This window comes from Staurois parvus, unplaced genomic scaffold, assembly GCF_062004578.1.
Source record: "Staurois parvus isolate SC_StPar_1 unplaced genomic scaffold, SC_StPar_1.0 ptg000282l, whole genome shotgun sequence".
Taxonomy (NCBI): domain Eukaryota; kingdom Metazoa; phylum Chordata; class Amphibia; order Anura; family Ranidae; genus Staurois; species Staurois parvus.
This window is the reverse complement of record NW_028318078.1, coordinates 1,831,488-1,975,666: the sequence shown is the minus strand read 5'-3', so window position 1 is coordinate 1,975,666 and position 144,179 is coordinate 1,831,488. Positions and strand designations below refer to the sequence as shown.

At 42.0% G+C, this 144,179-nt stretch overlaps 2 protein-coding genes across 2 annotated transcripts; one reads left to right on the top strand and one right to left on the bottom strand.

Annotated features, from left to right (window-relative positions):
- The first annotated feature begins 29,832 nt into the window (after nucleotides 1-29,832).
- On the top strand, nucleotides 29,833-97,161 carry TKT (transketolase). Its single transcript, XM_089681852.1, has 14 exons — nucleotides 29,833-30,094; nucleotides 54,634-54,751; nucleotides 56,501-56,614; nucleotides 60,682-60,779; nucleotides 70,061-70,252; nucleotides 73,923-74,041; nucleotides 75,755-75,948; nucleotides 80,286-80,450; nucleotides 83,536-83,692; nucleotides 93,340-93,470; nucleotides 93,666-93,749; nucleotides 95,269-95,362; nucleotides 95,963-96,085; nucleotides 96,884-97,161. Exons 1-14 carry the CDS (start codon nucleotides 29,988-29,990, stop codon nucleotides 97,048-97,050), a joined length of 1,863 nt encoding a protein of 620 aa, XP_089537978.1. The 5' UTR covers nucleotides 29,833-29,987; the 3' UTR covers nucleotides 97,051-97,161.
- A 3,199-nt stretch (nucleotides 97,162-100,360) lies between these two features.
- TMEM40 (transmembrane protein 40) lies at nucleotides 100,361-131,089 on the bottom strand. The gene is made up of 12 exons (XM_089681851.1): nucleotides 130,940-131,089; nucleotides 124,631-124,688; nucleotides 121,540-121,679; nucleotides 117,858-118,008; nucleotides 116,766-116,870; nucleotides 113,010-113,099; nucleotides 112,677-112,742; nucleotides 110,197-110,259; nucleotides 107,516-107,587; nucleotides 105,286-105,360; nucleotides 104,078-104,149; nucleotides 100,361-102,688 (listed from the first exon to the last, which is right to left on the bottom strand). Exons 2-12 carry the CDS (start codon nucleotides 124,677-124,679, stop codon nucleotides 102,672-102,674), a joined length of 900 nt encoding a protein of 299 aa, XP_089537977.1. The 5' UTR covers nucleotides 124,680-124,688; nucleotides 130,940-131,089; the 3' UTR covers nucleotides 100,361-102,671.
- Between the last annotated feature and the right edge of the window lie 13,090 nt (nucleotides 131,090-144,179).

Here is a 144,179-nt window from a genome sequence, read left to right as displayed (position 1 = left end):
AAGGCCCCCTTTATGCAGATACCATTCCTGCGTGGCTGCAGTACAAACAGGAGGATGAGGATTGTGGCAGCATGGAAGTAGAGGATAACATACGGTAGTCTTCAAGGGATGTTTCCAGAAATCCAGCAAGGAGTAGTACATGGCTGGGATGAGGTAGTTCCTGACAGTGTCATCCTTAGTGACCCCGACTCAGAATCTCATACCTCCTCAAACTTACGCTGCATGGGCTCCATGATTCTGCAAAGCCTGCAAAAGGACCCAATGATTCATGGTATCAAAGAGAGGGATCAATACTGGTTGGCAACCCTTCTTGATCCAAGTTACAAGGGTAAAGTTGCAGAGCTCATTCTGCCTTCTCAGAGGGAGCAGAGAATGAAACATCTTGAGTATGCCTTAAAGAAAAATTTGTGTAACACCTTTCCAGACACTGGGAGGTTACCATTTCCTGGACAACGTGTTTCTGAGTCTTAATTCATTCAAAGGAAGATTGGTGGAGAAGGTGGCCAGCTGACCGATACCTTTAACCACTTGTCCACCAGACACTTATACCCCTTTGCTGCCCAGGCCAATTTTCAGCTTTCAGTGCTGTTGCACTTTGAATGACAATTGCACGGTCATGCAACACGGTACCCATTTTTGCATTGTATTGTTATTGTTCTGTCACATGTTCTGTCCCCCTTTGTAATGTACAGCTGAGTGAACTATTGGTGCTTTATAAATACTGTATAATAATAATAATATGAAATGTTTATCATTTTTTTCACACAAATAGAGCTTTCTTTTGGTGGTATTTAATTGCGCTATAAACAAAAAAAGACCAAAAAAGTTTAAAAAAAGAAAGTTTTTCTTTGTTTCTATTATAAAATTTTGCAAACAGGTACCGTATTTGCCGGCGTATAAGACGACTTTTCAACCCGTGAAAATCTTTTGAAAAGTCGGGGGTCGTCTTATATGCCGGTATACGGTGAGTCGGTGTCAGGGCGGCACTTTTTCGAGGGGCGGCGCCGCCCCCCCTCCTCCTCCAACGGACACCAAGTACAGGGTTGGACAGAGGGGCTGCTGTACCTTACGTGGCTTCGGTCCCAGTCCCACGACGATCCGGTCCAGGAAGCGCGGCTGCTCCTTCTTTCAGTTCGGCCGCTCGATGGTCCCGCCGCCCGCTCGGCTCCGCCTCCTCACCGGTGATTGGGCGCCAGCACTGGAAAGGCACACAGGCGACCAATCACCGGCGAGGAGGCGGAGCCGAACGGCCCCACGAAAATCAAGCGGCCGAACTGAAAGAAGGAGCAGCCGCTCCTCTCCCCCACTGACACTAACGATGGGGCACTATTCCTCCTCCACACTGACACCAACGATGAGGTACTGTTCCTCCTCCACTGACACCAACGATGGGGCACTATTCCTCCCCCACTGACACCTATGATGGGGCACTTTTCTCTCCACTGATACCAATGATGGGGCACTATTCCTCCCCCACTGACACCAATGATGGGGCACTATTCCTCCTCCCCCCTGACACCAACGATGGGGCACTATTTCTCCTCCCCACTGACACCAATGATGGGGCGTGTTGGAAGAGGGGTAGTCTTATACGGCGAGTATAGCTCAAACCCTATATTTTAACAGGAAAAGTAGGGGGTCGTCTTATACGCCCAGTCGTCTTATACGCCGGCAAATACGGTAATTTTTCTCCTTCACTTATGTGCACTGATGACGCTGCACTGATAGGCAGCACTGATGGGCACTGATATGCGGCACTGATGAGGTGGCATAGATAGGTAGCACTGATGATGCTGCACTAATATGCAACAATGATGGGTGGCACAGTGCAGTCCCCACCCAAAACTATATAAGACAGAGGGGGGAATACTCTCCCAGAAGAAATAACATGAATAATAATAAAAAAAAAATATATATATATATATATATATGTGTATATAAAAACCCTAAAAATAACACAAAAAATACATAAAAAAGGAAGGAGGTTAGGAGGGACCAACAGTAAGAACATTTTTTTTTTAGTTTCCCCTAAAAACCATACCAGGCCCTTTAGGCCTGGAAGGACTTTTAAGGGGAACCCCCGCTCCCATAATTGGGGGGTAAAAGTGTATGGGGTTCCCCTTAAAATCCATACCAGGCCTGGTAGGACTTTTAAGGTGAACCCCACCCCAACAAAATAGGGAGAAAAAAAGCAGGGGGTTTCCCCTAAATTTCTACCAGACCCTTGATCCGAGCACAGGTCTGGCACACCAGGAAAGGGGGGGATGAATGAGCACCCCTTCCCTTCCCCTGTGCCTTACCAGGTCACATGCCCATGGCATGGGGACGCGCCCCCATAGCGATGGGAACAATGGACTCTTCCCCACAACCCTTGCCCGGTTGTGGTTGTGGGGGTCTGCGGGCAGGGGAGGTCATTAGCATCAGGGTACCCCTTTAAGGGAACACCCTGATGCTGCCCCCCCCCCCTTGTGAATGAGTAAGGAGTACTTGTACCCCTACCCATTCACTGAAGTCCTTTATTTAAAAAAAAAGCCCCAAAAAAATGGTTCCAGCATTGTAATCCATCATCAATCATGGCATCCAGCATTGACATGACGATGCCAACTCGCCAAATTTAAAAAAAAACGACCCATCAGTGCCTGCCGAGCACTCGCCTCAGTCTGACATGCTGAGTTACACGTACACAATTGGGCACGTCTAGCGGTGACGTCACCGCTAACTCTGGCCAATTGCTTACCTCTTACCAGCAACTGTCAGAACTGTCATCAACAATTGGGTGGAGCTAGTGGTGATGTGTGACCATATTTAGAGTGCCTCTAATATAGGATTTGTGGCAAACCACACTGCCAGGGGGTTACCTACAGAGCCGTATTCGTGGAAAAGTAAGAAGTGAGTTCCTTCAGAACATCTGCAGCTATAGAAAATAAACGGAGTGCACAAGCCTTGCGCATTACCTCAATAAAAGCTTTAATCGTAAAAATAGCAGATGTATGCTCACAAATGACAAATATAAACAGGCATATCATGACCGACAATGGTCTATCGTCTGAAAAGGTGCATGAGTCCCACATGTGAGAAGGATACTTGGAAATGGCTGACGCGTTTCGAGGAGCGATCTCCTCTTCATCAGAGCCTACCTAGGCTCTCGGATTACCCATGTGATCCATTAAAGAGACAAATAGAAGGAACATACCCATACGTGATACAGAAAATTTTACAAACTAGTGCCACCTCAACAAAATGGGAAGGCAAAAAGACAGGCAAATCGGACTTAGTGCACTAAGAACAACAACACAAATCAAAGTTAATAACTTCAAAGTCCCCAGGCATACAGCATATGCATGTTAACATGCACATGTACTCAGATTAGAAGAGCACTACAGTCAATATATGGGACAACAGAAGTAACCTCCTTTTTCAGCATTATGAAGTGGCAATTGGAATTGGCAATATACAACTTTTATACCTGTGAAGTTTTGAATTCATCCAGGCCATTAATAAACAGTAGTTATCAGTCACGTTCATCCGGAATTTATTTTGTTGAAGAGGTTCCTTGTTTATCCAAGCCACTTTTTCCATTCTAACGAGTAATACAAACGTACCCCAGTATATATCCATAAAGGTAGGTAATCCAATCACCATGGAATGTGTCAAGGCACATGTTGATTGTTCAAGAACAGGATGGGATTTGTAACCTATCACTGACTTTACCAGGATGTTTTTGGAATTCTAGTCACTATTTTGCAAAAGGGTAGTCCTGATTCAGCTTGACCCTGGATCCTCTTGCAACAACTGAACTCCCAATCCCAAACTGATTGGCCAATCAGTGATCACATGAATAGCAGTAAACACGATGTCACTTCCTGACATCATTGCTTACTACTAGTGAAATCTGTGAATGATCACAGAGGAACGTATGGTACAAGGCTATTCACAGCAGCCTTGTACCATGTGACAAGCTGTGACCAATCACAGCTCTCAGTATTTCTCAATGGCTGCAGGGATGTAGCCAGAGAGAAGGAGAAATGATTGCTTTTACTGCCTTTATGGGTGTAAAAGCAATCAGTTTAAGAAAAGAAAAAAAAATCTTCATCAACCCCCCCCCCAAGTAGTACAGTGTTACTACGGTGACACTGTACTGCTAGGGTGACAGTATGTAAAAAAAAAAAAAAAAAAACAATATGCAAAAATACAATAATAATGTAAAAAAAATGTTTTAAATTATTTTTGGTTATAAACTAATTTGGGTTATTTTTTTTTTACTAAAAAAGATAAATGCATACATTTTATTTATTTGCAAAATGTTATAAGAACAACGCTTTTTTTTCAAAATTTTTTAACTTTTTCATTATATAGAGGAAAAATAAAAATCCCAGTGGTGAATAAATACCACCAAAATAGTTTGTATATGTCTCAAAACAAAATGCTAAAAAATTCACATGGGTACAGTGCTGCAATTGTCATTTAAAGTGTGATAGCACTGAAAGCTGAAAATTGACCTGGACTGGAAGGGGTTGAAAGTGTCTGGACTTGGAAGTGGTTAACGTCCAAATGCTTGATGCGCCTAAACGTGGTTAACACTTTTACAAGCGTCAAGAATTTTTTATGCCAAAATATGTGTCAGGAGGAAGGATGTCTGGGAGCGATAAAGAAGCATCCAGTGTGCATAAGGCCTCATTGAGCCACTGTTTGCCGATGACATCAAGCAATAGACTAGTCTTATAACTGAATTGTCGCTGTTTTAATTCCTGATTCAAGTGGAATAAAGAGATAATAAAAATACCCTCAAACCACCTTCCTCCTGCCCTATTCCTCCAGAATGCAATATTCTCCACTATTTAGAATAACTCAGAAATCCAGTAGGATATAGATCGCCACTTAGGACCCATTCACACCACTACACTGCAGTAATGCATGATATGTGTGGCGGTGTGCTGCTCTGCTATTCAATTTTAATGGCATCTTGATATATCTGGGTTGAAGTCAGGGACAGACTGACCATTTGGAAACTCGTGCACTGCCCGAGGGCCCGGGGTCAGTAGGGGGCCCCATGAGATGCCTATGGTACCTTTTTCATAGGCTTTTTTGAGTTTGGGCAAGGACACAGGGGCCCCATGATCCCCTATTGCTTGGGGGCCCCATGAGTTGTCAGTCCGCCCCTGGTTGCAGTACACTGCAACACATGGTAAGTGTCTTGGAAATTCGCTTTAACGAATTTCTCCTTACCGTGAGTACTCGCAGTTGGATGCGCAGAAATCCCCCATAAAGCTGTGCGAATCTCGCTTACCACGACTGCAGCCAAACTACACGATTCCTGCCCATCCAAATACTTTGGTTCTGTTGAATTTGTGGGTGATTGGAGCTCCGTTACCCTAGAATGATCACACGACACTCTAAGGCTGGTTGCAATCCACATAAGGGCCCGCTTTAGGCTCAGCTCTCTGTTTTATTAAGAATACACACATGCCCCCCACATGAATAAAGTCAATCCCTCCCACCGAACAATACAATGGGGATTGCCTATACAGAGGATGTACATTCCAATTGGAGCATAGCCTTTGCTATTATCTATCACTGGTCCTCCCCCATGAGTCTTCTGAGGTCAGCAGACTTCCTCCCCTTCCCCCCTATGAGCCATCTGAGGTCATATTTCCTGTCCTACTAGCTTCTATTGGTATGCAAAATTCTCTGCACAGGCATCTCCCTAAAAATATCAGTCTGTACCTGGATGGGCCCGATACGATCTTTATTAAAACACATCCATCCCAGATACAGTTCAGATTAGTAATGGGTTGTAAGATATGCATAAGCCTACACGTGGAGTTCACACCGCTTGCGCATTGCGTTATGAAGCCCACGTGGTACCATGCTGCTGATATGCAGATACAGGCCCACGGTCTACTGACAGCAGCATTCGCATGGAATGCCGTGGTGGTATACACGCCTGTCTATAAGCGCAGATCTGCCATCTCATCCATTACCAAGCTGAGTACTGTAATACATACATTGTACATGCGCATGGCCCAATTGCAGCCTTCAGAGCTTTAATTAAGCCACACGAGAGACATATGAATAACACGAATATATGACACATTTAAAGTTCGACCAACAATACAAAATTTCCATGACATTCCCTCCTGTTTTATCATATTCTCCTCGTGTCCCTTCTTGATCTTCTTCAGCTTGATGGGTGTAGTCTCAAACTTCAAAGAGTTCCTGTAGTTGTCCCTGAGAATAAAGCTCCACGGGGTACCTGAAACAACAAGACCCGACGCAGACTCGACGCAAACAGGCTTGATTGAAGCGATGATCCTCAAGAGCGTTGGAACCTTCACTACAGGAAGGCTCTTGCAAAAACCACAAACAGACTTGTGGTATGAATAAAGCTTGTGATCCCACGGTGGTCTGGGGAGATCCAGCAATAGATTCTCAAATTGCCCCTGCAGACGGGGCCACACAAGGCTGGTCTCGACCCAGACAGTTTTCCAAATCGCAGACACAAACAATGATGAGGCTTGAAGCTTGCTTGAAGGTCTTGGAGAATGTGGTCTTCAGAGAGATAAATTAGAGGGAAGCCAGGACGTAATCTGTAGAGAAGGTGGTTGGTTGGTGAGGTCTTCCCCCGATCAGTGGTTGGAGTGGGATCCCCGGAGCGGGCATGGAGATGTGGTCGTCTGCCCGAGCTTGGCTTACACGGTCGATGAGGCAACAGGAACATCTCACCGCGGCATATAAAAGGCAGATGAAAAAGAGAAGCATCAGGATATACACTCCCACTTCCTTCAACCAAGATCCGATGGAGAACAGGAAATCTCCCAATCCTCCCAAACCCTTGAACGGATTCCAACCCTCACTAGCTATAGCTCTAGCTTTTCCCTGTAGTTCACTAACTTTGTCCATATGGGCCTGGACCTTGTCATCGGTGTCTTCTATCCAAGTACAACAATCCTCTCCGATGAACTCACAGAACCCCCCTTTGGCGGCTAAAAGATAATCAAGGGCCATCTTCTCCTGAAGCACTAAAATTCCCATCTGCCGTTGTTCTTGGGCAATTTCTCTGACAGCCTCTACGGTCTCGTTAAACATACTATCCACGATGACAGAAAAATTGTTCAGGCGCTTCATAAGTTCTATTCCCCATCCTGTCCATGAGGGGAACCAAGCCCATGCCTGGTCGCCCTCAGAGAACAGTTCCCTGCGAACTCTCCCTGCCATCCTTACCTTCTTGTGGACCATCAACTCTTCATGGTCCATCACTACATAGGATGCGGGGACTAGCTTTATGAGGGCACACGAACCTTTCGCGTTCTGGGGAAATGTTCTATAGGCTGCCGAACCACACAGAAAATAGTATGGACCTGTCAGAGCAGAGCAGGAGGAGTTCCTCGTTCGGCCTCTGGCACTGAGCAACAGTTGCACAGACTGGGGGATTGCTCCCTCAGTCTGCACATCACATCCGTCCTTCCAACACACGTGGTCTGGTCGGTCAGTGTGGTTACTCAGAAAGGAAGTCTGGTTAGTCAGATTGACAGTTATACCTCCCTCGCAGGTGGTAGTCCCAACAAACTTGTTACCTGTGCCAAAGCTGATGTTAAAGCACACCTGAGGGCTGCCTAGCTGCCCAGTTACCCATAATGGACTGACGAGGGCCCTACAGGAGCTAGAGCTAATATTGGTGCTGAAACTGATGTTACCTGCTAAAAATGTGTCATTAAGTTCTACCGATAAATGTCTACGTGGGGGCTGACCAGGGGTCCCTTGCTTTTTCATGCCGACGCGGATGTCATATAGGGCATGAACAGCGGCCATTGCGGACATGTGATGACTGGGTGGGGGCTTAGAGCATACCCAACAGTTGGTTTTGTTGGCGGTTCTGGCTAAACGTAGGTGCATTTTAAATAAAAGGTTGGGGTATCTGCCATCTTTTCCTCCGTTCACACACATGTAAGACATACAAACAAAAAGAAAAAGGAAAATGACACCCCTCATTCTCTGGTGTAGCTGAAAAGCTTCTTGTAGTGGCTTGCGTGCACCCAGTTGTCTCGTCCCTCGAGTTTGAGTGAGGTAGGTGTCGTCAGCTGGACTTGGTATGGTCCGGTGAACCGTGGCTCGAGTCCGGTTCTTTGATGTTTCTTTAGGACGACCCAATCACCTGGCTCAATAGAAAGAACACCTGTTATTGCATTTGGATCGGGGAGCGATTCGCGAACCCGATAGTGTATCTTCTGCAGCTCTCGTTGCAGAGATTGCACATAACCTGTAAGCTGTGAATGCAAAGATGACAACTGTTGAGGAAAGTACAACCCTGTTTTGGGAGGTCCCCCAAACAACACCTCGTAGGGTGACAGCCCATGTGGTTGCCGAGGGGCATTCCGGATGGAATAGGGGGCAATGGGGAGACACTCAGGCCAAGGTTTTTGGGTATCGGAAGACGTTCAACCTTACCGCTACTCTCGGGGTGATATGGGGTGTGTCGTCGCTGACTCCAGTTCCACCAAAGAAATGCAGTCGTGTCCTTTGGAAGAGAGATTAGTAGTGGACAAAGAAGACATGTTAGCAGAAGAGGTGTTAGTATTGTTAGTCGTGTTGCAAAATTCAGCACTGTCATTGCTGTCCTCCCCCCCCTTCTCATCTTCCGACACAGGAAGAAGAGAAGCTGGGTTAAGAATAGTGCATCGTTTGATAGTGAGGTTAGTAGGGGTTAGGAGGGCTTTCCCCTGAGAGGGGTACCTTGCCTTGGATGTCCTGTTTTTGCAGGACCGTTCTTGCTGCACCGGTGTCAGTGAGGCAAGGGAGGGGATATTTTAATTCCTCTAGAAAAAGATGGATCTGGGCCGACACCGATTTGTCAACTTCCTATGAGAATTCATAGGAGTTACTTACCATGGTGGTCATAGGGGCGGAGGACTCATCAGGAATGAACTGCCACCGACCTTTAGGTAATTGGGGACAGCTCCTCCTCATGTGCCCCGTTTGGTGGCACTGGAAGCACCTGGGTGGGGGCCTATCCTTCCTGTGACCCAGATCCCTTGGTTTTTCGTGTGGGGTCTGGGACATAAGAACTTTGGCCTTGTCTTGTTTTCTTCTATCCATTTCCCTCTCTATTGCCGCAAGAGTGGAAAGGATAGCAGGGATAGACATCTCATTATATTCGGGTCGGGCCAGAACCAGCCTTTCCCGAATTTTAGTATCGATGCCTTCCAAAAATTTGGCCCGCAACAGAATGTGCGTCGCGGTCACCTTTACCCCTTCAGTTGGAGCATCAGGTCCAACTTCCAGATCCGCATCCAGTGCCGTCTGCTTGAGACGGCGCCAGAAGCAGGCGCTTTCCTCATTAGGACCCTGGGTGAGCTTCATCATGTCCGTAGTAGAGGTAGCACCATACATTTCTGGAAGCTTTGCCTTTAGCTGTGTACAGAACTCTTTGCCCCCTGAAGTCATCTCCTCATGCGTGGTTATAGAGCACCCTGCAATCACTGTACTGGCCACTTCCATGCCCACCTTTGCCCGTAGGATCTGTGCACAATCTGACCCGCTCATACCATAGCTGAACTGGTTTTGTCCAAACATTCGAGCAAATCCTCTCGGATTGACTCGATAGTCCGGGAGCTCAGCCAGAATAGTGCGGATCTCTGCCGGGGTGAAGGGGACATGCCAAACTACCCGTTCCCCTAAAGTCCGTTCCCCCCGTGCATTGGGAGGACCTTCAAATTGCTGCACCCTGACTGGATAGGCCTCGGTCCGGGAAGAGTGCAAGGGCTGACCCAGCATCATCGGTGGGCTTAGATTAACCACCTCGCTTACTGCACCTTCAGGTTTGAGGTCCCTCAGATCAGGGTATAGCTGGGGGGCAGGGGTCTGATCAGTGGTTCGTAGCGCTTTGATGCAATCCGCCCTGTTTTTTTAACCGGGTGTCTATTCCCCTTGATTCACAGATAGTCTGCAAATCGGTTGTTGAGTAGGCTTCATAGTTGGAAACAGAAGGAGCTGGGGTGAAGCAGGGAGAAGGGAGAGGTAGAGGCAGAGGCTGAGGCATAGAGACAGAAGACACAGAAGGTATGTCAAGAGTGACGTCACTAACAGAAGAGACAGGTGCAGTTATACTTATCTCAGCCACTGTTGGTTGTTGGGGGACCCCAGCAGACCCTGATCCTGCCTGCCTTAGTAGAGTCAGCCCTGAAAGAGCTTCCTCCACCTCTGACACTGGATCCTCCTGTTTTATTCCCTCTGGAGGCCAGGTATACATCACCTGGTTCTTCCGGACAGACACCAGTTTATGTATGCCTTGCTTCCCTAATCGGATTGACCTGTGAAGCCATAGCTGTGCGATCTCTAGTTCTGACGCCTGCATCCGTGGTCCAAATTCAGAGATGAATTTTTCCCACCTCCATGCGTCAAATGTACCTTCCCGGGGAATTTCCCATCTGGTACCCTTCGACCATTTATTCCACCTTTTGAGGGGTTCTGTAGACTTCCCCCCCAAACTCACCTTCATCAGTTGTGCAGCTGTCCTTACCCTGAAGAGGGCTGGTTCCCCCTCTCTCTTCATGGACTGACTACTGCCCATCGTGACTAGTCACTGGTATATATCCCGCGTCCGGGTACCTGTTTACCCCCTGGAGCACTCGGTGGGATCCTACCGAGAGGCCTGATTCCACCACTTTCCCAGCACAGCGTAATTTATGTGATACTTATCGATCACCCGAAGCGCATCAAGTGGCGGTCAGACTGAGAGCACACCTCCCACTCCCACAGCGCAATTTGTGTGATCCTGACCACCCGAAGTGTTTGTGGTAACCAGGCTAAGTGTTATACTTACCTGGACCGCCCACTCGCACAGCGTAATTTATGTGGTTCTCATCACCCACTGTGTTTGGCAGGCCACACCGCACAATGATGAAAGTGGCTTTTCTCTCCCTGCACACAGTAGCTAACACAAGTCAAAACAAAAAGAGGGGTTCTTGGATGTTACTTAGGGGTCACTGGTTGGGCAGAAACCTGCTAACTGACCTTTAGGAAATTTGTGTAAAGAAAAAAACTTTCCTAATACACACAGTAAAACCCTTTTTCAACCTGAAAAACTGTTAAAAAGGACAAAGTGGATCCTTATGAAAAACACGGGACGTTTCACAGTAAAACAATTACACAGAGGTAAACCGAAAAACTGCGCCAAAAGTAACCTTGTTGCTGACGCAAAAATCACTCCTATCAGCACCGCTAAACGATCCACGTTATACACGCAATCTTTACTGCAACCACCTAGAACCGTTTACACAAAAAGTTTGCTGGACGTGAAACACGCGACACAGCAGCTTAAAACAAACCCGCTTTACAATAAGGAACTACTTTTAACAGGAAAAACACAAGAAAAACATAATCACTATACAAGAAATCTATGTGCAAAAACCCAGACTACACCGCGCTCACTAAATGTGGAACACGTGAAGGGAAAACTCGCTTAATACACTTTAAATTGGCTGGCAATACGCAAATTTAAAGCTAAAAGCAAACAAATGAAACTGTAAAAAATTTGGATTAAAAACACAATATGGGTCAAATGCATATAGGAAACTTCATGCACATTGCATAGAGATTACTGCACATTTGGTAGCCAACAAAATGGCCACCAAACAAAAGGAGTCCATGTGGTTTAGTCAAGAAAATGACCCCCCACAGGGGAGCACATGGTAACACTAGAATGACCCCCTACAGGGAAACACACTGCAGACTCTAGCCTCAAAATTGCCTCTTACATAAAACAGACTTTTAGACAGAACATACACTGGACAATTACACAACAATATGAAGTACACATACAACACAATTTGGGCACAATCACAGAACGGACATAAAACACCAACATATCACACTAACATGCACATGTAACAGAAAGGACCCCCTGCTGCATGCTTGCTGGGAGCAGTAGTACCACAAAACATTGTACAGACCACATAACACAGATCTTACAACAGTTAACAATTAACCTAAGCCTTTCAGCACTGTAATAATTACCTCACGTGGAGGGGGTAAAGCAATCACCACAGTACCTACAGCCCACAAATACTTACCTAACACTATGCAACAACTTTTACCCACTAAAACATATACCCGTTTAATTTTTGGTTGGAAGATTTTTAAACTTGACCAAATCCAGCCAACCAAAACCCACCCCTCTGCTGCTCTCCGCAGAGACAAACCCTTGTCTTTCACCCACAAATCAAGAGTTTAGGACAAAAAACGAGGTCCTTGTTAAGCGGTATTTCTTGTTAGCTAACAGAGAGCGAAATCAGCCACACGAACACGCAAAAAGCGATCCTCTTAATGGCAGAGAGACCTGAAATGTGCCGGCATACTTTTTGCTAGTTCATGATAGTTCATTTCCCCCCCGTTCTTTGTTAGCTATGCAATAATACGCGTTAGTATCCACCAGGCTCGCCAAACTGTCTTGGAAATTCGCTTTAACGAATTTCTCCTTACCGTGAGTACTCGCAGTTGGATGCGCAGAAATCCCCCATAAAGCTGTGCGAATCTCGCTTACCACGACTGCAGCCAAACTACACGATTCCTGCCCATCCAAATACTTTGGTTCTGTTGAATTTGTGGGTGATTGGAGCTCCGTTACCCTAGAATGATCACACGACACTCTAAGGCTGGTTGCAATCCACATAAGGGCCCGCTTTAGGCTCAGCTCTCTGTTTTATTAAGAATACACACATGCCCCCCACATGAATAAAGTCAATCCCTCCCACCGAACAATACAATGGGGATTGCCTATACAGAGGATGTACATTCCAATTGGAGCATAGCCTTTGCTATTATCTATCACTGGTCCTCCCCCATGAGTCTTCTGAGGTCAGCAGACTTCCTCCCCTTCCCCCCTATGAGCCATCTGAGGTCATATTTCCTGTCCTACTAGCTTCTATTGGTATGCAAAATTCTCTGCACAAGCATCTCCCTAAAAATATCAGTCTGTACCTGGATGGGCCCGATACGATCTTTATTAAAACACATCCATCCCAGATACAGTTCAGATTAGTAATGGGTTGTAAGATATGCATAAGCCTACACGTGGAGTTCACACCGCTTGCGCATTGCGTTATGAAGCCCACGTGGTACCATGCTGCTGATATGCAGATACAGGCCCACGGTCTACTGACAGCAGCATTCGCATGGAATGCCGTGGTGGTATACACGCCGGTCTATAAGCGCAGATCTGCCATCTCATCCATTACCAAGCTGAGTACTGTAATACATACATTGTACATGCGCATGGCCCAATTGCAGCCTTCAGAGCTTTAATTAAGCCACACGAGAGACATATGAATAACACGAATATATGACACATTTAAAGTTCGACCAACAATACAAAATTTCCATGACAGTAAGTAACTACCGTTTGATGTGCCAGCTAAAATGCAACAGGTCTGAATTTTGGTCTCTTGCAGTGTATTATGCTGTAAATTGACATCAATGTGCTTCTGTAACATAACACACGTTAAGTGGACTGCTGTGGTGGATACAGACTTGAACAATCGTGTGCAGAGATCACACCACCAAAACACTGAGATGTAAACCTAAATAAATATTTTTTACTAGATAGACTTACTTTTGATGATGGTATGTGATGTTGCACAGCATTCGAATACTAAAGCAACGTCACTAAATTAGGAATATATTCCACAAATTAGTTAATATATAACCAAGGACCTAACCATTATTTAAGTATCTATGCAATGTTTTTGTTGTTCTTTGTCTACTGACCTTTGCATTATACACTCCTGACCCCTGCTCTCTGTGTTTTACTCACTCCTGATCCCTGCGCTCTACTGAGACCTGAGTGAAAACCACTTGTGATGTTCTTGCAGGTGTCCTTATTCACTGGTGGCCTAGGTTTATAACACCCCATTGGATTGTTAGTGCAGGTTCTGCTGTAGTACACAGGCCAGGAAGGAACTTTTGCTTTGTTTGTTTGCTGCTAAAAGTCTATCAGTTTTGACCATTTTCATTTTTTTTTTTACCAGGCTGGTCATACAGAGTAACTAAATTACCAAGTGAAGACATTGGATTGGTTGGTTACAATAATCAGGAAATGTACTGTCTCATAAAAGAGATATATTGATCATAAAATGAAGATGTTTCCATTGCTGGTAAACACATTGCTTGTTTATCCACTTCCCGACCCACCACAGTACATATACTGCAGACGGCCTGTTCGTACAGGCACAGTAATGTACCTGTACTTTGCGGCTTTATTCCCGATCTCTGCGCATGCACCCGGAAACCTGAGTTGTCATTGGCTGCAAGACAAATTTGTCAGTGGGTTCTGACCAATATTTTTCCCAGGACTCTGCTGATTGCCTGCAGCCAATGACACATCAGCCTGTACCTGTTTTTCTAAACTCAGGCAGACGATCTAACTGTTCCTTCTCTTCCTGTACCCTTTTCAGTCCCACACATCTTAGATAGGCACATTTAACACCTTTTTTTTTACTGATCACTGCTTTGGCATCACTTGCTACATCAGATAGCATCAGGGTCAGATAGCGTTAGATTGCCCACATACCGTCACACTCACATTGTAGGTCGCTGATTACCACCATTGCTTACATAGTGTTTGTACGAATCAACATATTAATTACGAACAGAACTATACTAGTGTCCCCCTTAGTATAGTATCCACAAAAATGCAATGTTAGGATCAGCCCTATTTGCTGCCAGTACTTGCATTTAGCCCTTCTACCCCCACCCCCAACAATTGCAGTGTCAGTAGATCACTGTCACCTGATACATTGTACACAATGATAGAAAGTGATAGAAAGATCTTGCCTGATCTCTGCTAACACCAGCAGGTACATTTTATTTGTAGCGGTTCAAGCAGTCCCTGAATGCCCGGAGCTCCTTTTCTCATGAGTGGCACTAGGTACCTGCAAATTTAGCACCTAAAATGTCCAAAGAAAGGTACACTAGTGAAGAGGCCTACAGGATTCTTAGTATGACGGATGAGAGTGAAGGGGAAGCCTCACTGTCAGAATCAAGTTCAGAATACAAACCTGTAGAAAGCGGCACCTGGATAGGGAGCTCGGACAATGGAGAAGAGGTCCCTGCTAAGAGTAAGTGTACCCAACCCCATGTAGCTGAAGTGCTAGGAACACGATTTTTCACTTATGCAGCAAGGTGCCAGTACTAGTGCTGCACTACCTTTTGGTGAGCTGGCAAGCAACAGTGGCCTAGTACTTGCTGCCAATTTACACACCAGCACTGCAGTATCACATGGTGACTTGGCAATTCCCAAAAGTGCAGTCCAAGCTGGTAAGGTGGCTAGTACTAGTAGCATCCTGCAGCCACCAAGAAGTCAAACACAGGTTTGTAGAACCCATATTGTCCTTCCAGATGTGCTTGCAAATCCTGAGTGGCAGTCCACAAATTCACCAGCAACTGTTATTCCCCCATTCACAGCCCAACGCAGATTTCAGGTGGAAATAGCAAATCTAACAACTCCCCACCATTTTTTTTAGTTGTTTTTCACGGAAGATCTGTAACAGTTGATTGTGGATCAAATCAATTTATTTGCCGACCAGTACATCACTGTCAACCTAAATTCAACTCTTGCCAGACAATTTGTGTGGAAACCTGTCACAGTTTCTGAATTTAATCCTTTTTTTTGGGCCTAACCCTTTCCATGGGTATTAAAAAAAAGAATAAATTGCGGTCATATTGGTCCACAGACCCAATTCATCATATGCCCATGTTCTCTGCTGGAATGTTCAGGAAAAGATAGAGGGCGATAATGTGCTTCATGCATTTTAGTGAAAAAAAAACTATGTCGTCCTCAGGGTGACTCTGAATATGATCAGCTCTACAACATTTGGCCCCTCATAAACTACCTGCCTGAGAAATTTGCAGATGTGTATACGTCCCAACAAAATATAAGCCTAGTCCCTCATACATTTCACTGGCTGCCTTGCATTCAAGCAATATCTACCCAGCAAGTGTGCCAGATCTGGGGTCAAAATGTATAAGCTCTGTAGGAGGAAAACAGTATATACATAAAATTTTACAGTTTACAGTGGAAAAAATATTTATTTGATCCCCTGCAGATTTTGTAAGTTTGCCCACTTACAAAGAAATGAAGGGTTTATAATTTTTATCATAGGTATATTTTAAATGATAGACAGAATTTGAACCAAAAAAAATTCTGAATAAACACATTACAAATGTTATAAATTGAGTTGCAGTTCAGCGAGTAAAATAAGCATTCGATCCCCTACCAACCAACAATAATTCTGGCTCCCACAGACTGGCTATGTGCTCATGTGGTACACAGATTAGTCATGTCAATTTAGGAAGGTGCTCCTAACGACAACTCCCTATGTGTATCTATCCTTATGTGCCACCTATCCACAGAATGTCTTTCTTCCATTCAAACCTCTCCATCATGGGCAAAGCCTAAGAGCTGTCAAAGAACTTAAGAGGCAAGATTGTAGACCTGCACAAGGCTGGAATGGGCGACAAGACCATCAGCAAGAAGCATGTTGAGAAGGAGACAAGTGTTGGATCAATTATTCACAAATGGAAGAAATAAAAAATAACCATCAATTGCCCTCAGTCTGGAGCTCCATGCAAGATTTCACCTCATCAGGTAATCATGAGAAAAGTGAGGGATCAGCCCTAAACTACAAGGGAGAATCTTGTGAATGATCTCAAGGCAGTTGGGACCACAGTCACCAAGCAAACCACTGGTATCACAATATGCTGCCATGGATTGAAACCCTGCAGCTCTCGCAGGTCCCTGTCCTCAAGAAATCACATGTACAGGCCTGTCTGAAGTTTGCCAATGAACATCTAAATGATTCAGAGAAGGATCGTGAGAAAGTGCTGTGGTCAACCAAAATTGAACTCCTTGGCATTAACTCGACTCTCCATGTTTGGAGGAAGAAAAATGCTGACTATGACCCTAAGAACACCATCCCTACAGTCAAGCATGGGGGTGGAAATGTGCATACTAGCACATTATGTAAGACTTACCTGAAAATGAAGCCTTCCAGTGGAGCATTGTCATGGCTCCCCGAGGCTTCCATCTTCATCCAGTCTTCCTTTCGGGTTCTCAGGCTGCGGCCGTTTGACTGGCCGGGCCGTGATGATGTCACTCCTGCACGCCGCGCCACAGCTTTCACAATGGACGACACGCCGCCCATTGAGAGCACAGCACATGTGCCAGTGAAATCACCAGAACTGCAAAAGTAAATATCTCCTAAATGGTGCACGTTTAGGAGATACTTACAGTACCTACAGGAAAGCCTTATTAAAGTGTAGCGCTATTCCTTAAGGAGCCGCTGGATTTTGGGTTCCCCTTTATCTGCACAGCCAGGCAACAAGCATTTTTGTAGCTTGCATTCTCAGTCAATAACCAGTCCTTGGGCTTGTTTTTATGTTTTATTGAGGGAATATGGACTTGGATGGGGACAAGGGGTTATGGGATGCCCAAACTGAGTTCATCAACAACTTAGAGGACAACTTTATTTTCTACAACTTGCAGAGAAATGGATCCTAGACTGTCCTCCCTCCAGAATAATGTAATTCCTTAAAGTGGTTCTAAAGCCTTAAAGTTTTTCACCTTAATGCATTCTATGCATTAAGGTGAAAAAACGTCTATGCTGCTCAATCCCCCCCCGCCCCACATTATACTTACCTACAATCAGGTCCATAAATATTGGGACATCGACACAATTCTAACATTTTTGGCGCTATACACCACCACAATGGATTTGAAATGAAACGAACAAGATGTGCTTTAACTACAGACTGTCAGCTTTAATTTGATGGTATTTACATCCAAATCAGGTGAACGGTGTAGGAATTACAACAGTTTGCATATGTGCCTCCCACTTGTTAAGGGACCAAAAGTAATGGGACAATTGGCTTCTCAGCTGTTCCATGGCCAGGTGTGTGTTATTCCCTCATTATCCCAATTACAATGAGCAGATGAAAGGTCCAGAGTTCATTTCAAGTGTGCTATTTGCATTTGGAATCTGTTGCTGTCAACTCTCAAGATGAGGTCCAAAGAGCTGTCACTATCAGTGAAGCAAGCCATCATTAGGCTGAAAAAAACAAAACAAACCCATCAGGGAGATAGCAAAAACATTAGGCATGGCCAAAACAACTGTTTGGAACATTCTTAAAAAGAAGGAACGCGCCGGTGAGCTCAGCAACACCAAAAGACCTGGAAGACCACGGAAAACAACTGTGGTGGATGACCGAAGAATTCTTTCCCTGGTGAAGAAAACACCCTTCACAACAGTTGGCCAGATCAAGAACACTCTCCAGGAGGTAGGTGTATGTGTGTCAAAGTCAACAATCAAGAGAAGACTTCACCAGAGTGAATACAGAGGGTTCACCACAAGATGGAAACCATTGGTGAGCCTCAAAAACAGGAAGGCCAGATTAGAGTTTGCCAAACGACATCTAAAAAAGCCTTCACAGTTCTGGAACAACATCCTATGGACAGATGAGACCAAGATCAACTTGTACCAGAGTGATGGGAAGAGAAGAGTATGGAGAAGGAAAGGAACTGCTCATGATCCTAAGCATACCACCTCATCAGTGAAGCATGGTGGTGGTAGTGTCATGGCGTGGGCATGTATGGCTGCCAATGGAACTGGTTCTCTTGTATTTATTGATGATGTGTCTGCTGACAAAAGCAGCAGGATGAATTGTGAAGTGTTTCGGGAATATTATCTGCTCATATTCAGCCAAATGCTTCACAACTGATTGGACGCTGCTTCACAGTGCACATGGACAATGACCCAAAGCATACTGCAAAAGCATTTTAACCTCCTTGGCGGTATTCCTGAGTGTAGCTCGGGGTAACATTTCAGTACCACAAACGGTAACCCCGAGCTACACTCGGGAATACCATGCGGCACTGCTCCGGCATTTGTTCTTCACTTACCTTACCCTGCGCTCCCGCGATGTGTCCCCTGCAGCGTCCCCGGCCATCTCCTCCGGCCGATGCCGGCATCCGGCTTCTGTGTCCTGTCCCTGTGACGTCGGGACGTACGGGCGCCGCTGGCGGCGGGAAATTTAAAAATTTTAAAAAATGTCTTTTTTTTTTTTACATTTTACATAGTAATACATTGCTGTCTCAACCAATTTCACATACATCTTGTCCCTAATGCTTTGTCCTGCGCCCTGCCTGCATTTTGTCTGTTCTTTCTGCCTGGAAACTGAGAAATGTCCATGGCATCCAAAAAGTGTCCCTTTAGGTCAAAAGCGGTTTAGATCAGCTAGGAGAACAGTGATAGTAAATCAGAACCACTTGCAGAATTGAGTGATAATGATTTGTGGGGAAATTCGTCATCAGACACTGAAAACGAATTTGCGACTTTGCTCAGCAATGTGCTAACTTGGCGCTATATTTCAAATTTCAGTGTTTTTGGTTTGATTATGTTATTGAATTAAATGTATTATTATTATATTATATTATTATTATATTATTATTTTTTATGATTATTTATTAAATTATAATTTATGATTACGTGTTTCAAATTTTATCCTACCCGGGATGTTTACTAGACTCTTGTTCGGACAGATTTCAGTGAGTTATTCCTAAGAATTACAGGCCTACAATAAAAAAACTACATATTTCCATGCAAAAAATGGTACCGCTTTCAGCACCAAAAATCGGAAAGAATCATACCGCCAAGGAGGTTAAGGGAAAGAAGTGGAATGTTCTGCAATGGCCAAGTCCATCACCTGACCTGAATCTGATTGAGCATGCATTTCACTTGCTGAAGACAAAACTGAAGGGAAAATGCCCCAAGAACAAGCAGGAACTGAAGACAGTTGCAGTAGAGGCCTGGCAGAGCATCACCAGGGATGAAACCCAGCGTCTGGTGATGTCTATGCGTTCCACACTTCAGGCTGTCATTGACTGCAAAGGATTTGCAACCAAGTATTAAAAAGTGAAAGTTTGATTTATGATTATTATTCTGCCCCATTACTTTTGGTCCCTTAACAAGTGGGAGGCACATATGCAAACTGTTGTAATTCCTACACTGTTCACCTGATTTGCATGTAAATACCCTCAAATTAAAGCTGACAGTCTGCAGTTAAAGCATTTCTTATTCGTTTCATTTCAAATCCATTGTGTTGGTGTATAGAGCCAAAAATGTTAGAATTGTGTCGATGTCCCAATATTTATGGACCTGACTGTAAGCCTGATCCGAGCCAGTGAAGTGCACAAGTACAGCAGCTCTCGCTGCTGTGTCCCTCCTCCCTGGGCAGATTGATAGCAGCGGGAGCCAATGGCACCCGCTGCTGTCAATCAAATTCTGTGCCAAGGTAGCTGGTGGTAGGGCCGAGCCCCCCCACTCTGTGCCAGTGGACGAGGGGTGGCTCGGAATGAGCCCGCACCGGCACCAGCTGAAGAGGAGGGGCCAGGAGCACCAGGAAGGGGGACTCCAGAAGAAGAGGATGGGGTCTGCTCTGTGCAAAACCATTGCACAGAGCAGGTAAATATAACATGTTTATTATTTACATTTTTTTTTTCAAACTATCGCATTAATGGATCAGTCAGTAGTGTAGTATCTGCTTTCAGGAGCTCTATATCCCCTTAGTAGAAATAGCAAAGTCCCAACTGTATGCAGAAGCTATATGTTCCCTTAGTAGGAATAGCCAGCACACCTGGCTTCTATGAGTGAATCCCAGAGCAAAGAAAGGTCTAAGGCAGGGGTGGGCAACTGTGGCCCTCCAGCTGTTGTAGAACTACAAGTCCCATGAGGCATTGCAAAACTGACAGTTACAAGCATGATTCTCCAAGGCAGAGGCATGATGGGACTTGTAGTTCACCAACAGCTGGAGGGCCACAGTTGCCCACCCATGACATAAGGCAAGTTGTGGCATTGTCCCTTTTTTTAGGTTAGCTAAATATTGCATCCAGCTGCCTTTTCCCTTTGGCTCTGGGGGTGGTAAGCAGAGGTACTCATACTGTCCCTGGAAATCCTGCTGATAAGCAAAGATTTCCGTTCAGACCTCCTGCTGTACAGGTCCTCCCTTGCAATATAGGGTGTCTCCTGGATGAGACCGAAGGGTGATGAAGATCCCTCTGGTCAAACTGCTCCTTTCCTTCCTTCCTCAGCTCCTGCCTGGAGGCAGAGCCCCCAGCCCCGGGGTCCCCTTCAGTCCCCACGATTCTCAACTCCGCACTCCATACTCCAACCAGAAACAACCCCCACTGGCCAGGCTCTACAATATTTATGGGCCCATCTTACCACCCTGCCAGGCCTCAGGCCGTGGGATTGGTCAAACTCCCATGAATATTCAGATCCCTGGCCCTGTACCCCAGCCCACAAGCTTCTAGAAGTTTCTAGAAACTTCCAGAACCAGGTGGAGATGACAGAGCCCTCACCTGCAGAGCCTTCCATCCTGACCCGAGCTTAAACCCCACAGACATGCTCACTTTAGCTCCTTGTGAGCCAAACTAAATTGACCTAGCTATCTACATTGGAGGGTGCTACACATGTTAAATACTACATTCCGCCTGGCTGTAGGGAAGGCAGCACATTATTGAACATCAGTGGCACAAAACATCACCAGTAAAAAGTAGGCAGCAAACCAAGTGATAATAGCCAACAGTCAGTGGTGCATCAAGGAGGTGAACCATGGTGCCAGCACCGGCTGTGAGATAGATGAGAACAGCAAATTCTCTATGGCCAGGCGGAATGTAGAGTATTTCACATGTGTAGCTGCATATATTTAGTTGAAACAACCTCCTCTTTAATTTTGAACAAAAAAAATTGGGGATTATACTGGGGTGGATTTACTAAAGGTAAACAGACTGGGCACTTAGCAAGTGCAGTTGCATTCACTTTTCCCAGAGCTTAGTTAATGTGGTTAAAGCTCTTCTGATTTCCATCATCCAATCATGTGCAAGCAATAATGCTTTTTTTTGTAATTTTTCTTGCACCTAATTGGGTATTCTTTACAAAGTGAAGCTTTGTTACATTTACTAAGGAAAACGAGCACAACTGCACTTGCAAAGTGCACAGTGCCTTTAGTAAATCCACCCCACTGTGTATGTGTGCTAAAATTCTATATAAACTAAAATTTTATTTAGTGTAATATTTTTTTTTCACCATGCGTTGTGTCATTCTGTGCATTGTACATTGTACTCTACTGTGCAATGCATCTGGGTGCCGTTCCTAATGAATGGCACAGTTTCAACAAACGACAGCAAGCAAGGGAAGATCTGTAAAAATGAATAAAATTGTAGGCACTGCACATAGAGCAGACGCAGTACTCTCATGTTTTAGAAAAAAAAAATTTAAAAAGGTTTACCGCAAGTTACTGCTGTAATGACATGTGACCTGCACATGAAAGCCATTTTTGTTTTTCATGAGCAATGATCTTCCTCCCCTCCTTTCTCCTGAAAGCTATGGAATTTACAGCTGTAACTTTTAACAAACTTCAAAAGAACCTCTTATCTTAATTAAAGCACAGAGCTGGCCAGGCTGTAAACAGCTAATTAGTCTTGGCAAGATGTCTGTTTCCACTAACCATGGAAAACACTTTCCTCTGCCCTATCGTAAAACAATAATAACTCAGTCAAGCAGTCACACATGACCTGTAAGGACATTAAGGCTCTAGGAATGCAGAGCGTGACATAAAACGTCTATTGCACAATTTAGCAATTTCACAGACAATTCATAACATTCAACAGGAACAATGCACATTAATATTAGGTATATATTTGAATAGGGAATATCATATCGAACACATCAAGGTCATACATGACTATGGTAGCACTTAGGAAAGGGGAGAAAGCAGTCTCCTGCTTCTTGGGTGACAAGGTACGTTGTGTTTGGTATCCCTGGGTTCAAAATATAATTCTGAATATTAATCTGCCAGTTGCTAGAATACCACCTGCACATACTGGACATTATAAATATTAGTATGAAACTGTAGTTGGGACTTGGTCATAGATTTGGTGACCTCCTAGCACCCATCCTGTAAACCGGATGATTGGTCAGTTGTTCTCGGTTGATCTAGTAAGGGAGCTCTCGTTTAACATCAACCAAGGAACATCTTAATGGACTTGAGAGCCAAGGCAACATTTTTGCTTGGACAATTGGACTCTGCTAAAACCAAGGACTTTGCCTTTTTAACTCGTTTCTTTTATTTCTCTGTTGCATTATTGTTCTCTTTATTTCTTCATAATATCCCATTCTGTAAATATTTTAAATTGCACCATTTAAACTTTTCATTAATAAACCCTATTTTGAAAAGTGTTAAAATAATCTCTAAGGCTTTTAATACAAACTAAAGAATCCGTGTCTCTTGAAGAGTTCTACTGTATATAATAATCCTCTGAATATGCCTGTCTGTGGTGGCAGTGTGTGTTACAGATGTTTATTGTTCACGTTTGTTCTTGCCAACCTTGTGAATGGTTGATAGACCCAAATCTATCTGGTGGCAGTTTGGAGTTTAAAGGGTGAATTGCATAATTAATTAGCCCAGTGACAATCGCTCTCGGGCTGCTGGCACATAGATTGTGGTCATGCGAGCTGAAAACTATTTGTGCAGGGTGCAGCTGAGAGTGGCATTGTTACGCAAGTGACAGCATGGTGTGAGATTGGCTGGTCCTTTGTCATGAGTTGGTGAGAAGGGCAGGGGTCGGGCACTGCTTTTGTCACAACTTCAAATAAGTATGAATAGAGCCTAAAAACAGAAGAGGGTTCTAATCCTTTCTCAATATTCAAAACTGAATGAAATGCTCTATACTTTCACTGCAATGTTCATATCTGCAATAGCACTTCCGTTACCTATGTTACTGTCTCTTCATGATGGATCCATTGTCAGTTAATAATCCCTAAAAACCTGCAAGACAATTTTACTCAGCAGTTCATTTTCCCGCAGGAAGCGAAGGACCAAAAAAAAGACAAAGCTGTCCTGCTATTGGAGTCTATAGAACATTTCTCAGCAGTTCCTTGTCATGCTTGCATGTTCACTCCCTTTGTTTCTGTAGGATTGTGCCATCCAGCATGACTCTGCAGATTATTCTTCAGCACAGAGGCTGCGTGTTGTGTTAACTTTATGGATTCAGGAATCAATCTCAAGTTTCTTCAAATATGTTTTTTAACCTCCCTGGCGGTATGATTATTTCAGATTTTTGGTGCTGAAAGCGGTACCATTATTTTGCATGGAAATATGTAGTTTTTTTTATTGTAGGCTGTAATATTTAGGAATAACTCACTGAAATCTGTCCGAACAAGAGTCTATTAAACATCCCGGGTATGATAAAATTTGAAACACAAAATCATAAATTATAATTTAATAAATAATCATAAAACATAATAATATAATAATAATACATTTAATTCAATAATATAATCAAACCAAAAACACTGAAATTTGAAATATAGCGCCAAGTTCGCACATCACTGAGCAAAGTCGCAAAATTGCTTTCAGTGTCTGATGACGAATTTCCCCACAAATCATTATCACTCAATTCTGCAAGTGGTTCTGATTTACTATTGCTGTTCTCTAGCTGATCTAAACCCGCTTTTGACATAAAGGGACACTTTTTGGACGCCATGGACTTTTCTAAGTTTCCAGGCAGAAAGAACAGTCAAAATGCAGACAGGGGACAGGACAGAGCACTAGGGACAAAATGTATGTGAAATGGGTTGAAACAGCAATGTTTTACTATGGAAAATCGTTTTGAAAAAAATGACATTTTTTAAAAATTTTCAAATTTCCCACCGCCGCCGGCGCCCGTACGTCCCGACGTCTCAGGGACCGGAACACAGGAGCCACATGCCGGCATCAGCCGGAGGAGATGGCCGGGGACGGAGCGAAGGACAAGGTAAGCTCTGCAGGGACTCCCTATGCAGCACCGCATGGTAAGCCCAAGTGTAGCTCGGGGTTACCGCTTTTGGTACTGACATTTTACCCGAGCCACACTCGGGAATACCGTTAGGGAGGTTAAACCATTTGGAAATGTTGTCACCTGAAATCCACTGCTAAAAACTTGCTGAAGGGTTTGCTTGAAAATGTAGATTAAAGCTGGCCATAGAAGGATCGCAAATCAGCCAGTTCAATCCATCTATGGCCGTTTCCATTTGTGAGAAGTCAATCTAAAGGCTTGTTGGAAAATTTTGGTTCAGTCAGTGCTGCAGCCAATTGGCTACATTGTTAATCAGTGTATTCTGACAGCCAAAGAGTCTCCACTATCAGAATACAATAGGGCTATGTTCACATCTATGCAGATTGTGCATTCTGCAAATTTATAGTGTGTTTTCAGTTACTGAACACGCGTTTTTGATGCATTTTTTTTGCCAATAGGAAAGTATTGACTTTGATGTGACTTCGGATGGGTGCCACTTCGATGCAATTTTGGATGGATGCGACTTGGATGCAGCCTATAGCAGAATGATGACTGGTTGGGTCTTTCATCCCTCTAGGTGGACATCATATGACGTCCTTCCTGTCTCACTGCTCCTTGCGTGCCCTTGGGGCACACAGAGCAGTGATTGGTAGTGAGCTGTGTCCCTTGAACTCAGCCATCAGGGCAGCCTATCAGTGTACCTGTCACAGCAGTCCATCAGTGCAGCCTTAATCACTGTACCTGTCACCACAGTCATCAGTGTAACCTATCAGTGTAACTGTCATCGCAGTTTTTCAGTGTACCTGTCAATGCAGCCATCAATGCAGCTTTTCAGTGTATCTGTCACAGCAGTCCATCAGTGCAACCCTAATCACTGTACTTGTCACTGCAGTCATTAGTGTAGCCTATCAGTGTACTTGTCACCGCAGCTTTTCAGTGTACCTGTCAACACAGCCATCAATGCAGCTTTTCAGTGTCCCTGTCACCTCAGCCATCAGTGCAGCCTTTCAGTGTACCTGTCACCGCAGCCATCAGTGCAGCCTATCAGTGTACCTATCGCCGCAGTCTTTCAGTGCAGCCTATCAGTGTACCTGTCACCGCAGCCGTCAGTGCAGCCTATCAGTGTACCTGTCACCACAGCCATTAGTGCAGCTTATCAGTGTACCTGTCACAGCAGTCCATGAGTGCAGCCTATCAGTGTACTTGTCACAGCAGCTCATCAGTGCAGCCTATCAGTGTATCTGTCACCGCAGCCATCAGTGCGGTCTATCAGTGTACCTGTCACAGCAGCCCATCGGTGCAGCCTTTCAGTGTACCTGTCACCGCAGCCATCATTGCAGCCTATCACTGTACCTGTCACTGCAGCCATCAGTGCAGCCTTTCAATAAACATGTCACCGTAGCCATCAATGCAGCCTCTCAGTGTACAAGTCACCACAGCCATCAGTGCAGCCTCTCAGTGTACATGTCACCAAAGCCATCAGTGCAGTCTATCAGTATACCTGTCACCCCAGCCATATTTCAGTGATTTCAATGATACGTACCATAACTTGTAGACTCTATAACTTTCATACAGACTAAATATATATACACTGATTTGGGTTATATTTTACCAAAGATATGTAGAAGTATACATTTTTGCTTACACTTATGAAGAAAAACTATTATTTGCAAAATTTTATAACAGAAGTTTTATAACAGAAACTAAGAAATACGCATTTTTTTCAAACATTTCTATATTTTTTCACTTATATCACAAAACATAAAAAAACAGTGGTGATTAAATACCACCTAAAGAAAGCTCTACCTGTCTCAAAAAATTATACAAATTTAGTTTGTGTACAGTGTTGTTGCATGACTGAGCAGAGGCGTCCCTAGGGTTGGTGTCACCCGGTGTGGTAACACTTGGTGACACCCCCTCCGACGAGCTCTGCAGAATGGATCGGATCTGCGGATTGAGCATAATGGATCGGACTCCGATCCATTCTGCTCAATCTGCAGATCTGATCCATCCTGCGGGGATTGTCTGCTTTCTTTACAACTTACCTTTTCTTGGAGCGGGTGCAGTGTCACCCCGTATAGGCTGCATGCCGACGATCCCCGCAGGATTGTCAGCATGCAACCTATACGGGGTGACACCGGACCCGCTCCAAGAAAAGGTAAGTTGTAAAGAAGGCCAACAATCCCCGCAGGATGGATCCGATCCATCCTGCGGGGATCGTCGGCTTGCTTTACAACTTTCCTTTTTGAAAGCGGGTCCGGTGTAACCCCGTGCAGTCGGTGACACCAGGTGCGGACCGCACCTGCCTCGGAACGCCACTGTGACTGAGTAATTGTTATTCAAAGTGTGAGAACGCTGAAAGGTGGCCTGGGCAGGAAGGAGGTAAAAGTGCAATGTATGGAAGTGGTTAACATGGGTGGTCAAGAGAGCTGTAAAAGTAGGAGATTGTTTTTACTGACCGCTCACCTAAACTAGGGCACGCATCCACTCAGGGCTGTACACATGGCATAGCAGCAATGCTGTGCTTTACAGCTGCACCAAACACAATTTGTACAAGTGAATGGGTTCATGCTGCACTGCATGTGGTATGCAGATAAGTGGGGGGGGGGCATTAAGAATTAATGACAACCAATTACATCATCATGTGAGAAGAAGGATGTCAGCTGCCTGCACAGCATCCTAGTTTGACCCTCCCCTGCTCCTCTCCATCAGTACTGGGGTCACTTTAGCTCAGTGATGGAGAAAAACCGAGGGAGAGGAGAAACACTGGAATACTAGTCAGTACCAGTGTACAAAAGTGTATTTGCTTTGGAAGAATAAATCACCTCTAATGTTGGGTGTCCTACATGTGTGGATGTTGCTGCATTATATAAAACTATTAGAATAGTTTTTCACATTTTAGAATGGTGTGCCTTGGGTCTGTCCATAATTGTAAAGTGTGCCTTGACTGAAAAAAGGTTGAGAAACACTGGTCTAAATGTCTGTAAGTGCTTATGTGTACAGGGATGCATAGGCTAACATTAAGGGGCATTTAGAGGCAGAAAAATAAAAACTCCTAAATGTGGTATTTTAACACCAACTTTTTTTTAACGCTGATTTTGTCCTGGCAGGAGAAAGGTGTTCAGAAGAGGTGGGCAAACACCCAACGTGCATTGGACCTTAGGATGCAGCAGCTCAATTTATATATTTTTTTATATTTTCTGGATTTTGGGTTGATATTCTGTCTCTATCATTTAAAATACACCTATGATAAAATTTATAGATCCTTCATTTCTTTATAAGTGGGCAAACTTACAAAATCTGCAGGGGATGACATGATTATTCTGCCCAGGGTACCTGGGAACAGTGATGACTGATAACAATGTCGCACGGAGAACACAGACACTGAATTTCTGGCAGGAGTAACAGGTCATTTTGTACTTATAGAATGGATATAATAAAACACTTTACATGATTTCTATAACAGACCAAAAACGGGGCAAATAAAAGAATTGCAGAGCTGGTCATACACTGTACAATCTGACCTTACAATTTCTATAGCAGCTTTACTAAAGTTTTTTTTTTTTCCAAAAAAGGTTTTATTGAAATATGAAAGGCATAACAAGTCATATACAGATACGGATTGCAGTCTGCGCATGTCCTCTTACATGTTCTCCCATAACGCAGACGGGACCAAGACATTTAATTAAATTGTAGATCATCCTGAAACAAAGTCCTACAATAAGACAGATGCATAATATATAACAATAAAAATGATGATAACAGTATGTAATTTAGAGAAGTATGATGCACACTAGTCCATTGTGTAGGGAGACCTCAGATAACAGGACTGTGAAGTGTAAGACAAAAGTGTCATCTCAAGGCATATATGTCCTATGTTTCTGTATCTGAAAAGTGTAGGTTAGTTTTGTAGATAACCGTCACAGCTGTACATCTATGAATACTCTGTACCTTATGAAAAATATGATTAGAGTATGAAAAAGGTGTGAAAGAGAGAAAGAAAAGAGAAGAGCGCGTGAATGGAAGAGGAATATGAAAAGTAATATCATAATGGGGTGGGGGGAGCAAAAAAGACAAATATATAGGGAAGAGGGGAAGGAGAGAGGAAAAAAAAAAAAAAGGGGGGGGGGAGGATGGGGTTTATAATTAAATAAGTGCAACCAAACCAGTCACATCAATAAGCAACGGCTAAACTGACACAGATTCTATCTTTAATTAAGGATTCAGTTCAGTTAGACTCCATCTATGTACTAAAGTTATGTCATAGGAGCACGCATCTAACTTGTTAAGTTTGTATCCAACCAGGCAGACCCCTGTACTGCATAGTCGATGGCAGATCTAAAGAAGATTGTACAATCAGATTGTATAGTGGGCAGCACAGTGGCTAATACCCAGCCACGGCACCACCTGCCTGATCTTTGGCTGGAGTTTGCATATTCTCCCTGTGCCTGCGTGGGTTTCCTCCAGGTACTCTGGTTTCCTCCCACACTCCAAAGACATGCTGCTAGGTTAATTGGCTCCTAACTTGTCCCTAGTATGAGTGTAAGTTAGGGACCTTAGATTGTACACCCCTTGAGGGTTAGGGACTGATGTGAATGTATAATATATATATAAAGCGCTGTGTAAATTAACGGCACTATATAAGTACCTGAAATAAATGAATAAATCTAGTGTGTGATCATCTTTCAGGTTTACATTCACTTCGTGCATCGTTCTGTATGATAAAACAATTCTGGTGAGCAGCACCCCTCCCCCTCTATAGGGAAATGTATGACTTCCAGGATGATTATTGCAGCCAATCAGCACTGAGTACGTCTGGCAGTGTGCACCTCTGTAGGTGTGCTGTACGTCCTGTACGGTGTGGGCGCTGTCTCTGCTCTCTGCACTCTCCCTGTCATTTCCTCCATACAGCTCCTCCCACTCTCCGCCCATCTGTCAGTGTTCTGTCATTCTCTCAGCCCCGCCCCTGTCCCCGTGCATGCCCTGTCCCTGAGCCCCGCCCCGTCCCGTCTTCTTTATTACCCCTGTCTGTACTCCCCCCGGTGTTCCAGCAGCTGTCCTGTGTCCGCTCTCTGCTCACTGATCCCTGCCAGCCGCCTTCTCCATGGCTGATTATCACAAGCCCGACCAGCAGACTCAGCAGGCCCTGAGAGACACAGCCAACAGGCTGAGGATCCTGTCCATCCAGGCCACTACAGCAGCTGGATCTGGGTGAGTGCCAGGGGGGAGAGAGGGAGGTGGGGGGCATGATAGCCAGCTGCAGCCCATCCTGGGTGAGGGGGGGGGGCAAGAATAGAATGTCATTCTGACACCCCCCCCCCCCATGGACCAGGGGTCACTGCACATCATACCTGAGCCCTGGATCTGTACACCCCACCCACAGATCACACCTTACACTGCACATCCATAGACAACTAAGCATCACACAATCTGATTGTACAATCTTTTGAAGGATCGACACACACATTACAATCTGATTGTACAATCTCCTTTAGGATCAACACACGTTCTAATCTGATTGTACAATGTATTGCAAGGACCTGTCTGATTTGATACAGAGTAATTGTATAGTTCAGGTACAGTAGGTCCTCTTATTACATAGTTTTGGTAGATCTAAAATTGATTGTACAAAGATTGTAACGTGTATGATTTACCAAAACGGTGTTATATGAAGACAGGTCTGTGCATTCAATTCATATCAGATGAGGCAGATGCTGATATTACATAGTCGATGGGAGATTCAGGCTTCGTTCACATCTGGCCGCTTTGAACCATGGCGATTCTGCTAAAATGACAAATCGTACAACCAGGGGCGAACTGACCATTTAAGCACTCGGGCACTGCCCAAGGGCCCGGGGTCAGTAGGGGGCCCCATGAGATGCCCCTAGTACCTTTTATAGGCTTTTTTAGGTGTGGTTTGAGTGTGGGTGAGGATACAGGGGCCCCATGATTTCCTATTGCCCAGGGGCCCCATCAGTCCGCCCCTGCGTACAACACGAATTTCAGATGCCATTCATTTTAATGGCACCTAAAAGCGCGGGCTGTTCTGCTGCGATTGTCGCTCGATAAAACACGCTGCAGTCTCGGCAACCCGCATCATGCAAAGTTTTTCCTCCAAAAAGAGGATTCTGCTCCTCTTCTGGCGACAAGCCTCACACAATGTGGTTTTCCGCTATTGCAGTGCGATTTATTGTGTGACAATCGTTGAACCGCGCCACATTTTTAGGTGCCATTAAAATGAACGACATCTAAAATTCGCGTCATTTGTCATTTTAGCTGAGCTTTTTGAAATCACGGGCAGAATCACAGAGATTTTGCCCGCAATTCAAAACTCCCACGTGTGAACGGAGCCTGAATGGTGACCATAAACACTTCAATAAATGATTGATTTCTTTTCCAATCAATTTCTCTTTATAAGATTGATCCATCTGTTGTCAACGTCCTATTCGATTGATATGACACACACACAGGGAAGTGGATTTTGATAGATGAATGGAAGATACAATTGTCAATTATTGATCACATCTCTGTTGTCACCATGTAATCTCATAATCTGATTGACCAAAAAGGATCTCAGTGCTGCTGATCCATGCTACGTGATTGATATTTTTCTTTCATGGCCGACCTAAACTGAGTCTAAATCAATCAGAAGGGAAGTAATGCCTATTTGTATGTTTTGCTGATTCACTTGTTTTGGTCAAATTGTGCATTCATTGGACAATAAATTTGAAGCACGTGTGGCTGCCATAAAGGGGCTTGTACAATCAGATTGCATAGTATATGTCCAGTCTAAGGCTAGGTTCACACCTATGCAGGTTGCGTTTGAGCCGTTTCTGCATTGCGTTTTTGCACCTGCTTTTTTGCCATGTTTTTGATGCGTTTTGCAATTTTTTTATTCTTGTTGCTAGGCAGATTTAAAATGCAAAATGCAGCAAAACGCAGCAAAAACGCACTACATACTTTTCTGCAGTGTTTCCATTGAAGTCTGTAGAACCAAAAACGCAACTTTTTGCGTTCAAAAAAGTCCCTGACCCTTTCCAAAAAACGCACCAGGTGAAAATGCGTGATGTGAACGTGTCCCATAAAATGGACTGTACCAGGCGTGGACTGACCATTTGGAAACTCGGGCACTGCCCGAGGGCCCGGGGTCAGTAGGGGGCCCCATGAGATGCCCCTGGTACCTTTTTTATTGGCTTTTTTGAGTTTGGGCAAGGACAGAGGGGCCCCATGATCCCCTATTGCCAGGGTGCCCCATGAGTTGTCAGTCCGCCCCTGGACTGTACTGCATTTTTGCAAGACGCAAAACACTGCGGAAAACGCTTAGATGTGAACCTAGGGTAAGATCTCTCATCAGCTATCCAGTGCAAGGGCCTGCCTAATCTGATAGTAATTGAATAGATTGTGTATGTGTGTTCTCATATTACGTAGTATAGGAGATTGAAACATCAGATTGTATGGTGTATGTCCAGTGTTAGGTACATTACAACCTGTTTGTACGGTCTTTCTACAATCAACTTTAGATTTACTAAAACTATATTATATGAAGACCTACCTAATCTATACAATCCATCTGTATCCATTCAGGCAGGCTCTCGGGCTACATGTTTGTTGATCAATCTAAGGAGATTGTACAATCAGAGTATAATGTGTGTAGTGAGTTTAGGTCACTCCTCTTTGTATATAGACCTGTATATTTTTGTGACTGATGCCTGGTAGACTCTGCAGTCACTGATCACCTAATGTAATTCTATAGGGCTGACAGTATATTATCATCACTATTATTATTGTTGTTATTATTATCATCACTATTATTATTATTATTACCATTTCTGTTATTAACATTATTATTATTACTATTATTATATTTATTATTATTATTATTATTATTATTACTAATATTATTGTCTATATTATTATTACTATAATTATTTATATTATTACTAATATTATCTCTATTATTATTACCATTATTATTTATATTATTACTATTATTATTATTATCTATATTATTATTATTGTAATTACTAATATTATTAGCTATATTATTATTGCTTATATTATTATGATTATCATCCATATTATTATTATTATTACTAATATTATTATCTATATTATTATTATTACTAATATTATTGTCTCTATTATTATTATTAGTATTATTATCTATAATATTATTATTTTTATTATTATCATCTATATTATTATTATAATTATTATTACTAATATTATTATCTCTATTAGTATTATCTATATTATTATTATTACTAGTATTATTATCTCTATTATTATTATTACTATTATTATACTACCTTTATTTACTGTTACGTTTTCTATTAAAGATCATTCAAAACGTGTTGTTTGCTCAGTGCACTTGAAGAATGAAGAATAATTCATATCACACCATGTGTTCATTATATCAAATAATAGAAAGATTTTCTCATCAGCTGGCAGTGAAATGATTTGTGTTCTGTATTCTGTATTCGGAGACTTGTCTGATCTTTAATATACAATATAGAAGTGTGTCTTTATAAACACATGGTTTGGATTCCTCTTTCTCTCAGAAGCATGGTTCAAACTTTTTCACAGACTTCCTCCAGAGTATCATAAAAATCTGTCCGGTCCGGGAAGTGCGATTGGTTCCCGAATGAGTTCATACAAAAACTTTTCTGTGTTTCCTAACTTTGCAGGATAATCACTAATTCTATTCATGAATCATTCATTGTTCACACCAGGAAACAAATGTTGAAGAATTTTGTACCTGTTTCTTATGAATGTATTGCAGCATAAATGTAGATGGTGCAAGCCGGTTCATCCACAGGGGAGTGCCTTAGGCGTAGTTTCCTATCCCGATCACTTTGCATACCCATCAGTGATGTATACAGTATGTGTGACCTGTGGGGAGCAATACACAGAACCAGGGGCGGACTGACAACTCATGGGGCCCCCGGGCAATAGGGAATCATGGGGCCCCTGTGTCCTTGCCCAAACTCAAAAAAGCCTATGAAAAAGGTACCAGGGGCATCTCATGGGGCCCCCTACTGACCCTGGGCCCTCGGGCAGTGCCCAGGTTTCCAAATGATCATTCCGCCCCTGCACAGAACTGGACCCTGTAATGTCTGACAGCAGAAAAAGGAGCCTAAAAATTTTTCTGTAAGGTAGACAAAACGTTTAGCAAGGACAGAACTGTGTATTCTTAAATAAAACAAACGACTTATTCCACAAGAATTGTCACATTTTTGTGTTGTATTAGGCTAGGTTCACATCTATGCGGCTCTGCAGGTCACATTTTCCTAGGCATTGTAGCCCATTCATTTGATTGGCCTGCTGTGCCTGCGTTTTCTTGCAGGAAAAAAGGCTTGCACCTTTTTTAACTCCTTGGTGCCGACGGTACTCAAATATGCGTCCTCACGGCAGCTGGGCCTTGACACTAAGAGGCCGCATATTTGCATAGCAATGTAGACAAACATGTGCCAAAAGCGTGTGCCCTGCGCACTCCCGGCTCTTTTACTGGCACCTCACAGAAAGGTCCCAATCACTACTTGCGGTCAGAAGCTGTCCTATCATGTGACCGCTGTGACAGCCAATCACTGAGGTCACATGACCCTAAACCCCGCCACCCAGCGTCACAAACCCCTTAAAGGGTCGGGAGGCGCCGGTTTGAAGGGATTAAAAAGCAGCTGTAGGAAAATCACGTGGTGCATTTGTACATGCGATTTCTTGCAACTGAAAACATGCTGGGGATGCCCTTTAGGGCTCATTCACACTTGACTTTATTTCTAACTCTTGCAAAATGCCTCTATAGCATTTGACAGGCATTTGGGAAGCATTTTTAACGCTCCTCAAACGCTTCCCAAATGAAACATGCGCGGTTTTGAGGCGGTTGATAGGCGTTTGCCAACCGTTAAAGCCGCACCACAAATGCCTATAATGAAGTTAAATGGTATTAACGCTCCACAACCACCTCGCAACTGCACCGCAAATTCCTGCCATGCGTTTGCAGAGCAGCACCATAGACTTGAATGGGAGGCTTCAACTCCTCCTTATTCAACACGAGGTGTCAGTTTTGCTGCAATGCAAGGCGACGCTATCGCCTTGTGTGCTGCCATGTGCAGATTTCTCATAGGCGTTTGAGAAGCGTTAAAAACGCTTCCCAAATGCCTGCCTGATGCCTGCTGACAAAGCTAGTGTGAACTTAGCCTTAGATTGGCTAGCAGCCCTGCACGTCTGCAACAGAGCAATGCGTTTGTCTGTGGGTGGTTGCAGATGCAGGAACAGGTGTGATTTCCACACTGTCTTGTACCCACAACCACCCAGACAAGTGTGAACCTAGGCTTGAAGGGCTCTTCACACCACAGTGCGGTGTAGGAAAGGCTTCTTCTGTATGTGTTTACCACACCTTGCTTGAACACACTGCCCTTGTGTTTAGCATGCAGGTGCCAATGTATTCTTAAAGGTACCCCAAGCACAGATCAAAACACACCTTGTTTGCAGAGACCAAATCACATGTACTACAGTATGTACAGTGCGTTTTAAAACTGGTGCAAACACTACTTTTTGCATGGTCTGGTGCTGTCAAAACACACTGTATGGGAATGTGCGATCCCGGTGTGAACACGCCATTAATACAGGAATACCTTGGTTTACGAACGCCTCGGTTGACGTAGTTTTTGGTTTACGAATGAAAATCCATTGAAAATAATGCCTCAGTTTACACATTTTTTTCGCAATACGAACGGATTAATTGGTTTTCAATGCATTTACAAATTTTTTTTAATCATATCCCTTTATGCCTTTAGAGTGCACTTCATAAAGAATTTTGAACAGATAAAACTTTTTTGACTTTTTTCTGACCTCCAGAACGGATTAATTGGTTTTCAATGCATTTACAATTTTTTTAATCATGTCCCTTTATGCCTTTAAAGTGTACTTCATAAAGAATTTTGAACAGATAAAACTTTTTTGACTTTTTTCTGACCTCCGGAACGGATTAATTGGTTTTAAATGCATTTACAAATTAATTTTTAATCCCGTCCCTGTACAGTATTTATGCCTTTAAAGTGCACTTTATAAAGAGTTTTGAACAGATAAGACTTTTTTGACTTTTTTCTGACCTCCAGAACGGATTAATTGGTTTTCAATGCATTTACAATTTTTTTAATCATGTCCCTTTATGCCTTTAAAGTGTACTTCATAAAGAATTTTGAACAGATAAAACTTTTTTGACTTTTTTCTGACCTCCGGAACGGATTAATTGGTTTTCAATGCATTTACAAATTAATTTGTAATCACGTCCCTGTACAGTATTTATGCCTTTAAAGTGCACTTTATAAAGAGTTTTTAACAGATAAGACTTTTTGACTTCTTTCTGACTTCCAGAACGGATTAATTGGTTTTCAATGTATTTACACATTTTTTTAATCATGTCCCATTATGCCTTTAAAGTGCACTGTATAAAGAGTTTTGAACAGAGTCAGTAGGGGGCCCCATGAGATGCCCCTGGTACCTTTTTCATAGGCTTTTTTGAGTTTGGGCAAGGACACAGGGGCTCCATGATCCCCTATTGCCCGGGGGCCCCATGAGTTGTCAGTCCGCCCCTGCAACTGATAAAAGATAATCACAACGCAGGGTGTATTGTTTTGCATTGTGAGATGGACTAGTAATGAACAACAAGTGTGTAGCACTGTAAAGCAGGAAGCAGGACTTGTGTATGTAATGATCAGGCAGCCTATTAAAATGAATGGAAATGCATCAGCTGTGTGGACTTACCTGTACAGTCGAGTTTGACAGGTAGGCAGGCTCAGGTGCACAGACCCAGATGCATAGGCTGTAATATCCACCTGCCATACATATGTGTCTATGGTGGTGGAGGTTTCTGTGCTGAGAGCATGCTTACTACATCTGGACATGAGCGGGGGCCACCGGGAGAGGGCAGAAAAGCCTTATTATTAGATTCCACTAATTCTACTAGCTGATATTTCAGTTTAGGTTAGAGCCCATTCACACTAAAAACTGCATGTAAATCACACAGAAATGCTGTGCGGTTCCTGTGCGATTCACATGCAGTTCTGTGCAGTGTGATTTCACCCCTTTCATTTTGAATGGGCTGAAATCGCACTGTATCAAAAGTAGTGCATGCACTACTTTTGGAAGCGCATTGCAATTGGATCGCATGGAATTTTGTACCATGTGATCTGGTGCGGGCAAATGCACTGCATTTGCAACCTGCATTGGGGTATCATTAACTTTGCACTGACACTCACTGCAGATCACAAGGGCAGTGCAATTGGAATGCAGTGCAGGAAACCAGCACGGAACACAGGTTTCCCACACCACATTCTAGTGTGAATGGGCCCTTAATTGCAGAAATTCCTGTAGCAGTTATAGAAATAGAAGAGCCTGGGTGATCAACATGAGTCAGGTCTATTGTCTACACATCTGCAGATGACCCCCCGAGAATGGTTTATTAGAGGAACTTGGGAATCAATATTGTGTGAATATTCACTTCAATTATCCAATCATGTGAAAAGCAAATTCCTGTATACTTATTTGATCTGCACATTCAGAGCCAGTTCACACCAAAACCATGTGCAGGAAAGGTGCGTTCCATGTACTTTTATTGCACTGCAGATGAATGCGCTACCCTTGTGATCTCTTTGTATTGTTAATGGCACCCCAAACCAGGGCCAGATCTAGCCTATCTGATCTGGGGGTGCAATTAAAAAATTCTGGGGGCATAATGTCAATAGTGTGAAAAAGATGGTTGAAACCAGTATTCCCAGTGCACGCTTCTGGACCCGGACGTAACATCTGACAGTATGTATTAGGATGATTGAACAGAGCCTGTGCCCCCTTATGTCAGGTGTCCCTATCAGACTCCCTCCTTACATCAGGAGTCCTCCTCAAAATTCCCCCTTTATATCAGGGTTGCTATCAGAGTCCCCCCCCCCCTTTACATTAGGTGTCCTCATCTGAGTGCCCCTTACCTAAAATGTGTATATCAGAGTACTCCCTTACATTAATTGCCCCCTTCAGAGAGCTCCTTACATCAATTGCTTCAACAGAGTGCCCCCTTACATCAACTGTCCCCATCAGAGTGCCCCCTTACATCAACTGTCCCCATCAGAGAGCCCCCTTACATCAACTGTCCCCATCAGAGTGCCACCTTACATCAACTGTCCCCATCAGAGATCCCCCTTACATCAACTATCCACATCAGAGTGCCCCCTTACATCAGCTGTCCCTATCAGAGTGCCCCTTACATCAGTTGTCCCTATCAGGTCTCATGGATCAGCTGGATGCACTCTCAGAGATCTTGGGGGCACAACTAAAATCAGGGGGTGCGTAACGCACTCCAGCACCTCCCTAGTTCCGGGCCTGCTCCAAACACAGATCGCAAACGAGAATGTTTTGTGGGAAACAAATCGCAGTGTACCGTAATACCATGTGGTTTTGTTCAGTGTATTTAGAAAAAGTAGCGCTTACACTATTTTTTTCTGCATTCCAGTGCAATTTGCATCCCATTCACATGAAATTGCATCCCATACGAACACACTAGATTGCATGGGAACTTCCCCTTTTGAATGCATTTTCGGGTGGGAACCGTCCCTTATTGTGTAGAAATTCTCACTTCCTTTAGTAAATTAATCCAAGAGTCATATTTCACACAATAAGACCTCAAGCACATGAATGCTTTCCAGCTCCTGTGTGCTGAGGCATAAAATCTCTTTTGCTTTCTCGGGGAGCTGCACGTGCCGTGTACAGCTACCAATACAAGTGGTGGCTATATGTCGCTGTGCTTGGGTAAACGCCAGTGGCTTCTGCATCTGTATTTACCTATGCATGTGTGTATGGCGCCCCTCCCTGGGCACGCTGCTATCCTGTTTTTTGGTAGAGGAGCCCTATGCGCATGCACAGGTAAATGAAAACCATTTGTTACTGCAGCATTTAACAGGTTTACGTACAGTCCATACAAAAAACAGCCCAACATTGGACGCATGATGAGCATCAGTTTTTGAAATGTAACTGTACTGACTTTTGTTAAACCTCTCCCCGTCTCTCCATCTCTTCTACCAGGCTGAGGCCTCTTATACGTGGGCATTTATGTGTGTACACCAGGTTCCAGCTGCAGGAATCAGCAGATTTGTATGGCTGGGATGACAGATATATGCAATGAATGGCGAAAGCTCACCATGTACAAAGCTATGACAGGCTGGGAATATCTGTACCTGCAGTTAGCACCAGTTCACTCTACAGTGATGTGCATGAAACATGTAAAAATTGTGATCAAAATGCAGTGCCCTTGCGATCTACAGTGGGTGTCAGTCCAATGTTAACAACACCTCAAATGCAGGCTGCAAATGCAGTGTGTTTGTCTGCACCGGATCACATGGTACAATACGACCATGCAATCCGGTTGCAGTACATTTCTAAAACTGATGCATGCACTACTTTAGTGCCATGCAGTGCAATTTGAACCCATTCAAAATGAATGGGCTCAAATTGCACGGCAATGCATTGCATGTGAATTGCCCAGGAATTCACAGGCTAAGAGACGGATGTCCAAGCCTGGACACATCTGTCTGTTCCAGGTTCACTTGGGTAATAACTAGTTGGATACATCAGGGTCACATTCAGATACATGAGAACAGTGACAGCTCCTTTCTGCCTGTCTGGCAGAGTGTCTGCTGCTGATCACATACACCTGTCATCCCTGCTGCAAGAGTCTGTTGATTGTTGCCACTGAAATATGACTTATGCACATAATCACCTGTGTTGAAGGGGGCTTCATACACACTCATCCTTGATCTGCCGAGATATTGGCAATGTACCCCTGTCAGTGTTAAGGGAGAATGTCACCATTAGACTGAGGATCACCAATATGGGTCCAAAAGTTTTAATGAACGATCACATAGTTACAGCAAGGCCACGTTTCTGAGTCTCACAGGACTCCTTCATCAGGCATGTGCTGATTCTGTTCACTTCCAGCCGCTGCAGCACCCACTTATACACACAGCCATTTTTAACGCAGAAACATGTGCATTTGGATTGTACACTTTTCTGTCAACGTTAAGTCCCGTACACACGGGCCAAATATCGAGTGGTATCAGCCGGTTCAACAGAAACCTGCTGACATTTGGGTCCTGTGTATGGCAGCCGGTTCTGCTTCTGTCGAAGGGGCATGACTGAAAAAGGTCTGCCGATTGGCTTCTGATCAGCACTCTCAGCCAGTGCCTCAGAGCGCTGACTGGTGTGTTCTAGCGGGGCCGTCCCCCTGGCAGAACACAATAGCACAGTAGGGGAGAACACAAGCGGTGTTAGTACAGTGATCTGTCAGGTTTTTTTTTTTCTGTTTCGGCCCCCTGTGTTGATCGGAAAAAAAAAAACTGATAGTGTGTATGGGGCAATAAATGGTTTGTCTCAACACTCTAACTGCTTCTTGGTCTGGATAGCTTGGCCTGGTACAGGAAGTTGAAAAATAGCAGACATACTGGCTGGATCACCAGGTGAAAATAAAGGGAAACAAACGTTAAAAAGAAAACGTATGCATCCACTACATCTAAGGATTGGTAAACTGCAATATGATATATTTTTGTTTTGGGGTTTATTACAGCATTAATGGTTTGGATATACAGTGGATATAAAACGTCTACACACCCCTGTTAAAATGTTAGGTTTCTGCAATGTAAAAAAATTAACTTAATTTTAATTTTAATGTGACCTATAAACTTTACAACTCAATTGAAAAACAAACAAATCTTTTAGGGGGGCAAAGTAAACATAAAAAACAAAAAAAATGGTGTTGCTTAAGTGTGCACACCCTCTTATAACTGGGGTACTGGTCAGTACACACCTGCCATCATAAAGTGCCTCTGATTAACCTCAAATAAAGTTCAGCTGTTCTAGTAGTTCTTTCCTGACATTTTCTTAGTTGCATCCTACAGCAAAAGCCATGGTCCGCAGAGAGCTTCCAAAGCATCAAAGGGATCTCATTGTTAAAAGGTAGCAATTAGGAGAAGGGTACAAAAGAATATCCAAGGCACTAGATATACCATGGAACACAGTGAAGACAGTCATCAAGCAGAGAAAATATGGCGCAACAGTGACCTTACCAAAAACTGGACGTCACTCCAAAATTGATGAAAAGACGAGAAACAAAAATTGGTCTGGGAGGCTGCCAAGAGGCCAACAGCAACGTTAAAGGAGCTGCAGGAATATCTGGCAAGTACTGGCTGTGTGGTACATGTGACAACAATCTCCCGTATTCTTTATGTCTGGGCTATGGGGTAGAGTGGCAAGACGGAAGCCTTTTCTTACGAAGAAAAACATCCAAGACCGGCTAAATGTTGCAAAAACACATCTGAAGTCTCCCAAAAGCATGTGGGAAAATGTGTTATGGTCTGATGAAACCAAAGTTGAACTTTTTGGCCATAATTCCAAAAGATATCTTTGGCACAAAAACAAAACTGCACATCACCAAAAGAACACCATACCCACAGTGAAGCATGGTGGTGGCAGCATTATTTGGGGCTGTCTTTTCTTCAGCTGGAACTGGGGCCTTAGTCAAGGTAGAGGGAATTATGAGCAGTTCCAAATACCAGTCAATATTGGCACAAAACCTTCAGGCTTCTGCTAGAAAACTGAACATAAAGAGGAACTTCATCTTTCAGCATGACAACGACCCAAAGCATACATCCAAATCAACAAAGGAATGGCTTCACCTGAAGAAGATTAAAGTTTTGGAATGGCCCAGCCAGAGCCCAGACCTGAATCCAATCGAAAATCTGTGGTGTGATTTGAAGAGGGGTGTGCACAGGAGATGATCTCACAATCTGACAGATTTGGAATGTTTTTGCAAGGGAGAGTGGGCAAATATTGCCAAATCAAGATGTGCCATGCTGATAGACTCATACCCAAAAAGACTGAGTGCTGGAATAAAATCAAGAGGTGCTTCAACAAAGTATTAGTTTAAGGGTGTGCACACTTATGCAACCATATTATTTTAGTTTTTTATTTTTACTTCCCTCCACCTAAAAGATTTCAGTTTGTTGTTCAAGTGAGTTGTACAGTTTATAGGTTACATTAACCTCCCTAGCGGTATGATTATTTCAGATTTTTGGTGCTAAAAGCGGTACCATTTTTTTGCATGGAAATATGTATTTTTTTTTATTGTAGGCCTGTAATTTAGGAATAACTCACTGAAATCTGTCCGAACAAGAGTCTAGTAAACATTCCGGATATGATAAAACTTGAAACACAAAATCATAAATTATAATTTAATAAATAATCATAAAAAATAATAATATAATAACAATAAATTTAATTCAATAATATAATCAAACCAAAAACACTGAAATTTGAAATATAGCGCCAAGTTCGCACATCGCTGAGCAAAGTCGCAGAATCGTTTTCAGTGTCTGATGACGAATTTCCCCACAAATCATTATCACTCAATTCTGCAAGTGGTTCTGATTTACTATCGCTGTTCTCTAGCTGGTCTAAAACTGATTTTGACATAAAGGGACGCTTTTTGGACGCCATGGACTTTTCTAAGTTTCCAGGCAGAAAGAACGGTCAAAATGCAGGCAGGGCACAGGACAAAGCAGTAGGGACAAAATGTATGTGAAATGTTTTGAAACAGCAATGTTTTACTATGTAATAATAATTTTTTAAAAAATGAAATTTTTTAAAAAATGTCAAATTTGCCGCCGGTTCCGGCGCCCGTACGTCCCGACGTCACAGGGACCGGAACACGGAAGCCGGATGCCGGCATCGGCCGGAGGAGATGGCCGGGGACGCTGCAGGGGACGCATCGCGGGAGCGAAGGACAAGGTAAGCACTGCAGGGAATCCCTATGCAACGCTGCATGGTAAGCCCGAGTGTAGCTCGGAGTTACCGCTTTTGGTACTGACATTTTACCCCGAGCTACACTCGGGAATACCGCTCGGGAGGTTAAAGGTGGAAAAAGTTAATTTTTTTACATCACAAAAACCTGACATTTTAACAGGGGTTTGTAGACTTTTTATACCCACTGTATATCCAAGCCATTAATGCTGTATTAAACCCCAAAACAAAAAATGAAATGATTTATCTTTGTCTCATTTTTTTTTACAACACAGAAACCTGACATTTTTTTTTTTATAAATATTTATTGGTTTTCAATCAGATATAATTAACAAACATTTTCTTCATTAAAAGATCATTATATTCCTCATAGTTTATTTAATTCCCACAACCCTAATTCCCTCCTGAACCCCCCCCCCCTCCCACGCCCATCCCCGTATCCCCCCTCCATCCCACTCTGCCTTTTCTTTTCTAATCCGAGAGAGAAAAAAAAATAAAATAAAAAAATAACACTATCCTTTTCTTTCTAAAACTCATTTCTAAAATACATTATTTGTTTCAAGAGGTATAAATCAAGTCAGAAACCTGACATTTTAACAGGGGTGTGTAGACTTTTTATATCCACTGTATATGGCCACAGGCTGCACAGTTTACATGACCTCTGGAGTCACAAAGTTCCAAGTCAGTAAAAAAAAACTCACTCCATATATTCTAAAGAAAACTAAAACTTTCAGCCAAGGCTGTTTGCTTTCCAGCAAAAAGGATGCATATTTTTCTAAATCCTCAGTGAAATCGGTTAAGCTAGCTTCTGGGCACTTTTTTTTGTTCTAAGCCCATGAGACCCCTAATTGTATGGCGTGGAGGCATGATGTGATTTATCGCCATCTGAAAACATGGCTGATTTCTGGCCCAGAGCACAATAATTTATGCTGCTTTGCACAGAAAAGCAGAGTCAGAACGAATGAATAACAAAAACACAAGATGCCCTTGGTATGCTGGTGTGCCAGATGTCCCGAGGCCAGCGCCAGCTCCCCAGACTTTTGGAATAGTCTGTTCTGCCCTAACACATCTGATTACACTGTTCCTGACATCTCAAACACTCAGCATACCTCTGTTCCTTCCATTCATAACCAGCGGCCTTCTAGGAGTGCTCATGAATGGTATGAAATGTCACTTTTATCCCATGCTTAGAGGCATTGCTCCAGATTCTTGCTCTGCAACGTAGGTAGGCACTGCCAATGGTAACACTAGGCTGAGCAGATCTCAATTAGAAGACCCACACTGATGAATAATGTGCTTTGCAATATGGTCATCCTGTATTCCTAAACAGCAATTTAGCAAAGAGCCACTATCAATAGAAGTAGGATAATTAAAATATGGAAATATAGATTTTTCAAGATCAAGATCCATCTAAAACAAGGGGCGGACTGGCCATTTGGAAACTCGGGCACTGCCCCAGGGCCCGGGGTCAGTAGGGGGCCCCATGAGATGCCCCTGGTACCTTTTTCATAGGCTTTTTTGAGTTTGGGCAAGGACACAGGGACCCCATGATCCCCTATTGCCCGGGGGGCCCCATGAGTTGTCAGTCCACCCCTGATCTGATCACTCTGCTATCTCCTCCTGTCAGCATATGTGCACGCAGCACACATGACTTTCCTTAGGGTCCTTTCAGACGAGTGTTTTGATCAGATCCGCCTGTCAGTTTTTCAGCCGGATATTAACCCCTTGGCGCCGGCTGCCTGCTGGCCCTTTAAGGGTGCAAAAAGCCGGGAGACGGAGGCAGGCCTTTGGGTCATGTGACCTCTGTGATTGGTTGTCACATCGGTCATATGATCGAAAAGCTCCTGATCACTAGTATGCATTAGGAGATTACCAATCACCGCCAGCTACCGCACTGGGAGCATGGTGGTAGTGTGCAGGGAGCGCTCTCTCAGCACAGTAAGTAGTTTTAATGGTTAAAGTGTTACTAAAGCCCGAACCCTGCATTCACTATATCTGGTCTCCCACAGTACACACAACATGGAAGTGCAATTATTTTAGTAAATAAAAACTGTTTAACACCCTTTCTCATCAGAGGTTAGAGCAGTCTTGTGACTTCTATCAGTGTCCAGCCCACCACTAGCTAAAGCTTGTAGGAGGAGTTTTCTTTCTGCTGTAGGAGGATGCAGAACCGCTGAACTCTGTCTGGCCAGTGCTGATTGGTCCTGTGCTAATCACATGCACTCTCCCAAGAAAAAAAACCTCTCTAGCAATACACACCAAACTGAGCATGCGCAGAATGGTTCAGTCTGGAGATGAAAGGTGGTCGCTTGAAAAAGGGGAGGAACAGAGAAGAAAGGATCAAACGGCCTTTTTACACAATGCAGAGGATTAACCCCTTAGGGTAAACAGTGAGTATAACAAGCATGCTTTACTGCATATACAGACTGATTTTACTTTTGTGGGTTTAGTAACACTTTAAGGCCCACATGCTGAGCGGCTGCATACATGCGTACGGCCAGCGTCAAAGGTTAACAGAAGCCTAAAGGAGAACCGAAGTTTCCCTGTAAGAAACATGAGCATGCAGGCTTTTATTGCAGGAAAGACAAGCACTGTCTCTTCTGCTCTAAAATGCCCCTACCTGCTTGCTTGCTGTAATCTCCAGTGTTGTAAACTAACCTGCAGCAAGCGCACAGTGATGGGATGACTAGCTCCTGCTCATGTGCAGAAGTGACGATATCCCCTGTGAAGATGTCACTCAGAAGAAGATGCCCACTTTGCTGAGGGACCCTTGGACAGGTAAGTATTCACCCTTCAGTTCTGCTTTAACACCTTTTATAGTGATATGTCATCAGCTGTGTCCCGGTGACAGATCGTGCGGCTGCGTGGCCCAGCAGCCGAGTAAGCGACTCGTTTCGACAGGACACCATATGACGCCCAGTCACAGTGGCGAGTGTCCCGCCCAGCCGTCAATTTGCTATAGGCTGGGCGGGACACTCGCCATTGTGACTGGGCGTCATATGGTGTCCTGTGGAAACGAGCCGCTTACGCGGCCGCTGGGCCACGCAGCAGCACGATCTGTCACCGGGACACAGCTGATGACATATCACTATACCGGCCTGTTGCTAGTCATGTGATCTCTTTGACCAATCACAGCAGATCACATGTCAATTGTATACAATGGTTGGCTTCCTGTCATTCCATTCATTGTATACAATTACATTGTTAGCTGTGACTGGTCAAGGGAGTCACATGATACAGACAGGGCCAATCACAGCCCATCTGTATCATGTGATCAGCTTTGCCCAATCACAGCTAATCACAACAAAATACTGAATGAATTAGTTTCATTCAGTAACAATGATTGCAAATATCAATGAAATACATTGGTATTAGCAATCATAATGTGTTAAAAAAAAATCCTGATCACTTGCCCAGAGTAGTTCAGTGTTGCTATGGTAACATTGTATTGCTTTGGTCACAGTGTGCTGAAAAATAAAGTAGTAAAAAAAAGAAAAAAAATGTAATAAAAAATAATAGAAACATTTGAAAAAAAATACAAATTAAATTATTATTATTATTTTCACCAAAGAAATGTAGCAGAATACATTTTGACCTAAATTTATGAAGAAACATTATTTGCAAAATTTTATAACAGAAATGAAGAAAAGTGCGTTTTTTTTAAGTTTCAAATGTTTTTTGTTTTATTTAGCAAAAAATAAAAAACTCAGTGGTGATACCACCAGAAGAAAGCTCTATTTGTGCGAAAAAAATTGTCATTCAAATTGCGACAGCTCTGAAAGCTGAAAATTGGCCTGGGCAGGAAGGGGGTGTAAGTGCCCGGTATTGAAGTGGTTAATATTAGTGTGTGGGCAGGTGGATGTAATTGGATATGCATCCACTTACATACAACTTCCTCCAATTCTGTCTAGGTAAGATAAAAACTGGAAAGATTTACATTCTTTTCTGTCTTTAAAGGTAAATGGATCTCAATGGTTGCATGTTCGTTTACACCTGCCTGCCCATAGACGTAACATGGTTAAAGGTTAACTTCAGATACAATCATAATTACATTGATCCATATCCATATCTCATACCTGAGGGTCTGCTGGGGAAGCTACAATCACTGTAGTAGTTGAGGCTACTACAGTGATCACCGTGATCTTCCAGCTCCTGTGCCCAGCGGTTTCATCTGTACACAGAAGGTCACTTGCTCGGCACTGCTGCCACTCGCAGAACACCTTTGATGGGGTGGGGATGGGGTTGATTTACTAAAACTGGAGATTGCAAAATCTGATGCAGCTTTGCATAGAAACCAATCAGCTTCCAGTTTTTTTTTGTCAAGGCTTAAGTGAACAATCTGAAATTGGCTGATTGGCTACCAGGCAGAGCTGCACCAGATTTTATACTCTTCAGTTTTAGTAAATCAACCCCCTTGCATTTTTTTTTTTAAATAAATGTAAGGCATTCTCTGATTGAATTAGGTAGAGAGGAGGGTCGGTGACATCATGATTTCCACCTCATCCAATACCTGGAGTTAAGTTTTAGGGCTCATGTACATTGCAGCTGCTAGACTGACGTTCAGGAGCTGTTCAACGTTTTTTTCAGCAGCCCCTGAACTCTTCCTAATGTTTTCCTATGTGTCCATGTACACATAGTCGTTTACAGGCAGTTGAGTTACAGTTGTTGTCTTGAAAGCACCAAAATTGCGTTCAGGGGTAGATGTTACTGGCGTTTCAAACGCTTGTAAACGGTTAACCGCGTTTACAAGCGTTTGCGTTTAGACGCGTTTTTCGACAGGTCCATATCCAGATGCTGTCCAGAGCCTTTTTCTTCATCAAAAATTTATGCAAAGCATTTTCCAAGTACTCAAATGGACCCAGTACACCAGCGCAGTCAGTTCCAGGTTTTGCGTGAAGGAAATAAAGGTAGAACGTGCCGCATTATGCTCATGATGGGATCCATAGTGACTACAACCAGAAAAGACAGGTAATCTCAACACATACTGCTCTCTCTGCTTCTGCTCTCTCTATTCCTCTCAAAATGTCTGAAATAGTTAATTATTTACTATTTTTCAGTGCATTCTGGGCATTTGGGAAGGTCTCCTGAGGTTATCATTTAAAATCACTTCTAAACACAAACTTGCATAAACGCAGCTAAACGCACATAAACGCGGTATACAAACGTGGCTAAACTGACTTTTTTTAACCTACGTTTTCCAGCAGTCAGTTTCCATTGTTCAGAAGAGTTTTCCAAACGCCCCGTGTACATGAGCCCTTAAGGTATACTCAAGATAAAACAGTGACATCACAGTGTGGGGTGAGGATGCAAACTTGGGGACTGAAATATCTTCCCTGGATCTCAGAGTTGTCTCTAAGAACCTGAGTTGGGCTTGGAACCCTCTAATCAGATTTTGCTGCTCTTTAAATGTTGCTATGACACAACAGTATTATTAGGTTATTACAAGGGAGTACCAACCTTCAAGGAAGTTCACTTGAAACTTGAGGTGAACATTTTGAAAGAGACGGAAAAACAGAAGTATGCCGATGTAACTGCAATCCACTGAAATAGTTGTTGCTTAAGAAGAATGTTTAAATAATGTCCTAATGTGGGTGAGGATGAAAATGGTGAAAGCCACCTAGTAAACTGCACTTAGTAAACTGCAATTTAAAGGTGACTCTAGAGTTTAGGATCGGAAAGGAGGCCTAGTGTATCCTCTAGCAGCTGAACCACTATCAAAGCTACTCCTACGTCCTTTGCTATAAGTGTGGATGGTGTTCTGCGTTCATCCACTCAGCTTTTTTTGGTTTGAGAACTGGCTTCATCCAAACATGCTCCATTTATATAGCTTGGTAAGGATGAAAATGGTGAAAGCGGCCAAAGAGACATCACTTAAACTGCAATTTAAAGGTGACTGTAGAGTTTAGGATTGGAAGCAGTCAGTCTTGGCTATCCTCCAGTAGCTGAACTGCTGTCACAGTTACTCCTACATCCTTTGCCGTAATTTTCGATGGAGTTTGCCTTATCCACTCATCTTTTTATGCTTTGAGGAATGGCTCCATCCAAACATGCTCTATTTACATAGCTTGGCCTTTATAGTATTTTAAAGGTGTAATTATTTATGAGACTTTTTATTTAAATAATTTGAAAGTTCTACCTATACCTAATAAAAAATCTTCAAAAGCACATTACATACCGTAATCCTTCCTGGTAAACTTTGCAGTTATGGGTTTGATTTAGCAAGCACTGACCCCTGACTGTGACACAGCCAAATATATACTGTATATAATCAAAACTAGTGCAGTGAATAGCACATTAGTTAATTTCTCAGTGCAATGCAATCAGAATTGCTACACTTATGTGTAAGGATTTGGGTTTATTAGACAACTTGCCAATCACTTACACATAACACATTGGGAAGGTGTGCTGATAAAGCTTGTCACATGTGGTCCAAATGTGTATCCATATGGTCACTACAACCTCCTCCCCACCATAACTGTGGCTTTGGACTTTTATGTGTGCAACTGGAAGATCTATTCTTTAATTTCAGGAGGAGTTCACTAACTGGAGGAGAAACATTTATTTTTTTTACTTGTTGAAATATGTTTTGTATTTCACCCTCCTGCCCCTACGTGTGTGCTGTAGTGGTGTAGAGTTTAGAAGATGGAACCACAGCATGTAGAGGGGAACAAAAGCATCTGACACCTTGGGAAGTGTTAAATATTAAAGATACTGATGGAAGCTACAGTGCTGGAAGTTAGTGAAGGTAGGAGACACTGCTCCCGGGGAGGTAAGTATGATAGCTCTTCTATTTTGGGCAATTTCATTTTGATTTTTTTTTTTGACCATCTTTATTAACCTAACTTTTCTCAGAGAGTTTTTTAAACCATATCTCTGAAACTTATCAATAAAAAAGAAAAGCAGCATTTTATGTACATACCAGAAAAAAACCCTTTGAAATGTAATTAAAATGTCAGCATATAGGACTGTCTGTATGCCGTTGCCTATATTTAGTTCCTTCCAGTCTAACTCCTTTTTAATATCTATCCAGAAGAATTGTTGCCATTGTTGATTTAGATTGTGATGAGTTGGCATTCTCATTCCTTGTGGGTAGTCAGGCCTGTAAACAGCCTTTACTTGCCTCGTCCTAAAACAGCTCGATCATACTGAGTTTGCATTTTTAACTCCACTGGAATTCTTGGGGCAATCTTATGTAGTGTGAAAGGAACATGATTAGCACAGTACTGAGTGATCACATCTGACCACATTGTGGAAGTATTGACCTGTTATGACACATGTGGCCATTGTGTAAGGGGCCCAATAAAGGGAAGGATGGTGAACTATTTCAGACTTGATCTCAGAGCAGCGCAATCCATGAAATTGTTCAAGAATTATTTCTGTTATGAAACAGCATCCAACTGGGGTTATCAGCAACGTGTTAAAGACACAGCAAATGTCACTCTTGTTAACTATCATGATCAAGATTATTGGGTGGTATTGTTAAAGGTCCATTAACCTTAGATCAGGTTCACCTATTGAGGGAGTTTGTAATAAAGTATTAAGGGAATATTTTGTGGGCATGAGTAATGCTGATTTCCAGGTAATTATAAAAAATAGTCTTTTGCACAGCCCGTCCTCAAAAAAGAAGAACTTGCTGCAATGCTCACCTTCATCCTACCTACATTAAATCAGTAAATCCTACATTTACTAAAATAATTGCATTTCCATGTTCTGTGTACTGTGGAAGACCAGATATAGTGAATGCAGGGTCCTGGGTTTAGCAACACTTTAAAAAAATTAATGCAGCCACCTTGACTGCAGAATGGTAATTTGCCATATATTCAATTTTAGTTTTTGAGCTTGGATATGTTTTAAAGCCCGTCTGTGAGATTTGCAAAAAAAACTACCTTTGCCGTGGGCCCCTTGCTCTTCAAGGGGTAAATGCTTATTAACTCTAGGGCAGGGTGCTCCAAACTTTATAAACAAAGAGTCAGTTTTTTGTCTTTCAGACTTTAGGGGGGCCGAAGTGTGGGCATTGGGAGTAGAAAATGTCCAGAGGTCACTGGGAGTAAAGAGTGTGCCCCATCTTTGGTATTAGAGTGAGGAATAGTGCCCCATCATCGGTGTCAGTGGGAGAAATAGTGCCCCTTTGTTGGTGTCAGTGGAAGGAATAGTGCTGCAAGGGCCATATAAAGGCAAGCAAAGGGCCGCAGTTTGGAGACCACTGCTTTAGGGGATGAGGAATACTATGTTAGACTTACCCTATTCCTTGCTCAAGCTAGCTGTCTCCAAACAGGGACTGCAAGGATAATATTTTTTGTAATTCCCAGAGTTGGACTTTAAGGTACACTATATTGCCAAAAGTATTGGTACACCCCTCCAAATCATTGGATTAAGGTGTTCCAATCACCTCCATGGCCACAGGTGTATAAAATCAAGTACATAGGCATGCAGACTGCTTCTACAAACATTTGTGAAAGAATGGGTCACACTCAGGAGCTCAGTGAATTCAAGCATGGTACCGTGATAGGTTGCCACCTGTGCAATAAGTTCATCCGTGAAATTTCCTTGCTACTAAATATTCCACGGTCAACTGTTAGTGGTATTATAACAAAGTGCAAGCAACTGGGAACAACAGCAACTCAGCCACGAAAAATGACAGAGCGGGGTTAGCGCATGATGAAGCGCACGGTGTGCAGTAGTCGCCAACTGTCTGCAGAGTCAATAGCTAAAGATCTCCAAACTTTGTGTGGCCATCAGATTAGTACAACAACAGTGCACAGAGAGCTTCATGGAATGGTTTCCATGGCCAAGCAGCTGCATCCAAGCCTTACATCACCAATGCAAAGCGTCGGATGCAGTGGCAAAAAGCACGCCACCACTGGACTCTAGAGCAGCGGAGACATGTTCTGTGTAGTGACAAATCATGCTTCCCTGTTTGGCAATCCAATGGATGTGTCTGGCTTTGGCGGTTGCCAGGAGAGCGGTACTTTCCTGACTGCATTTGTCCAAGTGTAAAGTTTGGTGGAGGGAGGATTATGGTGTGGGGTTGTTCTTCAGGGGTTCGGCTTGGCCCCTTAGTTCCAGTGAATGGACTCTTCAGGTGTCAGAATACCAAGACATTTTGGACAATTTCATGCTCCCAACTTTGTGGGAACAGTTTGAGGATGGCCGCTTCCTGTTCCAACATGATTGCGCACCAGTGCACAAAGCAAGGTATATAAAGACATGGATGAGCGTGTTTGGGGTGGAGGAACTTGACTGGCCTGCACCTCAACCTGATAGAACACCTTTGGGATGAATTAGAAGGGAGACTGTGAGCCAGGCCTTCTCGTCCGACATCAGTACCTCACCTAATGCACTTCCAGAAGAGCTGAAGCTGGTATAGCTGCAAAGGTTGGGCCAACTCAGTATTGAACCCTACAGACTAAGAATGGGATACCTTTAAAGTTCATGTACGTGTAAAGGCAGGCCGACCAATATTTTTGGCCATATAGTGAGTGTATTTGAGAAATCTTAAAATAACCACAGAATGGCTGTTTAATATTTTTACTTTATTTAGATCAAGGACACCATTTTATTTTAAGGCTCTTAAAAAAAAACACTTTTTGTTACTTATCTTGTGTTTTTGGAGCTGCCAAGGCTGTATAGGCCTTAGGGCTATGTGTTTCCTGACATATTTCTATGCTAAAGGGTGTGTTCTCACCTGTCCCCACTCACTATTTCAGGACGTAAAGAGAAGACGGCGGTAGAATTTAGATAAGTATGGGTGGAGTTTGCAGGACTGAAAATGTTAAACCCGCATGTACTAATTATGACTAATTTTTGTTTGATGAGAACTCTGTTTCTGTGTGTATATTTTAACTCTAGCATTCATTTTGCACTGTAGGGATGAGTAATCAGAATTTCCAGCATGTTTAAGTTCTAACATGCATGTGGATTATGAGACTTGTGTAAACAGAAGCGTATAGGGCGATCATTAGTGAATGTTGGAAGTACGTTGTATGCTTTTCATATTTTCCTAAGTGGAAATAAATACCAGATGTTCAACTGCAGCAACTCTTGTTCTGACAAATCCATTATCCTGATATGTGAATGTGCATTGTGATATTTCTGACAATATAATTATGTTATAAGCAGTGGTACTCAAAGCAGCCAATCAGATTTAAGATTGAAAGTGAACTATCAATTTACCCTAGGTTCTCACGTACATGGATTTCAGTGCATTTTCCAGTTTGCAGAAACACACTACAGTCCTTTTAGCATGGTTTCCTATGGATCTAGTCCACATCTGTGCGTTTTGAGCTGGTGCATTTTTTGGAAAGGGTCAAGAACTTTTTTTTTTCCCGCAGCAGATTGACATACTTCAATTGACCCTCACCAAAAACACAAGTGTTGTATTTTTGATTCATTTTGCTTTTGCGATTTTTTTTTTTGCTAGTAGGAAAGCATGACAGTTCTGTTCATGTACTTTGATGCAACTTTGATACGACTTTACACTCTGCATTCAAATAGCATCAAAGTAGTGCAGGAACCATTATGTGTCCAAAGCCGCATGTTAAGGTTGGGGTTAAGGGTTATGGTTAAATGTTAGGGTTAAAGTGCAGCTCCACCCAAAAGGAGAAGTTCCGCTTTAAGCCTTTGTCCCCCGCTTCCTATTAAGGATTGGCACCTTTTATTGGCACTCCCACTTCCGCTGCAATTGCCTAGGCGATCGGAAGCGGAAGTTGTCCCTTCCCCCGCTCCCCGTAGTCTTCTGGGACACGTGACAGGTCCCAGAAGACTACGGGGTCATTCACAAAGCACAGCGCTTCTCGCGCATGCGCAGTGGGCACCCGGCTGTGAAGCCACAAGCTGTCACAGCCGGGTGCCCACACTGAAGATGCCAGCGCCAGGGAGAGAAGACGGCCGGTGAAACCAGCTGCAGTGAGAACACCACAGGACCGAGGGACAGGTAAGTGGCTGTATTTTAAAAGTCAGCAGCTACAGTATTTGTAGCTGCTGACTTTTGTTTTCAGGTGGAACTCCACTTTAAGGGCTACTCTTAACCCTAACCCTAGCCCTTAACCCCAATCCTAACATGCAACTTTGGGCACATAAAGGTTCCTGCACTACTTAGATGTGACTTTGATGCTACTTGAGTGCCAGAGAGTGTAAAATCCAATCAACGCATCAAAGTCACACTGCATGAACAGAACTGTCAGAACTGCATAAAAAATGTGTAAAAAAAATGCATCAAAAATGCAAATGCACCTCAAAACACGCCGGAAAAATGTGTCAACCAAAACCTGCATAGATGTGAACCTAGCTTTAAGGCCTTGTTCACAAGGGGCATACTACAGTACATCCATGCAGGTGGTTGGCCCCGAATGCAGACAGTGTACATTCAGGGACGCGCACCCGCACAAATGTGTCCATGGAGCCACTGTGTCCCAATAGACAGGAATACGTCTGCCATCATGGGGATGAGTGGATTACCATGCATCCCCATGCGAGTAAACACAACCCTCACACAGGTGTACACTGTAGTACACCCCATGTAAGCAAGGCCTTAAACAGCTAAGTACATTCCAAGTGCATCGAAACAAAGTTTTGCAAAGTGTTGTAGTTTGTTTACTTTGGAAAGTAGCCACAACTTAAAGTAGGTCTGACTTAGCAGGGGGTGTGTCAGACCTCTGAAGGGAGACCACTGCTTACACATAGAGAGCAAGTGTCATTCATGTATGCTTTTCGAGACTGGCTTTTCTACTCAGGCTGTGGCTGCTTTATAAAGTAAATGAACTGTAAGACTTTTCATGCCTTTTGTGATGCATCTGGAATGTATCTATGTGCTATGTGCATGTACCCTTAAACCAGACAGTAGTTTATTGAATGGGTTTCCTTATGGGTCATCTTTATGTTCTCATATCATTGTTTCATTTTATTCCTAGACATCCAACATCATGTTGCAGCGCAGCCGAAATTATGTCCGTGCTGTTCTTCCATACCATGAAGTATAAGCCTCAGGACCCCAAGAATCCCAACAATGATCGCTTCGTAATGTCTAAGGTATGGATTACATGCAAAAGTAGAATAGCTGCCCCAAAGGTATACAGTTATAATAAAATATTTGTGAATACTTAAAGTGATTATAGAGGGATTTTTTTTTTGTAAATAACAAACATGTCATACTTATTGTACCTGCTCTGTGCAATGGTTTTGCACAGAGCGGCCTCAATCTTCCTCTTGTAGGGTCCCCCACTAGTGCTCCTGGCTCCTCCCCCTTCTGAGTGCTACCATAGCAAATGTCTTGCTATGGGAGCTCGATCCCATGCTGAGCTGTTTGGCCATTGATACACAGTGTGGCTTGGACCCTCCCCCCATTCCCTCCTCACTGGCTCACTGGCCAATGGCTCCCACTGCTGCCTCTGAGCCAGTGAGGAGAGAGAGCAGAGGAAGCCTCTGCTGTTGGACACAGCACTGGATAAAGATCGGGCTCAGGCAAGTATTTAGAGAGGATGGGGGGGGTTTACTATTGACAATATAATATTACACTATATATTATATTTATTATACATATTAAATACAATATTATTTACATTTCTTTCCAATACCATTTCTTTCTTGAACAACCTGTTTAGTGACTGATAGAAAAAGCTACTATGGTGGTTAATCATATCATACCTGGGTAACAGCAGTTAGGGGATACTTGTTCTTTTCTGTAAACTAAACTGTTTTAGTCTAGGTATAGTGTATGGTGTTTTGCTTGAATGGCCTGCTTCAGAACATGCCACAGCAATTCAATAGAACTGAGTTGATAACACTATAAAATGTTTAAGCCATCTTCTTGTTTAGTTACTCCTGTATTTATGATTGATACTATAATGCATCACAATATTTCTTTTGAGCTTAAAGTTACAGGACACCTTGATATCTTGCCATAGAATTTCCATATACAGATTAGAATCTTTCGATCCCTCAAAGCTATCCTAGTCCTGAGTTTGCAAAATAACAAAAACATTGCATTCCATCCGTCATGCTTCACAGTTGGGAAAAGGGTTGGTGCTGCTATGAACTGTTTTGCATTCTCTATAGGCTCCTCTGTGTACTTTTGACAGAAAAATAATTGTATTCTCATTGGTCCACGGGACATTGTTTCAATACTGCTATAGGACTTCAAGGTAGGTGTTTGCAAAACTGAGACAGGCAATTTTTCTTTTTCTGGAGGGCACTAGCATCTTCTGAACTCCCTTGAACATTACTATGGTTCATTACTGCTTTTATGCAATAATCATGAACACACATGTCATCATGTTCAAAGGAAGCCTACAGTTCAACCTAGCATTAATCACCTTTATTTTTTATTATTATTATTATTATTTATTATTGTTTATTTTACCGTATACCTTTGCACCATTGTAAGGCACTGATTCTTAAGTAGAATAGCAACAGTGATTAATCCCTTCTATTTGTAATCTTCCTGACTATTGATGTATAAATTATTCTCTGTGTCTGTGCAGACTCTTCCAGTCTTTTTACAAAATATTGGCATCTTTTTCTAGAGTATATTTTTCCCATGTATTTACTACATTAATATCTTTTATTTCTGCAGATATTAAACATACAGTGTGGGAAATTTTTAGGAAAGTTAAATCCCTAGAGATTCCCTGAGGGCACAGCAGATTGTTTATGGCGGCATCTGCTCCATCTATCACATGTTGCTGTGTTGTCTACTCTTTTTTTGTGGTGTGTTTTGTATAAGTAAAAGATAAAAGTCTGTGGGAATATGAAGGCAATACATTATTTGTCTCCATCCAGGGTCATGCAGCTCCCATTCTCTATGCAGCCTGGGCAGAGGCCGGATTTGTGCCTGAATCAGAACTGTTCAACCTCAGAAAGCTGGATTCCATCCTGGAGGGACATCCAGTACCGGTTGGTATATTCCTGTAGCAAACATACCATGCCTGTATTACTTTATGCATCTTTAATTAAGAGATGGATGAATGATTATCTATGAACACATATGTAAATATTTCAGGAGTTTACTGGAAAATAATCTCCTCCTTATTTAGCTTTGCTTAAATATCAAGACCTGCATATATAGGGAAGGCCCCCTTCCTAAAATGCTGTTGAAGGAAAATGTTTCTAATATTCTTCTATTTCTCCATTTCTATTTATGGCGCCTAAGCAAGCGTAACATCACAATGTTTCCAGCGAGATCCTAGGGAAATGCTGCATAGTGCTAATCTCACTAATCCTGGACTGTGCTGGTATGTCATCCTGTGAGATTCGAACTACTCGGCATTCCCTGGTATCTCATTGGAAAAATGGTAACGTCAACCTGTGCAGATTTTTTTTTCAGTTTAGAGCAGCATTTTTGCATAGGGGAGGGGGCTATCACTAAATAAGAGCTTTGCTTGAAATGCATGGTCCGCTTTAAAGTCTATGTAAACCCAAAGCCTTTTTTTTTGCTATGTTTGGCATCCTCACTGTAGACAGCTTTCTTCAGCAAATCATTTATCGTGAATCTTTTGCAGAATTTCTTACCTGTATATTCTACCCATAAGGGCACTTCCTGTTTCAGGCTGATAATTCTAAGCTTGCTGCTTGCAATTAGCAGCAGCGTTGTCAGCCTGCCATCTGGCCATTGGGCTATTAGATTTCTAGAATGTTTATGGCCTAGGTTTGGGCAAGCATATACCATATATCTATAATATTAATGTGATATTCCCAGATCCTCAAATAATATTACCTCCCAGCAGCTAAGCAACGAAATCAAATTTCATCCATAAAATTTACAACTTCAAATTGTGCCGTGCTGTATGCTATGTAAGCAAAAATAAAATAAAACCAGAGCAAAATGTATCCTTCAGTGGTTATTCCTGTATAAGATTTGCTACTAAATATAATTTGATAATGAGAACACAACATTTCTATGTGATCAGTGATCAAACAATACTCACCGGCCACTTTATTAGGTACACCTTGCTAGTACCGGGTTGGACCCCCTTTTGCCTTCTAAACTGTCCTAATTCTCCATAGATTCAACAAGGTGTTGGAAACATTCCTCTGAGATTTTGGTCCATATTGACATGATAGTATCACGTAGTTGCTGTAGATTTGTCGGCTGCACATCCATGATGTGAATCTCCCATTTCACCAGATTGCAAAGGTGCTCTATTGGAATGAGGTCTGGTAACTGGAGGTCATTGGAGTACAGTGAACTCATTGTCATCTTCAAGAAAACAGTTTGAGATTATTTGAGCTTTGTGACATGGTGCATTATCCTGCTGGAAGTAGCCATCAGAAGATGGGTACACTGTAGTCATAAAGGGATGGATATGGACAGCAACAATACTCAGGTAGGCTGTAGCATTTAAATGATGCTCAATTGGTACTAAGGGGCCTAAAGTGTGCCAAGAAAATATCCCCCACACCATTATACCACCTCCACCAGCCTGAACCTTTGATACAAGGCAGGATGGATCCATGCTTTCATGTTGTTTACGCTAAATTCTTACCCTACCATCTGAATGTTGCAGTTGAAATCAAGTCTCATCAGACCAGGCAATGTTTTTCCAATCTTCTATTGTCCAATTTTGGTGAGCCTGTGCGAATTGTAGCCTCTGTTTCCTGTTCTTAGCTGACAGGAGTGACACCCGGTGTGGGCTTGGTCTTGCATCAACAACCATGCCACGTTCAAAGTCACTTAAATCCCCTTTCTTCCGCATTCTGAAACTCGGTTTGAACTTCAACAAGTCATCTTTACCACGCCTAGATGCCTGAATGCATTGAGTTGCTGCCATGTGATTGGCTGATTAGAAATTTGTGTTACTAAGCAATTGAACAGGTGTACCTAATAAAGTGATTGGTGAGTGTATATGTCCATACAATTGTGTGATTATACTGGTGAACACCCAGCTGGACGGAATCTCATCTTTCGAATAGGACCTTAAAATGATAAAAATCAAAACAAATGTTCCTTAATCAGGATGAATTAATCATCTTTACTTTTCACAGTATAACATAGAAAGGTGTGAATCTCTCCAAAAAGAAGGTTTTAATAAAAATTGATCTTAAAGTGATATTAAAGGCAAAGGTTTTTTATCCTTGCACAGAGCTGTCCCTTACCTCCTCTCCTGGAGTTCCCTGCCAGCACTGTCCACTCCCCCTCTCCTCTGAGTGCCCCCTCAGCAAGCTGGCTGCTAATGGAGCACCCATGTGTGCACACTCCGAGCCGGGCTGTGTACACCCATAGACACCTACAACATGGTTCAGCGCCCCCGCTCCTCACAGGATTTGACTGACAGCAGCGGTGGCCTTATTACTCCCACTGCTGTCTGTGTCTACTGTGAGGCCAGGAAGAGAGAGCAGCAGTGCTTTAGCTGGGGGCAATGCTGGATGGGTGAGAGGAGACAGGTACATGTTTAGGAGTGGGGGGCAGAACAGGTAGGGGTATGTTTTTTTACCTTAATTCAGGGAATGCATTAAGGTAAAAAACATCTTGACTGTAGAACCACTTTAAAACTGAATTCCAGGTATAGATAGTTTTGCATAGTTATGTTGGTTCATCTTGGACCAATGTAAGTATGTATTTTTCATACCCAGCCAATCCCAGTGAAAGCTGGAAATCACTGTAACAGGCATTGCTACTGCAGTGATTGCTGCTAACATCCAGGTTTCATACAGAGAGGCTGTCCTGCTGCTTAGTGAACACGGGAAGTAATTCTCTGACCCCTGAATCACATATCTGCGTTCCTACGGACTGCGTTTTGTGTGGGCATGAGAGCCCATTCATTTGAATAGACTCCCATGCCCTGGGACACACAGGGAAATCCCTGCACTTCTTCTGAAAACACAGCCTGCACGGGAACCTTGGTTCCCAGTACGGTTGCGATTTCCAGTGCGGGCGGTGTGCCATTAGAATTAATGGCACCCACCCGCGGGTCCGCATTCCTCTGTGCGGGTGGATTTTTGTGCGGATCCACATCGGCAACCACCCGCACATATGTGAACCTAGCCTTATAGTGAGAACGCTTTTAATTTTCTCATTGAACGCGAAGCATTCTCTGATTGGACAAGAAAGAGACTGTGACATGCCTGCCTCTCCAGCTCAACCAGTCAGAGAACTCTTTGCATTAATTGGGTAAATGCATTGCTCTCTGAATGGTGCCTGTGCCAAACAAGCAAACAACCTCCTGTGTTCGCTAAGCAGCAGGGCAGCCACTCAGCAAAGGACCTGTATGATAGTGGAGATCACTGTGATTTCCTGCTTACAAGGGGATTCCACAGGCATGGCACATATATACTTGTATTGGTCCAAGCTAGAATTCAGATTTAGGCTAAACTGAGAGCACTATGGATGTATTTGTGCTTATACCCTCTTTGAACGTTAGTCCATCATTGGGTCCATTTTACTTTTTGGTGAGAGTTCACCACGCACCTTTCCCTTGAAGCCTGTATTATACTGTTAAGTGCAAGAGATGATTGATTTACCCTGGTTAAGGGGAACAATTACTTTGACCTTTATAATTTTAAGCTCCTACTGAAAAGATGAGTTTCTGTCCACCTGGGTGTTCATCAGGGCATTGCGTTTAACAGCTCTGTTTCGCACATCACATATGTTTGGGCATGTGAAGTGACTTTATTTAGGGAGGAGCAGCAAGACACCCCTGGTGCTGGATTCCTAGTATTTGCACACAATTTTTTTTCCTTTAGAGTCAATGACATTGGATGGTTAGTGATGCATGGTGGTACCCATATACACAAGACTGCTGCCCAAATTAGCTGCTTGTCAGCTGTGGCACCCAAACATACAATTTCCTTTGTAGGCCCTCCACCCAGCTAAAGCAAAAATAAAATCCTATTGAGTATAATCAGATTATATTTTTAACTATTTCCAAAACTAAAACTAATAGTTAGCTTTCAATGGGAGATGAAATTGTACAAAATGTTGCCGAATATACTTTCATACTAATCCATGCTTGTTTCTGTTTTAGAGGCAAGAATTTACAGATGTAGCCACAGGATCACTGGGACAGGGGCTGGGGGCTGCTGCCGGCATGGCTTACACCGGAAAATACTTTGATAAAGCAAGGTAATGGCACACAGGCCTTTTGTTGTCCTTCTTTTGTGTCCTGTATTCTATCTTGAGTAATGACAACTGTCTAGAAAGGCCTCACTTTTGAGAGATTTTCTCTTATGTCCTGTTGTTTCTACAAAATAGGAATTGAAGAGAAATCTTCCAAAAAAGGCTACTCCATCCAAATACTATTCTTTAATACAGACATTTGTTTTCCTTCACTTGTGCATTATTTTCATCTAAATGTATTCCTTGTATCCTTCTGCCTTTAATTAGCATAACGTAGCCTAAAGGTGTCATTATTGAAAAGAGATCAATCATGTTATTCAGAATCACCATCTCTTCATTGCATCTGAGCTATAAAATAAATGGAGGAGGATTACACATCTACTGATGGGCACTGAATACCCTGATGATTGGTCTTCTGAAAAGGCAACTCCAGCAAACAATTTTAAGTGGAGTCGGATGAAGCACATGTACCAAGGGCATTTCTAGGATTGTAAAAGAACTGGGGCACCCCTGGGGTACCTCGAAGGATGCGATGATGCAGTGCACCACAGTGAAAAATGGTGTGTAGGGTCAATTTATTCTAACAGTGGGAGGAGATTCAAGAAATATGGTAAATGGAACCTAAGCCTTTTTCACGAATGCCACAGTAGTTGTACCCATGCAAAATTAGGAGTATGTTATGTATATTACAGCAGCTAGAGTGCATGGCTCAGGAGTGTGTACTGTACAGTGTACAGGGGTTAGGAAAATATATCATACAAAATTCAGGAGTCAGTAGTATGTAATACACAGAATGCAGGGGTTGAGGGTGTGTAACACACAGCGTGCAGGAATCAGGAGTACAGAGGGCAGGAGTCAGTAGTATGTAACACACAGAGTGTAGGGGTAAGTAGTATATAATGCACAAGTATAGGGTTTGGTAGTAAGTAGAGTACAGACTGTGGGTCGGGGTCAGGAGTATGTATTGTACAAAGTACAGGAATCCGGAGTATGTAATGTAACAAGTACAGGGGTCCGTGGTATGTGCCCTTCCACCCAAGCACAGATCCCCCACCCCGTTCATCTCCCCATGCAACAATCCTAGACCCAGCACAAATCTTCTCCATCCCAAGCAAGTCATTCCTGTTCATGAAAACCTCTCTCCATCCACTCCGATCAACCCTCCCCCCCTCCTCCCCAATCATCCAAGAAAACCTTGCTTACCCCATCAGCACAAATCCACCTCAACCACCCCCCAAAGAAAACTATCCCCACTGAATTAGAAAAAAACCTAACCCCAAGAAAAAACATTCCCCCTAGTCAGCAAAAAATACCTGTTCTCCAAGAAATCTCACCTTCATCCCAGTCTGTGAAATTCTCCCTTGCAACACAAAAATCCCTGCCCAGCAAAAATCCCCCCCTCTCTCCATCACTAAAAATGTTTCTCCTAAGTACTCCTCACTCCTCAGTAGTAAAATCCCCACTCCTATCCATCAAAATCCCCACTCCTCAGCACAGAAATCCTACTATGCAGCACAGAAATCCCCACTACCCAACACAAAAATCAGCCCTAGCTCAAACATCCCCATCTCTCCAGCATCCCCTTGCCAAGCATTCACCATACCTTCTGCAGAGCAGTGCACATACAGGAAGGGGAAGTTTTTCCTCGGCTGTGTCATGACACATCAGAGCCTAGGAGTCTGCACTGTCACTCGGATCTGATATGTGATGGAAAGTGGGGTACTTTGCTGGTATGTTATGCATAATGTTGGGTGCCATAATCCACAACTGTGCAGGGACTCCCATATAGTAGGAAAGTGCAGGGCATTGCTGAACCAAGTCAATGAGGAGGAGACCCCGAGAATGTGTTCCCCCCCAGTGCTTGGTGCTAGCTATGCCAATGATATATACTGTGCTATTAACCCTTCATTGAAAACTGGGCTTTAAAAGCTACGTTTAAAATGAAAACAAAACTGCCCAAAGGGTAGGCAAAAATGGTTACTATTGATGACAAATATTTACTGGGTATAGTTGTCGCAGAAAATGAGTCTTAATACTTAGTATCATAAAACAAACAGTTTTATTATTTGATTTGAATTAAACACCAGCGTGGATGCAAACATCAATCATAATAGATTCAGCACATAGAAAACATGAATATACAAAACATACTAGACAAACAAAAATAATAAAAACGTCCGGACGCATAGAAATTCACACATGGGTTATATATCGCGGCAGCACACCGCTTATGTTGTCTAGAATGACTTTCAAGGTAACATCCATGTGTGAATCTGGGATCTCTAGGGGCTCAATAATCAAGAAGAGACTTCAGTGCACTAAAATAACTCAACAATTTAGAGGCTTAAAAAAGCATGCTCAATTTGGTGGTCTTTGCAAAAGATATCTATGCCTAGTAAATATTTGTCATCGATAGTAACCACTTTTGCCTACCCTTTGGGCAGTTTTGTTTTTGTTTTAATGTTTTTTGGTTACGTGACAAACGCTCAACTTTTAGCAGAAGTGCGCTGGTATATGCATATGTATTTTCACCAAACTCAAAGGTTTTTTTTTTTGTTTAAAAGCTACATTTACCTGTAAAAAAAAAAGACACAAATGCACACATTTTTTCAGGACACAAAAAGGTGCATTTATTAATTTTCTTAATGGGAGCCTGCAAAGTATTGCACCTATGATCAGTGGATTGTGGGTACAATGCCAGGCTCCTGTGGACTCTTCCTCCAGCTCTCTGCCCATACAGGCTTTCAGTTGCAAAGCTGGTGGAAGTGTCAATTGATTATGAGTGTTGTGATTACTGCACTGAGAACTGTAAGCCAGTCTACTGTGTTGGCAGATGGGACTTGTAGTTCATTCATTCAAAGATCTCTGCGAGTGACATAGTTGTGTGGGGGAGCCCCGCACAGCCACACTGTTTTAAAAAAATTATAGCAGCTACAGGTGAGTGGGTGGGGGAGAATGAACCCCTGTATGTTGTAACTGGGGGGGTTGCATTTGTACCATGCTTTTACGTTACACCCTGAATATGGGTGCATATAGTACAAAACATGAATTTAACCTTTAAAGCTAAAATTTAATCTGCTTACATTTTTCCTTGTTTCTCCCTCCCTCATTCCCCATCAACATTGTATTGTTATTTTTAAATGAAAATCATTCTGTTTTCAATGTATTACATTACATCCATTTATTTTAGACCCAGTGACATCACTCACTGGTTCTCTGTGCTTTTCTATGTGATGACGGGTAGGATTGGCTGGCAGAGTGCTCTACATTACTACCTGAAAATGTTTCAAGTGCCCACAGTCCGGAAACAAGCAGGGGTGGGTTCTGAGGGCAGTTGTGCAGATATAAAAATTCATTCAAAAGTGGGTGCCCATTTGAAGGAGTGGGCAATGCTAGGCAGACTGCCCTAGGTAATGCCCACATGTGATGCTCAGCCTCCAAAATTGAAAAGAACTGAAACATAATGGGGCGAGACTTACTAAAACTGGAGCACTCAAAATCAGGTGCAGCTGTGCATGGTAGCCAATCAGCTTCTAACTTCAGCTTGTTCAATTAACCCCCCCCCCCGTGGTATTCCCGAGTGTAGCTCGGGGTTAACTTTCAGTACCAGAATCGGTAACCCTGAGCTACACTCTGGATTACCCTGCAGCGTTGCTCAGGGAATCCCTCCAGCACTTACTTTGTCCTGTGCTCCCGCGATGTCCCCCCTGCAGAGTCCCCGGCCATATCCTCCGGGCGATGCCGGCATCCGTCTTCCGGGTTCCGTTCCCTGCGAGCGTTGGGACGTATGGGAGATGGAACCGGCGGGAAATTAAAAAATTTAAAAAGTGACATTTACTCAATACACTAAACTCACATAGTAAAACATTACTGTATCAAACCATTTCACATACATTTTGTCCCGAGTGCTTTGTCTTGCGCCCTGCCTGCATTTTTACTGTTCTTTCTGCCTGGAAACTGAGAAACATCCATGGCGTCCAAAAAGCGTCCATTTAGGTAAAAAGCAGTTTTAGACCAGCTAGAGAATAGCGATAGTAAATCAGAACCACTTGCAGAATTGAGTGATAATGATTCGTGGGGAAATTCGTCATCAGACACTGAAAACGGTTTTGCGACTAAGTTCAGTGATGTGCGAACTTGGCGCTATATTTCAAATTTCAGTGTTTTTGGTTTGATTACATTATTAAATTAAATTTTTTATTATTATTATGTTTTATGATTATTTATTATATTATAATTTATGATTCCATGTTTCAAATTTTATCATACCTGGGATGTTTACTAGACTCTTGTTTGGACAGATTTCAGTGAGTTATTTCTAAAAATTACAGGCCTACAATAAAAAAAGACATATTTCCATGCAAAAAAATGTACCACTTTGAGCACAGAAATATGGACGTAATCAGACTGCTAGGGAGGTTAAGCTTTGACAATAAAACCTGGAAACTGATTGGTTTCTGTGTAGTGCTGCACCAGATTTTGCACGCTGCAGTTTTAGTAAATCCCCCACAACAAACACTTTACTCCTGCGCTAGGAAAGGACTCAGTAGACCCAATAGGAATGTTCTGGAATATGCACTGCTTGCTGCCCTCAACAGACCGGGGTGGTCCAAATACACTGGATACAAATGGAGAAACAGAAAAAGGGCGCACCGACCTAGTGCATTATCGTTTAAAATAATTTAATTGAAGAAACAAAATAGGTATCATAATCACAATGGACATAATAACACAGGCATGTCAAACTGAACAAGATGTATGATCCAAACAACATCTGTGTCCATACGATGGAACCCTGGATGACCAACTGGATAATGCGTTACGAGGACACAACCTCTTCCTCAGAGCCACCCTGGCTCTGAGGAAGAGGTTGTGTCCTCGAAACGCGTTAGCCAGTTGGTCATCCAGGGTTCCATCGTATGGACTCAGATGTTGTTTGGATCATACATCTTGTTCAGTTTGACATGCCTGTGTTATTATGTCCATTGTGATTATGATACCTATTTTGTTTCTTCAATTAAATTATTTTAAACGATAATGCACTAGGTCAGTGCGCCCTTTTTCTGTTTCTCCATTTGTATCCTTAGTAAATCCCCCCCCAATGAATGAAGGGGCTCAACAGGGACAGTAAGCTTGGGGAGAAAAGTGGGAGATGATGTTGGATGTCCTCCAGCCGTAAAAAAAGGCAGGCCCCATCTACCTGGTGCACTATGAGGAGCTCAGGGCAACGAGTGCAATCAGAGTAAGCAATTTCTGTACAGGAGAAGAGTCTGCACAACTGTAGAGGGTAAGACTGGGGTTCAGTTTCAGAACGTTTTGGCTCACATTCAGTGGGCCTCTGGTGATTCTTATTCATTAATGCATGACCGGTGTCTGACTTCTTTAAAAATAAACATTCGCAGCAAAATGGCCCATTATTGAGCTGTGATGGATGAGGACAGGAGAAAGGCATGACCACAGTGTTTGTTGAGGAGTGTCTGTGTGAGCTGAGTATTGTTGGCGGCGTTTGATATCCTTCCCGCCTTTTTATTACCTCACCTGAACTTTTCCTGGGACTTGCAGGCATTGAAAGGAGGAGGTGTGTGTTATCACGAACGCCTTTCTTAGTCTTGGCACGTCGCTGGGAGATACTCTTCTTACATAATGCCAGGTTTGCTTAGCTTGCAATGAACATGTCTAAAAATAATCTCAGTTTTAAGAACACCGCCAAGCTCTGTTTTCATCAAAACTGAAGAAAAACCGTCAGTACAAATTTAGGAAAACAACTATGGTGGAGATGTACTAAAACTGGTTCACTCAGAATCTGGTGCAGCTGTGCATGGTAGCCGGTCAGCTTCTACCTTCAGTTTGTTCAATTAACCACTTGCCCTCCAGAGGATTTACCCCCCTTCCTGACCAGGCCATTTTTTTTTTGCGATACGGCACTGTGTTACTTTAACTGACAATTGCGCGGGCATGAAATGCTGCACCCAAATTAAATTTACGTCCTTTTTTTCCCACAAATATAGCTTTATTTCAGTGGTATTTGACCGCCTGTGCGTTTTTTATTTTTTGCGCTATAAAAAAAAAGACAATTTTGAGAAAAAAACTATATTTTTTACTTTTTGCTATTAAACATGTCCAGTAAAAAAATTTCAAAACTCAAATTTCGTCATAAATTTAGGCCAAAATATATTCTGCGACATTTCTTTGCTAAAAAAACTTCCCAATACGTGTAAATTTATTGGTTTACATGCAAGTTATAGCATTTACAAATGGTATATATACTGGGATTTTTTTTTTTTTATTTTCACTAGTAATGGCAGCAATCACGACTTATAGCGGGACTGCGGCGGGCATTCTGACACTGGGGGGAACTGACTTGGTGTCACTGACATCCATAGTGACACCAATACAGTGATCGTTTCTAATAAAAAGCACTGACACTGTACTAATGCCACTAAGCATGAAGGGGTTAACATCTGGGTGATCAAAGGGTTAACTGTGTATGTGTGTGTGCTTCACTGTAAGCTCACTGCTATGCATGGCTCTGCTATGCAAAGCCATGCATAGCAGTGTGCAGGAGCTGACAGGGGAGAGAACTGTTTGTTTACATACAGTTCTCTCCCTCCATCGGTAATCCTGCTTGATCACCAGGTGCCAGCGAGTAATCACCAGCCAGGACCTGGGGATTGACAGCTGAGACCACAAAGAGCAGCATGGGTAGGGTGCGCATGGCTCGTGTGCGCCCCCTACCTGGTAATGCAAAATCACATATATATATGTGTGTGATTTTGCGCACCCCTGCCGCCCTGTAGCAGTATATCTGCTTTAGGGCGGCGGGAAAGCGGTTAAAGCTATTTTAAAGGTTTCTTCTTTTGGGGGTGAAAATAACAAACACTTCTATACTTACCTGCTGTGTGCAGTGGTTTTGCAAAAAGCAGCTTTGATCCTCCGCTTCTTGGGTCCCCCGAAGGCTCACCTGGCCCCTGTTCCTGTTCAGTGCCCCCACTGCAAGCAGCTTGCTATGGGGGCACCCGCTACTCCGAGTGTCCATTCACACACATGAGCCGTGGGTTGGCCCCACCCTCTCTCTCTCCTCATTGGCTGATTGTCTGTGATTGACAGAAGCAGGAGCCAATGGCTCCCACCTGCTGTCTCAGCCAATGAGGAGGCAGAGACCCAGGACAGCCGAGGCTGTTGTTCACATCGCTAGATCACGAGGAGACTCAGGCAAGTATTGAAGGGGCTGGGGGCACTTCTGCACACAGAAGGTTTTTTACCTTCATGCATAGAATGCATGAAGGTAAAAAACCTTGAGCCTTTACAACCACTTTAAGCTTAGACAATAAAACGTGGAAGCTGATTGGTTTCTATACAGAGTTGCACCAGATTGTGAACCAGTTTTAGTAAATCCCCCCCCATTTCTGTAAAACCTAAAGCCATTGTACATTTTCAAATGTATTTGCTAATTTATGTGGATATTAGTGTAGTTGTATTCCCTGTGGTGTTTGTTTGTCTTACCTTATAGTGATGGGATCACATGTTGTGGTTGCAGTTTTCAGTGTCATGGCTGATCGATTTCTCTATGTCCATATGTTGCTTCAGCTAGCTGTCCCTATGCACCAAGCGGATAGGACAACTTCCTGTTTCAGGTCACGCAGTGTCCAGCGCATGCCTTGTCACCCCTTCTTTGTAGCATCACAAATGTGGGAGTGCTAATGGGATAAACATATCAATTCCAAGCTGCATGAGTGAGCTCCCTAGGTGTCTGTGAGTGCTCTGCCTGCTTGTGTCTGTGTCAGATCTAATTACTGTGTAGCTTTCACCTATCATGATACAGAGAGACCCAGGGATTATGGGATATGTAGTTTCTTCCTAGGAAGTGTCAGGTCTCAGACTACAGACAGAGATCATGCATTACTCTGTGCAGTGCCATGCCAAATGCCTCTTGTTGCTACACAAAGACAAATTACTGACGCTGGAATGTGAAGATTTACTGTACTATAGGCTGTGCATATAGGCTCACAAATGGCACCATGAAACTAAATGATCAATGCACATTTTATGCGGATGAAAAATACAAGGTGCAGGTAGGAGAGTTTACCATGTCTTTAATCCTTTCACTGCTGACAGTGGAGGGATCTTGGCAGCTGCAGCCACTGGTAGTGTGTGTGTATACACTCCACAAGCTGACTGTTGGCTTTCTAATGAAAGCGATCCAGTGGTGGTAAAGCTGCCTGATCACTTTCCATGACTCCTGGAGTATGCCCCCTCCTAGTGCGACCTCACCCCCCTACAAAAAAACGGGAAGCAATGTGTAAAATGTTACTTCTGATTTGGTGACACTTTCCCTGGTGCTGGCTGTGACTGTCAGACTACAATAGCTGCAGCAGGAGATTCCTCCATCTGTGCTGTATGGGGCTGAACGAAAGAATCTATGCGTGTATACCCAGCATATGACCTCACCTGGAATACGCAGTTCAGCTTTGGGCACCAGTTCATAGGGGATCTCAGGGAACTGGAGAGCATGCATAGAAGGGCAAGTGAACTGATGCAAGAGGCATGGAGGAGCTTAGCTACGAGGAAAGATTAGAGGAGCTGAATTTGTTCTCTCCAAGTGGCGAATAAAGGATGAAAAGGATCATCATGTATAAATACATAAATGGGCAATATAGCGAACTTGTTTAAAGTGGTTTTAAAGCCTAAACATTTCCTGCATTAATGTAAATAATGTTTAGGTAACGATATCACTCCCTCACCTCCCCTTGTACTCGCCTGAGTCCTCACTCGACTCAGCGCTGTGCCTAATTGTAGAGGTTCTCCCTGATCTTGATATGCCTAGCCAATGGCTCCTGCTGCTGTCAATCAAATTCTGTGACGAGAGAATGGGGGGCGGAGCCAAGCCACACTGTCTGTGTCTATGGACACAGGCAGCGTGGCTTCGGGAGTGCGCCTGGTGGTGGTACCCCATAGGAAATAGGTTCCTATAGGGTACCACTTAGAAGAGTAGAGCAGGTAAGTATGACATGTTTGTTATTTAATAACAAAAATGATTTTACAAACTCTTTAAGGTCATTACAAAGCACAAGAGAGCACACATGGCTTTTGGAGGAAAAGTGATTTACAGATCACATATGGGATGGCTTAATATAGAGGAGATTTTATCATGGACAGCAGGGACAGGTGAAAGCAATATTTTTTTATTTTTAGCATGATAAGCACTTATTCATTGTAAAGCTGAGTTGCCTTTTTGGAAAATAACATTCTGAACAATTAAAAGAATATTTTTCTTGTACTGTTTTCAGCTACCGAGTGTACTGTTTGCTTGGAGATGGAGAGACTTCAGAAGGTTCTGTCTGGGAAGCCATGAACTTTGCTGGTTTGTACAAGCTGGATAACCTTACAGCCATCATCGATGTTAACCGCCTTGGACAAAGTGATCCTGCCCCTCTACAGCACAAAGTAGAGACCTACCAGAAACGCTGTGAGGCCTTTGGGTAGGTGATGTTTGGATAGGAAATACTCCAGTCTTATTGGCCAGAAATTCTCCAGGATATCAAATAAATACATTCAGAAAGTGAATATGCGGGGTACCTTGCGAGCGTTGACAACACCAGCAAGTGTCGGGGATTGAAGGGTCGAAGCAGTGAAAAAGCGATGGGCATCTATACCATCTGGTTAGCAGTTTTAAGCCTTTTTCCTGAGTTTTGGAAGCCGGGGATAGCATGTGGGTCAGGATGAAGCATTTTTGCCAATCCAATGGGGAGATGATAAGTTATAGATCTGCCTCCTAGGCATTGGTATAAGGAGGAAGATCGGGGGATGATGCTCAAAGAAGGATTGAATTCAATTGGGAAACTACATGGATGGGAGGTTCAGATTGGAGCAGGGGTTGTTCAAAGCCAGTCGGTGAAGCAAAAACGTCGGAGACAGAGGAAAAGGAACAAACAAGGACACCACCTGCTGTCGTTGAAACCAGGGGAACGAAGATGGGAGGCAGGATGTAGCGGGGGTCGTCGAGAGTAAAGGAAGGGTCAGAGCGAAGGACCTGGGCCAATCTCCTGTGATCTTGGTTATTCCAAATTACGAAAAAGAGGGGGCAGAAAGAGCGGGGGGGGGAAAGCTGGGGTCCCAAAGAACGGAGTCATGATGGGCCCCACATATTTGGAGAGACAGTGAGTAGACATTCCGCGATCCCATAAGCAAAGAACATGTTTAGTGAAAACACTAAGGGTAAAAAGATTGGGGCGGCATAGACGTGGTATCCAGGGTAAGGTTGGAGATCAATGGGGCACATGTGTTGTTCCAACTGGACCCAAAGTTTACGGGGCTCTCTTTTTTATAATTTTTTTTTATAACCCAGCTAGTATGGTGTAGTATTAATGCTGATGTTACTTAAAAGACTTGTTACTGAGTGATATGTACAGCTTACTTATCTGCTGGAGAAGATGGGAGTTAGATATTACTTTATTTTAATTAGTATATATGCAGCATATAATTGTGTATAGTAGGCCTGTTACATCAGTTCACCTACTTGCGTACCGTAGGCATTTTACATCAGTGCATCTACTTAAATGGGTAATTTTTCAAACCTTAAGAGGACAGAATCTGGAGCAGCTGTGCACAGTAACCAATCAGGATCTGTGTTCAACTTGTTCAGGTAATCATTGAAAATTAAAGATTGAAGCTGATTGGTTACTATGCACAGCTGCTCCGTATTCTGCTTGCTGCAGTCTTAGTAAATTCTCCTGAACATGTTCCATGTAGGTGATTGCAGATTTATCTGGCATATTTTAAAGCCCAACTCAGAACTTATTTTTACCTTAAAGAGAACTTGTTTTCAGACCATTAATTTTAAAAAAATCTTCAAAAAAGATTTTATATGCATTGAATTTATTTTATATGTTATTTACCTTTAACAGCCTACCTTGTGGGTAAACATCCAAAAGCCCTACTGCTGCTGGTCACCGCCATCTTGGATGTGATTTTGGTAGCCCCAGCAAACTTAGAGCTGTCACTCAAGAGACATAGTGTTTGCTCCTCTCCCAGCAGCTACATCAAGAATATGTAGGGAGATGAGGAGAGAGGAGATGGAGCTGGGCTTGCACAGACAGTAATTAGACACTCCCCGAAGAGGAGAGGGCTATGACATACAAGGAAGTAGGGAGCTGTGCTAGGGAATTGACTCTTCCTGGAAATGTCACATTTCTTAGCAAGTTCAAAGTCTCAAGTGAATACAAAATCACTGAATGCAAAGGAAAAACACTGCAAGTAAGAATTTAATATACATTTATGTGATTCTACCTGCATTTTGTTAAGTTGTTGACATGGTCTCTTTAACTTCAACCATAAAAGAAAGAACCTCTTCTGGGTTAATATTGCAGTCTGCAACATTTATAAGGAAATTTTCCTTCCCTTTGACTGTTGACCACACAGAAAGTGAGGGTAATCTTCCCAGAGGGGTCACAGGCAGTAATAAAAACATGACAGAGCTTCTAACTCTTCCCCACTGTATTGAGAAAATTTTAAAAACGTATTTTACCTCAAGCTGGACTTTATCTATATATAGATTATTGATTATGTAATGTGGATTGTAAAACTGTAATAGATTCCATTGTTTTCACTGGCTGAGGCAGATTACCAAAGCCAACACACTGTGGGGTTGATTTACTAAAACTGAAGAGTGCAAAATCTGGTGTAGTTGTTCATGGTAGCCAATCAGCTTCTAACTTCAGCTTGTTCAATTAAGTTTTGACAATTAAACCTGGAAGCTGATTGGTTTCTATGCAGAGTTGCTCCAGATTTCACACTCTCCAGTTTTAGTACAGTATTTTCCAGCGTATAAGGCGACTGGGTGTATAAGACGACCCCCTAATTTTCCAGTTAAAACACAGGTTTTGGGCTATAAGACTACCCCCTTCCGAGGCAACACCATTTAAAAACATCAGATTTTTTAATTAAAATGGTTATGACTTACCGATACTTAAAATCCTTCAAAATCCTCATGTTCATCCTCTGACATCATAAGTTCATGAATGACATCTTGTGATACATTTGTAAGACAGTCATCATATGGATCAAATTCCAAATCAGATGGTTACCGCTGGATGTGCGGTAATACGGTAGCTTCGGCTACATACACTATACAGTATATATAACGCCCGCTGGATGTGCAGTAATGTACATGCAGTATACCGCGCTGAGCCAAGCTGGCTCAAAACAAATGTCCCTATGACAGATGTGTGGTATATACAGTATACTGAGTATATACTACTGTGGTACATACAGTATACTGAGCCAAGCTGTTTCAAAACGTACCGGTACGTCCCTATGGTAATCAGACCGCTGGATGTGTGTATGTACAGTAGCTGAGGTTACATACAGTATACGCTGGGCCAATCACAGCGAGCGATGTATTCTAATGAATACAAAACCTGCTCGGATTGGCTGAGGTTGTGACATCATCAGCCCACCTCTCTGACTCAGCCAATCTGAGCAGGCTTTGTATTCATTAGTAGAATACATCACTCGCCGTGATTGGCCCAGTGTATACTGTATGTAGCCACAGCTACTGTACATACACGCATCCAGCGGGCTGATTACAGTAGGGACGTACCGGTACATTTTGAAACCGCTTGGCTCAGCGTAGTATACTGTATATACCGCACATCCAGCGGGCTGACAGATTAATCTGTCATAGGGACATTTGTTTTGAGCCAGCTTGGCTCAGCACGGTATACTGTATGTACAGTATTACCACACATCCAGCCAGCTTGACCCAAACAAACTCAAGGTTCACATTTTATACCCCACGTATAAGACGACCCCCAATTTGTGGGGTATATTTTTAAGTATAAAAAGTAGTCTTATACGCCAGAAAATACTGTAAATCAACTCCACTGTATTGTTACTTATTGTTACCTGGACTTGATTTTTTCTCTTCCACCTAGTGTCAGTACCTTTGCCCTTAGAGTCAGAGAATCCGTATCAGTTTCTACTGGCAATTCTTCTCACATATTCCGTCACTGGACAGCAAGCTATAAAGAGACCTGGAGGAGGAAGTACTGAATTTGGCTTGGGCACCATTACGTGACTTGGTCACAGGATAGGATAGGATTCATTTCCATTAATCATGCAAAATTTTTTGATGTTCTCTTTGTGTTCAAGGTGGCATAGTGTTGTTGTGGATGGGCACAGCGTGGAAGAGCTGTGTAAAGCACTCACTGGTGTGAAGAACCAGCCAACTGCAATCATTGCCAAAACCTTCAAGGGCAAAGGAATCTCAGGTATGTATCTTTAAAGATGACCTCCTATTCCAGAAAAAATAGATTGTGTGCAAGGGAAGGTGAGTGGGTTGTTTGACCTACATACATAGTGCCAGTCCCAGATCCTACTTGCTGCACATCTCAGTGTAAGTCACTTCTAGTGCAATGTCCAGCTTTACCACAAGTTTATCGACACACAACACTAGGAACATTCCAACGCTTGCAGTAGGTCGTGGGATTGGATCACATTATGACTTGCATTCAGCAGGTAACATACAGTGGATCATGATTGTGCATTGACACAATCCATTTATCTCCTCAAAATGTCCTTATCCTTTGTTTTTGCTGGAAGTTGAGGTAATGTTTTATTTTAGATTATCGCCATTCTAAATTAAATATCGAATAAAGCTTATAAGTAAAATGAAATCCAGTTTGCAGTTAGCCTGTATACTACAATGAAATGTAGATTGGTTGCTGTTGATTGTAAAGCAAGGCACTAACCCTACTGATAGGCTAGGGCTGCAGTGGCCCTTGAGAAAGTTAAAGCTACAGTGTTTGTTTACTTAAAATTTTAATTTTAATAGTTTGTCTCTTAAAATGCTAAAACAGGAAATGGGGGAGCATTTGTCATCAGGACAGGAAGATGCAGACAGCATAAAAATACTTTCCTGGCACCAAAATGGCAGCATACCTGTAGTAGACCCACCTACTGTCGTCCACAGGACCAGTACATAACTTTAAAGAGTTGATGCCAACACAAACAGCCTACTTTCTTAAAAGATAGGATTGGCCTTCACTTCCCACCCTGGTAGCTAGTTATTGGTCTACCACATGTATGCTGCCATGTTGGAGCCAGGAAAATGGAAAATTATATCAAATGCTTACCCTAATTTTCCTTTCCTAGCACCAATCCATGGCAGCATACTGAACTCACCCAGTTCCTTCATAGTGATGTACAGGGAATAGGTTGTTTGTGGGCATCAATTCTTAATTGCTATGCACTGATCCAGTGTGTTAAATTAGGTGAGGCTACTACCACATGCATGCTGCCATGGATTGGCGCCAGGAAAAGAAAATTATGGTAAGTATTTGATACAATTTTCCATTGTCAGAAGTTCAAACCTTCCCAGCACTAAAAATGTGTTTTTGTCTGAGTCCGTTGGAGAGATTTTCAGTCTTTTCCTGTCTTTACAGAAAGGGAAGGGTAATCTCCCCAATGAGGACCCAGATAACAATAAAAACCTGCTAGGGTCCCTAATCCTTCCCTGCACTGTTTTATCCAAATATGTATAAAAACCTTTGGCTGGAGTTGGGGTGTAACTACTCTTTGACACTTTCCTCATGATCTCCCAATACAAATCAATATGATACTAAAAAAGAAAACTGCAGATAAGCAGATAAATCTCCCGATGGCAAGGACATTTAGTAGCCAGTGTAGCCCCAGCTTTAGGGGGTTATAACTTGCATCCACTTCCATATACAGGCTAGCTGTAATAAATATATTACTGAGGTGATATTTTTTTTTCAACCGTTTTGGATAATTTTGTGTCACTGGGAATAATGAAGTCACAGTTGTTGAGCCAATGCTGATAATATCATTGTTTTTTTTTATTATTCTCTGTGTCAGGGTTTGATGCTCAACTTTTATCTAATAGTGTAACTCATGAATTGTTCTTGACTACCTATTGGTGAAACAACAATCTGAATCATTATTTTTCAATTTCCGGGAGATAGGTGTGGAAGATAAGGAAAGCTGGCATGGAAAGCCACTTCCAAAAGACTTGGCAGAGCAAACCATCAAGGAGATTGAAAGCAAAATCCAAAGCAAAAAGAAGTTAACACCTGCACTCCCTGTGGAGGATGCACCATCTGTCTCCATTAAGAATATCAAGATGCCTTCTGCACCTAATTTCAAGATGGGTGACAAGGTATGTGAAAGCTCATCAAAAGATTAGAGTGAAAGATTGTGTCTGAGACTGCTGATTTCACTTTATTAAAGTGCAAGTAACCCAGCTACCACATTATCCCCCTAGCCTTAGTACTTTCAGTCAATAACCCAGAATTAGTATGCAGAGAAAGACAAGGGATGAGCTCAGGCGTGTTGAATAATGGATAAAAAGAAAGCAAACAGAGGGCGCACCAGCCTAGTGCATTACCTTAAAAACATTTATTAAAGCGATAAAGGAGGTATTGTACTCACAAACGACAATAATGTCAAAGGCACATCATGCTTTTCGAGGACTTGCCTCTTCCTCAGAGCCAAGAGGCAAGTCCTCGAAATGCGTTAGACTGTTGGAAGTCCAGGGTTCCCATTGCAGATAGACATGTAGTGCGGATTGGACAGAGCTGTTCTTTCATGATGTGCCTTTGACATTATTGTTGTTTGTGAATACAATATCTACTTTTATCGCTTTAATAAATGTTTTTTAAGGTAATGCACTAGGCCAGTGCGCCCTCTGTTTGCTTTTTTTTTATCCAGTACATTTGGACTTCCCTGGTCCTCTGAGGGCAGCAAGGAATGTACATCCCAGGACATCCCTGATGTGGTCATAACCTTTATTGAGTCCATCCCCAAGCACAGGAGTATTTGGGTCTGCTGTTTTTGTGTTTGAATACTGGTCCAAACTTGCCTGACCTATCCTGCCAGGAAGCTGTCACTGAACAAAGCCTATCATAAGCAGCTGAGGCATTCCCTCCCCACAGTTACACATATACAAGGGTTGTGTATATACAGTTGCAAGAAAAAGTATGTGAACCCCTAGGGATTACGTGGAGTTTTGCATGAGTTGGGCATAAAATGTGCTCTGAACGTCATCTAAGTCACAACAACAGAAGAACACAGTCTGCTGAACATAATACTACACAAACATTAGATGTTGCCATGGTTTAATTGCACATAACATGTAAACATTCACAGTGCCGGGAGGAAAAAGTATGTGAACCTTTGGACTTAATAACTGGTTGACCCTCCTTTGGCAGCAATAACCTCAACCAAACGTTTCCTGTAGTTGCAGATCAGACCTGCACAACGATCTGGAGTAATTTTGGACCACTCCTCTTCACAAAACTGTTTCAGTGTAGCAATATTCTTGGGATGTCTGGTGTGAATCGCTCTCTTAAGGTCATGCCACAGCATTTCAATGGGGTTGAGGTCAGGACTCTGACTGGGCCACTCCAGAAGGCGTATTCTGTGCTGTTGCAGCCATTGTTTTGTTGAATTACTTGTATGCTTTGGGTCATTGTCCTGTTGCATCACCCATCCTCTGCGGAGCTTCAGTTGGCGGACAGATGGTCGTACGTTTTCCTGCAAAATGTCTTGATAAACTCTGGAATTCATTTTCCCATCAATGACAACAATCCGTCCAGGCCCTGAGGCAGCAAAGCAGCCCCAAACCATGATGCTCCCTCCGCCATGTTTCACAGTGGGGATGAGGTTTTGATGTTGGTGTGCTGTGCCTTTTTTTCTCCACACATAGTGTTGTGTGTTCTTCCCAAACAACTCAATCTTGGTTTCATCTGTCCACAGTATATTTTGCCAGTAGTGCTGTGGAACATCCAGGTGCTCTTTTGCAAACTTCAAACGTGCTGCAATATTCTTTTTGGACAGCAATGGCTTCCTCCGTGGTGTCCTCCCATGTACTCCATTCTTGTTTAATGTTTTCCTTATTGTAGATGTGTCAACAAAAATGTTAGCATGTGCCAGAGATTTCTGTAGGTCTTTAGCTGACACTCTGGGATTCTTCTTTACCTCATGCAGCATTCTGCGCTGTGCTCTTGCAGTCATTTTTACAGGACGACCACGCCTAGGGAGAGTAGCAACAGTGCTAAACTTTCTCCATTTGTAGACAGTCTGTCTTACCATGGACACATGAACATCAAGGCTTTTGGAGATACTTTTGTAACCCTTTCCAGCTTCATGCAAGTCAACAATTCTTGATCGTAGGTCTTCTGAGAGCTCTTTTCTGCGAGGCATGGTTCACATCAGACAGTGCTTCTTGAAACCAGTAAACCCAAAACAGGTGTGTGTTTTTTAAGGGCAGGACAGCTGTTAGCAACACATCCAATATCATCACACTGATTGGAGTCAAGGTTGGCTCACTCCTGGCTCCAATTAGCTCTGGGAGAAGTCATTAAGCTAGGGCCTCACATACTTTTTCCTCCCTGCACTGTGAATGTTTACATGTTATGTGCAATTAAACCATGGCAACATCTAATGTTTGTGTAGTATTATGTTCAGCAGACTGTGTTCTTCTATTGTTGTGACTTAGATGACGTTCAGAGCACATTTTATGCCCAATTCATGCAAAACTCCACGTAATCCCAAAGGGTTCACATACTTTTTCTTGCAACTGTACATGGCAGCATGGTGAGGAATGCCTTGGCCGCTTATGATTGGCAGTGTGCAGTGACAGCTTTCTGGCAGGATAGTTCAGGTAAATTTGGACTAGTATCTGAACACACTTCTGACTTTTCTCAGAGTATCTTGGTCAGCATACTTGCTCTAGGTCAGTGACTCAGTGAAAGTATTGAAGCTAGTGAGTCAGAACAACTGCCAGACAAGTAGTTTTTTTAGAGGTCAGTAATGGATGCTCCTAATTTTTCCCTCATGACATGTTTGCTTCAAGTCCTTCCTGCCCAAGATCTGTAAATAGACATCCCCAATTCTGAGGCCCTGTGCTGGGGATATGTTTCTAAATATCCTTCAGTATGAGAGCCACCAACCGACAATTCGTACAGCTGGTGGCTCCCAATTACTACTGTCACTGACAGCTTGAGTTTCCATTCAAAAAAATGCAGAGGAACACTGCCATTGCCAGGTATGTTGTTCATCTGCAGTGCCTTATGTTTATTGATATAATTATCAAATTATTAATAATAACTAAGCAATTATTACATATAGAATCTTTATTACATTGTATACATTTCATATACATGTATATGCATTTGCTAGGCTATAATAAAGAAGAGAAGGGATTTTATTAAAACCGCTTAGCAAATAAAAGTCTTGTATGTGCCTAAAATATATAAAAATTATTTAGGTGCAAATAAGTCATAGAGGTGAAAATTACCATAGAGTTATTGTTGAGTTAACTGACACATTATGATTCTGCAGGAGTCTGGCCTGGGCATCTAGGCAAGAATGACCTCTGAATATGAACGGGTTGAAGCAAACCTGTGCTTCGGCCATGAAAGTTTAAGCAATAGGTTTGCTTTGGCACTCTTTCCTCATCAACACATACCTTCCCTTCAGCAGGATCATGGGATTCAATCCATGGACAGTATTAGTGCTGGTGATTGGTGCACATATTTGCCAGCACATCACGGATTATCAAGTTTCATCAGAAGCTTTTTAAAAGAATGATCACACCACAAAGAATGAAGTGCAACGTATCAGAGCCGCGTAGGACCCCTTCGTCAGGCATGCAATGATCATCACCTAGGGTGTAAAAGATGCGGCGCTAAATACAAATAGTTATAAACAATCATAGAAAGTGTCTAATAACCACAGTGTCAATATAGTCGATGCTAATATATGGTGAGCATATATCAAGTGACTAGTGTGATCATATATATTCCGTCACTAACAAAGTGACACACAGTGTAAAATAACAGTCTTAGTGAAAACGTGGGAGATGAAAATCCCTCTCCATCAGAGTGCTTCTTCCAAGTTGTGATAATGAAAAAGTGAAGGCTGTGCACTCACCAGATGCACAGTGTAACTTAGAAATGATCATCACCTACCTGGCAAAGGGGTCCAGTGCACTAATATATGATGTCTCCAGTCTCCGGCTGGTAGCTGCTGCAGCACTCATTACTTTTGAGCCCAGAATGTGTGCAATGGGAATATTGACAATGTCTAGTGCTGGTGATTGGTCTTAGCTATGATTTGGAACTGTCCTTCTCTGCTGGCAGCTGGATGGCGTGGTGGAGGAAGTGAAGGAAAGGTAGATATATGTAGCCATGAAGGGGAACAATAAAGTGAACCTGTTGTTTCTTCTGCAAATAAATGTCCTATGATTAAGTTCTATTATCCATGAAAACATGAGATTTGCTGTACCCTTATTTCATGAAATTTTATGTCAGACTGTGGCGTGCTGTCACCCTGTTGTTTGCTAAACAAGCATTGAGGTGTCAGGATTCTACAATGTATATGCAGTGTGCCAGCATTTTCAAACGAACATTCCTTTAGGAGATTAATTAGTGTGTTTTTATTGATTTTGACTTTTCTGTTGCAACAAAATGCATCAACAAACTTCTCTTCCAGATTGCTACTCGCAAGGCTTATGGTCTTGCCCTTGCTAAGGTGGGACAATGCTGTGACAGAGTTATCGCTCTGGATGGTGATACCAAGAACTCAACATTCTCTGAGCTGTTTAAAAAAGAGCACCCAGACCGTTTCATCGAGTGTTACATAGCTGAACAGAACATGGTAAGTCTGCTACAACTGTGTCTACCGTATTTTGCAGGGAATAATAATATGAATGCAGAAATTGAATGAAATGTATGTGTTCTCTATCTCTATACTTGTTTCGGGTCATCAGTTCAGACACATTGAAGCCACAGCATCGGCATGATAGCTAGTGAACTAGCATTCTTAACCACTTCAAGTCCGGACACTTTCACTCCCTTCCTGTCCAGGCCAATTTTCAGCTTTCAGTGCTGTCACACTTTGAATGACACTTGCGCGGTCATGCAACACTGTACCCATATGAATTTTTTAGCAATTTTTTGAGACAGATAAAACTTTATTTTGGTGGTATTTATTCACCACTGGGATTTTTTTTTTTTTTTTGCTATATAAATGAAAAAGTAAAAAAAAGTTTTAAAAAAAGTTTTTCTTATAACATTTTGCAAATAAATAATCTTTCTTCATAAATCTTGGCCAAAATGTATTCAGCTATCTTTTTAGTGAAAAAAAACCCAAATTAGTTTATAACCAAAAATTGTAGTTAAAAAAATTTTTTTTTACATTTTTATTTTTTTTTATATTATTATTTATGGCTTGTTTTTTGTTTTTTTAACATACTGTCACCCTAGCAGTAGAGTGTCACCATAGTGACACTGAAGATTTTTTTTCTTTTTTTACCCATAAAGGCTGTGTAAGCAATCATTTCTCCTTTTCTCTGGCTGCTTTCCTGCAGCCATTGAGAAATACTGTGTGAGCTGTGATTGGTCACAGCTTGTCACATGGTACAAGGCTGTTGTGAATAGCCTTGTACCATGTGACCTCTGTGATCTTTCACAGATTTCACAAGTAGTAAGCAATGATGTCAGGAAGTGACATCTTGTTTACTACTATTCATGTGATCACTGATTGGCCAATTAGTGATCATATGAATCAGGACCTCACACAGAGGTCCCATATAGCGATCTGTGTTCCGCTGTGTCCGGAGGACACAGCAGGCACTGATCGCGGTGCTGCGTGCTCCCAGGGAGCACTCACAGGCAATGGGTGCGGGGGGGACGTTCAGAAATGTCCATCCGCATCGGCAGCGCTCCCGTCTGGCCATTTATCAGCATGGGCCGGACGGGAAGAGTTTAAAATCATGGTTTAGCAATGGCAGCCTCCATAATCTTTTATTACACAGTCATTTTAAAACCTAATCCCAGCCATTTTATTTTGTTTCAGATAAACTTTTTTTTCAGATTTATTTGAGGTGTCGGGGAGTAGAAAGCACGGATGCGCTAATTAAAATGTGTTTTGCCTATATCCCCAGTGAAGCAATTTCCCCCCAGTGGAGACTGCCCCCCAAGTAGACAGAGATAGCAATGACAACCTGCAGGGGGATTTAATAAGCACATATATGAAATGCTTAAAGCAGAACTACAATGTATCTGAGCACCAGAAACCAAAAGTGCTATTTAATTCATTTTTAATATTCAAAGCAAACTCCCCAATCCATCCATGTCTCCATGCTTAATTTTTGCTGAGAAATCACTGGGAAAATGTATTTCTGGCCGTGGCCATCTTAAGTGAGGGCAGATGATTCATGTAGCAATTACTTCCTGAAATCCATCTGCCATTTGCTCATGCATACAGGCAGGAGGGTGTGCTTAGCTGAGAAAACTCCTGAAGGCTCCTGGGATGTATGATATATTTGCCTAGGCCTGGAAACCAGGAAGTGACTAAAGAAATGTAAAAAAACAGTTTAAAACAAGTAAAGATGATATACTTTCCTATCTATTTACTAATGCTATCAATATAAGGATTCCATGTAGTAAATGTTGTTTTAGAAAGTGAAATTCCTCTTTAAATTCAGTTAGCACAGAAAAGTACAGGATTTGAAAGCTGGTTTTACAAGTAATATAAAGTCTGTGTTAAATAATGTGATATTAAAGTCACAATTTTTTAATACTTACCTGCTCTTTGCAATGGTTTTGCACAGAGTGGTCCTGTACCACCTCTTTGGTTGTCCCCCGCCAACTCTATCTGCTGCATCTTTTGCTTGTTATGGGGGCTCTCATGTGGGCGCGTTCCTGAGTTGGGCTGTGTACGCCCATAGAAACACACAGCACGACTTGGCCATGCCCCCATACGTCCTTGTCACAGGATTTGACTGACAGCCGAAGGAGCCTATGGCTTCCACTGCTACCTGCATCTCTTGTGAGTACTGGAAGTAAAGGGAGCTGGGAAATTGCTGGATCATAAAAGGAGACATGATTTCGAGGGAAGGGGAGGAGAGGGACCAGAACAAGTGGTAAAACTTTTTTTTACCTTAATACAGGGAATGCATTAAGATAAAAAAAGTTTGCCTTTAAAACCACTTTAAGTATTATCAATTATACTATATAGCAACACGTTTGTGTACTCTTGACCAATACACCTACAATATGGTCAAATGTGTATGGACACCCTACCAAATTATTAGGTTCATCTGTTTCAGTTGTATTCAATCCACATGCACACTCCAAAATCTTGTCGAAAAAAGAGTGGAGACTCTTATTGCTGCAAAGGGTAGTGCGTGTGTGTGGCCAACTCCATATTAATGCCCATGATTATGGAGTGGAACGCCAAACAGGTTCTTATAGGTCTGATGGTCAGGTGTCTACAAACGTTTGGCTATGTAGCAGGGGCGGAACTGACCATTTGGAAACTCGGGCACTGCCCGAGGGCCCGGGGTCAGTAGGGGGCCCCGTGAGATGCCCCTGGTACCTTTTTCATAGGGATTTTTGAGTTTGGGCAAGGACACAGGGGCCCCATGATCCCCTATTGCCCGGGGGAACCATGAGTTGTCAGTCCGCCCCTGCTATGTAGTGTTTCTAACAACCTAACTTTATGCTAGAGCAGTTGAGTGTTTTTTTTTTAATATAATGTACATTTCTACTATTTTATGATATACATATACAATCACGTCCAGTTTATTTTATGCATTTCTCTAATTAGTTATGGTCATCTTTATTTTTGTCCACCTAAATACAGTGATTGTCAAAGTCATTTCACTTTATATATTACATAATCCACAACACTTGTCCAAGTTGTATTAATGTTATCATACTCTGTTCTGTTGCTGTAGGTGAGCATAGCTGTTGGCTGCACCACTCGGGATCGTACTGTTGCCTTTGCCAGTGCATTTGCCACATTCTTCACAAGAGCCTTTGATCACATCAGAATGGCAGCCATCTCTGAGAGCAACATTAACCTTTGTGGGTCTCACTGTGGAGTTTCTATTGGTGAGTGTCATTTTGGCTTTTTCTCTACAGATCATTTGCATACCTGTGAACTTGAATAGCTAAGACTGAATGTGCTTACAGGCATGGAAAGATTGCTAGATCAGCTAGTTCAGGGGTGGGCAACTGTGGCCCTCCAGCTGTTGGTGAACTAAAAGTCCCATCATGCCTCTGCCTTTGGGAGTCATGCTTGTAACTGTCAGTTTTGCAATGCCTCATGGGACTTGTAGTTCTACAACAGCTGGAGGGCCACAGTTGCCCACCCCTGAGCTAGTTGATTATGGTTGTATCAGAAGGTGATCATGTATCTGTAGGTATTGTATGACCTAGGCATGCAACCTTTAGCCAATCAACCTCCATAAATTGGCAGACTCGGCCGAGGTCTTCTTATTTATTTTATATGGCTATCATACTTCTAAATTTGCAAGAACCAGGGGCATTGCTTAAATCCTTGGGACCAATTGGAGTTCAGGGCCCATGGTGTCTTCTTTTTTTATTAGTACACAAAAGACCAACTAGAATGTATTTGTCTTAAAAATGTCATGATTTGTACATAGAATTCGGAAACAACAAATGTTTCTTGAAGTGGGATTGGTGTTGTATGTTTGGGGTTGTCTGGTCCTCCTGCTGCCCTTTTTTGTGCAACAGTCATTTTTATGGGCAAAGTTCACAAACCTTTTTTGATTAAATAAGTGACGTGTATATACTGAAGAAGTGTTATGGGGCTAGGTTTATATAGATTTAATGCTACAGTGGAGCTCATGGAGAATATTACGGTGTGAGTTATAAGTAAGTGAAGGTGCGTCGCACACTTTGTTGTAGGTGACTATAGCTCTAAATTCCAATGGTCCATCCACACAAACTTTCTGTGTCTGGAAACCTCTGTCCAGGGGCGGACTGACCATTTGGAAACTCGGGCACTGCCCGAGGGCCCGAGGTCAGTAGGGGGCCCCATGAGATGCCCCTGGTACCTTTTTCATAGGCTTTTTTGAGTTTGGGCAAGGACACAGGGGCCCCATGATCCTCTATTGTCCGGGGAACCCATGAGTTGTCAGTCCGCCCCTGCCTCTGTCTTTCTTTGTCTATCTAGGCTTTGGTAGGTTCAGTAATGTCCTCTGTGCACAGTACAATATATGACTCACCATGGATGCCACTTTTTTCAGATGACAGCAGTAGGGGTTGTAGCACGTTGGCCTGGACTGTTGCTTCTCTGACCTGTCCTGTACTGCAAAGACAGAGGGGTTGATTTACTTAGCCTAGGTTCACACCTATGCAAGTTGCATTTGAGCCATTTCTGCATTTCGTTTTGCGTTCTTGCACTTGCGGTTTTGCTGCGGTGTTGCCGCCTTTATGATGCGTTTTGCGGGGGGGGGGTTGTTTTCAATTTTTCTTGTTGCTAGGCAGATTTAAAATGCAAAACACGTAAAAAATGCATCAAAAAAACAGCACAAGATGCATCAAAATTACAGCAAAAACGCAATACATGCTTTTCTGCAGCGTTTCCATTGAAGTCTATAGAACCAAAATCACAACTTTTTGCATTCAAAAAAGTCCCTGACCCTTTCAAAAAAATGCACTAGGTGAAAACGCACATATGGAACATGTCCCATAGGAAATCATGTTAAATGGACTGTACTGCGTTTCTGCAAAACCCTGCAGAAAATGCGGCACAAAATGCATCAACATCACAGCAAAAATGCAATACATGCTTTTCTGCAGCATTTCCATTGAAGTCTATAGAACCAAAAATGCAACTTTTTGCATTCAAAAAAGTCCCTGACCCTTTCCAAAACACGCACCAGGTAAAAACGCACATATGTGACCATGTCCCATAGGAAATCGTGTTAAATGGACTGTACTGCGTTTCTGCAAAACGCTGCAGAAAACGCTTAGGTGTGAACCTAGGATAAAGGCAAATAGACTGTGCACTTTTGCAAAGTGCAGTTGCTCTCTGCAAGAGCAGTTGCTCCAGAACTTAATAAATGAGGTAAAGATTCACTTTGAAAAGAATACCCAATCACGTGCAAGGAGAATTTTAAAAAAATTGCATTTTTTCTTGCACTTGATTGGATGATGGAAGTCAACAGAGCTTCTGCTTATTTACTAAGCTGTGGAGCAACTGTTCTTGCAGAGTGCAACTGCAATTTGCAAAGTGCACAGTTTATTTGCCTTTACTAAATCAACCCCAGAGTGTTATCAATGATTCAGCATGTTTCAGCTCTCTCCATTTTTCCCTCATTTCATCTTTCCATCTTTATCTTCTCCTGCAGATATTCTTTTCTGTTTTCGGATTTGCAGTGCTTATTTTCCTCCTTTGTTCCGTAGACCTCCCTATATCTAACTCTCTCCCACTCTCTTCCCCCTCTCTACCTTCTTTCCATCTGATATCTTTTAGTAAGGTAATGTTGTAAATCTATTTAGTAATTGTTTATGAGAAGCTCAGCACTTCCTCTATTATGAAAAACATGAGGTTGTGCCATACTGGAGATAAAGACATTTTCACCTTTTACTGTCAAGTCCCAGTAGGAGTAGGGATTCATGTATATTGTTCCATTTTTAAATAATTTGAAATGTTTAGATAAATACCAATTTTAGACTCCAAGGGGCTTCATTCAAATTCTATCTGTAAAACTGATGACAACAATAGCAGTAAGTTGTCTCTGATTCAGCATGTTGAGTCACCTGTCAGGTAAGTGATTTAAAGTAGAACTAAATGCATTTCTTTTGGATAGAGTAATAGGGGTAGTTAAAGAGTTATAACACCATTCAGTTGTTTTTTTGCCATCTCTTTCCCATTTGAGAAATTTCCCATCACATCCTATCCCATAGCCAAAGCAAGAAGTGAGAGGTAATACCTACAATTTGTCACCAGGGTCACCAGAACTAGTGTCCCCGTTGGATAACCCTGGGGATAACCCAACATTTGGGATTTCTTTTACTTTTTGATCATAATGGAAAACAGGACAAATAGAACAGAAGAATCTCCCTAATGGGGACACAAACAGCAATAAAAACCTGGCAGGTATTCTAATCCTTCTCCACTCTGAAATATTAAAAAAAAGGTTTGCATTTAGTTATGCTTTAAGAAATTGCAAGGCCAAGATGAGGCTGTTGACCCCAGAGCTTGCAACTTTAATGTGAACCTGTGCTTTACCAATGCAGGGCAAAGCAATAAGTTCACTTTATGGTTGGTCTCACCAGTTGCACATACCTACCTTACCTTTATTACTCCACCACTCTGTTGAGCCATTAGGAGTAAAGAGAGAAGCCCTGTTTAAAGCGGAGCTCCACCCAAAAGGGGAAGTTCCGCTTTAAGCCTTTGTTCCCCGCTGCCCATTACGGATTGGCACCTCTGGGGAGCGGGGGGGGGGGGAGTTGTCCTCCCCCCTCCCTCCCCATAGTCTTCTGGGACACGTGATAGGTCCCAGAAGTCTACAGGACCAATCACAAAGTGCAGTGTTCTTGCAAGCCACAAGCTGTCACAGCCAGGTGCCCACACTGAAGGTGCCGGCACCAGGGAGAGAAGACGGCCGGTGAAACCAGCGACGGTGAGGACATCCCTCTCCGTCTAGGTGGGGCAGTTGGGTGTAAACAGACATCTGGCTGCCCATACAGCAGGACGGGTTCTCTCCATGTCCGCTCATCATAAATTGAACAGACATGGACCTTTCATCCACGTGGGTCAGCAGGGCATCAGCAGACAGAGCCATGCAAGTGACATCATCCCGCTGCCATCTTACAAGCAGTTGATGGTGGTGTTTGTAGCGTAGATATGTCAGCACTGGGATAGTGCTTCATTTTGTAAGTGTTTTTATCCATACAGTATATGGCAGTATATTTATTTTAAACAGAGAACACTAGTGGCTCTTCTTTTTGCTTTTGTGGTACTAGCCCTATGCTTGTGACCAGCTTGATATCGCCAGAGGATTAACCCCTGAAGGGGAAAAGCACAGTATGGCCTACTGTTCATTCAGTGGTCTGAATTGTGAGGTGAGTAGCTCGTATATTCTTTAGGTGGTGGCACGAGTGACAATTGATTGATTCTGAAGAATACATCACTAAGCACTGTAGTGAACATTTCGTATGGAACTTTTGATATTCAACTTTATTTGTGGACTACATTTATATTTATTTATATTTATGTTTGCATCACCATAGTCAATAATTGCACTATTTTGAAAGATTGCGCTGCACTGTTACTTTATTAATATGCTTCTAAGATCATATGGGATTCATCGACAGGTGCATTTGGCCTGCTGTTGACCTCCATCTGACCTGCTTCAAACTGATTTTGTGTTCCCATAGACTAGCTATGGGGAGAGAAGCAGTTCAAACAAAAGTCAGTCCATTCAGGTCCTTAATCTAAAAATCAGTTCCAAACAAGAAAGTTTGGTCAAGTATAACTAATACTAGTTACAGGCTAAATGCTCAATAAATAGAGAGATCCAAATGTGATATTATGTGTTTAGGTGCGCCATCTCACAGGGTTTCCAGTCTTATGTGTTCTCCTACATTTCCTTCATACTTCGCCTTGAACCCTGATTTTCTTTTTGTTCTAGTTTTCTTCTCTTTCTTTACATCCTGATTCCAAACATAAGAAGACTGGTGTTTCCAGGTAGTCCTGCATGCTAGCTAAGAATTCCTAACCCCTGGTATTTGGTTGAAATTACCTTTCTAAAGATAAATTTAACACATGCGTGATATCAAGTGTATAAAAAGTATATGTAAATCCTCACCTTGTAAAACAACCCATTCAGTTTAAAATAGAAATGGGAGGCAAAACATTTGTGTATAGATATAAAAAACATTATGAATACCTTTTTTCCCTTTGTTATAAGTGACCATATTCCCTCTGTCCTCAGCTGCATAAGAGCTGGGGGAGGAGAAACAGCAGCACACTGATATTCCATGTGAATGTCTGTTCGGAAAGGGGTAGGGAGTTGTTAGAACAAGTCAGATCATTGGAGGAGATCAGACTGAGTTCCCAGCACAGCTAGAAAACTGACCACAGTGTGCACTCTTGCTTAGTGTTATACAAGAAAAGGAGGGAAAATTCCTGATTGTAAGCCACCATCCTCAAAACAACAATTAGATGAAAAGGAGGGACCCCCTAGGACTTGGGACTTTGAGGGCTTAAATGGTACCAAAAATTTTAAAAAAGTAAACATTTTTAATTTGTCAAAAATTGTTATGATACATAGATATACAATACAATACATCATACAGAGACATAGTACAGCATCAAAATCAGAATATGAAATTGCATGATAAGGATACCCAGTATGACTGTCTTTGACTGGCCATAGAAGATATAAATGATGGAATCATCATTGATGTGCAAAACTGCAGAAATACTATTCTAATTGTCCAACGCGTTTCGAAGTGATTCCACTCCTTCCTCATTCCTAGGGGGTCCCTCCTTTTTCATTCTGCTTATTGTGGTCATTTTTTTAAAAGGAAAGCAGAGGGACTGGCAGGAACACTAGATATTTCACAGAAAGGAAGCAATACAAGGAAAACAGGATACTTTTTCATACAAGCACATGGTACAGCAGACACATATCAGGAATGTGAAATGTTGGTTTTATATATTCTTTAAATTCTCAAGTACTGTTTCTTTTCGTCTGTAAACTTAGAGCTAATGAAGTGTAGCATTTGTGATGCATTTACACTGTGTTAGTTGAAGAAACAAAGGCAAAACACAACTGCTCTCAAATGGACTTTAAATGATCCCAAAGGCCTATTTGCACTAGCCCATAAGGCACCTAAAGACATAGGAAACTATTCACCATCTTTAAAAAAATTGTTCTTCCAATGATCATTTTTTTTAAAACTGCTGTACCATGAATTTACCAAACTCAGCAATCATATGCCATCATCCAATGGAGCCATACATTATTATTATTATTATACAGGACATATATAGCGCCAACAGTTTGCTCTTTACATTATGAAGGGAGACAGTACAGTAACAATACAGTTCAATACAAGAGGGATTAGAGGGCCCTGCTCCTTGGAGCTTACAATCTAGGAGGGAGGGGATAGTGGTACAAGAGGTAATTAGCTGTGGGGGATGGAGGAGTAGGGGATTCCAGTATTAGCTGGGGTTGGGGTAGGCTTCCCTGAAGAGATGAGTTTTCAGAGTACGCCTAAAAGTGAGCAGAGTAGGCGATAGCCTGATAGCTTGGGGTAGGGAGTTCCAGAGGATGGGTGAAGCCCTTGAAAAATCCTGGAGACGAGCATGGGAGGAGGAGGCAAGGGAGCTAGAGAGTAGGAGGTCTTGCGAGGAGCGGAGAGTACGGTTTGGGTGATATTTGGAGACAAGATCGGTGATGTAGTTTACATAAAGAATCTTTTTTTTCAGTACAGTAAAATAAACCTGTACTTTGCCAATGCAGGGAAAAACATTAGGTTCACTTTAATGCAGGTCCTCGCAGCTTCTTATTTTTTATTCTTTCTGTTCTCTTTGCTCACCCACTGCTATGTTTGCTTGGGGAAGTGTAGGGACATATCCAGCACTTCTCAGTATGTGGGAGCATATGACTCATTTATACTGTTCCTTAACCACCTCCCTCGGGATTTTCATTTTATGACATTGCCGTTATTGCTTTGAGAATTTGTTATTGCAGAGACTGTTCATAATCATGTGAGGCTCAGATACGCCTTCAGCAATTCCAAAAGCTTTTCTTCAAGTTCTGTTACAATTGTTTATACAACAATTACATGGTAACACTTGAGTGATCATTGTGGGTGTTTTATGCATCAATTTCCCATTAATATTAGTAGCTGTATATTAAACATGGCCAATGTTTGCTATACTGTATATAGGACCAAAAACAATTGCATGGCCAATAGTTATACCCAAAAGTCCCAATTTGCTGTTTCAATATCTTCTGATAGCCAAACAGGGACTGTATTGGTCGGATCTTCTGAAATAATCAAGGCATAGTGTGCCTTGTAGAGACTAGGTGGTGATTGGACATTCAGACACAACCTGCCCTGTGCTATGGCATCAAAAACTCAAAGTGTTACAATTGACCAGTATACTAGTATGACCTTCTTAGGTTGCTGATACTTGTGCATATTAGTCAATGCAGCCTCTGTGGGTATTGCTGTACCCCTCTTTGGATACCCTTGGAAAATTGCCTTGCACCTACTTGGAAAATGCATTTGACAACTATATGTATTAAATAAAAAAAAACAAAAAACAACTCAAAGCGTTATAGAGTACATCATAATCTTGTTAGGCCAGCTCTGCAGACTTAGGAAGTTTATGTCAACACAGGGAAGAGGGCGATAACTTGAGTGGCACAGACAGCCACTGTAGGAGCTTCTTATTGTGTGAGAATCAGGGGTGGACTGACCATTTGGAAACTCGGGCACTGCCCGAGGGCCCGGGGTCAGTAGGGGGCCCCATGAGATGCCCCTGGTATCTTTTTCATAGGCTTTTTTTAGTTTGGGCAAGGACACAGGGGCCCCATGATCCCCTATTGCCCGGGGGGCCCATGAGTTGTCAGTCCGCCCCTGGTGAGAATCATAATAATTGGGATATGGTTTCCAACTTTCTTGATTAATGCCTATACCCCAAGTTCTTTGGCATGTGTCAGTTACCTGCCCCCTTAGACATGAGACAAGAGATCTGAAAGCGGCTATTTCAGTCAATGGACCTCTCATATTGACTGCCTATTATCATTAAAGAAACTGCTATTCTGGTGTAGTTGTAAACAGTATTTTTATGTCTATCATACTATTACAAAAATGTATTAATATTAGTTTCTTTGCTCTTGCCAACATTACCTAGAGCAAAATTCCAGAGAAATAGGCATAAAAGTGTTTAGTGTTGCATAAAACCTTTCCCAGCTAGAGCTAGGTTTCAGTATAAAAACCAAAGTATATGTGCTTTAGGTAGAAAAAAAAATAATAGATATATGCAAAGCAGCTTCTGTGCAATTGTGATACAAATAGTAAATTATTAAATAAATAAAAACAGCAGCATGAAAATAATGTCAAAAACAACATACAATATTAAATTAAATGTGAAAGTCCATGACGATCCATATGTAAACAAATCTTCTCTCCTGTGAACTTAATTGAATTGAAGATGCAATCACCTCTTTAGTTATGATAACACATAAGGAACCACATCCATCCCTAAGTGAATGGTGCATACACCCAAACTTGATAAAAGTTCCTCCACTGTGTAACACCTTTATTAGACGCCTCTTACCAGATGCGATGGACCATAAGATTACAAATGGTCAAAAAGGATTTGATTTTACATTCCCCCAGTGGCTCCAGTGCAGGAACAAGCAACACACCTCCAATTATGAAGATTGACGCCAAAGAAAATAATATGCTCCCATACTGAAAGTAAGTTTAAAAACATGAGCTTTTTATTTATCCAAAAAAGATATAATGTGGTACAACCACACTTAATGCTGGACAGTGTGAAGTCACTGCCTCACACCAAGGCAATAGTAGGCTGATGGTCAGTGGTGTATTTACCACGTAGCAAACAAGGCATTTGCCTAGGGTGGCAATTTTCAGGGGGGGGCGGCGCCAATAGAAGTGACACACATGGCAGGGATGGGGACCTGGTGAGGCTCTGCCATGGAATCTGTGGAGGCTGTGCGCTGCTGGATGGTGTAAGCTTCCCGGACAAGGGAGACACAGGGAAAGAAGACACTTGGCTTGGCTCTGGGGATGGCCAGCTGCTTTCCGGAGAGGTTAAGGTTAGTAGGGTGGTTGCTGTAGAGTGGCAGAGTCGGGGAGTATGGTATGGGTAGTTGCCGGAGAGTGGCAGGGGCTGGGGGAGGTGCCGATGGTGGGGGACCAATTTTTAGTGTTGAATAGGGCAGCACAAGAACTTAATACACCACTGCTGATGGTTAACCAAACTTTGCCGACTCTGACTGGCACTGGTGTGTGATAGCGACACTTACAAGCCGCGCCCTACATATTTTGTCATAAACTATGTCTTCAGGGGATTGGCTAGGTGGAAGCTGTCACGCTGCTATTAAGTTTAACACCTTCTAATTGCAATCAACACAGATTGACACCTCTGTGACAGCACAGCTTTGCCACTTAATGAAACATAAGGAGGCCAAATGGTAAATAAGAAATTGCTACAACTTGTGGCTAAAAAGTAGATGAAGCTAAAAACTAAGGCTCCATTCACACTAGGTGTTTCCGAATCGCTGGTGGAATCACTGTGATTCTGCCTGCAATTTGAAAACGCGCTGAAAAAGTGTGAAAACGCACAATCACGTTTTCAGGTGCCATTCATTTCCATGGCACCTGAAAACACAGGGCATTTTTGCCACGATCGGTGGCCAGAAAAAAGGTTGAGGTTTCAGGGCACAACTAACATTTCTAAATGGTTTTTATAACATAGTAAATCTTTGATTTTTGAGGTAAGGTCCGCTATAAATTAAAAGAGTCTCCACTTAACAAGAATTCTTCTGCTTATGAAATTAAATGCCTGATTCTAGTGATTCCAATGATCGCTTTATTTAGTATAAAGGAATTCTGTAAAGAGTGGCAAAGTGAATGCACATAAGTAAATGTATGCACATGTATATGTTTTTTATTGTTTCCTAATCACATCGCAGGTGTCATTCTTCTGACACTAACATTTCTGAATTTTGTAGGTGAAGATGGTGCATCTCAAATGGGCCTGGAAGATCTAACCATGTTCAGAGTTGTCCCCAATGCAACTGTCTTTTACCCAAGTGATGCAGTGTCTACAGAGAAAGCAGTGGAGCTTGCTGCAAACACAAAGGTAAGTCTAGCCAGATTACACCAAATTCATGACTGCTGTCTGGGCATCAAATCAAGATTGGGAAAATTGTGTAACACCCGTATGATGTCCACCATTCTCTCATCTCCCTTTGATATTGTAATATGATGAGAAAAGTGGAACTTAGAATAATATACTAATTTGCTGAAACATAGTAAAACATTTTCTCTGCTGCAGGGAATTTGCTTCATTAGAACAAGTCGCCCAGAGAACGCTGTTATCTACAACAATAATGAGGAATTCAAGATTGGTCATGCCAAGGTCAGTGCACAAAGGGAAGCAATAAAGCTGGTTCAGAAAAAAGTGGATTTTTTTTTTTTTAAGACCATAGAGGTTTTCAGTTACTCAGACCCTGTTTATACCATATGCAGCGTCATACATTTTTCTGCATTTTCCAAAGATGCATGGACTAGAAAAAATATTGTTTTCTATGGGCATTTGTTGTGGTGTTTTTCAAAAAAGCCTTGTTTGTTGCATATAGGTACATTGACCTGTATTTTGCCATGTGAGTCAATGAGGCATAATCCTTAACAGGATCCAACTTGCATCAAGCAATGTTGATATCCATCAACACATCATTTACAAATTGATTTCTGGTGTGAATCCAGCCTTAAGGTGGGAATAAACAATTAGAAAATCGACCGATCGGTCATCCAATGACCGAGAGGCGTTCGTTCATTGGTCGAAATCGTGGCCCACATTAACCAAACCAAAAAAAATAGTTCATCGGGCAATACATAGTGTTGAAGTCTTCCGTACAAGTGGAAGTGATGCAGTGTGCGTGTGACCTTGTAGCCACGCCCTTCCGGCCAGAACGATATACACAACAATTACCAGCAATGAGTATAATATAGTTTATTACATTATCTATATACATAAATAGTGATACATAAAAATATAATATGCAGAATTCTGGTTTCATTATCTCATTAGGCCAATCTACTTTTAACATTTGGATTTTTCGCTCCTGTTTGCGAAGATTTGTTGGACATAAACATCCGGGTCATCTTCTGTTTCCGCTCATGCGTGATAGCGCTTGATAGGTTTTTTTTGTACGACTGTCATACCACCGCATAGAAAATCGGTAGTTCATATGCAAAACGACTAAATTTTTCACTGTTGTTTAACCGGATTTTTTCGTCCACAATTTCGTTATTGGTTAAAACATCCTGCTCATCAATGAAGAGAAAAAAGTTCGATCAGTGGTTCCGCGATGGTTCTGCGATCAGTGGTTTTCATACGATTTTCTTATCGTGTGTACGAGGCATTAAGCTGTATGGCCTTTCTGAGGATGATTGGGGCGCTTCACAGCTTCTTTTTGGTAAATGAAACAAAATGATTATATCCCCTAGTTGAGCTGACAAAATGTTGGACTTCTCCTAGGAAGAATGCAAATGCCACCATCCAGTAATTTAAGCAGAAAGAAAATGATGATGGTCGTAATGATGATGAAGATGTTTGTATAGCACACTGTTGAGAATATGTGAGTGATTTTAGGGCACTAGATGGAGTAATAGAATATGACATTACCTGTGTAGGTTGTAAAATAGGATGAGTATAACTGTGGAAAATTTCTCAACCAATCAATTCTGATGTTAGGATTAATTAGACATGTTCACAATCCTTATATGATGTCAGAGGTTCTATTTCTAATGTTAAAAAAAAACTTTGATTGTTGGGGTACAAATGTAAAACAAGACGTTCTGTGGTATTCATGTTCTTCCTTCATAGCAAACAGCAGCTTGATACCTCTCATACTGTAAATGTTTTTTTGTGTCAGGTGGTGCACCAGAGCAAAGACGATCAGGTGACAGTCATTGGTGCTGGGGTCACTTTGCATGAAGCCCTTGCTGCAGCAGATCAGCTGAAGAAAGGTAAAAAGAAAAAGCATTTCAATGGCAGAGAGCATTTATTACATGTTTTAGCTTCAGATTGATAGGCGCCATGTCAATCCATAGAGTAGTTTCAGGGCTTTCTGCCCACTTTCACTCTGTAAAAAGAGATTTAATGCAACTTTTTCCTTGAAAGGGTAGATCCATTTACAAAATTAGACTTTGGAATTCTACTATCCATCAACATATATATTTTTTTCACTTCACATCACAGATAAACGTACAGCACTACTACAGCACCAAATTTAAAAAGAAACTTTCCATTCTTAAAACCACTTGGCTTCTAAACCTGGTGGAATGTCACCCTAGAGTGGTGGCCGTGGAGCTCACGCTCACTTTCAATGACCAGACTCCAGATCCCAAAACATAGAAAGCCAGATTCCTGACAAACACCATCTACCTCCTGCGCCTACAAAAACCACTGCAGCCTTGGAGACAGATCGTGGGCATCTGGGAATATTTGCTAAAATATACAGTATATTGAAAAAGGTGGAATAAAGTATGTGCAGATGAAAATATGTACATGTGTTAACTGACTGCATCAGTCACCATGAACTCAAATGATCTCTTGCATCTTCATAGAAAAGATAAATATCCGTATTATCGATCTATTCACCATCAAACCTCTGGATAAACAAACCATCCTTGAAAGTGCCAAAGCCACCAAAGGCCGAATTATAACTGTGGAGGACCATTACTATGAAGGTGAGAGCATTTAGAAGTATGATGTTCGTATTTTACAAGCTGTGTAACAGATTCTTATTTAGTTATATAACACAAACTGCAATGATATGAATTAACCAATGGAATCAAATTCGATTTCAGTTTTTATTTGCTTGGAGTAGTCAAGAAGTCAAAACAATGGTTGCTGATTATTTGCTAAGAGTTGCTGTAGTTTGAACATTGCTGACCACATTGCATGACAGTATGTCATTGTGTTTGTAGGGGTAAAATAGGACAAATGTAATTCTGGGAATAAGCAGATTCTCCAGCCATCCAATCCTGAACAGAAGATCAGTAGTGCAGGTTAGCAAACCTTGCCTGTTGATTGGTGGTTAACCATTGGTAAAGGTTTCTTGCCCTATAGCTAAAACCCTATGTACTTGGGCAACCCAGTCATGCATGTTTATTCTCTAAGCTGGCAGCTGGGTTGTACCTGCACATCTAACCATCCTCGTCTTCTGAAGCCTAAGCTCACTTTAACATTATATTTCTAACATATATATTGAATGGCAAGGAAATGTGGGAAAAAAATCTAATTTGTTTGTAATTGCCTATCCTGTCTATTACGCATTGTGGTCTTTTAAAGATGGTTAAAAAAATATGAGTTACAGGGAGAAGGTACTATCATTAAATTTAGTTATCAACTAGAGTGTTAAGTTCATGTAGTGATTTATAATATACAGATTTCCCAATTTGTTGTAAATTATGTATTTCTCAATGTGTTGTTATTAACATGTTATAAAAAGAAAAGTAAATCAGAAATCTGTGTTCAAACATTAGGTGGTTTTGGAGAGGCAGTGGCAGCTGCTATGGTTGGAGAGCCTGGAATTACAGTGAAGTCATTGGCAGTATCCGGAGTTCCTCGCAGTGGCAAACCAGCAGAGCTTCTCAAGATGTTTTGTATCGATAAAGATGCTATTGTGAAAGCCGTTAAAAACATAGTCTAAACATCCAACTCAGAGTAGAGCAAATCTTCACAGCATTCCATATTCCAATGTCTTATGCAATACCGTTTCTGAATAATGGCACTGTTAATACAATAAAGCGTATGAACAATACTTGGATTTTCAAGATTCTTTGTGAGTGAACGAGAGGTCAATAAATAAATTAGCTGGCCCATATTATGTCCTTTATTGTGGCTAATTGAAGCCAAGAAGATTCAGCCTAAGTTAACCTGGGGAGAATTCCATAAAGCAATCTGACTCTATTACAGAGAACAAGGTGCTGGCTGATAGAGAGCACAGCACTGGCATCATCAGTGGGTTACTACCACATCACTATCCAATCACAAGCTTGGACAGTCTTTGGCCAAGCTACATTTCTTCAAATGCAGAAAATACTAGAGTTGCACTGATACCAGTTTTCTCATTTTTATCAGGTACTCTCCGATACCAATTACAGATACCTATTTTTCGTGCGGTGCGATTTGCGCTCTTACAAAATGAATGGGCTCAACTTGTACAGCAATGAATCACATGTGATTTGAATAGGAATGTGGTGCGATTCCTGTCTGAATCAATTGAGGTTTCTCACACCACTCCTCTGTGAAACCAGGCTATAATCAATATGACAAGCCTGGGTTCACACAGGAGCAGTGCGAGAAAGTGACCTACCTGATTCCTACACTGACCTACCTGACTACAACACTGACTGACCTGCCTGACTCCTATACTGACCTACCTGATTCCTGCACTGACCTACCAGACTACTATACTGACTGACCTACCTGATTCCTACCTTGACCTACCTGACTCCTACTAACTCTGACTGGAAAGTCCTGCACATCTGCTGGGAAGTGATTTCCAGCCCTCTGTACAGCCCCCACACTCAGTACACTGTAGATCAGTGGATCCTCCTCACATCTCCATGTCCTCCATCATTGGGCTGATCAGGGCTCTCCCCAGCACCAGACAGTACTCTTTTGGGGTCCCACCATTCAGCCACTCCTCGGTATCCCTCGCAGGAAGGATTAGCACAACCGCCATACCTCCGTAGATTCCCCCATCAGAGCCCCCCTTACATAAGATTCCTCCATCAGAGCCCCCATACATCAGATTCCTCCATCAGAGTCCCCCTTACATCGAATTCCCTTATCAGAGTGCCCTTACACCAGATTCCCCCATCAGAGCCCCCATACATCAGATTCCTCCATCAGAGCCCCCCTTACACCAGATTACCCCATCAGAGTCTCCCTTACATCAGAGCCCCCATACATTAGATTCCCACATCAGAGCCCCCCACACATTAAATTCCCCCATCAGAGCCCCCCATACATTAGATACCCTCATCAGAGCCCCCATACATCAGAGCCCCCTTACATCAGATCCTTCTTACATAATATTCCCCATCAGAGCCCCCAATACATCTGATTCCCCTATCAGAGTCTCACTATACCTGTAGACTCACTGCATAGAGCCGGTAGGCAACGGCAGCTGGGAGGCTTGGGAGGAGAAGCGTGCTGTAGGGTAGGGCACACGTGACGTTATTGGCTGCTATGACGGCAGCGGTCCTAACAACCAATGACTAGTAATACAGCAGAGGAGGAGGCCCCCTCTGCTATATTACTACAGAGCGCACACCGCCAGGAGAGGAGTCTGTTACTTCTACACACAGAAGCTGGGCTTCTGTGTGTGCGCATGACAAGGTATCGGTTTTTAGTATCGATGCATTTGCATGAGTACCAATACTTGTGCAAATTCTTACCATCGGCACTGATACCAATATCGGTAAAAATAGGAGGTCAGAACCTAGTTGTGCTGTTTGACAAGGGTATCTCAACCTGAAAATTAGCCAAAAAGATACAATATCACACAAAGTATAACTGAAGGAAAAACTATTTTTGAAGTTTTGGACAGAGAAGAGATGGATTAGAACACCTATTAGGTTTTTATTGCAGTCTATGTCCTTATTAGGGAGATCCATCCTCTCTGTTTGTTCTGTTTATCATCAAAAGTGAAAGCAAAAGAAAACCCCAAATTTTGGGTTGTCCGCAGAAAAATAATAGAGGGGAAATATTCCAATGGGACATTAGTTCTGGTGACCCCAAGGACCCCTTAATTTGCAGGGATTTTCTCTCACTTCCTGTTATGACTATGGGACAGGACATGAAGGAAAATCTCCCCAATGGGACCCAGATGGCAAAAAAATAACCCAACAGGGGTTATAACCCTCCCTTATTCTATCCAAAATGTAAAAAAAAAGTTTTCCATGTAGTTCTACTGTGTTTAAAATGTATTTAGCTGTCTACTTACACCTTGACTTCAACACAATGCCTATTTTTGTATAAGGCCTTAGGGGCCCAGGGGCAAAATAATCACTTTCCCTCTGGCAGAGTGTATTTTCTTGCATTCCAATTATCAATCAGCTTATTATTATTATTATTATTATACAGGATTTATATAACAGTTTGCTCAGCGCTTTACAATATAACGGGAGACAATACAGCAACAATACATTTCAATACAAGAGGGATAGGAGGGCCCTGCTCCTTGGAGCTTACAATCTAGATGCCAAGATTACAGCAAAGTCCAGTGGAATGGTATTATTATTGGTAGTTATATAGTGCAGACAATGTACACAGCACTTGACATATACTGTATATTGTACATTCACCTCAGTCCCTGCCTTCAAGGAACTTACAGTCTAAGGTCCAGCTCACATTCATACATACTAGGGCCAGTTTAGACAGGAGCCAATTAACCTACCAGCATCTCTGTAGAGCATGGGAAGAAACCCACACAAGCACAAGGAGAACATGCAAACTCCAGGCAGGTAGTGTTCTGGTTGGGATTTGAACTGATGAACCTAGTGATGCCAGGCAGAAGTGCTAACCACTATGCCACTCTGTTGTCTATTAGAATATATGATGGCATAGCCCAAAATCTTTGACCCCCAAAAAATGTATGGGGACCTGACCCACAGATTGTCTATGTTAGATGGACCATGGATGTTCAGCTACTGACCTACAGTCTTTTCCTTCCCTGCTTATTAGAAGAGGTCATAAACCAACCTTGCCTTTCAGACAATTTGCAGGAAACAGTCTTTGATCATGTATTATTGTAATCCAGATTTACAGAGAAATAATCATTGTGTTTTTCACATAATTGGAAGTATGGCAGAGAGGCTTATTGTGGACTTTGTGGACACTTTGACATGCTTCTTCCACCACCATAAAAAGTGTAATCACTCTCATTTTTCAGCTTTAACCAGTAAGAATGAAGGTAATGATCAGATTTGTAAAGAACTGAGATATTTGGATAGGCATGTAGTTCAATTTATTATGTAGTATATACTGTATTACAAATTCTATGGAAAACACAAAAAACAAGAAAAATGCAGGCAGTGCAGAAAAGAGGAGCAGCACATACCTTCCACTTGTTTTGCCCACTGCAACACAAAGCAAATTCAGGTAATTCTGGGTATGTAGTTGTGCCACATAACTCTGTCCTACCTCATCACATTGCAGTGCCAAGTGCCTAAATGGCCAATTATGACACCCGATCGTTGTCTCATATGGGTAGGTCCTAAGCCCTGTGTAAGCTCTGACCCTGTGTTGGGTCAGAACATAGGCAGCAATTTGTTTAGGTAGGTGCTCCTGCAGGTAAATGAGGCTGCAGGGGAGTTCATGGTAGGTATTTAGGCAGATTGGTATTTACTCTGATATTTCAAAGAGCAGCAATGATGTGCAGTGTACAGTAAGACAGTCATGGACCTGCTTCTTTTTTTTTTTATTTGAACTCGGGAGAAAATGATCTTTTCCTAAGCTCTGGAGCAAATAGCAAATGCCATTTAAGAGTGCACCTGCCCTTGCAAAGTGCACAGTCTATTTTCCTTTAGTAAATCAACCGCAGATTATCTCCCCTGGCCACAAATATATATATTTTTTCGGAACGCAGGTAAACTGATTGTACCTAAACACAAGTAAACGCATAGTGTGCTTCCTACTGTGTAAATTAATTGCATTATGTGTTTAGAAATGTCCTATAAATGTATATAATTCCATGCCCATGTGAATGAGGCCTAAGTTCCTGAACCCTGTTTCACTGAACTACCATAGGTATGGTTAAAGCTGCCCAATGACACTAATAAGTCAGGCATGCAGGCACGATCATACTGGCCTCAGGTATCTATGTTTGTAGCAGAATTCCTAAAAATGATAGTTTATGGGTTGCTGTTTAAACTGGCCATACACTAGTAGAGTGTCAAACAAATGCTTGAACGAAGATTTTTACTAAAATTCTCACCAATACATTCAATTTGAAAGTACTTTACAGTTTGTTTTAGCATTCAATGTTGACATATATGGATTTTCCTGAAGAAAAACAACATTCAATGTAAGGCTGGTTTCATAATGATCCGCTGCAGTTTGGCCGCAGCGCAGTGTACCCACGATTTGTGTGCGGTTTACCCACACTTTGCTATAGACTTTTCAAAAAACGCACTGAAATCTCCCAAACTGAAAGAAGTCTGTGGGAAAGCATGGGTTAACTCACAGGTGTCAAACACAAGACCCATGAGCCGAATCCGGCCCTCCAGGCCATTTTATGTGGCCCTTGCACCTCTCCTGCAGGTACCCCCTGGTCTCTGCCCCCACCTTGTCTCAGCAGTCAGCAGCAGAGAGGAGAATAGAACTCCTCTGCCAAATCCTGCAGCTCTCAGTGCAGCTGCAGCACCCCCTCATCTCTGCCTCCCCAGTATTCAGCAGACTCTGGTAACTGACTCCACTCCTCCTCTGGTCCTCCTCCAGACTCTGCACTTTCTGCTTTCCAGCTCTGCCCCCAAAGGGGGTGCACGGTGATGTTAGGGAGGGTGTGGATTTCATGATATCTGATGTAATGGGGGTGGGGTGCTCTGGACATCTAGTCTTACAGATACAACCAGCCCTTTGAGGGCAACCATAATGCTGATACGGCCAGTGATGAAAATGGAGTTTGACACCGCTGGGTTAACTGTATGAAAACAGCAAGTATACCTGCACTGTGCCCAAACCACAGCGGAGCAGTGTGAAACCAACCTTAGGAATATGTTTTGAGAAAAAATTTCCATCCTGTTTCTTTGAATTTTCTTGGCACTGCTGTCGACTGAAATTTTGATTAGACCCCATTTGAAAATTGAACAAACATTCTTCAAATTAAAATCTTCTCAAATGAAATTCTAGTAGTATATGGCCAAATTTTAGTTGTAAAATACAGAAAAGGGGGATAATAGTGACTGGTTGACACTAACCTGCTGGCTAACAGCCAGTAGTAACTCCTAGTACTTCACTCATACCTACAGGTGCCTGAAATATTACAATATACAAAACATACAGCATCCCAGATATCAAAAGAAATATCTCAAGTAGAATTCTAGGTTGTTTTTAGGTAAAGAATAGATGTAATCCACCACAACCTCCTCCATGCCAGGTGTGCACTGTAGATAGTATGGTAAATACGCTAAATTAGCTATATATTTGTAATTATCCTTCAGTCAGCAGGCTTTCACATTTTGTTGATGAGGTTAATGGAGAAATCGGTTCATCTGTTTCCAAGGAGCATTTCTGAAACTAAACTTAGTTGCCGTCCAGTTCTTACCGATTCTTTAAGGCTGAAAAACATATAGCTTGCTATATTAACAATAAGAAGTCATCTATCTGTACACAAAATTGATTTCACCCCATTATTAGTTTGCTAAATTGACTTCACGCCATGAATCTAAACCACTAAACAGCTCATCCACTCCCTCATCATATCACGACTCGACTACTGCAACTCCCTCCTCACTGGCCTGCCTCGCCGCTGGCTATCCCCGCTTCAGTCGATCCTGAATACGGCTGCCAGACTCATTCACCTTTCCAACCGCTCCATTTCCGCCACCCCCCTCTGCCAATCCCTCCACTGGCTTTTCGATTGCGCAACGGATCAAATTCAAAATCCTAACACTGACGTACAAAGCTGTCCGCCATACTGCCCCGAACTACATCACCGACCTAATATCCAAGTACCACCCAGCACGCACTCTCCGCTCCTCACAAGACCTCCTTCTCTCTAGTTCCCTGGTCTCCTCCTCCCATGCCCGCCTCCAGGACTTCTCCAGGGTGTCACCCATCCTCTGGAACTCCCTGCCCCAACCCATCAGATTATCACATACTCTCCTCTCCTTTAGGCGCACCCTGAAAACCCATCTCTTCAGGGAAGCCTACCCCACCCTCTGCTAACTTGCCGACCTCCTCCACTCTTCCTACCACTCCATCCCCCACAGCTATCTCCTCCTGTGCCACCATCCCCTCCCTCCTAGATTGTAAACTCGAAAGAGCAGGGCCCTCGATCCCCTCATGTTTTGCATTGTATTGGTATTGTTCTGTCACATGTTCTGTCCCCCTTTGTAATGTACAGCGCTGAGCGAACTATTGGCGCTTTATAAATACTGTATAATAATAATAATAATGCTATAATGCAAGGGGTTTGATTTACTAAAACTGGAACGTGCAAAATCTTGTGCAACTGTGCATAGAAACCAATCAGCTTCCAGGTTTTATTATTAAAGCCTAACTGAACAAGCTGAAGTTAGAAGCTGATTGGCTACCATGTACAGCTGCTCCAGATTTTGCACTTTCCAGTTTTAGTAAATCAACCCCAATGTGTATGCCATGGAAATATTTAGAAATTGCTCTTACTTTTCTTGATGATACAGTATATCCAGCTAATAATTTGTGTAAATCATTTGGGGTTTTTTGTACCTCTGCTAAGAATACTTTTCAACAGAGAAATATTTAAAACAGCTGTCATTACTGACCTTTATCTGAAAATGTTAGCTGCCTGGCTATCACACTGATCCTTTATTTTTAACACATTGCAAGTCAGACATAATCAGTTATCTAAAACCCTAGCTAAAAGATTTTTAAATCATGAAACACAGTTGATGCAAACAGAAATTCAAAAATTTTACTAGACTGTGGATGGGCAGTCATAATTTTTTAGCATATGAGAGGCTTACCTATCGGAAATTTTTCGGCCCAACGTAGAGCGAATCGTAGAATGGCTCGTGCAACACTACGGACTCTGTTAACTGTGAAAACAATAAACATCTAAATGAGCACAATGCAGATATGGAGGTCATAGAACACTTCATGTGCAACAATGAAAGTCCTCTTACCCCCATCTAAATACGTAGAGTAGAATTCCAGCTTTCATTTAACTTTTTTTTGGACCCAGGTGCACAGCAATACTGAGAGTACTAGTCAGTCAGCATCTGCACAGAGGTGAAAAACTCAAACTGCGCATGCACAAAAATTTAAGTTCTACTACAGTACCTGCAAATGCACATTCATCATATCCTGACTTATGTAAATCCAGGCTCAAAGATTATAGAACATACTGTAAGGCTTGGTTCACATATGTGCAGGTGGTGCCGCTGCGGATCTGCACGAAAACCTGTGCAGCCGCACCACCCGCAGGTGGTGCAGGTGTGCCAAGATAGGAAGTGGCATTTTAGGATTTCTAGGGCATCTTTTTATTCTCCAGTTAGGTGCAGCCATTTGAAGCAGCCAGTGCCGCACAATCACAGCATGCAAAGACCTTAATGTTTTTGACAACTGCAAGGCAAAATTTGAGCGTTGCCTCTTTGTCCCTCTATTTGGTGTTACGTACAGTATGTACCTCTATACAAATATATTTTTTAACCACCAAAACTGTTTTACTGCACTAAACTTTTAATCCAACCTCTCAATTATGTTATTTTTTAAAACTAGTATTAAGGAATGTAGTGGTTAAAAAAACTTGTTGGGTTTAATCTGCATTCTTTGCGTGTTGATTCTTTATAACAATCACAACTGAGGGCAGTGCCGGGACAAGGTCAACCAGCACCCAGGGCAAAGATGCCAAACTGTGCCCCCTCTTCCCATTCATGATGTGCAAGGGGGTCTGTTTGGGGGGGGGGCGCAACCCACACCTCCTCCCAGCTCTCTCCTCACTGCTTCCAGTGCTGGGCTGACAGTACTCCTGTCAGCCTTGTAACAGAAGGAACTCAGCACAGCATGCCTCCATCCCTGCAATAAACCATTGCGCCCAGGGTCGCTGTCCCTCCTGCCCACCCCTTGTCCTGACCCTGACTGGGGGTGAAGCAAGGGTACATGTCTCACCTACATACTTTGTCTCTCTCATTCGTATCTCAGAAAGTTAAGAAGTAGGATTATTGCCTCTTACCAAAATTAAAATAGATCCCAATGGCTTCCAGAATTGCAAATGCAATTAGACCAGTTCCAGCAGAGAATGTCCAATCTGAAGAAAGGAAGATACAAATTTTTTTAAATTTTGCCTTGAAGTGTATCTAGGGTCAAAATGTAAAATCATATACTGTAGTCACTTCACATTACACTGTATTTCAATTTTATTTAGCCTATTCCCAATAACCTGAATGATCTCAAAGTTTGTAAATCGTCTTTGTAAATGTATATTCGCTATGCCCTGTGAGTAGGCACTGCTGTGTCACACATTTCATGGAGTCTGTCTTCTGAACTAGAGGTCCTGAGAGGAGGAGTTTCAGGAGGCGGAGTCAGTATAGGAATCACTGATTGCAGGCAGCAAGGTACCATGGGATATGTAGTCCTTATAAATTGAAAGTAAACAGCAGTGGAGACGCTGCACAGCATGCAGAGAATCCATGAAGGTTGGAAAGAGATGGGCAGCAGACAGGCAGCATGAAAGGAGATAATACTGGATTGTCAAACATAACTATTGTTTGTATTGTTATAATAATGCTTTTTTTTTTTTTTTTACAATGAAAGGGTATGCCTTGGCCATAGAACTCTTTTAACCCTTTCACTGCCAGAGCAATTTCTGCACAGGTTAAGAAAAATCATTTCAGACCTAAAGATTAGTTAACCACTTGCCCTTCAGAGGATTTACCCCCCTTACTGACCATGCCATTTTTTTTTGCGATACTTTAACTGACAATTGCACGGTCATGCAATGCTGCACCTAAATGAAATTTACGTCCTTTTTTTCCCACAAATAGAGATTTCTTTCAGTGGTATTTGATCGCCTGCACTATAACAAAAAAGACAAAACAATTTTGAGAAAAAAAACAATATTTTGACTTTTTGCTATTAAACATGTCCAGTAAAAAATGTTAAAAATCTAATTTTGTCATAAATTTAGGCCAAATTGTATTCTGCTGGATGTCTTTGCTAAAAAAAATTCCCAATATGTGTAAATTAATTGGTTTACGTGAAAGTTATAGCATTTATAAATTGCGGTATAGATACTGGAATTATTTTTTTTTCCTAGTAATGGCAGCGATCAGCTACTTATAGCAGGGCTGCGACGGGCATTCTGACACTGGGGGAAACTGACTTGGTGTCACTGACATCTCCAGTGTCACCAATACAGTTATCAGTGCTATTAAAAAGCACTGACACTGTAGTAAATGCACTGGGCAGGAATGGGTTAACATATGGGGTGATCAAAGGGTTAACTGTGTGCTGTTTCACTATGGTGGCTGTGTGTGTTTCACTATAAGCACACTGCTTTGTATGGCTCTGCTATACAGAGCCATACAAAACAGTGGGCAGGAGCTGACAGGGGAGAGATCTGTGTTGTTTATACACAGGTCTCTCCCCCGTTGGAGATACTCGTCGATCACCGGGTGGCGGTGAATAATCACCAGCTGGGACCCACGGTGATTGACAGCTGATGCCACGAATGGCCCTACCCGGAACTCCAAAATTACATATATACTGTATACGTGACTTCGTGCACCCATGCCTCCCTCTAGCAGTATTTCTGCTGTAGGGCGTCACGGAGCTGGTTAAAATCCCCAAACATTCAATAGTTTCTGAAAGCAGAAGAAAATCAAGCAATGGTAGTTCCAATTTTATATGCTGCATGATATTTGCGCAATGGTTTTCAAGCACAAAATGTCAGTGAAAAATACACTAAATTCATTCTGGCACACCCTCCAGTAAAGCCCATCAGTCCTTGTGGGATGCTCTTGTGAAGATCTGGCAGCATACCTAAACTCTGTGTCTTGCATCTTTTTTAGGCTCACACCTTCTACAAAGTGCAGAGAGCACAAAGGATCTACAATCCATCGTTGCCGGTGATAATTCCAGAGCAAAGAATATGACCTTGTTTAGCTTCACAGCTAACTAGATGACTGCCCCACAAAGAGTAGGGAGTCAAAGGATGACAGCTTCTGTCATATGCTTCTGAAAGTATTATGGGAAAATATACTTTGAATTAGTCACAGAACAAAATACGGTAATTTATAGCAACTATAGTATTTAAGATTTGAGATCTGGCTGGTTGCTAAGTGGTTACAATGATATACATTATTTCATAAGACCCTACTTTCCAATCACCTTTAAAAGCCGGTGGCCTATTAGTGTAGAACAGTATTCCCTTTTCCCTTCATCAACTAGAATGATAATCTTACCTGAGTAGTTATATTCAACCACCAAAACTATTCCCAGGGCGAAACACAGAGTTATGAAATGAAAGAATACATCTAGGAGGAAGAGCGAAAACAATGACTATACAAATACAGTAAGACTGGTGTTGCACTACCCCCTTTGGAGTTGCTAGGTTTTTGGTCCCCCTATAGTCCTGCACAGCCAGGCAACACACATTTTCTTCAGACCTTACACACAGGAGACAGTAAACAGTCCTTGAGCATGTTTTTTTGGATTTTATTAAGAGGTATTGAACGTGGATGGAGTTGAGGAGTGTACAGGATACCCAGGGGAACTGCTAACTGAGGACAAACTCATTAGCAACTATGTACAAGTCTTTAGACAGCAAAGATTCTTTGTTGGGAGAGCTCTTCTGCCTTCCAGGTGTACTACCTTAGACCTCAGATGAATTCTTCTCTTTACCTGACTGGGCCAAGGGGACCGAGAATCTGCCACTTTAAACCAGCAGTCCCATATGGGGGCCAGTCAGGTTTCCTACCATAATGTCTGCTCCCCTTACCTGGTCCAAGGGGGTGTGGGATTACTCACTCAGTCCTCTCCTGCAAGCTTATGGGTTGGTGGCTGCCTCAGGCCTTATGCTGGGCTGGCTCCTTCCCTGCTTTCCAGGCTGCTCTCTCTCTCTGGGGATGGTTAAAACTGAGAGATACTCCCTTCCAGCTCCTGCCTGCAGGTAGCCTCCCTCCTCCGGTGCCCCCTCCCAGGTTCCACACTGCATCTCTCTCACTCCATCTTCCACCTGAACTCTCCTGCTTCAGAGCAGGGTCAGCCACTCTTTAGGGCTGTCCTGACCCATGCCAAGCCTCCTGCCTGGGGATTGGCCAGGATCCCTCAAGAGTGCAGACCATTTCCTCCTCACCGCCGTCCACTGAGGTCTTCTCCAAGTCTCTAGATCAGGGGGAAGGTATCAGTGGTCTGATCTGCAGAGCCTCCCAGCCCTGACCTAAAATAACCCTCTGACTCAGGCTGTTATTCAGCCTTCCTAGCTGAAAAAAAACCTAGCTACCTAGGAGGGTGCTACACTGGTATTAATCATACACCTATGAAAGTACCCAGGAACCTTGAGGTTGATTGACAAATGCTTGGCGTAGTGTTGGGCTTGTACAACATAATTGGTAAGATATTAATGAATCAGTAGTTTTATGTTGGAGTATTGGTGATGTTACTTTTTTCTATAACGTTGGGATGAAGATAGGGGTTGAGTTAGTATTAGCACTTTCAGGGTTTGTAAAAAGGTCAGGATGATGTTTAGGCACTAGGATCAGACTACATGTTAAGAGTTCATTGTATGTGTCAAGTGTTGGAGGAAGTTAAAAGAGTTAATGGCTCAATTATGAGATTAGAATAGGTGTTAAACCCTTATTATTTTGTATGTGTTCTACAGTGACATCACATCTTTGGTACAAGTATAGAAAAGAGGCTATCAGGTGTCATTTTTTGCAAAAATACAACTTTTTTAATTTTTTTTTTTAATTTTAAAAGTTTAAGAGGTAGCTTTAACTGAAACTGCATTACATGAGCTTTTAAAATAAGAATACTAGGACTGATAAATTATCTCTCCCCTTGCAGTGCAGGGGAGAGATGATTTATTAGTCCCCCTCCACCTTCAGTTCAGTCCTTCTCCACGCTGCAGGCTGAAATGCTTATTAATGTCTTGCAGAACAGAAAAGAACACCTTTACTTACTTATTCTCTGGCCCCAGCAGCACATGGCACTCAACACTTCTCCCTTACTCTCTGGTCTGTAGGCGGCCCCTCTGTGTCCTCAAGTCCAGGGCAGGGCTATTGGTCCTGAATTGTACTTGATGACATCACAGTGCCTGTGACAGCCAGAGCATCAGGGAGAATAGGCTGGAGGACCCAGTGTTACAGCGTGGAGGGGGAATGCAAGAGCAGGAGGGGTAAGCACAGTGGCTAAATTGTTAGCACCTCCACCTGGCAGTACTAGGGTCGCTGGTTTGAATCCCAACCCCGGCACCACCTCCCTGGAGTTTGCATGTTCTCCCTGTGATTACGTGGGTTTCCTCTGGGTACTCCGGTTTCCTCTCGCACTCCAAAGACATGCTGGTAGGTTAATTGGCTCCTCTCTAAATTGGCCCTAGTATGTATATGTATGAATATGAGTTAGGGACTTTAGATTGTACACTCCTTGAGGGTTAGGGACTGATGTGAATGTATAATATATGTGTATGTAAAGCTCTGCATAAATTGACGGCGCTATATAAGTACCTGAAATAAATAAAATATAAAAATAAAAGAGATGGGGTTAGGCCCATTGTAGGGAGTTTTTGTTTTGTGTTACATAAATCTCAGCTTTAAGGTCTTTACAACAAAGCTATGTTACTGAATTATCTGTTTATATACTTTTTATTGTGACTGAATGAAAATTGATCCTGTGGCTTTCGTATAATTTATGGGTAGAATATGCAGACTGCCATTGATGATCCAACCTTCTGAAAACTCCAAATTCTGAAAATATATTTGGATCATATATCCAATCTACAGCACCATCTAAAGTTTGTGACTAGGTGGAAACCAAAGTCACATTAATAAAAGACATTTACACAAAACCATACATCCACTAGAATCAAATTTACTCTATCCCTCAATTGTCTGATATTACATAAATGTACATATAAACAACATACCATCTTTCTTTATTCTCCATCTTCCTCCATATTGCCTTGATTGATAGTTCTCATTTTTAATTACTGAAAACAATATATTTTAAAAGAAACATTGTTATAAGGTATTCTATCCAAGTATTATACCTACCGGTATGTTACTGAAATTAAAAAAAAAAACCTGAAAACTTTTTTGAGCTTCAGGTGTTCTGCTTCAGTCGAAGCAAATCAAAATTACTCTATGGAGATGGTTAACTTTCCATAGAGTAATATGGATTTTTTTTATCCCTGAACATTTTGGAGCGTTTTTGCATTTTTGTGCATTTTTTCGCACATTTTGTTGTGTGTTTTTTTTGCACATTTGCAAATGTTTGTGCGGGATTTGTTCAGCCATTTTCAGGCTTTTTGAGTTCTGGCATTTTTGTATTAGCCAATAGAGAAAAATGTAATCTGTGATATCAGTTGCTGCCATGTTTTGCCATACCCAAAAAATCTTGGTTGCGTGACAAAATGCACATGAAAACACGCGATTTGCATTTCCATGTATTTCTATGGGAATAAAAACGCGTCAAAAACTCATCAATCTGCCTGAATGGAGCTACAAAAGTATCTCCAAAACTTTTTTGAGCTTTACTCGTTCTGCTTCAGGCGACTTGGAATGGAGATTGCGTATTTTTATGTGCATTTGCAAGCGTTTGTGCGCGATTTGTTCAGGTGTTTTTGGGTTTTTTGAGGTCTGGCATTTTTATATTAGCCAAGAGCAACATTTCATCTGTGACATCAATTGCTGCTATGTTATGCCATGCCCGAAAAAACATCTTGGTTGTTGGTCAAAATGCGCATTAAAACACACGATTTGCGCGTTTACATGTATTTCTATGGGAATAAAAATGTGCCAAAAAACTGATTAATCTGCATGAACGCAGCTGCAAAAGTATCTCCAAAACTTTTTTGAGCTTCAGGCGACTTGGAATGGAGATGTGAACCATCTCCATAGAGTATAAAACACAATACCTGCGCTTAGATGTAACCACACTCCAAAATCGAAACTACAGTAAAAACAAAAACGCAGCTTGCACATAAAAGGCGATATTGCAAATGTAAACAGAAAAAATGCATTGCTAATTAAAAAACATACAAATATCAGAAATAAAAGTCCATATAAGTCCTCATATGAATGAAATAAATTGCAAGATTCCGATCTCACAAGCCGTCACCATACACCCGAAAAAATATTGTTTTTTTTCTTCCTGAGCGTTTTGGATCATCTCGCAAAAACGCTCAGGTATGTACGGGCCCTAAGACATGCTTCTCTCATGTCAAGGGCAAGAATAGCAATGGGAATTTCCAATAAAATTGACTGACAACAACCTAGAGAGTGGTTCCATGTACACTGCAGCTGTTAAACTCACGTTTAGGAGCTTTTCTGCGTTTTTTTCAGCAGCCCCTGAACTCTCCCTAATGTTTTCCTATGTGTCCATGTACACTATGTTGTTTACAGTCGTTTACAGCTTGTTAAGTTTACAGTTGTTTTTTTTTAACACACCAAACTTGTGTTCAGGAGTAGATTTTATCAGCATTTCAAACTTTTGTAAACGCAGCTAACCGCGTTTATAAGCGTTTGCATTTGGAAAAATTTTTTAACTCTTCCATTTCCAGATACTGTTCAGAGCCTTTTTTCATCGTGAAAAATGCATGCAAAGCGTTTTCCCGGTACTCAAATGGACCTGGTACACCATACTTTGAGGTTTTAAATGAAAGAAAATATGTTAGACACTGCTGCAATAATTTCTACACAGAAATGAGCTGGAACACATCCAAACACCACAAAAAAAAAAAAAAAAAAAAAAAGCTAATCTCAATTAATAAATTAATACTGCTCTCTATTTCTCTCAAAATGGTTATTTTTTTACTGTTTTTCAGTGCATTCTGGGCATTTTGGAATGTCTCCTGAGGTTATCTTTAAAAAACGCTTTTAAACATAAACGCGGTATGCAAACGTGGCTAAACAGACGTTTTTTAACCCACGTTTTCCAGCAGTCAGTTTCCATCGTTCAGAAGTGTCCCATGTACATTAGAGCAATGGTTTGCTCTTACCACATCATTTTTCCAAAAGTGAAGTAGAACTCTTATTGGGTAAACACCATAATTTCATCATAGCATCATATATTAAAGCCAAATGAAAGAGATCTCAAATGGTTCTCTCCATCTCCAACTTCCGGTCAGAATAGGAGTGAGTAGGAGGTGATACTCCTGGGCACCAGGAATGTAAGAGGCCACAAGGTTATTTTACTGGTTCACAGAGAACTAATCAGACAACACAGCAGATATTTGTCAGTATTCAGAATTTTCCTTAGCCAAGTTGAATTTTGCTTCAGGCACACCAAATCACTCTTTGAAAGATATCAAGAAAGTTAAATTAAAGCTTAAAGTTATATAAGATTTCGGACTGAAAGCTAAAAAAGTGATGCAAAGGTTGAAAATAGAAGTCCAATAAATATCACCTGTATCATAGTCAGGGGGCTGGTCATCTCCATCATCTTTAGGATTGTGTTCCCACCTGTCAATTTCTGTTAAAACAACACATCCAGGTTTACAGAGAGAACATTGGTGGTCACTGCAAAAAATAGGAAGAGATTGCAACAAACTGGATTCCATAGCAAACCAATCAACATAATTGGATGCTATGGATTAGTCTATTATAAATCTTATTAAATCATTAAAGAATGGATGCATAGTGTGCAAAATAGCAGGAACAATAATAATTGTAATTTGAAATGAGCATTTAGTGAATTCACAAAATCATGCAACATAATTATTTGGTTACAAATGTATACCTTTAGCATCCACTGATATGTCGGTGTCTTCATTATTTCTAGTTGTATGCGGTCTAATAGCTACTATAGGGGCAACTGGTTTGGGGGCACCTGGAAAAGAAGAATGCTGCATAAATGACAGCACAGCTGTTCTAGCAATGGGGTTGATTTACTAAAGCTTGAGAGTGCAAAATCTGGTGCCGCTCTGCATAGAAACCAGTCAACTTCTATTTTTTTTTTTGTCAAAGTTTAATTAAACAAGCTGAAGTTAGAAGCTGATTACCTACCATGCACAGCTGCACCAGAGTTTGCACTCTCCAGTTTTAGTAAATCAACCCTAATGACTAAATTGTACTCAAGGTGGCGCCATCACATAACAGACAACAAGGAAAGATTGTAAATGTAATAAATTAACAAGGCACTACTGACCACAAATACAGAATTATTACTAATAGGCCCAGAACTACTCCAAAGATATGGCGTAAATTTGAGATGGGTGCCAAATCCAATGCATACATGTAATCACAAAAGATAGAAAAGGTATAACAGCGCGTCACCTTAAAATCAACACATTATTGTCCCAAAAAATGTAATTTTTAATGCACAGAACTTGCCATAAAAAATTACTGAGTGGACATAAATAAAACTGACTTCTAAATTCAATGTTACAGACTTTTGTGGTTTTTATATGGTTCCTGTTCAAAACACAGGCAAACCAGATTTATGGAAAGGAACCCAGAGGGAACTATGAATGGCTACAGATGTTTAAAATAAATAAAGCTGCCCTTTCCTTTAAAATAGAAATATAAAGCAGCACACGTAAAGCCACATTAAACCCAAAGTTAAAATTTTTTTGTGTATTGCATAGATGTGATGGCTGCATTCATTTTCTTTTTTCAGGCTTTTTGCCTTCCATTTTAATCTTGTGATCCTGCCAGTAAGTCTGTTGTTTTTCAAAAGAGAGGCTCTCTTGCAGTTACAAGGATGAAACAAACCATTTACCACTGACAACGGTGCTTACAAAGATCAGCTTTTATTTAGACTCCATTTACACTTGCACGACTCCAAAGTCGCTTTCCAGCGACCAAAAGGTCCAAAAACTCGATTTTCAGTGCTACCTTAGAGCGTGACTTTGATGCAACTCTGAGTGCAACTTTGATACAACTTTACACTCGGTGGATCAAATTTGCATCAAACGTTGCATTAAAGTAGTGCAGGTACATTTTCAAAGTCGCTGCAACTTTAAGTCATGCTGAAAAGAAATGGGCTGCAACTTGTCATGCGGCTCTGATGTCCAAAGTCACATGACAAGTCACACAAGTGTGAATAGATACTAATTCATGTAAAACCTTTATCCCAAAAGGAAAAAAAAACTGTTACTGTAACTGATTATAAAGTGTGAGCTGGGGTTTGTCTTCAGTTTGTTAGTGTATCTAAATCTGCTAGTTCATCTAACACTCCCCTCTGCCCAGACTGACAATGCTGCTGTCCAAAGGTGCCCCCTGTGCTCCCTTATCCAGAATGGGGGCACTGTAATACAGGAGGTGTGTTACTGGCCAGATCACCAGGTGAAAAGAGGAAAAAAAGAAAACTGATGCAGCCACCACATTTATTGTTTGTTAAGTTGCAATATATTACATTTTTGGTTTGGGGTTTAATACCACTTTAAATGGCATAAACAACATAGAACATATAATAAAATAAGTAAGTGGTGCTATAGACAGTCTACCCACATACAGTATCTGTAAACAACAGTATGGTAAAAATTGGGGAAACCTTCATTAAACCTTTAGTGTGTCCTTCACGTTGCATCATATAATGAGAAAACCTCGGCCAAATAATAAACTAAGCGGCTTACCAGACAGTATGACATATAAATCATAGGAGACTAGACTGAGCTTATGTTAGCCATGTTGTGTTATCCAGAAACTTGATCAGGTTGGCCCTACACAAGATTTACTCTCGCCATCTATATGCCCATCAGAGTAAAATCATGCAGCCACTCCTCCTCCACATCAGCTTTTCTGTTTTTAGATGGCGCCACCCTCTGACAGCAGGACGGAGAGCAGGACCACCTGATGGACATACGGGTGGATGGAATGCATTCTGTAGAGCAGCTTTATTCAACCAGGGTTCCATAGAATCCTAGAGTTCCTCCAGAGATTGCTACAGGTTCCTTGAGCAATGAGCAACCTCTCAGCCACTGATAACAATGATCCTTTTAACTATATGTAAGAGTGGAATTCTTCCCACTGATCATCAATATAAGGAACATTCTTCTCAATGATTACTAAAGTAAGAATCATTTTACCTACCGACTATCACTATGTACAGTAAGCTGTAGATTTAGTCATTATTAATGGGGGTTCCCTGAGACCAAAACGTTTTTTCAAAGGATCCGCCAAGTTGAAAAGGTTGAGAAAGGCTGCTGTATAGGGCCAGTCCAATCATGTTTCTGGACAAATCTAATAATCTCAGTCTGACTGAGACTAAAGTCATACTGTCTGGTGTTCTGCTCAGTTCAATATTTGGTGGAGGTGCTGCTCAATTTGGTGCAATGTGAAAGACACACCAAAGATTTAACCAGTTTTGAACTCCACTGTGGTATACAGATATACATAATATTGCCAATAGTATTGGGACTTCTGCCTTTACACTCACATTAACTTTAGTGGCATCCTAGTCTTAGTCTGTAGGGTTCAATATTGAGTTGGCCCACCCTTTACAGCTATAACAGCTTCAACTCTTCGAAGAATGCTGTCCACAAGGTTTAGGAGTGTGTCTATGGGAATGTTTGACCATTCTTCCAGAAGCACATTTGTGAGGTCAGGCACTGATGTCAGATGAGAAGGCCTGGCTTGCAGTCTCCGCTCTAATTCATCCCAAAGGAGTTTCATCGGGTTGAGATCAGGACTCTGTGTAGGACAGTCAAATTCCTCCATCCCAAACTCGCTCATCCATGTCTTTATGGACCTTGCTTTATGCACTTGTGTGCACTCATGTCGGAACAGGAAGGGGCCATCCCCAAACTGTTCCCACAAAGTTGGGAGCATAATATTGTCCAAATGTCTTGGTATGCTGATGCCTTAAGAGTTCCCTTCACTGGAACTAAGGGGCCAAGCCCAACCCCTGAAATACAACCCCACACCATAATCCCCCCTCCACCAAACTTTACACTTGGCACAATGCAGTCAGGCAAGTACCGTTCTCCAACCTAGACATGTCCATCGGATTGTCAGACAGAGAAACGTGATTCATCACTTCAGAGAACACATCTCCACTACTCTGGAGTCCAGCATGCGCTGACCCCTCTCTGTCATTTTACGTGGCCGACCACTTTGTGTCTGAGTTGCTGTTGTTCCCAGCTGCTTTCACTTTGTTATAATACCACTAACAGTTGACTGTGGAATATTTAGTAGCAAGGAAATTTCATGGATGGATTTATTGCACAGGTGACAACCTATTACGGTACCACGCTTGAATTCACTGAGCTCCTGAGAGCGACCCATTCTTTCACAAATGTTTGTAGAATCAATCTGCATGCCTAGGTGCTTGATTTTAGACAGCTGTGGCCATGGAGGTGATTGGAACACCTAAATCCAATGATTTGGAGAGGTGTCCCAATACTTTTGACAATATAGTGTTTATTGATAGACTGTCCATAGTGCCCCTTAAGAAAAATAGCTGCATCACATTCTATGGTAACTTCTTTGTGACACATGTCAAAAAGGCAAACTACAGATATCAAAAGAATTGTAGATAAGTCACCCAGCTTACCTCGAGAATGATGTTTTACAAAAGTTTGTGATATTTGAGCTACTTTTTTTTCTAACGAAGATAAGGATTTGTCCCTCAGCTTTGAGATCAGTTCCATCTTCTCATCTACGATGAAGAAGTACAATCTATTAATGATTATGTCAACAACTAGATGGTTATTCCTGTTAAAGAACTAATGTCAGAACTGCACATGTATCACAGCTTATTCAATGGAACAGTGAAAAAATCAACAAGAACAAAATTCAGTAAAGCTTAGCAGCCAATCAGCTGTCACTCCACTGCATACAGAAAAGCTGAGACTATTTCTAATTGGATGTGAAGGGATACTGCACTTTTCAAATTGTTGCTCTGTTGAGGTGACTTACTATCTAAAAATATGTAAACCCAACTTTTTATATTCCTTATATGTTCCTGCTGTATGATGTATTTATGAAAAACATCCTGTTCTCTTTGTATTGCTTTTGTGAAATCCCTCGTGATCCTGCCAATCTCTTTGCATTCCTATTAAAAACTGACCACACTAAAAAGGCGAACACGCTGTGGTCAGTTCTCTAGCTGTTCTGAGAACTCCGCCTGCTCTCCTCCAAAGATCAAACTTGTCCTGACACCCCACCCCCCGCACAGCCTCTCACTGGGAAGGGAAGATCAATGTGCTGCTGTTTCTCCTCTCCTAGTTCTTAGGAAACTGAGAACAGAGGAAATATGGTCACTTATGAAAAAGAGAGGAAAGGGTATGTGTTATTCTAATGTTTTTTATATCTATACACCAATGTTTTCCCTTTCATTTCTATTTGAAACCGAATGGGTTGTTTTACAAGTTGAGTCACTTTAATTCTGGTTGTCATTGAATATCTTGCAATGAACAATCAAGCTAACAGGACTGTTGTGCCCTTCTGTGCCCCTGAGACAACAAATAAAAGAGACAACACATAAAAAAGGTCATTGGAAGATGGACTCTGTTGGACTGTTAGTGAATAACTTCCTGGAATACCAGGAATCTCACTCAGATTTCTGAATTCTGCGAATTGGAAAGTATATGGGAAAATCCACACGGTATATAGATGAAACTGACTGAATCTAATGAATGAATACCATTTTCTTTGCAGCTGGGAAGCTTTCCATAAGCAGTTTCATTTTCCATGTGTAGTAACAGGTAAAACAACACCAATGCTCTTGGACCTTTCTCATCTGCACAAGTCAGCACAGCCTCCCGTTTGCTGTGAAGATCACTTAGCTCAAGAATCTACAAATACAAAGCAAAGTATTAGTAAAGTACCATCACATAAAGCATAGGAAAGCAAACCCCTAGGTAAGGGATAGAGACTTGTTCAGTTTTTTTTACTGCTCACTGTGCCCCTTTTGGGGAGATTTACCTTCACTTCCTGCCAGAACAGGCTATGTTTAGAAATCTCTCCAGTGGGGCCACAAACAAAAATACATTTTAGGGATTTTTTTATTTAGTGGAGAATGCTAAGAACTTCTGAAAATGTTTTCATTTCTTGTATGGGTGAAACATATAGGGAATATTTCCCTAAAGAGGTCATATAATTCTGAGAAAGGTTCTAAAAAACAGTTTGACTAGGGTTGCTCTTTTAAAGATGCTGACAGATCCCATTAAAAATATATTACTTTATTCCTTGAATTGCTGTCTGTCCAATCATTCTCATATTGGTGATAAATTCCCTTTATTGATCAATAACGTTTTATTGATATTATAGCCATACAAAAAACAAAACATATAAAAAAGGGCAATTGCCGCTACAGAATGTAACAGTCATAATGAGGTACAGCATTTCCAGGTATTGTAAGAGCTCCACTGTCACAGAATACACTAAATTGAGATAACTGTGACTAGGTAATACTGTACATGTATTGATATTGTTTGGTATAATTATTTTTTTATATGGCTTTATTGACATATTTTGCCATATTAACCTGGAGCCATGCTGACCATCAAAAGTGAAAGAGGTAAGGGCAAACTGTAACACTGCCATGGGATTTAAGTCCTGTGTTTTTGCAGCTGCTCAAGCAAACACTTTTGGACTGACTCACCAAACTAGTTGAGAACGTGCACTCAAAAAATTGTGTACATTTTTACTTCAATTATCCAATAATCCAAAAAGCATCTGAACATGGCTGGGTATTCAAAGTGAACTTGCTTTTTCCATTATTGGATAGATGGATTGAATATTCACACAAATTTTGAGTAATGATTCTCATCTTGAGTAAATTAGCCTCTTCAAAATTTACTTAGAGCAAGTCAATTTTATTGTAGGGACTATTCCCTATGTTGCTGGGTTTCTAATTACATTTTGTGTTTAATGTAGCTAGGCTGTTACCAGCGGGAGTTGAGTTTATATTTTAGTAAGCTCTGCTGGTTTTTCTAAACTCTGTGTGTTGATTCCTTCTAACTGTGACGGTTAAGGAGGTCCTAGTAATCATTATATTGGTCAGCCTCCAATTCTTGAAAACGCTTGTTAGAGAGAAATGCGTCGGGCGGAGCTGGACACATGACGTCATCATGCACGACAGTTGGAGAGCCATCAGAGCTCACGGTTTGAGATGCAATTGCTCTGTTTCACTCTGTACATGTATTTGCCTAAAGTGTTTCTAAAGCCTCAAGTTTTTTTTTACCTGAATTCACTCAGGTCAAAAAACCTTCTTTGTAATATACTCCCCCTTACCCCCCTTATACTTACCTGAGCCCCATCACGATCCAGTGATGTGCATGAGAGCTGCAGCTCTCCGGGGTTTGTCCCTTCACCCTGGGCAGATCGATAGCAGTGGGAGCCATTTGACTATTTTTTTAAAATAACAAACATGTTATACTTACCTGCTCTGTGCAATGGTTTTGCAAAGACCAGCCCCAATCCTCTTTTTCTTTGGTACCCCAACAGCACTCCTGGCCCCTCTCACCTGCCGTGGGAGCACTTATGCTTGCTGGCTCCTGAGTCAGTTCTGTGTATCTAGAGTGCAGCACCCCCCCCCCCCGCTCACACTCTCCCCCCACTTGCTGTGATTGACAGCAGCAGGAGCCAATGGCTCCCACTCCTGCCTCCCTATTCCATGAGGAGAGAAAGTGTACCATGCTTTATTGAGATCGTGCTCAAATAAGTGTTTGGGGGGTGGGTTTTTTTTTACCTTAATGCATAGAATGCATTAAGTAAAAAAAAAACCTACTGCCTTTAGAACCACTTTAAGCTGTTCTAATGAATCTCTGTTAGGCAACTTTAAGTATACTGTAGGTCTGCTTTAAGGTCACCAAAAAAACCATAAGGGGACTCTGCAACTGGAGCTCTAAGAGCTATGAAAATGTTGGATGGTCCAAAGGGACTGGATTTTGCAGTGGTCTGCATCAAAACAAGGTTCAATAAAATATGAGGATGTATTTTTTTTGCCAATTCATGATAGGACTGACCTTTCTGGACATGTGTCTTTCCCAGTTACATCAATCAACATTAAAGTTTATTTGTTTTTTAGATTTGATATACTGTATGTGCACAAACATAGGCTCTGTAGGTAATTCATATAGCCATATTTAATTTTTTTTTTCAAATTCTTTATTTATACAAATAAAGTATCCAATAAAGCAGTATATAGGAAAACAAAAAAGGTGTCTCAATACCGGGTAAGCTTCATAAAAAAAGGAAACTTACAGAGGGTGTACACAACATACAAAGTGCAAAATTACCAGATAAGTGTCAAATATTGTAAGCCAGTAAAGAAGGTGGTGCCATAAATTGAAAGGGTCAGCTCAATGAACAGCGTAAACCTAAAGGTAAACTGAGAAACTCTAGGAGGCGGCTATAAACCACATTGGATAATAGGCACCTCTAAAGACTGGGATAGTAAAGACATCTCGAACTACCAGTATTGTTGATTATCAGGCATAATATCCGCTCAGTTGGACACCCAGGTTTCTAAGAATAGAGAATCAAAAGATTCTAGAATGTGAGAGCATACAGAGTTAGAGGGAAGAGGGGTGGGGTGGGAGTGGGAAAGGAGGAAAAATGTTGGGGCGAAGAAATATCATGCTGGAGGACAAATTAATTCAATCCCCAGAACAGGAAGACCGATTTTTTTGTAGATCTTTACAAGAAAGTGAGAGCAGTGGAGGAGAATGAAGGCAGGATTGTCTGGGACCAAGATATTTGTGAATAGTTGAGTGATTCTATGTACCCCCTTCCAGTAATAATCTAATTTCAACCAGGACCAGAAAATATGAAGCTGCATATCTCGTTCTTCCCGGCATCTCCAGCACTGATCCAAGGACTCAGGAAAGAAACAACACAGGACTGATGGGGTACAGTACCGACAGGTGAACATCCTGGGATTAGTCTCCTGTGTGCAAGTACATATAGAGGACTTCAGAGTAAATTGGATTAAATTCCAACATTGGTCAGGTGTGCAGGTCCAGTTCCCGTTTGCTTAGTCAAGGTAATCTAAGGTGTTCTGGGGGGGAGAGCAACAGAGAATACATTTTCAAGAGAGTATGGGGAAGAACGCCACTGTCTAAGCAGTAGGATTCAAACATCATCAGCAGGCGGTGGAATCACATGGGGGGACCTAGAGTGGAAAGGTAAATGATGTATTTGTAGTGCCCTCCAGAAATTCAGGGCAAAAGGGCCTGGCTGGTGCATCAATGTCAAGATCGAAGGCCAAGCATCAGAAGAGAGAAAGTGGAAAGCTTGAAAGTAACCCCTTTCTATGAGCTTGCGAGCTTTATTCAATATTTAATGTCATTTTCATCTACAGTTAATACTTGAAAACTCACGTTTTGGGCTTCCTTATCCGCCAGTAAGGAGAGGGAAGGCATTTTGCAGATTGTCACAAAGACGCCACAGAAGGATGAGCTGATGGCTGCATTTGTCTTGAGGTCCTCAAGGTCTTTGGCGAATGATTTGTGAAAGATGTCTGTAAGAAACCACATTGTACATCAACATTGGGATTATTTTATGAAGAAATATGTGGTTTCGGCACAATTTATTGCCAAGACACATAATAATACATTTTTAAAATACTACATGTATAAGTGTAATAGCACAAGTTGTGCCTACAATCAGGCACTACAAGCCATGGAAAAATTTAACACGCCAGCACCCCCAGTGCAAGATTTAGGTTAAATATGTGAATTTCAGCCCTGTACCCATTGCTCCAGATTTATAAAGGACCTGTATTGTGGTAGCTGTGTAGGCAAGCAGAGGACAAAGGACCAGCAATCATTGTTGCTTGTAGGCTCTCTGCAGCTATTTTTCTCCATTACTATCTTGTAATGCCTCTCTGTGAAATCAACCATCTTGGTAGAGGTAGGGCTTTTAGTGGTCTGAAAGCTGATGGAGAGATAATCAAGCATAAGCAGAAGAGGGATATAACCAGTGGTGAAGATAGACTTAGTTCGGCGCCCATCACAAAATGAATTATGCAGAAGCAAGGAGATCTTTGCACTGCTTGTCTTCAAGTAAACTATCCTCTTAAGCAAGAACAATGAGCAGCACAGTTGTGAAATCATCAATTCTCAATCTAAATCTAATGAGGTTAGCAATCACAGACCCTGTATCATGCTGTTCAACTAACATGACTACCTCATTACCTCCTCTACATATATTGCTCCAATTCCCACAATATTCCTCTACAATTAACACCCCTTCCCAATACTCCTATACCCCTCACCTTGTACCACATTTCCCTTTCTTTTATAGGAAATTAATTAGCCATAGGTCTTTGAGTAGTAGTTAGGAAAGTGGAAAAACATTGGATCCATAAGGTTTTTGTTATTAGTAATGGTTAGTAGTATTGTTATCTTAGAGTATTGATGTTGATGGCTCCTGAGGAGGTGACTTCTACCCCGAAAGATCTATACGGTCCTCTTAACTTGTATTGTAATGAAGTAAAAATGCAAATTGAAATGCTATATCACTGATAAAAAGACCAGGTACAACTTTATTCTAATAAACGTCAGAGGGACAATCCAAAGAGTGTCCACCGCATTTCAGAGGCCTAAAACTGCCCCCCTTCATCGTGATTGAAAACAATGTGAATGGACTAGAAGTGAGCTATACCTTTAATGGCAATTCTTCCAGTTTAATTATGAGCACTGGTCTTGTGTCAGCAGCAGGTTTAATCAGCAGCTGTTTGTTCTATGTTATGGCAAGGGAGAAGAAAATGAATATGGCTAGGATATAGCACCTAGGTAAATAGGCCTAGTGGCAACTGCATCCTCTACTACCGCTTTCTTAGATCACTGACCATGTGTTACTTTTTATTACTGTATCATCCAGGAGCCTTTCGTCTGTCTAGCTCCCTGACACTGGCTTGTCTTCCATAACTTTGGCACTAAGACCAGTTTTCCCACTTACCCAGGGCTGGATTGACCAACTGACTGCTCATTCCCACAGATTACACTGAGAGTAAACAGAATGCAGCAGACCAGCTGTCAAGGTGACAGCAGAGCAAGGCAGAGTGTAGGCAGATGCAGTCTGTCCTCCCATCAGTAGGTGGCTCTGGATCCCAGCAGCAATACACAAGGGGAAGGAAGGTGAGAGGAACGTTGTTCCTCTTCAACTTCCTGCCATCATTGGGGACGCTGAAGTCTGACTGGATGTTGCGGCCCTGGATCCTCTGCACGGCCATCTTTAGTGAGGGAAGTGCTCATACTCCGTGGGTAGTCACGCATTCTACAAGTGGTTAGTGTGGAGACATGTCCCCTGTCTGTCAGAGACAGTATATAGTGTTAGAGAGAGGTTCCAGAGGAGTAGGGACAGTGCAGGGAATTTGTTATTTTTCACTTTATGAAGCCTCCCAGTTGAGTTGGACTGACCGGCCATTCCCGTTCCTCATTGCAGAAGCTGTCAGGAACAAGTTACTGCTGCTACAGGTTCTGTAATTAGCTGAGGATGGTTGTGCACACCTGCTGGGCCTACTTGTACCTAGTTGGCACCTTCTGCAATACACAGTTCACGTTACATGGCCTTTGTGTGATTTCTGCTGCCATCACATCACACTGCACTCTGATTATAATGGGAGAGCCATTTTCTCAATCTTATCTGCAGAGCTGGGCTGTCAGTGTGAGCTCAGCTCTTCCCTGTTTGAATTGTTCTTCTCTTCATTCATTTATGAACAAGGGCTACAGCTTTAGCCCCTGTTCACACCAATGCAATTTGACAGTTCAAAATCACATGACAAGTCGCACCCTATTTGTCCATAGGGAACCACTGAAATTGGTGCAACTCCGACTTGCACCAATTTTGAAAAAGGTTCCTGCACTACTTCTGGTCATGAAATTGCACAGATTTCAGCAAGCCGCACATGAAATTGCACTGACTGGCAGCTTTGAAATCAACTACTTCAGCTTAAGTATTACAGTTTCAAAGCTACATTCAGTGAGAACCAGGGCTGAGTCTTCATTCATAAATGACAGTTATGTGAAAACTATGAAAATCATGTATATTTTTTAAACAAAATTTTAGCCCCTAAATTATCCTTAGTTACTTTTTAATAATGCTTTTATATTTTTGCTGTAGGTAAGTAAACTTTTTATATTTGCGTTCTTTTCTTTTTGTGGTGGTGCATTAAAAATATGCTTAGTTGCAGAAACATAATTATAGTGCCTTTGCAAAAGAGACAACGCATAATATAATCAACGCATTTCATGAGTTAAAAACTTCTTATAAACTTTTTTATAGTAGGCAAGGGTTCAAACACCAACAAAAACTTTACAAATGATCTAACCTTTCCCTACTCTATCCAAGATTAAAAAGAAAAATGTCTTTACATACATAGTGGTCACAAGAAAATCACAGAAGTCACCCAGAGCTGTACTTCCCTCTTAAATAATAGTAATGTACTTTAGAATGCTGTTGTTTTACCTTGTTCCTCTTGGGTCAGGTCAGGAATTGAGAACTTCTCAGAACTCATAATTAATTACTGCAGCGAAAAAAAAAATATATTACGATATATATTCATATATCAAAGATGACAATAGTTGCATATTTAATAATCATAGACATGTTTGGAAAGTTTATGGACTATTAGTAACTATACCTAAACTCATAATTGCACCATACCTTCTTTTTTCACAAAATTGCAGGATTACTGGAGCTGACAACGTGTACACAGCAAAATATTGGTTCTTGTGTACAGGGCTTAACACTTTTTCTGCCACCGACATTTGGCTTATATCAATGGCAGCCTTGACTTTTATACACACTCACAGCTGCTAAAGAACTCAGGAGTATGTTTGCACTTGTCAGGATTTTAAGACTTGACATGTTTGGTGTCTATTTACTTGACACAACCTCACTTTACAAAAAGAATGGTCTATCAGATAGGCAGTCCAACGGCTTCCCCCTACATGTCCCACATAGTTCTCACTCCTAGAAGGTTACAGAGGTACAGCGCTATTTGGGGGCCACTTTATTTAAACTGTAACTGTCCCATTAGTCCATTAAATGTAGTACCCAAGGGCAGGAACACTGAGCCACTTTCCAGTCCAGGGATGTGACTGTCTGACATGAAAGTATAAAAAATCCTCTCCAGGTCACACTAGGAAGATTTTGTCTATCTATATATGATAGCCCAGGTTTATCTCACAAAACACAAATCTAAGATTCAACTCTTTAACAGTGTCAGTCGATCTCAAGTACCCATAGATGCTCCAAAATACATTGGTTAGAAATGTCCTGTCTCTTCTGATCAATCACCTGAAATAGTACTTCAGGCACGTAAGGAAACAGGTACCCTCAATTATCGTGGATTGTACAAATACCATAGTGGCTGCCTGAGGCAAGTAAGTTATATTCCACAAATCTCTCCAGGTAATGAGAGTTGTCGAATTCTACCTGTCTGACTGTCCACAGTTAGTCAGTGAGGCCTAATTCAAAGATATATACTGCAGTATAAGGGATCAGACACAGCCACCTTGTGTATGCTGAAACTCTCTCAGTTTAATGAATTATTGATAGGTATTTATAATAGAAAAGGTGCAAGTTATGCAGTCTTTGGTCATTGGTCTGATATTGGAGACTTCTGGACTTTCCACTATTTCTAAATATCTTAATTTATACTTTTATTATTCAGAGCTCCAAGACTTGGCACTAATCCTTTGTGGTCATGGGTTTCGCCACTCAGATGTCTCAATTGCATGTGTGCAATATACATAAAGAGCAGGAAAAGCAAATGATAGTTTCAGAAGTCATCTTATAATCATAAAATCATCAGTAATAAGTGTACACTATATCTTGCCACCACATAGTTAAGTGTTGGGTGTCCATATCCAGGCTACAGTGCAGGCCATCAGATCACTGACCACAGAATCCAAGCCAGCAGAGTCTATTTGCTAAATGCGCTCTCAGGCTGTGCTTGCTGCAGTTTCTTTTTCCTTGGGGTCTCCTGACTCGACCCCAGTTGCAGCAGGAGAAGTAGGCCTTTCAAACACTTCAGGATCTTCAGTTTGAGGCACATAAAGGTACAGGACTATTCAGGGACCACTCTCTTCATACCATAACTGCCCAAAAGTCCACAGAGACTGAGGCTGTCTGCTGACATGTGTACATATTGTGGGTTGGAAACCCCCTCTGCTACACCATCCCCCTGGTTCCTAACAACACTGACCCATATCTGGTCGAGGGAACTCACACCAAAAGGCCTTGTATTTCTTCTATTTGCATGCATTATGGTGTAAATCGGCACATCTGCTAAGAGTCCAAGAACCAATATTTTATTTTTCAAAAATTAAAGTCCCTATTTCCTATAGGTCAATGTTGGTTATCAGATATCTCAAGGCCCATAACTAGGGAATCCCACATGGGTGAACTGAACAGGGTTTCCCTTGACTCTCTACTACATCTCTCTCTTCTGTGAGGTACACAATTCTTTCTCCCATCCTAGACTCCAAACACCCTATATGTGAGGTTCTGCCAAAAGGCAGGGTTAACATACCATTTCCTGCTAAGGAGGGGCCCAAGCTAAGGAAATAATTGAACCCATTCCTATAGGCATGATGCCAAACATACAGAAAAATAGACTTGGGTTTTACATACTCTTTAATATACAGGAGCAGAACAGGTGGCTTGCATTTTGTTTAACCCAGGGGTCTCCAAACTTTTCAAACAAATGGCCAGTTTACTGTCCTTCAGACTTTAAGTGGGACAGATTGTGGCCAGTTAAGATAGAAAATGTCCCAGACCAAGCATAATTAGAATAAACGTGGCCTCAGGGTTGGAGGTCAGTAGGAGGAGTTGTAGTTCCCCATCATTGGTATTAGTAGAAGGAATAGTACCCGATCATTGGTATCAGTGGAAGAAATAGTGCCCTAATGTTGATGTCAGTGGGAGGAATAGTGCCCCATATCATTGGGAGGAATAGTGCCCCAAGGGCCAGAAAGAGGCTATAAGGACTGCAGTTTGAAGATCCCTGGTTTAATCAATACTGGGTTTTACATTGTATCTCCTTATAGAACAATTATTTTATTTTAAAATGACCAGTTGCTATTGCTTATTTGCAGGGCTTTTTTTTCTGAGAAAAGGTGCAGGAACTCCTCTCCCTTCTTAGTCACTTCTTGTCTCTGACCCTCCACCCACCTCTGAACATTGTCTCCTGGTTCTACCAAGCGTTGTACCGATGCCGGAAGTGTGGTGAAGTCATATCCGGTACGGACGGCAGCCTCCATCTTGGTACTCCCATTCACATACACCTTCCCTGCAGTTTTTTTACTGCAAGAATTTTGCTTATGTTGGTCCGCAGATCTATTTTAAATGTGAGTAGGAATTTTTAGATGCTATTTAAAATAAAGTTTGTGGCATATCACCCTATGGGAGTCTTCTTGCTTGCATCTTCTATATGGGGATGACAGAGTTCTGCGGCCATTGCTGGAGCATGCTTGTAAGTGGTTGTCAGCGCCATTGGAGAGGACCGGTGGCTTTGTGATTGTACTGAGGATCGATTCCGTGAAAATTATCGTTTGAGGCTTTCTATGCTTTGTGACCCCTTGTGGGTCAAATTTTGAAGGTGAGCGCGCACACTAGCCTGTGGAGGATTTTTTTTTTATATGTTTGCAGCACGGGATGTGTCACGACACGCACTGAAGATTCACTGTGTTTTTTTGAAAATTAATTTTTTTGGGGACTGTTTTTTATTTTTAATTTCATTTATATATATTTTTTTGGGACTGAGTCACTTTTTGGATTGAGTTGCTCATCATTTTTAGATTGATTATGTGGGACTAAGTCACCTTTTCTATACATCAGCGTTTGAATAATTCACTTGTGTCACTAGCACTTTATAGCTGTTTTTTTTTGGCCAGTACTGTCACTTGGTATTTTTTGCACTAATCATTTGTATTTATATGGTATGTTCACATTTGGATGAGGGACACACTTATGTGTAGTCTATGCTATTAATTTTTTCTCTCTTTTTTTTCACTTATTATTCTTTAAGTAGCACAGCACCCTGTCACGCTTATTATTGATTTTTCACTATTTTTATGTCACTTGGGGCAGGAAGGTAGTGCAGGAGGATCATCTCTATACTATATACAGGGTATAACTGACATTTTCTTCATAGAGCATAATGGAACAGCCACCTACTTGTAAGGGTCTATGGAGTTATACTATTGTATTTTATATATATATACAGTGAGGAACAGAAGTATTTGAACACCCTGCGATTTTGCAAGTTCTCCCACTTAGAAATCATGGAGGGGTCTGAAATTCACATTGTAGGTGCATTCCCATTCTGAGAGACAGAATTTAGAAAAAAAATTCAGGAAATCACATTGTATGATTTTTAAAGAATTTATTTGTCTTGCACTACTGAACATAAGTATTTGAACACCTAAGAAACAGCAAGAATTCTGGCTCTCAAAGACCTGTTACTGTGCCTTTAAAAAGTCCACCTCTACTCCACTCATTAATCTAACTTAGTAGTACCTGTCTGAGCTCTTTAAAGACACCTGTCCACCCCACAGTCAGTCAGACGCCAACTACTTTCGCAAGACCAAAGAGCTGTCAAAAGACTCCAGAGACAAAACTGTGGACCTCCACAAGCCTGGAAAGGGCTACGGGGCAATTGCCAAGCAGATTGGTGAAAATAGATCAACTGTTGGAGCAATTGTTAGAAAATGGAAGAGGCTAAAGATGACTGTCAGTCTCCCTCGGACTGGGGCTCCGTGCAAGTTCTCACCTCATGGGGTATCACTGATGATAAGAAAGGTGATCAGCCCAGAACTACAAGGGAGGATCTGGTCAATGACATGAAGAGAGCTGGGACTACAGTTTCAAAGGTCACTGTCCGTAGAACACTGCGCCGTCATGGTTTCAAATCATGCATTGCACGGAAGGTTCCCCTGCTCAAGTCATCACATGTCCAGGCCCGTCTGAAGTTTGCCAATGACCATCTGGATGATCCAGAGGAGGCATGGGAGAAAGTCATGTGGTCAGATGAGACCAAAGTAGAACTTTTTGGTCTAAACTCCACTCGTCGTGTTTGGAGAAAAAAGAAGGGTGAGTTGCATCCCAAGAACACCATCCCTACTGTGAAGCATGGGGGTGGTAACATCATGCTTTGTGGTTGCTTTTCTGCAAATGGGACAGGATGACTGCACTGTATTAAGGAGAGGATGAATGGGGCCATTTATTGTGAGATTTTGAGCAACAACCTCCTTCCCTCAGTCAGAGCATTGAAGATGGGTCGTGGCTGGGTCTTCCAACATGACAACGACCCGAAGCACACAGCCAGGATAACCAAGGAGTGGCTCTGTAAGAAGCATATCAAGTTTCTGGAGTGGCCTAGCCAGTCTCCAGACCTAAATCCAATAGAACATCTTTGGAGGGAGCTGAAACTCTTTGTTGCTCAGCGACAGCCCCGGAACCTGACAGATCTAGAGGAGATCTGTGTGGAGGAGTGGGCCAAAATCCCTGTTGCAGTGTGTGCAAACCTGGTGACGAACTACAGGAAACGTTTGACCTCTGTAATTGCAAACAAAGGCTTCTGTACCAAATATTAACACTGATTTTCTCAGGTGTTCAAATACTTATGTTCAGCAGTGCAAGACAAATAAATTCTTCAAAAATCATACAATGTGATTTCCTGAATTTTTTTTTAAATTCTGTCTCTCAGAGTGGGAATACACCTACAATGTGAATTTCAGACCCCTCCATGATTTCTAACTGGGAGAACTTGCAAAATCGCAGGGTGCTCAAATACTTCTGTTCCTCACTGTATATATATATATATATATATATATATATATACATTATTAGTCTAAAAAACCTGTTGCATGACACTTAACGTAGGAAATTGAGAATCAAAAAGTATCAGCACTTGTACTCAGTCTTAAAAAAATGGTATCAGTGCATCCCTAGTTCCACCCCATACCCACCTCCTAGTACCACTCCTTTTAGAAAATACAATGTCAAGTATCATTTTGTGGGGCTAAGTAATTTGTATGGGATTTGATAATGATAACAAGAAAAGCTTAAAATAGATCCCCTGCAGCCAGCAGCAATTGACCCACCCCCCACAGCAGCAATAGATTCCCCCAGCAACAAAGGACCCCTCAACAAAACACCACCCCAAGAACAATGGACCCTGAGCAGCAACAACAGATTTTCCAGCAGCCAGCCATCAATAGACTCTCAGTAGCCACCTGCAATAGACCCCTTCCTAAACAGTAGATTCCTTCCATCCCTTCCAGACCTCCCCAGCAACAATAGACCACCACACAAAAAAAAGATCCCCTCCAGTGACAATATATCCCCCAGAACCCCTTGCCATTGTATACACTCAGTGCTGGAGGTGCCGGAACTGTGTTACCCCACTTTTCCGCTGAAAAAGAACATGCTTATTTGTACCAAGCCATACCCTGATATCAGAATGTTTATAGGAAAGCCTGAACTTCATTAATTTACTGGAAACTGCTGAAGATTTCAAGTATCGGCAAAAAAAATTACTTCCTGGATTTGACAGCTCCATCTACATTGCAATCTAAAACAACTATATGAAACTCTCCATGTCTTACAATACCCTGGAAATGTTGTAACTTGTCCTTCAGAACTAAAGACGTTCAGCACATTCTAAAGTTATCTCAGCAAAGTAAAATGTCATTAACACTATCCGTAAAAACGTATAATAATATTAAAGGCGGAAAGTGGATGTATAGAAAGACTTGTCGCACTTACCTGTACAGAGCTGCTTTGTACAGATGAGGTTGTACCTGTGGACTGATGTCAGGAAATGACAGCCTCGTCTTTCAACATTTTCCACCTTTGTTACTCAGTATTCATTTTCTATTCAAGACGTCACAGCTGTTTGCTGCTGATCTGCACTCTGCAATGTTAAAGAACTTCTATTCCTAACCACTATATAAAAAACGTAAACTTTATGTGTCTAGCTCACAGCAGGCTATTTATTGAACTTGAATCCTTCTGGCCCTTGGTCCTTCTAAACTTTAGCTTTTAACAGTAAAGTACCAAAGGAAGTTTCACTTTCCAAAGTGTATGGAATTTCCAATGAAGGAGATTTTTTTCTTACACATGATGAAATGATTAAAGAAAAAGTTTATAATTTTTATCTATAGCAACAATATATGTTTTTTGCAAACTTACACTAATCAAAGTAGATAAAAAAAAGTTGCTGCTATGCTTTTGGATTGCATAAAAAATTAATATTTTTTTTGCAAGACAATATCTGTATTACTTAGTTATATTAGGGCCAGTTCACAGTACATGCGTTTCAGTTGCTTTTTTTCTGCATCCAAAATGCACAGAAAGTAGGTTATATGGTCAGTGTCATAGTTCACATCAGTGCTTGCAGTTTCAGTGCATCCCGGTTGCAGAAAAAAAAAATAGAACAGGGTATATTTTTCCTGCACCGAAGTGTACTGGAAAGCGGTAAAATGCATCAAAAATATACTTAAACGCACCAAAAATGGACTGGAATGCACATGTCCCTATTTAAATTGAAGAACAAGAGAGGGGAAAAAATGATCCAGAACGCATAAAAACCGCAACGGAAAGTGGCACTGATAAGCATCACTGACTGGCACTGTTAGGCGGCACGGACTGGCACTGATAGTTGGTACTGAAAGGTAGCTCTGATGGGCATTGATATGTGGCATTAATGTGCACTGACGGGCACTGGTATGTGGTATTCATGGCCACTGGTATGTGGCCTTGATAGGCACTGACAGGCGGCACTGATGGAGATACACTGATCATCAGGACGCTGATCATCAGTGCCCTGATGATCAGTGTAGATGTCCCCTCTGAGGAATGCTGATTACCGGCTCTCCTCTCCTCACGTGCTGTCAGCATGAGGAGAGGACTGCCAATAACCGACATTTCCTGTTTACATGTGATCAGCTGTGATTGGACACAGCTGATCACATGACTTCGGCTCTTTACTGTGATCGGTGATCCGCTGTGTCCCAGGGATACAGCTCACCACCGATCGCCATGCCACGTGCCATGTGCCGCCAGGGGTGCGTATGCACAGTTAGAGTGGGAAGACATCATATGACGTTCTCCCAGAGTGATAGAGAGCCGCCACCCGCCCATCATTTCCTTATATGGCAGGTGGGAGGCGGTTAAACTCCTGGGATATTGATCTGGTCAGTTAAGTAGCAGAGGGGGTTGTTAATCAGCTTCAGCTGCTTTGGTGTTAATGAAATTATACAACTCCAAAGAGTTGTATATTTTTTGTTTTGTTTTGTACATGTGTATTACACGTGGTATGTGGCAGGGTTTTGTAAGCTTACCCTTAAAAATTAATCAAAAATGCTCTGAGATGGATCAATATAAAAGGCAGTTTTTTATCTTATTGGGACATTTTTAATTTTGTACTTTTGTACTTTGGGTCTATGTACCAGCCATCTGATTTTTTCAGATACACAATGAATTTTATCCACAGGGGGCCCCATGAGTTGTCAGTCCGCCCCTGGTGCTGACCCAGTCTTTGCACAGGCTCACGATGACTCAATGCCCTTAAAGTGTGATTCCTAATGTACTACGCATATGTAGTGATGTTCCGCATGCGTAAGACATCATGACGCACCGTGCGGGACGTCATGACGCACAGCACATGCGCAATAGGCCATTCCCATTCCCGAAGCATGCCAGACAAACACAAGCCCACCTCTGAGGCAGCCGGGTCTCCCGGCGAAACTGGTCAGGGTGGCTTCCTATCTCTCTTGACCTGACAGCATTGCGATTCACTTATGGATGCCAAGGGATGATAAGTATACATTATTCACCACAATACAGTGCCTACCATTTATATCCCCACCGTTGTGGAGGGACTGTGGCCGCTATATATGGACTATTTCCTTTGCCATGGGGCCTTGAATGTTTTGGAAATATTTCACCTGGACTAACACTCTTGGATGCATTGTTTTGTGTGTGAGGGAGGTTATTCATATATTACCTCAATCCTCCCTGGATGAAGTTTATACCAGACGTCTGACGGAGGTGATGGATACTTGTGCATTTTGGTTTGCAGTGGGTCCTGGGTTCCTCCTGGTGCTCAACAATGCCTAGCCTCAAGTGGCGGGGGTATGCAGGGAGTTCCTGGAGGATAAAGGAATTTATAACATTGAATGGCCCCACGCTTGCCAGACCTAAATCCAATAGAGCACCACTGGGATATCATGTTTCGGTCCATCCAACGCCGCCAGGTTGCACCTCAGATTGTCCAGGAGCTCAGTGATGCCCTGGTCCTGATCTGGGAGGAAATACCGCAGGATACCATTCATCGTCTCATAAGGAGCATGCCCAGACGTTGTCAGACATGTATACAAGCACAGGCCATACAAATACTGAGTACCATTTTGAGCTGCTGCAATGAAATTTCAGCAAAATGGACTAGCCTGTTGCATCATTTTTTTACTTTCATTTTCAGGGTGTCTTTGAATTCAGTCCTCTGTAGGTTGATCATTTTCATTTCCTACAAACGATGGGGCATCCTTACATTCCTAGCACATTACCCAGTCCACATCAATATAGATATCCAGCATATTTTCCCCATTGAGATCTGAAGTGTTTTCAAAGTGTTCCTTTAATTTTTTTGAGCAGTGTATAAAGTTCATTACTTTTGTATCACCTATGATTGGGAGGGATTAATAGGGGATGTGGGATTAATGGGGAAGACACATTGATGTTTTGCACGAAATTTGTGGAGGAGTGTAAGAATATATATTATTAATGGTGATTGGTGAAGAGCACAATATTCAGAATGCACTATATTCTGAGAGATTGAGCATATTTTATACGTTGAGGACATACTACATTATATTTGTTTTCTTTTATTTAGGAGCACAAGCAAAAGAGTAGACAGAAGAAGAGTGGAGTCGAGGAGGATTTATTTGTATACAACGCTTGATTATCAGAGGAATCTGGTGAGAGCATAAGACGATTGCATGAAATGGATTTTGAGGATTAATTTTTCTCTGGTTTAATAGTGACTGTACTTCTGCCCAGGGGGACATTTATATTCCCAGCTGCAAAATTGGTTTTGGACCTTTGCACTTAGTGACATATAGAGTATCACCTATGATTATACACTTTTAATCACTTATTTATTTTTGTGGGTTGTGTATACACACTCGTATTTATTTATTTGGTTATATGATTCCCTATAGCCTTTTGGTTTTAATGACACAGAATCACCTCCTGTAACTCTTATTAATAATACTGTTCAGACTCCCAACACTGAGACCTCCAACTTGCAAAAGCCTGAGCCTCTTCAAGTCCACAACACAAGTGCATCTACACAGCAAACCATATCACCTTCTGCCAATGACAAGGTGACTCCCAGTGACAAGCCACAGTTCAAGCAACAGCCAACAGAAGCCTTAGAGACTACATCACAGCTAAATGCTCTTTCTATCATTTTATCCTGGTATACTTCACACTTATTCTCCAGAGAACTTTCTGGCCCAAGGGGTCCCACAAGTTACTTTGGCACCAAACAGTGGGAGATCAGACCTGTCTGACTTTGCCAGATATATATTTTGCCACAAGCTTATTAACATTAGTCTCTCAAGGTTTGACAACTGTCCAGATAACTATAGGGCTTGGAGATCAACCTTCAAAGCTGCCATTATCGATCTAATTCTTACTGCCAAGGAGGAACTTGATTTGCTCATAAAATGGCTGGGGCAAGAATCTGCAGATCATGTTAAAGACTGAGAGCAGTATATATTGGCTACCCAGATGCAGGTCTTGCTGCTGCATTGGCAAGACTTGAGCAAATCTATAATAGCTTTGAAGCCATAGAAAGCGCTCTATTCAAGAGACTGCAAAACTTTTCAAAATAGGATAGCATATATTGTTGCAAGCTTCAAAAACTAAGCAACCTCCTCATGGAGCTAGGGTTGGCAAAGACAGACCCTTGTCTATCTGGACTAGGCTATCTGGACATCACTCGTTGCATGAATCCAGGGGTGTATAAACTGCCATACAACCTGCAAGAGAAAGGGGCACAACAGGCCTCAAAATATAAAAGAGACTATAATGTCTCTTTTCCTCCACTCTCATATTTTTGCAGGTTCATCAGTAAACAAGCCTGGATGAAAAATGATCCCAGATTCAGCTTCAGTGAATCTAGCTTGCCTGCTTCATCATTATCAAGGTATGATGACAAAGCAGCTAAACATAGAGACTTAAATAGAGCAGTATCTGCTAAAGAGACAGACATCTCACTTCCCATATCCTCTCCTGCTCATCAGAGTGATTTGGGTGATAGAGATAAAGATCCTAATCGTCAGTGCCCTATTCTCAAAAAAAACTTCACCCTCTGAAGAAATGGGAGATTCTGGAGATTCTCCAAAAACTTGGAACATGCTATAGGTGCTGCACTGCTTATGACCATTTCGCTAAAAATTGTAAATTGTCATCAAGTGCACAGACTGCAGTAGTGACAAACATGTTACATCTATGCAACCTGCTCCATTTCCAGACAATCCACAGCAGCCATCAACATCAAGCCCTGCTTAAAATCATGGCTGGGAGCAATAAAGCCATGCTCCAGCCACAACAAATATTTTTTCTTCATGTACTGAAGTCTGTGGCGAAGGATTGCCCCACAAATGCTGTGCCAAGGTATGTCTAGTCAAAATATGTCTGAAAGATCAACCTGAGAAAGCTACCAAGATGTATGCCATAACAGACAAGTAGAGCAACAGATCCCTTGTTAAACCCATTTTTTTTTAGATCTTTGGAGTAAAGGGACATGAAACACCATATACTCTCAACACCTGTTCAGGTTGTGTAGAAACCTCTGGCAGAAGGGCTGATGAGTTCATGGTCTCTCAATTTAAGACAAAGGCAAAGAAGGGCATATCCTTGCCAACATTAGTTGAGAGTGACCAAATAGCAGACAACAGGGAAGAAAATCCTACTCCAGAAGCTGTGTATCACCATCCCCACTTGAGGCAGCTGGTTACTGAGATTCCTTCAATAGACATGGATGCTGAAATATTAGTCTTGCTGCGCAGAGTCATTCTCAGAGTAAATAAAGTGCACCAGTAGTACGATGGATCTGACAACACCCCATATGCACAAAGACTTGATCCAGGCTGGGTAATAGTGGGCAATGTATGTTTGAATAGAATGCGCACTGAGATCAACTCCTTCAAAACTCACATGTTAAGAAATGTGCATTTCATTTCATACAATGTCCTCATAAATATATAGTAAAGGTGAAGCTTCTTGACATCATCCAAGTATCTGATGTTACTCCCATCCCTTGTGATGACAACTTAGGTAGCACAGTGTTTTGTGCTACACGTAATGACAACAAAATAGCCTTGTCAGTTGAAGATAGAGATTTCATCACAATAATGGAGAACAAATTCTTCAAAGATGAATCTAACAGCTGGGTTGCACCATTACCTCTTTGTGCAAGAGTCAGGCTTCCAAACAATTGTGAACAAGCTTTATCCAAATTCATCTCACTTCAACAAACACTAAAGAGCAGGCCTGAAATAACGGACCATTTTATTGCCTTTATGAAAAATATCTTTGACAATGATCACGCTGAACCAGCTCCACCTCTTCTAGAACATGGCAAGTGCTGGTATCTGCCTTTCTTCGGATTGTATCATCAACGTACACCAAAACACATCAGAGTAGTGTTTGACTCCAGTGCCAAGCATCAAGGCGTATCTCTGAATGATGTCCTTCTCACTGGTCCTAACTTAACCAATAACCGTTTCATAGTACTTATGAGGTTCAGAAGAAAGCCAGTTGCTATAAATGCTGAAATTGAACAAATGTAGTAAGAGAAGACCATAGGAACTTCCTAAGGTTTCTGTGGCACTGTGATAACAACACAAACAATGAAGTGATCGAATACCACATGAAAGTACATGTCTTCGGAAACATTCCCTTGCCTGCTTTTGTACCATATACAGGTGAAACTTGAAAAATTAGAATATCGTGTAAAAGTTCATTTATTTCAGTAATAAATGAGTACACATGCATGCTTATACTTTTCAGAGGTCCGATATTGTTCTATGTACAATCCTTGTTTTATTGATTGCATGTAATATTCTAATTTTCTGAGATTGTGGATTTGGGGTTTTCATGAGCTGTAAGCCATAATCATCACACTTATGACAAATCAAGGCTTGAACTATCTTGCTTTGCATGTAATGAGTCTATCTCATATATTAGTTTCACCTTTTAAGTTGTATTACTGAAATAAATGAACTTTTGCACGATATTCTAATTTTTCGAGTTTCACCTGTAATCTACGAAGGACTGCAATTGATGGCAAGAAGGAGTATGGTGCAGTTGCTCGGCACTTCATTAAGAGAGACTTCTACATGGATGACTGACTCAAATCTTTACCCACAGATGAAGAACCCATAGACCTGCTCCAAAGAACTCAAGGTATGCTTTCTGAGGCCAACCTCAGACTCCATAAGCTTGCCACAAACATTGCTGCTGTGAAGAAAGCCTTTCAGCCTTGAATTTATGCCACAGGATTTAAAGATTTAAATATGGGAATGGACATGCCTTCTGTTCAGAGAAGTCTGGGTTTATGGTGGGATTTATTAAAAGACACCTTCAGCTTTCAGGTCAGCCCTGCAGTGGTAAACAGTGTATACGATCCACTGGGATTTATGGCTCCCCAATACCATACAAGGTAAATCCTTATTAAGACAGCTATCAGAGACTATTAAATATTGGGATGCTCCACTGCCAACAGACAAACATTTAAAATGGGAGTTCTGGAAACAGTCTCTACATGCCTTAAGTAGAATTGACCTACCACGCTGCTACACCTCAGCTTCCCTTGCTGCAAGTTGGAGAAAAGAGATTCACATCTTCTCAGATGAGTCCGTAGCAGCTGTTGCCTACCTCAAGGTAAGAGACTCTCTCAATTAAACCCATGTAGGGTTTCTGTTTGGCAAAGCTAACTTAGCACCTAAGCCTGAGCACATAATTATCATCCTTGAACTTTGTGGGACAGTGCTAGCTGTAGAAATTGCAGATTTTATACTGCGTGAGCTAGACATTCAGAAAGATGACATCACATTCTTCACAGACAGAAACATCATTTTGGGCTACATATAAAACCAGACAAAATGCTTCTTTGTCTATGTCAGCAACTTTGTATAAGGATTCCGAAAAACCTCAAGGCCTGAACAATGGCATTATGTTCCATCAGAGCATATACCTGCAGATCATGCCACCAGGCCAGTGTCTGCAAGTGTCTTTTCAAATTCTTCTTGGTTAACAGGTCCTGGATTCCTACTGGATCATACCGTAGAAAGTACAGGTGAGGTCTTCAGTCTTCTAGATCATGACAACGATCCAGAGATTTCTCCTGAAGTCAAGACCCTTGTCACCAGATCTGAGCAAAGATTCATCTTAGGTTGTCAACGCTTTGAACATTTCTACAAGTGGACAGCTTGTACGTACTATTGCAAGGTTAGTCCATATTGCTCACTATTATCACACTAAGTCCAATAATGCTGACTGTCAAGGCTGGCACTTCTGCCAAAAACCTCTTTCTGAAAAGGACATTGTTGAAAGTGAACTGATCATAATACGCAGCGAACAACAGTATGTCTTTAGCACAGAAATTAAATATATCCGTAACAAGCAGGACATTCCAAATACAGTACAATTGCTAACCTGAACCCATTAATTGGTAGTCATGGCATGCTAAGGGTTGGTGGACGTTTAAACAAAGCTAAGTTGGGAGAGCAAGAACAGAATCCTCTTATATTACCTGGTCGCCATCATCTCTCCACCTTGGTCATACGGCACTACTATGAAAGGGTTAAGCACTAAGGTAGACATTTCATAGAGGGTGTCATAAGAGTCACAAGGCTCTGGCCTCCCCCTCCCTTCCCATTCGAGTCTGTCCGAGTGCTAGGGAGCCCATTTGGCTTTGGAACTGTGCAAGAGCAGTCCCAAAGTCATACCCAGCCGTATTTGTTACGGTGGAGGCTGTCCATAATGGCCATTTACAGACAGTCTGTAAATTGATTGAAATTTACAAACTGTAAGTTTATGGACGATTGTCAACACTTGCAGTGCTGTTCACCTGCAAGAGTCTACGTGCAGTACACATTGAAGTGATAGAATCCATGGATGCTTCAAGTTTTATCAATGCTATCAGTGAGCCAGTGAAGTCATTAAGATCTGACTGTGGAACTAACTTTACTGGAGTCTGCCAAGAGTTACAGCTCAATTCTAGGTCAATCCAGGACTTTTTAGCTGAAAAGGACTGTACATGGATTTTCAATCCTCCTCATTCTTCCACCTGGGAGGCTCATGGGAGAGAATGATAGGCATCACACTTAGGATACTGGACTCTATGTTAATGGACTTGAACTCCACAAAGGTTACTCATGAGAGTTTAACCACCTTTCAGGCAAATGTGTCTGTCACAATCAATTCAAGACCAATTGTTCCAGTATCTACAGATCCCAGAGTCAGAGTCCCCAGCCATCCTTACCAGCTACTCTTCTTAGCCAGAATCTTGGCTCTGTTCCTGTTGCACCTGGACACTCTAAAGCAGGGAATCTATGCCATGATCAATGGAATCGGGTACAACACCTTGCCAACTGCTTCTGGAATTGTTGGAAGATGGAGTATCTTTCTCTTCTGCAAGGACTCAGAAAATGGCAACGTCTGAATCCTAATCTCCTAAGTTGGAGACCTTGTTCTGCTCAAAGACCGGCAAGCTGAAAGAATTAAATGACCCATGGGGCTCATTGTAAATACTTTTCCTAGTGATGATGGTAAGGTACGTAAGGTAGAGAAGAAAATTGCCTGGCAAGAACAGTCAAAAACCGTATTTCTCCAAGTTCCATGAAGGTCAGGTTAATATAACCCAGCAGTTTTGTTACCTGCATCCAGCTGGAGAGATTTCCCTTCAAATTCAGTCCCATAGACAATTAGCCACCAAAGAGCCAAACTACTGCCACACCAGCCCTGAATGAGCCCTCTTAAATCTCAGTTCACTGAATCAAAGAACCAAATTACAGTCAAACCAACCCAGAACGAGCCCTCTTACATTTCAGTAACTGACACTAACTGTGTATCTTGTACTAGTAATGCCTTGTGTGCTGCAGATGCCTGTATGTGTACACGAGAGTCAGGAAAGCTATAGTTAATGAAAACGGATCTTTAGGAATTTTCTGAAGAATTGAACTAATATAATAAGCCAGCTGAATTTAGACAGAGATGCTTCATGGTTGAAGATTGTTGTGGATGTGGAGTCTTAGAAGGTGTCTAAAAAAGAAGAGAAAGAAAATCATGTAGTTTGTCTTTGAAGCCTACTATTGTAGGCTTCAAAGACAAAGTGTGTGTGTGGTGTATTGCTGTGAAGGATAAGCACTTACAGTTAGATGAGCTGGTCCCCACAGACTTCCCCCACCCAAGTTCCCTTCCCCACAGTAACAGTCACATAAACAGACATTCTAAAACAACAGGCTTCCATACTTACCAGAGGACAGAGCTGCAAGAAAAGGAATCTGATCCAGATGGACTGGAGGCAGTGCCAGTGGCTGGTCAACAGTGGGTGGCATCAGTCCTGGAAAACCTAACAGCACAAAAAGGGAGAATTTTATTTGAACATTTATTTGAGAAAGCACACCACAAAAACATTCTCTAATTGCTTACTGGACTGAAGCCAAAGGGAATGTTGCAGGAGTTGCAGGCAGGAGGCGGTAGTTCTTGATGGTATCAGTGGATGTGGCACCGTCATATGGGAGCTGCTGTGATTGGGAGTCCACACTCCAAGGAAATCCAACCTAACAGCACAAAGAAAAGAGACGGAAGGGGGGGGGGAGTGTAGGAGAAATGCAAACATGATAGTGGCCACTATTATGTTCACTTCACCCTCCTGACCAATGCAAACTGAACATAGCACACAAAAAATGCCCCAAATTCATCTCAGTGCTGCCAGTAGTATTAGTACACATTCACAATCACATACATGTGGCCTGTGCTAGCACTGCAGATGCAGGCTTAGTCAGGCAAGTGCTGTGGTCTTTTTGCGTTCTCAAACTGAACTTAGATCACACAAATTGCCCCAAAAAATTTCAGTGGCAGAGTATGACTAGCATACATACCAAGACTGTGGCTTGTGCGTGCAGAGTTACACAGGCAAGCGTGCTGAGCGAGCGGAGCCGGAGCAGACAGGGCAGTCCTAAATGCCTGAAATGATCTCAGTGGTGCCAGTAGTGTAGTGTAGTAGTACATAGACATTCACAATAACATACATGGGGCCTTACTTGTGTCAGCAAATTTGGCAGGTGTGGTCTTTGGCACTCTCAAACTGAACTTAGTGCACACACAAAATGCCCCAAAAAATCTCAGTGGTGGTCATATTGTAGTAGTGGTAGAACACATTCATTCTCAATGTCACATACATCATGTCACACAAAATGCCCAAAATAATCTCAGTGGTGGTGGCAGTATTGTAGGACACACATTCACAATCACATATAGGTGGCTGTGGCCTGTGTGAGCAGACAGGTTGCAGGCAGGCCTTAGGCACAGGCAGGCAGCAGCGTGGCCTTTTTTGCGCTCTCACACTGAACTTAGTGCACACAAAAATGCCCAAAACAATCTCTTTGGCAGAGTAGTATTAACAAACAGCGATTTCTGTGGTCTGTGTGATCAGAGTAGGCTTAGGCATAGACAGGGAAGTGGTGTTACGGCCTTTTTGCATTCTCGAAGTCAAACTTTCATGTACGCACAACAATGCCCAAAATACCAGTGGCAGAGTAGTAGTACAATACTAGCAAATATTGATTCTTTCTCTGGCCTAGGAGAGCAGAGTGCTGCAGGCAAATGTGCTCGTGGAGGAAGCGAAACAGCAGGTTGATCCTCCTTCTTCAAAGTCTGGCTGAGAAATGGTGGTATGTGGAAAGCAGGTGCATGGTTCTACAGATGCGGAGCACCTTGTACGATAATGTCACAGAAATAGCCATTGCGCATGCACAGACCTGACTTGCCACCGCAGTGCGCATGCACGCCAGAGATAGCTGAATATCCTCGGTCATCGCTGGCACTGCGCATATGTACAGCAAATAATATTTTCCCAACGTTTTCCACGGACGCCCACCGTCTGTAAATGGACATCTACGGACAGCCCCTAAATGGTTAAAATTTATGGTCTATCGATAAATCTACAGACGATTGGCAACCCTGGTGTTTGGTGAGTTCAGCTATCTTGTATACAGGCCAGCCATAGAGGTCTCAGCAAGGGATAAGCCACTAATACAACATCTGGAATGAGAATAAGCAGTATTAAACTCAAAACCAAAAATTTTATATATTGCAGCTTACCAATCATTAAATGTAGTGGCTGCATTAGTTTTTATTTAGATTTCTTTCCCCATTTTCATCTTGTGATCTGGCCAATAACACACCTCCTGTATAAGAGCACCTCCACTGTGGATGAAAGAGCACAGGGGCACCTGAGGACAGCAGCATTGTCAGTCTGGAGGAGAGTGTTAAATGTAATAGCAGAATTAGATACACTAACAAATTGAAGACACACTCCAGATAACACTGCAGTTACAGCAAATTGTTTTTTTTTGTTTTTTTGGGGGATACAGTTCTTACATGAATAAATAAAAGCTGATCATTGTCAGTGGTAGATGGGTTGTCTCAGCTCTCTAAACTGCTTCATTTGCAAGAGAACTTGTTCTGTTGAAAAACAACAGCCTCACTGGCCAGATCACCAGATGGAAATAAAGAAAAAAGCCTAAAAAAAGAAAATGAATGCAGTCATCACATCTAAGTATTTGTAAGCCGCATTATAATAAATGTTTGATTTGGGGTTTTATTCAGCTTTAGGTAGGAATTAGCTTGGGTTCAGCTCTGGACCCACATTTGTCCAAACCCAGAAGTCAGTTGTCATTGCCGGGCAAATCAGCTGCAGAGGAATTCCCAAAGATGCTTGTACACAAAGGGGCAGCAATGCACTTGATATTATTGACTTAATATGGCCACATGTCATTGACCTAATATGCTCTTGAGGCCATATTAGGTTAATGTTGTCATGAGCATCCCCATTCCTTTGTGTATGTGCAGGAGGGGAATCCCCCTACACCAGCTGATTTGACCAGCAATAGCAACTTATTTCCGGGTTCGGACAAACTTGGGTTTGGACCGAACCCAAGCTCATCACTAATCTTAAAGTAGTAATAAACCCTCAGAATTTTTTAGCTTAACACATTGAGCACAATAAAATAAACATCGTCAAGTACACAATTAAAATTATGTTTCAACCGCTTTTATTGGTTTTACTTACAAAAAGAGGAATATAAAACGTAAGTTTTGACAGTCATAGCAAGAAAAGCCAACAATATTAACAAAACCAGAGAGGCATGTACAGGACCCCAAACTATAGTCCACTAGGTAGAAATCAGGAACTTAGCAGAGAGAATTTCCCCACGCTTATCAGAATTTGATCATAAATAAGAGCAACGAACTGGCAGATAATTATCAGTGTTGTCTGGCTTCATTCTAAAAAGTGGGGCTAGGCCATGGTGCACCTAGCCATAATGCCTATAGTCTAGCAGACTATTATTGATCTCAGAGCAACATCAAAAAGTGAAATGTAACAGGCAGAATGGCTAGACACATGGATATCCTAGCTGTATTCTTATAGTCCCCTAGGACTGTCAGGAGGGAGGAACAAGGTATCGCATTGCCATACTAGGATATTGGCGGGGGGTGTTTCCATTGATGAACACAGTGTAGGACATCAAATACCACTGCTCAAGTAACCCCCAGAAACCTCAGCGGGTACCCTGGTTGAGAAAGGCTACTCTAGGGATTTTTATTGTAGACACTAGCTTTTATAATGGAGCATGTACTTTAATAACGCATAGAAACTCTGGTGTACAGCAGCACCATTGGTGAACGTGTTTTTGAGGTGGGGAGA

Bases quoted from the DNA above. Each gene is read 5' to 3' on its own strand.
- TKT (XM_089681852.1), top strand. From the start codon at position 29,988: ATGGCTGATTATCACAAGCCCGACCAGCAGACTCAGCAGGCCCTGAGA. The intron at 83,693-93,339 runs GTGAGTGTCATT...TGAATTTTGTAG, and splicing joins TCACTGTGGAGTTTCTATTG to GTGAAGATGGTGCATCTCAA. The intron at 93,471-93,665 runs GTAAGTCTAGCC...TCTCTGCTGCAG, and splicing joins AGCTTGCTGCAAACACAAAG to GGAATTTGCTTCATTAGAAC.
- TMEM40 (XM_089681851.1), bottom strand. From the start codon at position 124,679: ATGAGTTCTGAGAAGTTCTCAATTCCTGACCTGACCCAAGAGGAACAA. The intron at 121,680-124,630 runs GTAAAACAACAG...GGTTTCTTACAG, and splicing joins CCTGACCCAAGAGGAACAAG to ACATCTTTCACAAATCATTC. The intron at 105,361-107,515 runs GTAAGATTATCA...TCCTTTCTTCAG, and splicing joins GGTTGAATATAACTACTCAG to ATTGGACATTCTCTGCTGGA.